Source organism: Saimiri boliviensis, chromosome 16 (genome assembly GCF_048565385.1).
Source record: "Saimiri boliviensis isolate mSaiBol1 chromosome 16, mSaiBol1.pri, whole genome shotgun sequence".
Taxonomy (NCBI): domain Eukaryota; kingdom Metazoa; phylum Chordata; class Mammalia; order Primates; family Cebidae; genus Saimiri; species Saimiri boliviensis.
In genome coordinates, this window is record NC_133464.1 from 8399909 (window position 1) to 8544087 (window position 144179).

The window sequence follows — 144179 nt, forward strand, 5'->3', positions numbered from 1 at the left end:
TAAGGGAATATTTTATTGACTTTGTCCAATTGTACATTATAAACGCAGCAAGACCAGATCAAGGGAAGGCTCAGCAGAAGAGTCTCTTTCTTTTATTAGTGTCTAGGACTCTACCTCCCACCTGCCACCTTTAGCTTTGAGACACCCTGTTCTCCTGGCCTGTCTCTGTATAATATACAAGCTGCCCTTTACATACCCTGTTCCTCTTTTTTCCTTCATTTTAAAAAATGGTTATGATATACTGTTAAAGACAAATTCAAATATTACTAATAAATTCTAATATTGTCTTACTTTTTGAAATTAAGTAGTGATGTGTATTGTGTGTTAAATGCTGGTCTGTGCTTATGCAACAGATGAGCAGGTGTCTCTTTGTGCCTGTATGTATTTGTTTCATATCAGTGTACACAGATTCATTCATTCCTTTAAATGGCTATATAGTATTTCAGTGTATAAATTAATCATGGGTAAGTGATGAGTAATTTAACTGTTGCTATTTCCCCCCAAAATGGACAATGCCTTAGTAAGCATCTAGCCATTTCTGTATCTCCCTACTTACTGATCCACAAGTAAACTACACATCCTCTTCATAAGAGTCTACACAAAAATGTTATAAACAGCATTTTTAACACAATAGTTCTCTTAAGCTCACACTAGTAATAATCCTGCCCGGAATTCAGCCAGCCATATTTCCAAATGTGTGGAAATAAATTTTATTTGTATATTAAATATCAAATATAGGGAACATTCATAACAAATGTAAAGCTAGCCAAGGATTCATTGAAACATTTCCACATACCATCTCTCCAAATCTGGTTTTAAAGAGACTGTAACATCATTTCAGGAATAAAGACTTTCTGGAATTGAGATTTATGGAAAAGAGATTATAGATCCATAAGATTCTAGGAATGCAAAAGGTCTGGAGGAGCCTCTAGGCACAGGCACTTTCTTTCCATGCTGAAGATTCAATGTGGGTTCTGAAAATGCGGCTTTAGCAAGCACACATTTGTTCCACTGGTGTTGGATTTTCTATTGATTAACAGTTACCATTTTTTTTCTTAGGAAAGAAAGCCTGTAGGCACAAAAATCATTGCTCTGCTTACACTGAAATCTCCTGCTGTCTTTGAGAGCTGAGCATTGGATTTTGACAGGAGGGTGAAAGTGAGTGAAGAAATGATTGGAACTTTTGTTGATCTAATACTACTGTGATACAGTTATCGAAACAGAATGAGTCCAAAGTCAGTAGAAAGACCTGTATCTCTTCAGGTTTTGCTACGTATAATTGCAGAGGAACATCTTGAAACAGGAAATTTTATTCTACTTTCAAGCGACTTTTTATAAAACATAATACTTGAAGAGAATTCATTATTTGGAAAAATTGTCTGGATATAAGAAAAGTAACTGAATAGCAAGGGGTGGTAGCCAGAAGGTTCTTGACCACTATATTGTCAAATAGTGCCTCAAAATTGATCAGGCTCTGAAGAATCTATTGAGGTTGTATGAAGTAACCAAGTAATTGAAGAGAATGCACATATCTGAACAATTTTACGTGGTATTATGTGATTTTTTTTTTGGTGGGAGTAGTGTCTGGAGCTGAGCATGATGGGGCTAGATGGGGCAACCTTCTAATGTTCCCATTATTTCCCAAATCTTACGTCACATCAAACTTTTAATGACACAGCTCACAGCAGCTGCATAGGCTGAGTTTGATGCCAGCTCTTATTAGAGCATCTATCATTTCTCTCCCCTTCATGAATGCACATAAACACACATTTTCAGGCCGGGCGCGGTGGCTCAAGCCTGTAATCCCAGCACTTTGGGAGGCCGAGGCGGGTGGATCACAAGGTCAAGAGATCGAGACCATCCTGGTCAACATAGTGAAACCCCGTCTCTACTAAAAATACAAAAAATTAGCTGGGCATGGTTGTGCGTGCCTGTAATCCCAGCTACTCAGGAGGCTGAGACAGGAGAATTGCCTGAACCAAGGAGGCGGAGGTTGCGGTGAGCCGAGATCGTGCCATTGCACTCCAGCCTGGGTAACAAGAGCAAAACTCCAGCTCAAAAAAAAAAAAAAAACACACATTTTCATGTAGAGGGCAAAGGACATTTCAAAGTTCGGATGGAATATTTCATACTTAGAAATAATAAATAAAATAATACTTTGAAATCTTACCAAGTATTAAACAAATAACAACAGTTTTTCCCATTTAAGGATGCATATTTTCAGGTCTATTGGATCTTTTGAATTTGTATTTTGCACATGGAAACCCCAGATGAAATTTAACTTATACAGAGTTACATAGAACTCCTCGCTGACCACTTTTACTTAATTCTTCTGAAATCTAAAGTAAGAATAATTATGAAATGTTATTAGTAGTGTTTGCATAACAAAAGTTCCTTTAATATATTACATGTTTGAAGATTTTCATTTATGCTTAATACCTAATTTAACTCTTGTAAAATATTATTCAGTAATTTTTTTAAATGACTTGTTTTGGGATTTTGAATAAGAAAAACCCTATTTCATAATATTGTTACTGTGCTAATCCAATAACATTTCATAGATGGTTAGCCATCTCTAAAATTAAATTTTGTAGTTGGAAAGCATTGAAAATACCACCTATATTTGGATTTCTGTTTAACACTTCAGAATCCATTATTACCATAATTTGAAATTAGATTTAAATAAAAACTTCTTTATAGAAAACTTGATAAATGTGGTTTTATTTGTTCATTTGTTTGTTTCGCAGGGAGGGTTATTCCCTTGATATCACTCTGTTTTTCTTTATGATTCATTGGTTATTTATAAATCTTGTCATCATTTTTCTGATTTTAAATAAATTTCAGAATTAAAATCAACCAACAGTGTCACAACTTAAAATGTGCTTGTAACAAGAGTCAGCACTTAGAATGAAAAATGTAATTCATTAAGAGGTTACAAAACTTATAAGCAGAGGTTACTCTGTTTATTTATAAGGACAAGTATTTGTTATTTGATACAACATATTTATTAAATATTAAGTATTATCCCATGCAATCACTGTCTTAGGCTTGAGTTTTTGGTGACGATCAAAACTATTTGCAGGTTTCAAGAACCCTGCTCACATAGAGCTTACAATCCTATGTGGGAAAATGATATTAGTGACATAATTACATTAATATATACTTGATTCAAATTTAAATAATTATTCTGAAGGAAAGACACCTACGTCAAGAGAACTAGCTTAAACTGGGGGATCAAGGAAGCCTTTCCAAAGAACTGTTGATTGAGCTGACAGTCATCTGTGTGATGACATGACCACCTGGGCGTGGTATGGGGGAGATACCGCAGTCAGTGGGAAAGTCCTGAAGCCAGAGGGAGTAGGGTTTGTTCAATGGAGAGAAGTTCCTGAGTGAGTAGAAAGCAGATGACCACAGTGTGATGTCATGTTAAAGCAGCCAGGCACGTGGCTATGGAAGCAGAAGGAATTTATCCAAAAAGAACGGGGGAGCTGTTAGGGGGATTTCATGTGGAGAGTGGTGGTGTTAAGATCAGATTTGCAACTTGCAACTCTCTCTCTCTCAGGTTACAACATGGGTAGGACAGGATGGGCCCAGAGTGGGGTGCGGAGGCAGGTCCGAGGCACTTTGCATAGTCCAGAAGAGTGGCATGGGGCACGAACTGTGTGTGTGTGTGTGTGTGAGTGTGTGTGTGTGTGTGTGTGTGTGTGTGTGTGAGGGGGTTTGGGGGAAGAGGTGGGTAACAACACCCTATTTGTTGTTTTGTTTCTTACACTTTGAAAACTATTTCAAAGCAGGAATGCTATTCCAAACATTTAACACATGGAACAGGAATACGAACCAACTAAATATCATGGGAAATGACTAATCAGAACGCACTCAGGACATGCATAAACATCAGCTCTGCATGCTAGTATGATTTTAAAACACACTTTCATATCTATGTAAACGAAGTAAAAGTCTTCAAAGATTTTATGCCTGTGGTCATCAGATATTCAGACTTTCACTAGTTTATATTTTATTGCAATTTGAGAAGATCTGCTTTTAATAGTAGTTTTCTTTTCCTCCCTACCTCCATTACATTAAAATGTCAAATGATGCTTTTCTTTGTTAATAAGCAAGGCCAAGTTAAGATTATCAGAAAGTCAATAGTGTAGCCAAACCCAGAAAATATTGTCTGTTTCGCCAAGAGAAAGCGTCTCACTGAATATCTGGAAAGCTCATTGTCTCTAATTATGGTTATTTTATGAGTTACCATAACTCAGTGGCAGCTGAAATGCAACTGGCCAGCTCCAAGGATGAAATCAATAACCACGAAAACAGAGTAAATGCTGTCTGGGGTGTATGAAGCATCATTTTTATCTAAGAGAAAGTACATCTCATTTAAATATATTTCAACTTGATATTTTGTATATATTTTTAATACACTTCAATTTTACTAGAATCTCTGCAATATTTAATCAATATACTGAATGATATGCTCTCTCCTTTTGTGCTCAAATAGGATCTGTTTATGTTTTAGTTAAGAAATGCTATGGCATTTATTATATTAGTAAAACATTTACTGGTAGGAATTTGTTTTATTCAATTCCTGGGAAGCGTATTACAAGTAAGTCTTTAAAGACTGCAATTGAAGAGTTAATTTTAAGTATCACCCACTACCATGCCCAGCTAAGTTTTGTGTTTTTACAAATACAAACATTTCACCATGTTGGCAAGGCTACTCTTCAACTCCTGACCTCAGATAATCCTCCCACCTCAGCCTCTCAATGTGCTGGGATTACAGGTGTAAGCCACCATGCCTTGGGCAGGAAAGTATGAGTCCAGTTTCATTTTTCTGCATGTGGAAATCCAATTTTCCCAGCACACATTTTTTGAAGAGGATATCCTTTCCACAATGTAGGTTCTTGGCATTTTTGTCAAAAATCAGCTAGCTGTGAATGTGGGGCGTTATTTCTAGATTCTCTATTTTGTTCCATTAGTCTCTCTGTGTCTTGTTATACCAACACCACGCTATTTTTGTTACTATAGCCTTGTATTTTGAAGTTAGGTAGTGTGATGCCTAAAGCTTTGTTCTTTTTGCTCAGGATAGTTTTGGCTATTTGGGCTCTTTTTTAGTTCTATACAAACTTTAGGACTTTTAAAATATATTTTTCTGTGAAACAATGATGTTGCTATTTTGATAGGGATAACATTGAACGTGTAGATTGCTTCAGGTGGTATGATCATTTTAATAACAGCAAGTCTTTTCACCCATGAGCGTGGAATGTCTTTCCATTTGTTTGTGCCCTTTTCAGTTTCTTTTGTCAGTGTTTTTTAGTGTTCCTTGTAGATATATTTTACCTTGTTAGTTACATTTATTCCTAGGGTTTTTGTAGCATCATAAATAGAATCTCCAAACAACCTGTTGAATGGGAGAAAATATTTGCAAACTATTCATCTGACAAGTGAATAATATCCAGAATATCCAAAGAACTCAAATAGCTCAACAGTAAAAAAATAATAATAATTGTCCCAAACACCACAAATAATCCTATTAAAAAGTAGGCAAAGGACATGAGTAGACATTTCTCAAAAGAAGGCATACAAATGGCATGACCACCAGGTATATCAAAAAAATGCTTAGCATCACTAATTATCAGGGAATCATGAATCAAAACCACTGTGTGATATCACCTTACTCAAGTAGAATGACTATTACTAAAAAGACAAGAAAAAAAAATGACAGATACTGATGAGGATACAGAGAAAAGGGAACCCCTATATACTATTAGTGGAAACGTAAATTAATGCAACCATTATGAAAAATAATACAAATGTTTCTGAGCAAAACTAAAAATAGAAGTATTATATGATCCAGAAAATTTTCTACTGGATGTTTATCCAAAGGAAATCAGGAATTCATAGAGAAACTGGCATTTGCATGTTTACCGTAGCACTATTCACCATTGTAAAGATACAGAATCAAGCTATATGTTCATCAATAAATGAATAGATAAGGAAAATATAAAATACATGCAAAATGAAATACTATTTGGACATAAAAACATTGAAATTATGTCATTTGCAGCAACGTAAATGGGACTGGAGGTTGCTATGTTACACAGAAAGATTAACACTACATGTTCTCACTCTTATGTGGGAGCTAAAAATGTTGATCTCATGTAGGTAGACAGTAGAATGACAGATGCCTCTCCCCATATACAACAATCAACTCAAGATGGACTGCAGACTTAAATGTAAGACCTAAAACTATGAACCACTAGAAGAAAACAGGGACGACACTTCAGGACATTGTTCTAAGCAAACATTTTATGACTAAGACCTCAAATGCAAAGAGGACAAAAACAAAAATAGACAGATGAGGCAATATTAGACCACAAAGCTGCACAGAAAAGGAAACTATTTTCTTAACGCTTAAGGGTTCTTAAAAAGTTTTGGAACTTGACCAACACATCTATTATGACAATGAAATGATTTGGACATGCTGAGCTTGTCAGGATACGTGCAGGCTGCCTTTTTGGAAAAGTACAGTGATCCTTATAATTCTATTTTTCTATTTCTTAAACATAGTTGACTGTGTATAACTGCAGTGAGATTTGTGTATGAGCTAGGGAAGAGATTGGTTTGGGTTGAGATTCAAGGAAGGAGCTGGACTTTAAAAAGAGGAATCGCCAGTAGTGGACAACACAGTGTACCAAAAATGTTCACAGGACAAGCCAGATTGCACACCATGATATAAGTTGTGATGCTGATGAAGGACATAGTAAGCTTCCAATAATGGGTCAAAAATAGAAATAAAAAAGAAAAGAAAGAAATAAAAGAAGAGCATTAATAATAGGCAATGTATTTTGGTCCTATAATTTATATTCATATCAGTATGGATAGCTCCATATTGATTTGTTTACATTTATTTGTTTATATCATTTGATTAAAATATAGCATTGACCTTTGGGAGGGTATGTCTCACATTATTCTGGATAAATGTGAAAGTACAGAGAGACTGTGATTATAAGCATTTACATTTCAATCAAGGAGCAAGCACTGTCAAAATGGTATATACAATCAGATATTGTGAGGGACACGTGATTGCTGTAGATTATTCTGCTGTCTTAAGAGATAGGCTGTGGATCTTCAGACTGTGATTTTGGAGTTTAAGAGGGCCAAGTAAATTGCCTGCTGAACTCACAGTCATGGTTAAAACAGACTGACAGGAGAAGGTAAAAATGCGTCATCATCTACAACCGGCTTGATTCAATCTCATTGAATCAGATCCAGCAGGAAAAGTGTGTGGTGACCATACCTGGAACTGGGTTTTGCTGAATCAGTGGACAGTTTTACTGAATCATTGAGCATACAAGTTCTGAGTGATACACGTGTGTTTAGAAAGTAAAGAATAAGAATATTCATAACTACCTGCTACTTTTCATAGCATATATATTAACACCAAAGCAATTTTAGATAAGCTATCAATAAAAATATTGAAAAAGAAATTATAGTCTTTACTTAACACACATTGATTATAATTCACAAGGTAATGTGCTGTGCTGCAATAAAACAACTAAACATCCATCTAAGAATCTGTTGCTTAACAGGTATTACTGCACTAATTTTTAACAAAACTGCTTTAACCACTATATCAACAGTTTTAAATACAAAAACCCAGTGGCCAAGCTCTACTATAAATGGATAAATGTGACCTTCTGAAAGACCCTAGAGAGAAAACAGGATGCAGAATGGACCGCAGAAAAGGAAGGAGCTTTCTTCTGGCATAAATGGCAGCTGCAATTCTGTTTCACCCAACAGACCTTACTCAAAATGCAGTCCCATTCAAACATTTTTTGATTGTTTTAGATAAATGTGTAACATTGTTGAAGATGTAACTAATTCTAGATATTTTTATAATTTTAAGCTGCAAGACAAAGTAAGTATGCAATTGGAAATGGCCCAAGGACCCCGAGATATAACCTTAACCTGTGACAATGTTGAGAAAGTTATTCCAGTGCAAAAAGTTCATGTCACTTTCACTAGCACTATGGTTTGGTGGAAACACACTAAACCACCATTCCATAATTCTTTTTTGTTTTTTTCCAGAGTGACTCAAAGCAAAAATACCAAGATTTTATGTTTATGAATGTGAGTTTTTAATATAAACATACACAGTGTATACTTTATATATTGCTGGAATTGACTCACCGAGTGATAGTTTAACAAGATTGTTCACTTGAACGTTATGCTCACTTTTATAAATGAAAGAATCATTTTGGTTATCTTCCTCTCTCTTTTTTTTTTTTCCTTTCTTATTTCAGTCTGCAACTACTCCCCATTTTTCTGGGCTGTATGGACATTTCCTATTTCCCAACCTGTTCCCTGTTCAGATAGAGGGAGAGAAGACATCTGGCAGAGGATTTCCAGGGAGCTATGAAAGGAGATAGAGCCTGTTACAATAACAGACTATTAAGGCTGGGTGCAGTGGCTCATGCCCATCATCATAATACATCCGGAGGCCGAGATGGCTGGATCACCTGAAGTCAGGAATTCGAGATCAGCCTAGCCAACATGGTGAAATTCTGTCTCTACTAAAAATACAAAAGTTAGCCAGGTGTGGTGGTCAGCACCTGTAATCCTGGCTACTTGGGAGGCAGAGGCAGGAGAATCACTTGAACCCAGGAGGCAGGGGTTGCTGTGAGCCGAGATCGCCCCACTGCACTCCACCCTGGGCGAAAACAGTGAAACTCAGCCTCAAAAAAAAAAAAAAAAAAATGCAAAAGACAAACAACAACAACAACAAAATAGACTTAGGTACTTTTTCATATTCCTTGTTTGCTTAAGAGTATTATGTGAATAATTTAACTGCCTACGTTTTATCTACTTGCTCTGTGACTTCCTTTGGTTTAGAGGGGGTGAATCATCAGCAACTGTTGCACGGTATGTGTGGGTCAATAGGGTCCCTTTTCTCTACTCACATTTTCTATGCAAAATGAAGACATTGGTTATAATGAAGGAGAAATCAGAGGGCAAGAGGTCTATTTTGAATTTTTTAAGCCAAAAGCGCTCAGGATTTATATGAACATTCCACTGGCTGTTTAGCTTGCCTTCTGACTAGAATTTGGAGATTATTCCCAACACCGCAGCTTACATGCGCCAAGGTTTGGGCACATTTTGTAAAATTTTCTTGAGGAGAAATGTCCCCTTTGTTGTATTCTTTGTTATTTGACCATTTTGCCAAATTACCTACAAGAAGAAATACTGCAATGAGAAGGTCTTTAGCAATTTACTTTGGATGTCGGTTTCCTTTTGAGGGACAGTTATTGAAATAAGCTTCTAGGATTACTCATTTTTTTTTTGTCTTCTTTTTAAATATAAAGCAATGCCATTACTTTTTTCCTGTATTATATTTCTCCTCAATAATTGATATGTTACATTAAAGAAACACAAAATGGTCTTAATTATGCAATAATGATCAAGGCAAAGAGTGTTTCCTGGGAACTAATGGTTGCCTGAGAGGAGGTGATGGCTTGAGGTCCAGTTGGTTATTAAGCCGCAGGAAATGCTGCAGGCCAACATTTGTATTATTTCTCTGAGATGAAAATGAACCCCCACCAAAAAAAAGGCAAAATGGGTTTTTCTCCACTAATGGGTGAAATGAACTCATTTTGGATGCAGACCTTTCCTACATTTTGATTTTGCTATTGTAAAATACATTCCTTCTACGGAAATGTAGAAGGAATGTATTTTACAATAGCAAAATCAAAATGTTCAGTGATCTCTGCTTTTTGTTTAAAATAAAGTATAGCACAAATTATAATCCATTATTGATTTGAAATCTTGATACAACTAAAAATGTCATGCAACACTGAGTTTTGATCTAGTTCTTGAACTGCCATAGAACATTACGTCCAACAATTGTTTGGATAGTTTTTTTGTGAGCTAGGAATATATTTTGTATATATTTAATATTGAAAATAATTACTTTTGAAAACATTCAGAAAATAGTTATCTAATCTCATAACACAAGAATACAGGCATTATTTTCTTTTGTTTCTAGAGTTCACTCAAAAAATATTGGGGAAATGTGTCTCATTAAAAGACGCCTTGAGATTTGTGGTCTCTCTGCATGATTAGAGATGACTCACTTAACCTGCTTAAATAAATTGTTTCATCAATTTGCAAACTAGATAGTGTAGCTGCCCTCATCTCTGATTTGTAGTAGGATTATTCAAGGTGGAGTATTTTGTAAATGCTAATGATATTAATATAAAAATGTGGTTATTACTATTTTTACTTTACCATCTTAACCAAGTAAATCAATATATTTTATTGTATTTTGCCATATTTGCCATATATCCCACACATGGGATATGTCACAGGGAATAGTAGCCAACTGAAAGAGCTCCTAATAGTCAAAACTGGAAAAATCTCAAAACAAAATTAAAGAGTAGTATTAGATGATAACCCAAACTACAAAATAAATGTTTCTAAATTCATTTTGATTTAAATGAATGACAGAATACATAAGTCAATGGGCATAGTTTATTCTAACATGCAGATGAATCCAGGTAATTTATGTGGATGCCCTGCCTTCAAGGAGGCAGAGCGTAACTCTCATTCCTGGGCAGCACAGAGAGACTTCCATCCAGTGAGTACAGGATTGAAAAGGGTAACAAACAGATTGAAGAAACAACCACAGAGATGAAGCAGTCATGATGAGAAAAGCAAACCTTGACAAGTTTATCACAAATTTTAGAACTTTGTTATATTCGGTAGAGGACTTTACAAGATTGTGTTAAACTTTATGATGGATATGGGTGTTCTTAATGGAGAAAGTTCAAAAGCCAAGTGCTTTGGGGGAAACATTATCTTTTGTCTGCCACTATAAATTTGACTAAAATAGTACATAGTAAGCATATGGCCACAAAGGTAAATGCATTATGTTGCCAAGAAACTATGTTGCCAGGTGTGTAGCAGACCTTGCTGAGGATTTGTAGGAAAAATCATAAAACAAACTACATAGCATGAGATGTTTGCTATACATGTGGATTTTTTTTTAAAAGCAGATTTAGTAGATTGTAATTTTCTTAGAGGGGATTTGTATCTCTTGTGTTCAGCTAAGTTATAGCATCTAACACAGCCTCTGCCACACAGTAGGAACTCATTCAACTTTTGTTTGAAATTATTCAATGAATATTTTATTTTAGGCTCTTTGTTAGATATGACTTTGGTAAAAAATGTAGCACCCTTAATTGGTTGAACAGTAAAGTTAAAAAACACTAAAGAAAGTAGTTTACAGGCAAGTTAACAGTGCAAGGCTTCATGGTGGGGGTGGGGAGGGGAGATAACCATATGACTTGACCCCTGAAGGAGTCATTGCATCATCTGGAGCACAGGAGCTGTGGGTGCCACCGATGGTAGCTAGCAAGACTGAGGGACCAACTTTCTGAGTTCAAACTGGTTCTTCCACCTGTAAAACAAGAACAATGATAGGACTGACCTCAGAAGTCATGAGGACTAAGTTGGATAATGTAGAATACTTAAATAGCTGCCTAAAACTGTGTAATCATTATGCAAAGATAAGCTATTATTAATTTTAATTATCATAATTGAAATGAACATTATGGGATGTAGTTGCAGACATTACAATACACTAAAGTCATTTATGTTATAATTTATATGCTATCAAGGAGAGAAATTGCAACACAGATGTGAAGACACCCCAGTATAAGAAATTAATATTATGGTCATTAATTCAAGACTATAAAATACCATGTGTTGTTTAAAAAATTCTTAAATGTCCATATATAAAAACTTGCTTAAGATTCTTAAAAATTAAAAAGTTCACTTGTTTTGAAACCTCTTGTTAAAAAAAAAACTTAAGTGTAAACAAATAACAGTTTAATATTGAAAAGATTAAAAGTTGATAGCCAAATAACAAAAGAAATTGATAAGCAGGGTTGAAAAATTGCAAAGTGCAATGGAGAAATTGACACACAGATTTATAACTGTAGTGATTAACTTCTATTAAGTCTCATAATTAGTCTTTAAAGCCAAATATTGGCATATATTAAATGGAGAACCTAATCCTTAAATTGCCGTATCTCAGGGTATAAAACCAAAATTTTCTAAAATGTTAAAGCAAATTTCACTCACTTTGCCTTTATTGAACACATTATTAGTTTATCCTTTAGTTAGAGTGATGTTGTTATAATGTTTTTTCTGAAAAGCTTATCATAATTAATTAGCGTTACTTCCCCACTGATTTTTATCATTTAGATTTCTACTTTCGGTGTATTTCATGAAGGACAGGAAACATTAGTATTGAATGACATGCAAAAATTTGGAGATGTGTTAATCTTCTTTTATCAGACTGATGCAAGCAATCAAATGTGAATTTTTATCTTTGGTGAAGTTTAAATAATAAAATCTTGTATGCTATTAAACTATGTATTACATCACCGTTCTTTCTCTAACTCTGGTTTAGAGGTAAAAATCCTTTCAAGTTCTGTGTCTTCAATTTCCAACTTGCTCACCTTCTCTTGGTAAGAGTTGACCATGTTCTGTCCAGGACATGAATACTATATTCTTTCCTCAGAGGGTATTTATATAGTCACAGGAGGGCCTTAGCCTGCGTTTTGGACTTCCCTATGTGTTAAGATTCTTCTTTATGTAAGATAAGCAGAAGAGGAAGAAATGCATCAAAAGAAGTTTTGCTGCAGTTCAACTACCTTATTGACCTTCATTTCCTCAATGAAAGAAAAGTATCTTTCTGCATTATTCATTTTAGCATCTTTTCTTTTTTCGTATTTATTTTTATAGTCTTTTTTCCTTTTCTATCATCCATTTGATTTTTGTCAGAGATAGATTTTAACGGCTTGCACTATATTTTCCTAAAATATTAGAGCGTCTGTTAACAGATAGGTGTGGTTAAAGAAATTAGGATAGTGATATTTTTATATTCATTAACATATATTGATAGATCTGCTGCCACGAATAAGAACAGAGATGGCAGCAGGTTAAGATGGGTCAGTTGGTTTTCATGCCTTCAAGAACCTTTCATTCCAGGACAGGACAAATACAAGAATATACATAGTTGTAATACAAGGCCATAGATTTAAAATTGTGAAAGCTTCCTTCTATATTTCAAAGTTACAGCAATCAACTCTGGCACAGTAGATTTATGGCGACTTTGTGGGAGCAGTTGGCATCTGAACAACATCTTAAAAGACAGTCTTTAACTTCATTTACATGTTTCTCTTCACTTATATGTTATGGAAGAAGACTACAATTCAACTACCTTATTGACCTTAACTTCCTCAATCAAAGAAAATCTTTCTACATCATTCATTTTAGCATTTTTCTTTGTTTCTTATTTATTCATTTGTTTATTTATTTATTTTTCTAGTCCTTTTTTCTTTTCTATCATTTTGATTTTTGTCAGAGATAGATTTTAACAGCTTGCACTAAAATGAAACATGTACATAGGGTAGGGTCTGCTGCCTCCTGGACCCCACCTCATGTACATGTTTCCATTGCTAATTTTAATCTACAGCCTTTCGCTGCTATAAACCATTACTAAGAGAGTATTAGCATTTCTAAATTATTTGAGTCCTTCTAGTGTTTCATTGAACCTGATAATTTGTGTTAAGACCTCCCCTACCCCTAAAAAAAGACAATCTACAGTTCATCAGCGGGAAAGGGACATTTAAGTGGCCAGGCCCAGTATATTCGGGAATGCTGACTTCTGTACAAAGACTAAAAGCTTTATAATTTTCAAAAAGCCCAAAGCCTAATTTGAATAATATGTAACAAATTTTGAGTGAATGCTTCGAGCTCCGTGGATTGGAAGAGAGTGGCCAGGCCACACACGTGCCCTTCCTGCAGCCAAATGTAGGGCACTTTGCAGACACCAGGAAGGTGCCACAGCAGCACAGTCATTCTTGGCCTCTGTGAAGAAAATCTTCCAGTTAAACATTTATTTATGTCTACAAGAATCCTCTTTAAAATGCAACCAACCCATGGAATATTTTAAACCTCACAGAAAAGTCACCTTTATTTTAGCATGAAATGGCTTACATATCACATTACTTTTCTTCAAATATCAGATATAATTTCCATTAAGGAAATAGAAGTCTATAGTGATTGATGGAGAGAAGTTATTTTGGCATAAAAGGAAAATGCGCTTGGGTGGAATACCAGAGCAGACAGCTATGAATTGTCAGGGGGAAGAACTTATGGGGAGCAGAGGAAAGGGGACCTCAAAAGCTGGGAGAGAAATGCAAAAAGTGCTTACATTTTAACCACTTTCAGTTTCACTGCTAGCTGCCCCCACAGATTTACTGTAATCAAAAAACAATCTTATTAAAAATTTTGAACCCACTCTGAGTCATCCATGTATCTTAGCTGGATTTTTTTCCCCCTCAATCACGTGTCTACGCTAGACCAAGAGCACCATCTATGAAATCAAACACTCGTTTTTAACTAGGCTGTAAAAAGGTCACTAAGGAATGTCTGGGTCAATGGCCACTTATAGATACTGCTCTCAGTGTACTTGACGCAGTGGTGCTGAACTCACATTTTCTATGGAAGACTTAGAGCATTATTGGAAAAGAAATGGCTTTGTTTCCTTTCGTATTAAATAGTCAACGCGGTGATTTCAAGCCTCTCCTCTGTTTTTCTGTAGAACCCAGTTCAGGGCTGTTTCCCATCGCTTACTATCCTGTGTGTTAATGACCATTCATCTACTCCTCAACAAACTGTAAAGGTTTTGAGGAAAGAACTCCTTCATTCTCCACTATCTACCTAGACTAAGTATAAATTAACAATGAATAAATTAACAAATGCTGATTTTATAAATCTTGACTAGGCTATATGTTGTTAGCACTATATTTAAATATCAATTTTTCATAAGAGTTTCAGATTTTAAAACCGTGGAGAATTTACTTTTTTAATTTGTTTGGTTGTTTTTTTTCCCCCTAAAACAATTAATATTTGGACAGGAAGGCTAGAGTTATCACTTCAAGACCTAAACATTCTTCATGATGAGTGGAGACAGAGGAAGAGTGTGAGCTGCATGTAGGAGTGGCCTTATTTGGTAGTCATCTTGTGGTTGTATCACTTCTTTTTAATAAAAACTGAAAATGAAATTGGGAATAAATAAACACAGACATTTGAGTTTCATAGCCACTTAACTCCCCAGCTTTGTTTTTTAAATTAGTTGAGAGGTGGTTCTTACAGCCATAACCTTAATAACATTGCCATCACCAGCTTAATTGTGGCTGCTACAACGTCAAGAAACTCACAAAGTTAAAATGTAAGGAAACCTTGGGGATGGTTTAGTGCAGAGAAGATTGATGTTGGTACGGTTCATGTATCTTTAAGAATTCCATGGGATTGCACTCTGTCATCAATTTGCTTTAAGGACTATGTCTTAAAAAATGTATTGTGTGTCTTTACGGAAGTACTCAGCAGTGGTTTGGTTTCCAAATACTTTTAAAGCATTCTCTCTCTTCTCTGCATTACACCATACAATATATACTAACACATTATTTTCACTTGACATTTGTTTAATATATGAGAACATATTAGAGCATATGCCTTGAAGAAATACATAAAGAGAAAAAAGAAAAGGAAATTAAAATCAAGGGTTACAGTAAAATGGTTAAATTGATTTTTTTTCTTTTTTTTGAAGGAGGGGAATGGAGTTTTGCTTTGTTGCCCAGGCTGGAGTGCAATAGCACCATCTCGGCTCACTGCAACCTCTGCCTCCTAAGTTCAAGGGATTCTCCTGCCTCAGCCTCCACACTATCTGGGATTACAGGTGCCTGCCACCACACCCTGCTAATTTTTATATTTTTAGTGGAGACGGGGATTCACCATGTTGACCAGGCTGGTCTCAAACTCCTGACCTCAGGTGATCCACCTGCCTCAGCCTCCCAAAGTGATGGGATTACAGGCATGAGCCACTGTGCCTGGCCATTCTTTAAATAAAAATTTATGAGAAGTCATGCTAACTAGATTAAACTATATCTAAGAGAATGTGTCTTTTCAAAACGGATTGCGAAGTTGGGTTCTGGTTCCCATATTTCGGCCATTGTTCAATATTTTGGGACTTTTATTTTGGAAACGCATTCATTACCAACTTCTAGCCACCAAGAAATGCTCCCTACATCTAAAGGCTAAGATGTCCTCCTTTATTATTACTTCTGATCAAATATTTAAGAACTAAGCTTCAAATAATATTTTAAAAATTTTTCTCAATGGTAAATTTTTTTATGTTTAAACTATGACAATCTAATTGCCATCTTTAATGTATTAAAATTGTTTATAATTATTTATTTATTTTTATTTATTTGCTTATTTATTTACTTTTGAGACAGGGTCTCACTGTCACCCAGGCTGGAATGCAGTGGCGCAATCTCACTTCACTGCAACCTCTGTCTCTCAGGCTCAAGTGATCCTCCTGCCTCAGCCTCCCTAGTAGCTGGGACTACAGACCCACATCAGTACCCCTGGCTAATTTTTGTATTTTTAGTAGAGATGGGATTTCACCATGTTGGCCAGGCTGATCTCAAACTCCTGACCTCAGTTGATCTACCTGCCTCAGCATCTCAAAGTGCTGGGATTACAGGCATGACCCATATATTCAGTTTTTAAAATATCATTAGGATTCAAATGTTGCCAGCCTTTAAGTGTGGGGCACTATATTATGGAGGGCTTCTCTTGGTAGATGTTCCCCAGGGTAGGAGCCTTGTTATAAAAGTTGGAATGGAGATAATCCTGTGACTAAGAGGTCAGAGAAGCAGTAGATGGTTTTCATCAGATTTCAAGACAATAGGAAGACTGAATGAAGAAAGAAGAGAAGGCATGAACAGCATATGTGTGAAATATAATTTTAATAGTGTGCATCTTTTAAGTCAGGATTCTGTCTACTGTTGCCCAAAATAAATCATTATTATCTGGTGGTTGGAAAAAATGATGACATTCCTTGGTTTTCTCCAAAAAATTATTTTAGTGTTGCTTAATTACCCTTAGGAGACATTAATGACCCATACTGTATCAATAGAGAAAGTGCAAATTTATTCTCATATAGTATGGTGATGTTTTTCTGCAATGTATTCACAGAATTATTTATAGTTCCTCAGTTCTAGATGACTGATAATGGGGCAAAGCTGAGATAATCAGTGTTTCCATTAGTTTGGGTGGAATCTTTGTTAAGAGACTTGAGTCATACTGAATATCTTGAATTACTACCAAGAGCTGATGATCATCAAGTCTGAGTTAATACCAGTGATGTGTTACTACAGAGAGGATACCTGCAGGAGAAGAATCATCATGTGGTGGTTTTACCATGTGGCCTGCTGAACTATATGCTCAAATTCAAACTGCTTTTAAGTAATGACATTAAAAATCATATTTCCTGCCGGGTGCAGTGGCTCAAGCCTGTAATCCCGGCACTTTGGGAGGCCGAGGCGGGTGGATCACGAGGTCGAGAGATCGAGACCATCCTGGTCAACATAGTGAAACCCCGTCTCTCCTAAAAATACAAAAAAATTAGCTGGGCATGGTGGCACGTGCCTGTAATCCCAGCTACTCAGGAGGCTGAGGCAGGAGAATTGCCTGAACCCGGGAGACGGAGGTTGCGGTGAGCCGAGATTGCGCCATTGCACTCCAGCCTGGGTAACAAGAGCGAAACTCCGTCTCAAAAAAAAAAAAAAAAAAATCATATTTCCCATTTATCTGTGGAACCTAGGGAGTAAAGGAGAAGGTAGAGTCTACTGAAACTATGGAATGTTACTAAGTATTGTTATATTTAATTTCCAGTTTGCTTAATACTGGGGACTATTTTACTTTCTCCTACCTGTGAAAAAAAAATTATGCCAGTAAGACTTGTGACTTTTGTTTTCCCCCAATACATACCTCTACATAAAAATATTATGGGAAAAGTGATATTAACAAAAACTTTCTGAGACAATTGTAGACAGACTGTGGTCTGGTGTGACAGATATTTGGCCTCTTCACAACATTCATCCTCTGAGTACTCACCATGGATCAGATAGTCTATAGTTTCTGTGGTAGACAAGAAAGGTTTACAAGGTGTATTTTTCCACAAAGAGATTTGTTAGATTAATAGTGAGAGGATACACCAAAGAACATGGAAATGATTTTTAGAGGAATGAGAGCAAATACTAAATTGTTGAATTAAGTCAAGTAAGAAAAATGGTTCCTCCCACCTTCAGAGAGATTAGTGAGACCAGGATTGCAATGGGCCTTGGAGCTCAGCGAATGGATAAAATGTGTACACAGTGAGAAGAGAAGAAAGCGTCTCAACAAAAGTTAGTTTATGTTTAATTTGATATTTTCTCTTTACCTCGTTCCAGTCACGATGACCTGAAGCCTCTAGTCAAGAAGCAGCCGGGCAAGTTCTACTTCTTACGCTGTTAAATCCCTTCTCTTGTTAATTATATTAATTGCAGTAGAATCTCCATCCAGATATTTGCCCTACCTCAATTTCAGGTTAGCGTGCCTTGGGCTAAAGAGGCAGTATTTTTTTTAAATGCATCTGTAAGTTTCATTTATGACAGATTTTCTATAATAAAAGTGCAATCAAAAGTGTTGATGGAAAATTAGGGTGAAATAAATATGCGACAACTGGAAAGTGTATAATCTTAAAGAGTATATATTATTTTTATTATCTCTCTTTCCCACAGGCTGATGAGGCCTGGGATACTAATATAAAAACCAAAATTAGAAACTTCTCCTCTGTGGATGTTTATTGCTTAGCCTGCAGTGCATGTAATCTTAATTCAAAAGCTCTAACTCAAAGAAACCAACGTAGTTTTACCCTCTGACATGTCAAAATCAGGCCCTAATTATTTCTGTGGTTGTGAATGATGAACAAATATACTTTCTAAGATGTATTTTTCATTTAATTTTTCTTTTCAGCTTCATAATATGTACATATACAGAGGTTGCCCATGATTTTAACATACTCCCACCTACAAAAACACACAGCACACACATACTTTCAAACATAAGCACACAGATTTGTGAACATATTCATGAAGATTTGTTGCAACACAATTCATTCTCAAATCTCTTTCCTGTTATGCTTATGATCAAGATCTATAACTTATCAGGGTTGATTTGTTTTGTACAAGACTGAGTAAAGCTAAAGACCAAGAACATTATAGGTGTTTCTAAAATAAACTTCTCAAGAGACGTCAAGATTTAATCTCCCATATTTCAAATACTCCCTGTTGAAATCTAAACATAAAAGAACCATTAATTATACAAAAATAGAAACATATTTGTAACTTTCAGAACTGTCACCAAATACATATTGGAAGGCAAGTTATTTAGAGGATCCATGCAAGATATAAAGGAACTATGCACAGATCATGGATGATGAAACACTTACGTGGAGAAAGTCATCTGCCACAGGTCACCCAGACAGGGAGTGGGAAAGTGATGGCTCAGTCCTGGATCACTTTTACATCACGTTCATTCCAAAGCCAGAAAATGTTCTGCAAAAGCAGAAATCTCAGCTGGGCGCGGTGGCTCACGCCTGTAATCCCAGCACTTTGGGAGGCCTAGGCAGGGGGATCACAAGGTCAGGAGATCGAGACCATCTTGGTCAACCTGATGAAACCCCGTCTCTACTACAAATACAAAAAAATTAGCTGGGTGTGGTGGCACATGCCTGTAGTCCCAGCCATTCAGAGGCTGAGGAAGGAGGATTGCTTGAACCCGGAGGCAGAGATTGCAGGGAGCAGAGATGGCACCACAGCACTACAGACTGGGCAGCAGTGCGAGACTCCATCTCAAAAAAAAAAAAAAATCAGAAATCTCTTACTCTTTGACATCCTAACTCCTCCTGCTACCCTCCTTTACCTTCATCCATGTTTTATACAGATGTGTGCTTGTCTTAAAAATCACAAAATTTTAATATTGGAATGGACTTTATCATGCTATTTTATTTATCAGCTGCTGAGCTGTATTCTTCTATTTTTGAGTTCCCTTCTCTCTGAAAAATCAACAAAAATCAACAGAACTTTCAGTGCACTTGCAAGTGGGTTTTAACTTTTCTAGGCCTTAAACCCTCACAGACTGAGCCCTAACTCATCTACGTTTCAGTTCTGGCTGAAGGAGCAGCCACCATCCAAAGGTGTAGACAAAGGTTCAATGAGCAGAAATTCTTAATTATGACATAAGAACATTAATCACTTTTACCTTATGTTTTATGCTTTTGGAGAGAAAATAATTCCCAACTTATTATTGTAACCATAAGTATTAATATTTGTTTTATTAATAACAGTGTAGGACCTTAATTTATAGTTTAGCCATTCACATTGGAGTCTTCAATCCCTGCTCTATTTTGAATGTATATATAGTATTAAGGGTCCACTTTTATTTCTCTCCACATATAGTGATTTATGCTTCTCTGCACCCTCTACTAAATAACCTGGCCTTACTCCAGTATGTATTTAGTTTCCATATATATATATATATATATATATATATATATATATATGTACATACCTGTCTCTGAGGATTTTCAATTTCATTCCATTGGTCAATATATCTGTTCTTGCTGTTGTAACAGACTACTGCTACTACTACTAAATAATAATAATTATTATTACGTTTCACTATTTCTGAACAGCTTTTTAATAATATATGTTATTAAGTTACTGTTTTAAGTAGAATATTTTATATAGAGATTAATATGCATATTGAGCCTATGTTTTTATTAGAATATTTTATATATTCATATACATACTGAGCCTATGTTTTTATTTTCTTGTATGTTTCTTAGGTGATCTTGAAATCAACATTATACCAACCTGATAAAATAGAGTGGAATTTACTGATTTTTTTCTCATTTGCAGGAGTACCGCTGTAAGATGTAAATTGGATAAAAGTTTAACATTTCTGAGAAATCCATCATACAACAATCTTATTCCGAGACTCCAATGATCATACTTTATGTTTAAAATGTTCATTTCTCTATGCAATCTTTCCATTTTATTTGCCCCATCTAATATTTTACGTTTCCAAACAAGTACAAACAAAATTCATCAACTCTTGCATCTTCTAAAATATATCTTTGTTTCCTGTCTTCTATATTTCTATTATTTCTTTTAAATTTTTAAAATTAATTTGTGCTTAGTTTCAAACCATGAAAAATGAACCCATTCAAAGTCATCAAAGTAAAAGTAATCATATCTTAGGCACACAGGTGTCAGTAATCTGATTTTAACCCAACAGACCATATACATATTTGAGACAGGGTCTCACTGTCTTGCCCAGGCTGGAGTGCAATGGCACAAACATGGCTCACTGCAGCCTTAACTTCCCAGGCTCAAGCGATCTTCCCAAGTAGCTGGGGACTACAGGCACATGCTACCACCCCCAGCAAATTTTTGTATTTTTTGTAGAAGTAGGGTTTTGCCATAAGACCAATTATATGAGTCAAGATGTAGATGGCACATTAGTTCACTTCATTTCAATTAAGTTTTCCTGAGCCTCTGCTTTGTAACATAATATAAGCAAGGTGCTAAATCTGTGCTTCAAACAGCAGTCATCTTAACCAAACCATACATTTATAAGTAAAGCAACAATGGGAAAAACTATGGAAACCATGGCAGGGGAGGGCAGAAAATTACGCTCACATTTCCCAGTGAGCACCCAGTGAATCCTCCATCACCATACTCCTTTTATGGATGTCCTTTGCTGTGTCCTTTTCACCTCACCCTCCTAGAGGGATCTGGATGTGGAGGCCTATGTCAGGCATAATGAGGCCTGAGATGCTGTTAGAATTTTATGGATAAGGCCAATTACGTTAGAATTTTTTCAATCTGCAAAACAAAAATTAGACCTTGACCTACACAAAATGTGGCTAGCTCCTCTGTTGAAAAACCCTGACACCAGATCTATTAACACATTTCCTATGCTTACTTTATGTTTTTAAACTTTGCTACTATTTGGTGATGACATCACCAACTATGATTAATATAAATGTTCATTTTCAAAGATGTTAAAGTCATCATTCTTTTACTTCTGATAATTAAATAATAAACGTGAAGATACACACACACATACATACACATGCTTTCCACAGTTTTTTTCAGACAAACCCACTAAAACCTCATAAGCATTATAATTATTATTAACTACTAGGAATGATACTTACTTTCAAGGAAAGCATAATTTTATTTTAAGTAGACACATTGAAAGATGCAAGTATGGATACTTCATGCAAACAAATGCCTTTGTACTTACTCAAAATAAATAGTGGTAAATCCACACATAAGCTTATGACAAGGTCTTTAATTATCCTATTTTGCTTTGCTTTTAACTGTCAGAATACTCAAACCCCTACAGACTGAGTATAAGATTCATCTGGAGGTCTAATCTGAAAATGTATTCAGGGCTTTTGCCCTAAACATGCTGAGGAAGACTGGAGTGGGCTCAAGAATTTGCATTTTTCACAACATCCAAGGTGATATTGAATTTATTCTTAGTAGATCTTCTAACTAAAAATAAGCGTAACCCTCTGCAATTAACAGAATAAAGTCAAAAGCTCCATTGCGGGATTGAACAGAGGGATGTCAATATGGCCCAACTACTTTGCATAGTAATGTTGGGACATTACTCTTATTCAACAGTAGACCACCGTTCGTAAATGAAATGTTGGCCATTCTCTGAATACACCATTCTCTCTGGCATCTTTGCACTGCCCTTCCACCTTTACAGTTTAGAAATTGGCCACTTACTTTTCAAGATCAAGTTCCAATAAAATTTCTTCTAAGAAGAGTGTTGCCTATCTCCAGATTTAAATGAATTAAATTAAAGGTTGAGGAACTCTGAAAATTACAGTACATTTGTTTCATGATGTACTCTAAGATCATTCTGAAAATGTTCCAAGTGGCTCCAAAGGCACTACGAAGTGGTATGAGACTCAAGTTGAGTTTTGAATCATAAAATTTTATTCATTGTTCACCTGGTATCTTTTTTATTTTATAAAACGAGTTTTATGTAATGAATTATTTGTGTATTTAAGAGTTTTTCACGTGGATTTTGATAATGTGCCAAATCACACACACACACAAAATTTGACTTAATTTTTGACTTAATTCATAATTTGACTTAATTCTGAGCATTATTTATCGATACACAGTTAAAATACAAATAGTTTAGGTAGGAGGAAAAGTCAGTATAAAGAAACAAATTTTTTTTTTAAAGCTCAACATTTCTTAGAAGATTTTACTTCTCATATGTACTGGTGTAATTCTCTCTTAATTTAAACTGTTACAATTTTATCAGATGTTGATTGTGTGCATGTGCTCTGTGTGTGTGTGTGTGTGTGTGTGTGTGTGTGTATGCACCTGTGAGAGATATTGACGTGTATTCCTAAGTTTATAAGATTCCGAACCTTTCCATTTATAGATAGATCAGAGGCTGATGTTTTTGGTAGAGGAATCTTAATGAACCTTAAAATCTAAATTTCTGTGAAAAGGTACCATCTGGTTAATCTGCTTCAACTAGCAGTGGATACACAATCATTACCCAAATGGGTGAGGGGCTGGCTTTCCGTAGTCTCCCTTAAAGGTTATGGCATGATATATGGGTGTTAAATAAAGGCTTATCAGGCTACTGTACATCAGAGCACTGATAAAACTTGCTCAGGAAAGCACCCAAGGAAACAAGGGCCTATTCAGAAATGTTGGTTTGTAGATACGCTGTTACAATGGAACTCATCTAAATGACAGCACAGCTTAAGTGCGGAATTTTTACTCCCAGGTCAGGAAATTCTAAGGCAGGAGCTAAAGCCTATCTTAACTCTTGAGATGTGGCCAGAATGCAGGTTGTTTTTCTACTGCGTGCTGGTTTTCTCAGACATGTGAATTTTGGGAGATAAGAACAGAATAGCATATTAGCTCCAACATGTGGCACTTGTCAGATTAACAAAAGGAGTGGGAGGCTTCATACAAGTCTCCATTTTCCCTGATATAATTTCAAGATGAGAACAGTATAATGTTCATATTTTACATCCTGATGAGAAAATGGGTAAGAATAAAAGGTGTGTATGAGAGCCATAGAAACAGAATCTGTTTCTTTTCACTTTTTATAGCAATGGGATCTAAAGGGACTCTTAAAGCTCACTTCAAGGCCACAAGGCCTTGCTTTTGTATTTTTGTTTTGTTTTCCATTTAACTCTTTGCTTTTAAAAAAAATCTTTATTTTTTTCATATTATTTAATGCCAAAGTGCCTTTAAAAGGTATCCGACCCCTTCACGGAAACACTAAGGTATATGATTTTGAATAAATAATCAGAGAATGGAACCTCTTAAGTTAATTGTGTCTTTCTCACTAATTCCCATCAAGAGCATGAAAGCTACTACTTAGGTGATCTTTCAGATGATTAGTCTAGTCATCCAGGAAGTCTTTTTCATTATCTAATCTAAGTCACTCTAGCTATAATTCCCCCTTGTTTTGTTTTGGTAGAGAAATGAGCCTATTTCCACACTGACAGCAGTGGGAGTGAAGCTGTAGTATGCTTTGTAAAATATTGAAAGCAAGCAAGGAGGGAAGCAGCTTAACATGTTTTTAATCATTTATGCACTAATACTGTATGCAATGTACGTGTATACATGTGTAAAGAAAGAAAATAGACTTCATATAACACACCAATATATTGTATTTATATATTGCTCAGGCAGAGAATAACAGCCTGGATTAATTCACTCAACTTGTTTGTACTGAGAAACATACACGGAATGAGTTACCAATAAACAACTACCCAAAATTGTATTATTGTGGTGTCATTTGAGACTCTCATGATTGTACATGTACTGCAATTATCACAAAATTTATATATGAACACATAGTGAACAGTCATAACTTGCATGAACAAATCTGTAGTGAGCCATTTCTAAAGATAGTTTTCCAGAGGAAACAGCCACTATAGCTCTGTAAAGTGATAGGAAATCAATCAATCCCATCTTAGCCACTCTAGTCAAATAATGGTGGTAGCCTAGGATGATACTGACATCAGTGTCAGTTATTCCAATAACTGAATAATCAATATTTATGGGCTTAATCAAGAGAGACGTGGCACCTGGATTTGCTGGCTGTGAAAGGGGAGGGCAATGTCAAGGTGGATTTGGTGAGTCAAGGTGGGGAAAGCTGTGTAAATCAGCAGTAAAGTCAGCAAGCAATCTGCTCAAGATCCAAAATATTTGGCTGGTTTATAGAACACAGCTCTATTCTTTGTCTGTGAGGGAATGTCAATGCTTTCATTTGGACTAGTCAAAAGAATTCTTTAGCTTTGTAAAATTTAAAAAAAATTATAGACTGTATTTGGTATTTTTTATAAAAGGCATATAAAAATGAAAGGCATAGTTTCTGTCTTGGAGAAGTTTTGAATCTTGTTGATGAGGCAAGAAATGTAAAAGAAGCAATTACAAGCAGGCTTTGAATCCTGCCTGTGTCACTAATTTGTTGGGTTGTATAAATCGATTCTTGTGCCTAGGCCAAAATAAAACAAACAAACAAACAAAAAGTCTACACTGGCTCCACATTCCAACTAAATTTCCTAATTCAATGGTTCCATAAAATGTCAATGAATATGTTCCAGAAAATAAGAGTCAAAGAAATTTCAAGAAAGAAGGAAAAGATGAGTCAGATGTGGGAAAGAAGGCTTGGATTAGCAAGCACTTTATTGATATTAAAAGAAAGGATAAGAATTTGCTGATAGGTGGGGAGAAGTGAGGGCTGTTATACAAAAAAAAAAAAATTAAGACAATAAGGAAACACAGGTGAAAAATGAGCATGAGGGGATCATCTGAATTTAAGAAGATGAGGTGAATTTCTGGAAATGGAAGTTCTGCACAGAAAGTATCACATCAGTTTACAGAACGCCATGCACACTGAAATAACAGGGCTGGGTTTGAAGCCTTTGAAAATTTCAATCAGGAATCCTTTCCTATCTGACCCAGAAAAAAGGAGTGTTTGGAAAATGTTCATCTGAAGCGAGGCGGGGGCAAGATTAAACTGGTAGCTGTTATTTCCAGATATGACTCAGTCCATAGAGTGTTTGATTAAAAAAACAAAATCAAATGCTAACATCAACAGGGCCACAACAAACAGAAGATTTACAATCACCTGAAAAAGATCTGGAAGAATAGATTTCACATGGCGAGAGTTGGCAGAAGCTGAGTCAGTTCAGCTTTCCACAGCGCCCCTTATCTCCAGATTGTTGTAACTGAAGCTGGCCTGATCCCCAATGTCCGCCTGGAACAGGAAGGTGTTTGCATCAGAGATGACTGCTAGAGGGCCTATAGGTGGAAGAGTGCTTTAGAAAACTCCTGTCAAGGTCTCATCTTGAGTTGAGAAGTCCCTCATTTAGAACAAACATGGAAGGAAAGGGTTGTATTTGTATGTGAGTTTTGTTTTGAAAGCAGAATCAGTATATTAATAATTGAGACTGAATGAACTACTCTAGGAGGTAAAGGAGAGGAATTAGCTTACACAATGAGGAAGGCTAAAAATATTGTTTGTGGGCCAGATGCGGTGTCTCACACCTGCAATCCCAGCACTTTGGGAGCCAGAGGACGGCAGATCATCTGAAGTCGGGAGTTTGAGACCAATCTGACCAACATGGCAAAACCCTATCTCTATTAAAAATACAAATTAAAAAAACTAGCCAAATGTTGTGACGCATGCCTGTAATCCTAGCTACTTGGGAGGCTGAGGGAAGAGAGTCTCTAGAACTCGGGAGGCAGAGGTTGTAGTGAGCAGAGATTGCACCATTGCACTCCAGCCTGGGCAACAAGAGCGAAACCCTGTCTCAAAACAACAGCAACAACAACAAAAATCATTTGTTTATATTAAAAATAAAAACTATGGCTGAGTGTGGTGGCTCACACCTAGAATTTCAGCATTTTGGGAGGCCAAGGCAGGAGGATCGCTTGGGCCCAGGAGTTTGAGATCAACCTGGGCAACATGGAAAGAGGCCATCTCTCTTTAAAAAATTAAAAAGTTAGCCCATTGTCGTCGTGCACACCTATAATCCTAGCCTACTAGGGAGGCTAGGATGGGGGAGTCACTTTGTGACTGTGCCACTGTACTCTAGCCTGGGTGAAACAGCAAAACCCTCTATAAAAAAATAAAATAAAAGTAATATTTTTGAAAGTCCTCAGATAACAGACTCTTACCTGCATCAGTTTAGTAGTATAATATGTGATAAATTAGAAATATTAATTTTATTTAAGTGTTTATTTGACACTTACTCAAAATTTTAGGTACACACAAGTTGACCCAGAAAATAAACAAATGCCAAATCCAAGAATATTGTCCTGCTCCATGTCTAAATTACTTTTGAGTACACATATTTATTTTCTAACTCATTATAAGTTTTCAAAATATAATATGTTCTTAATAGCCTATATTAAGTAATTCAATGGTAAATACAAGTTATCATAATATATTGAATGTGGATTGGTCAAGAGTTCTCTTTTTCATAAACAGATTTCAATTCTCATGTTAGTTTGGAGAACTGAAGATAAATATGATTGGTAGAAAACAATCTAAGTGAGACACTATTACTGAAATATGTCTGAAGGTATAGTACTAATGCTGAATCAGGGATGTCTTTTTTCTTTCTTTTTTTTTTTTTTTTTTTTTTTTTTTTTTGTTGGAGTTTCACTCTTGTTACCCAGGCGGGAGTGCAATGGCACGATCTCGGCTCACCACAACCTCCGCCTCCCGGGTTCAGGCAATTATCCTGCCTCAGCCTCCTGAGTAGCTGGGATTACAGGCACGCGCCACCATGCCCAGCTAATTTTTTGTAATTTTAGTAGAGACGGGGTTTCACCATGTTGACCAGGATGGTCTTGATCTCTTGACCTCATGATCCACCCGTCTCAGCCTCCCAAAGTGCTGGTATTACAGGCTTGAGCCACTGCGCCCAGCCAGGGATGTCATTTTTGAACACGAAGAGCTACTAAATTTAACTGAATTTGGACTGGGAAAGTTTGCCAATGATCCTCTACGTACTAGTTTAGTTGCATGGCTGAATGACCCAGTTATTTGCCAAAGGAGAGGGAAATGATATGTACCTTAATGTCAAATCACATGCTATTTATTATAATTCTATTTTGTTTGTTTTAACTCTTAGGTGAATTGTGAATTTCTACAAATCAGAAAATTGTTTACTAATATTTGTTTGTACCACTGTGCTTAATTCAAAACCACCTAAAGAGTGATTTCTGAAATCAACCCAATTAATACATGATTGGTAGATTTAAAAAATGATTTTCCATTGTTTCTTATTTAGTTTTTAACTGTGATCCCAAGATCTGAAGATCATTTCAAAAAATATTACAGATTTCTGACACTGAGTAAATTTGCTTCAATTGTCTATTAGAAGTTTTGAAGTACAAACAAAACAAAAAACAAAATGAGTAAAACAAAGTACAAAATCACGTTGCTTCTCAGTTTCCAGGAAACTTTGCATTTGCAGTACATTTATGTAGACAAAACAAGTCCACAATAGTTTAACCAGACATTCACAGCAGGTAATTCCAAGATCATGGGTAGGATTTAGTTCCTGTTTATTTTTTGAGTTGTCTTGGATGCTCTCCTGCCATTTACGTCTTCTTCTCTGTCTCATGTATCATGTCTTATTTCAACTCTTCTGACAGCATGTCAAGCATTAGCAGCAGAATAATCTGTATCAGCACAGTGGGAGAGAGAGGCAGACCAAATACACATTGAATAAGAAACAAGAAGTTTCCAGCAGTTAATACGTTATTCTCCCTGGCAAAGGGGTAGATTTGCTAGGCATTTGGAGACATGCTCACAGATCAATAGGGAGAACTTTGAAATATATGGCCATCCTGTGAAAATTTATATCTTGACCAAGGATATGTTTGGATAGTATAAGTAATATTCTCATAAAATTTTTGGAGTGACACATGAGAAATGAAGGAAATCATGATATAAAAAGCACATGTTAAGTCCTTGCCAATGATTGAGCCATCCTTTTGCCTTATAAAGACATTGATTTTCATCCTATCCTGATCTCTTATAGTAGTTGACTTTTATATATCTTGGGAATTCCTCTGAGAATAAAACACAGCTAAAATTAATGCAATGAGCTTAAGTTAGGGGAAAACAAGATACTCTGGATCTTGGATAAATATACTTGGTTTAAGTAATTTGTTAAGATCTATCCACTGAGGATATCATTTTCCTTACCAAAATATAATGCATACCTTTATTTATTTGATCTATTTTTTCTTAACCTCAGAGCTTCTAGGATAGACTCAAAAAAGACATTCTGCAAGTCTTCTGTTTTTAATATGTTTCCATAAATTTTAATATTTCTTTCAAATATTTACCCACAAAGCTCATTCTAGATGTATCAGTGAAGGGGGGCAAGTCAGAAAGAGATCTTGTAATGAAGCTTTCTCTTCTTTTTCTTATATTTGTAAAGGAGAAATGGTTTCTGAATTATCCAGTAGACCCCTGAGAACTCAGCAGGTGATTCCAAATTAAATTCAAAATCTTCCAAGATGACATTTTCCTTCGAAAATTCCAGTATATAACCTTACCAATTGGATTAAAATCAAGATTCTTCATGATAAAATATAAATCATTAAATTGTGAAATTCAACATAGCTCTATTAATTAAAATGTAATGGTAAGATAGAAAAAAGTGTTAATGTAATTTATAATAGAAAAAAATTACAAATGTGAACAGTGAGGAAAATTCCTTATATTTCCAAGGTCTGTATGTCAAAAGTTCAATATCACTACAACCTTTTGATAAGTCCTAGTTAATAGTTTATTATTATATTTTATTCATCCTTTAATATTGTTTTTTAAATAAGTTGTCTTCATTCATAGTTGTCTTTAATATCAATAGAATCAGTTAACATATACAGAATATAGAGTAGAAAGTATATAGTATTTTCTGGTTAGAATATTACATTGATTTAAGACTTAATTGCATTCTGTGAAATTTAGGTTGGTTCATTCCACAAAATCCACTTTCGGAAGAAAAATGATAATTAAACTATTCAACAAAGGTAATTTAATGATGTTAGTTTAGTTGACAAACAAATTTTATTGTGAAATCCATTCTTCCTGCTGCTTTACAAAGGGAAAAAAGGCTGGGCACAGTGGCTCACTCCTGTAATCTCAGAATTTGGGGAGGCCAAGGTGGGTGGATCACTTGAGATCAGGAGTTTGAGGCCAGCATGGCCAACCCGTCTCTGCTAAAAATACAAAAAAAAAAAAAAAAAAAAAAAAAGGACCAGGCATGGTGGCTCATGCCTGTAATTCCAGCACTTTGGGAGGCCGCGGTGGGCAGATCACCTGAGGTCAGGAATTCAAGACCAGCCTGACCAACATAGTGAAACCCCGTCTCTATTAAAAATACAAAAATTAGCCAGGCATGATGGTGAGCCCCTGTAATTCCAGCTATTTGGGAGGCTGAGGCAGGAGAATTGCTTGAACCCAGGAGGCGGAGGTTGCAGTGAGCCGAGATCACACCATTGCACTCCAGCCTGGACAGAAAGAGCAAAACTAACTAACTAAATAAATAAAAATTAGCCAGGTGTAGTGGTGCACGCCTGTAGTCTCAGCTACTAGGCATGAGAATTGCTTGAATCTGGAAGGCGGATGTTGCAGTGAGCCGAGATTGAGCCACTGCACTCCAGCCTGAGCAACAGGGGAAATAATAAATGTAATCACATGTTTTAGTTGCTACATTGTGTTTATTACACAAGCATGTGGTGATTTATATTTAATCATAATTTATTGGTTATACTAAAAATAGAGATACGATGGTCTCACAAAGGATGGAATGAACATATATTATTTTTGCTAATTATATTTTGTGAGTAACTGCATTTACATTTCCTTGGTTTTGAACTTAGTCATGCTATAAACAACTGAATAATTTTTGATGTTATAGTTTCAAAATATTTGAAATTATCTAATGGTTCTTAGATTGTACAATAAAAATTATAAAACATATTTAAAAATGTATTAATATTAAAAATCTTACAGTAAAACATAATAATACAATGTTATTTTGGCATGTGTCTCTTTTATATGAAAATCAGAATGAGAAAATCCAGTTATTTGTTCTTTTTTGTAAGATTTTACTAAATTACAATTCTCTCAATAATATGAAGACGTAAAATTTATAAACAAGTCGATAATTTCCTATAGAATTAATGACACCCTGAAGTTTGCCCCTTTGATATTACAGCTGTTTATTATGTACATAACTCTCTTTATTTTGAGTGGGGGTTAGTTTGATATCTATAGTTTTACAGTAAAATTATATTCATCAACAAAATAAGCACTTTTTATAACACTTCAATGACTGGCTCATCCAGCAAAGAAAATAATAAAAATTAGAATATCTCATCAATAATTTGCAGATATCTCAACTCCCTTATTTTTTCATGTACTGAAACACTATAAATAAGTAACAATATTCATTACTGAACAGTAAAATGATTATTTGCTGTATTTACATTTAGCTTGCTATTTTAGTATTGAAAATTTCCTCAATTTGCATACATTGCAATCACATTCTTTAAAAATCTGAGATTTCTCGATTGTCTGTAAATTCATCATTTTCATCTGAATTATTAAACTTAAGTAACCAGGATATAACTTTTATCTCTTTTTTTCATTTAAAATTAGACAGGACATCTCTCTTAGTTTCATGTTCAAAATTCTAGATACTTCTAAAATGATGTGAGCATTACTAGAGGGTAGATGGTAAATCTAGACTTTGGAATACCAATTAGATGAGCTGTTCCATTTGGCCATTCTCTGTAATACAGTTTCAGGGACTTGAATATTCTGATTTGAAAAACAAGGATGAACAGTTAGACATAATGTGATCTAAACAAAGAATATTTACGTACAATCCTAAGTTACAAACTTAATTGCTAACAATTTTAAACAATCATATCTTATTATATATAACCTTACTTATATATTTATTATTTAATCATCTGTCTTTCTTTCCAAAAAATGCTGAGAAATAAGTCATTTACCTTTTCCCTCATTAGTGGATCATGATAATTTTCTCTTTGAGAAATGTGTGGTTTCTTTTGTGGCAGATCTGTGAGCTCAGATGCCTTAGGTTTAATCTAAGAAATTCCTAGCGTGTTAATCTCAACCATGAAAGCTTTTTGATAGGAATGAACTGCAGATGATCTGGCTTTGGAACATTACCAGTAACTTTCACAGAATTTTCTTCATGAAAGGCAGAATGTCAGTGCTGTGGCTAATATTTCTGGTTTAAATAAGTTTTTTTTTTTTTTTTTTTCTTTTTCCAGTTGAAAATACAGGGCAAACACTACCATTCAGAAACATTAAAAAGTCTTTGTTTTATCCTCATTTTAGGGTTCAATATCAATGGATGGAAGTAAAATGGTGTACACGTCACTCAAAATAATCAATGTATTGATAGCTGGTAGCTATCAATACATTGAGAACATTTCAGTTCTCAGTTCTGCTTTTATTTAAGCCTTGTTGCCTATTCGGATTTTTTTTTTTCTACCTGATATAGAAAATGAGAAGGTGATATTCCTTCCAGTTGTAATCATCCACGTTTCTGTGGTGTAAAGTCACTGTATTATGTTTACTCCCAACTTTTACTATGCTTCAACTGCATGCCAGTTACTGGTGAGTTCTTCACATTAACAATGGCATTAAAATTTCAAAATCCTCATTGAGATAGATAGGGGTAAAAATGACAGAGAAATCAAGCAATTTCCCAAAGGTCCCAGAGCCCAATAAGAAGCACAAACAGAATAGCATAGGAGTCAAATCAATGGCCAAGATTTGATTTGTGCGATCCCTTTTTAAACTATAATACAAGATCTTAAACCTAAACGGATGGCTACTTAGCTTAATGTTGTGAAAAGAATGAACACGGAAAGAAAGATGGGACACACACACACAGCATACTTAACTGCATTCCACTAAACCGATACTCCATCAGGTGACAATTGGCTAGCCTTCTAAAAATTACTTAATTATTATTTTTTTCTTTTTAAGCAGAGTCTTTCTCTGCAACCAAGACTAGAGTGCAGTGGTGGGATCTGGGCTCACTGCAACCTCCACCCTAGGGATTCAAGCGATTCTCATACCTTGGCCTCCAAGGTAGCTGGGATTACAGGCATGTGCCTGTACCCACACGTGGGTAATTTTTTTCAGTGGAGAAGGGGTTTCACCATGTTGGCCGGGCTGGTTTCAAACTCCTGGCCTCAGGCGATCCACTTGTCTCGGCCTCCCAAAGTGCTGGGATTAAAGGCTTGAGCCACTGCTCCCAGCCTGGCTGGCCTCTCTTGATAGAACAGTTAAGTTTTAAAAGCAAATGAGAAATACCTTTTTTTTTTTTTTTTTTTTTTACAACTTTCCCTTTGGGACAAAATGGTGAAATTATAGCTAACTACCATTGACTAGACAAAACTCTGACTGTGTTTTTTGCTTTGCATTTGTTGTATTTAATGCTTGACTCTAGAAAACCTTGTAAAGTGTCTTTTGTTATTACAGAATCTGGAAGCTTCAAGCAAATATATCACTCTTTTTCTATCCATTAGGAGAAGCACCATTTGCCCAACTGTATTTTCAACTTTTTGGGCCTCAAATGATTGAAGTAAATTGATATTTGTATTTTAATATTTATCTAAAGAGATTTCTAAGAAATTCAACTTAATAAATGCTTAATGTCAATGTCATTCGAACACAAAATGTATATCTACATTTTTATTATGGATTCATTTACAGAGAGAGTCATGGAAAATATAAATACTCATAATTTATAATTTACAACTCTCCAGATTTTACATATTTTTAAAAAATGGAAATATATATATTATACATATGTCCACACACTTAGATATGAGGTACAAAATATATAGTGTAACTTACTAATAAAATCAATGTATTGTATGAATTGCCAAAGCTATAGTTTTGCTATACTAATTCAACTCTTTTGTGCCATATTATGTTACAATCACTTATTTCTTTATGGAGATGTCAAAGCTAATTTACTCAGTAAAATTCTTTGGATATTTACAGGCTTTATATGATATGATACTCGAAACAAAGCATATGCAATATGTTTCACATTAAATACAATGTAATCCAAATGTATTCTTTGAAACATTTGTTTCAGTACCTGTATTCGGTATAAATATACTGAAATAACAGGTAGACCCCTGGCGAAATCCTTCTGTTAGTCCTTCTCACATTGTATTGAAATGAACTCTAAGTTTAATTGTTCTTTAGTCTATGCTCCCATGGGGAATGTCATACCATGCCTCTACAACTAAATTTTATCCTAGTACTGACAAATAATTGGTGCTCAATAAATATTTGTTTTAGCTGGCTGAAGAGGTGAGCCTTTCCAATTAATAATAGAAATGAAAATTTTACAGGATTTTCCAAATAATTAGAATCAAAGAGAGAGAGACTGAGATCTCAGGCACATCAACCTTATGGATAAATGGAGGGTTTTAGAAATGAATTGACAAACTTATTCTAAATTGCTTAGCTCTTCTAATCGCTAATTCTCAGGACAGAAGAAAAGACTTGACATTTATCAAGTGTCTCCCATGTGACACACTCCACACAAGGCAATTTTCACTCTTTATTCTTTTTAGTGCCAATAGGTATTAGATAGCACTGCACAGTTAGCTACATCTAATTATCCATCTAATTCTTATACTTTGAAATATGTCACTATAGGACAATGGCAAACTGAAGCATTTTGAAATTTCACCATATGACAGTTGTAAAAAGTAAGTTTACTGCTTTTAAACATTCCATTGTATTTTGTTTTCTGATATTTATAACCTCATATGAATGATTTTGTAGGTGATTCATGTAACAAAGTATACCATTGAACTTAATTAGTGAATGTGAAATCATAGTCTGGTATATATAGACTTTTAGTAATACAGTAGCATTTTAGGAGGAATTATATTATGAGATAAGTGACAAGGATAACAAATTCTGTACTGTTTTAATGATTTAGGTCACAGTTTCACTAGTAGCAGAAACAATTCTGAAAAAAAAAAAAGAAAGAAAAAGGTCTGGTCAGATGTGATGGTTCATGCCTGTAATTCTAACACTCTGGAAGCTGAGGCGGGAGGTTGGAGAATTGTTTAAGACCAGGAGTTGGACCTGGGCAGCTTAGTGAGTCCCCATCTCTACAAAATAAATAAATAAATACATACATAAATAAATAAATAAATAAAAATAAATTTTAATTTAAAACAATGATCTGAGAAAATGAGAAATTGTTGACTGGTACCCTGAATAATTTTATGCCTGATTTCAATTTTTCTTACATTTCTTTTTTTTTTTTTTTTTTTTGAGACGGAGTGTCACTCTTGTTACCCAGGCTGGAGTGCAATGGCGCAATCTCGGCTCACCGCAACCTCCGCCTCCTGGGTTCAGGCAAGTCTCCTGCCTCAGCCTCCTGAGTAGCTGGGATTATAGGCACGCACCACCATGCCCAGCTACTTTTTTTTTTTTTTTTTTTTTTTTGTATTTTTAGTAGAGACGGGGTTTCACCATGTTGACCAGGATGGTCTTGATCTCTTGACCTCGTGATCCACCCGCCTCGGCCTCCCAAAGTGCTGGGATTACAGGCTTGAGCCACCGCGCCCTGCCACATTTCTTACTTTTAAAACTATTCTTGAAAATTTCAGAAGCAGCTTCACACTTAATTTTCATGATCATTTTCAATGTTTCTTCCAAAAAGTGATCTAAATGGTAATCATTTTATGTGGCATAATTCTCCAGTTGAGAAGACATGATGCTTTTACCCCCAACCACAAAATATGAATAAATAGCTCTTTGTCATGTGAGCACATCTTTCAAGAATCATTTGATATGTTTATGCTGAAATAGAACCTTAATAACTCATTTATATTTCCTTACATCCAATCTGATTCTGCATTACAAAGTGCTTAAATAATACAGTATAATACATTGAGTATAGCGTCTAACATCCCTCAAACTGGCATCAAAATAATTTACTTTTCCTAAGATTACATAGTCACAAAAATATTCATTAAAATTAAAAACATTAGATCTGGAAATACAACTTTTCTGTTTAAAGTGATCATTGTACTCTACTTTCTCCTTTTGTAATCATAATGGTTAAGTATAATTCACAAGTTATTATAAGTTCATAAATGAGGAATACATTTTGTTTTATAAAAACTAAGAATATTCGTTAAGTTAGCATTTATCACAGGAGGAAAGGCCTTGATTCAATGATCCCTGCCAAGTTGCGGGTCTCCACTCCTACTTAGACATATATTACTTGTTTGTGTAATGTAAAGTGTGCCTTCCCTACGGAGTATACATGCTGACAACTTTATTTTTTAGCACTTACACTCATAGATTTCTATCATATGAGTGCATTTTACAGTATGGTATGAACATGTACAATCAGCCACAGGATTCAAACCCAAGTCTGTTGGACTCAGATGTCTTAGCACTTAGCTGTTGACCTTTCTACGGCTCTGCTACCTAATCCAGTCTTTTCCATGCCTCTCCACTGGCATGATAAATGGACTTAGTCTCTGTTGTCCCTTTTAGTTTCATTTTGAAGGCATCTACCTATTTTACCAATCAATAAATTGAATTGTTATTATTATGTTTTTTACAATAAGATTTGGTCAGAAGCTTTAGTTAGACCGTAAGTTTTGGTCAGAACTCTTGTTCTGAGTTCTCCATTAAAAAAAAATGTGTAGATATTACATACACTCTTTCTGAAATTCCGAGGTACTCATAAATTTGAAGACTTTTAAATGTACTATCAGTAGTGGTAAATGATAATTAAGATGGTATAATTCATCTTCACAATATATTGAACTTAACAAAACAAATCAAATTGCACTGAATATCATGAAATAAAAGGAAATACTCAAAGCAAGGGTATTTATATGTTCTTATAAGTATGTTCTTAAAGTGATGGACAAGTCTATTTTTATAAAATCTATTTAATTTTTTATTTACAATATAGAACCCCTTACTCCTTTTCCTGTTTGGGTTAAGACCTTTTCTTCTTCTTAAATATTATGCATATTTTAATATGATTAATCTTATTTTACCTTTACAGAGCATTATGAATTAGGCAGGGCAGATATTATGACATCTGCTTAATATACGAATTGATTGTGGGCTGCCAAATAATGAAGGATCTTTTACTAGAACTTAGATCCAGGTGGCTCAAATAGAGAGTTAAATGCGCAGCAGCCAAACTGACCAGCCAATGTAAGCAGTTCATCTTCCTAGCAGATTTATTTTTCAATGTAACCAAATGTATTTGCATGCTATTGTAAACACTATCGTCCTGTGAGCCTTGTTAGTGTGTTTTCGCCAAGGAACTGATGAAGTCTTTAGCTTTTCATGAAAAAAACTCTACTCGGTGTAGACAACCATATCTTCAAGAAAGGCTACCACATTAAGATGTTTCCTTGAAGACCCACCATGATCAAAGACTTGCAGCTACAGTGTTACCACTGGATGCTTAATTTTAGTAAGGAATTCTTTTCTTCCATTGATCGTAGTTTAATATTGTGGTGTCAGATTAAGATGAGTTCATGTGTGACATAAATTTAAATACCCAAATTTCAAGTGGTTTGATAAAAGTAGTAAGAAATAATACAATTATCTCAAACTAAAAACCTGTCAAGATTCGTATAATGTCATATACTGTGGACAAAGTGAATTATAAAATGTATTCTATTGACACTCTGTGACATAATTTTAGCAGATGCATCTTTATATTGGCCATCCTTTCTTTGAATTAATCTTGACTTATGAGTTAAGAATAATGCCATGTCTGGAGGAACAAAAAGACTTCGTGTAAAATAGGAACACTCTATGTTTTATTTTAGTATTAATTTTAGAAAGCTATTCTGCTGAAATGTGATCTAATATCACCTTCAATTCTAAGTTTATTCTATTGTCAAACAAAATTACATAAATTATTTTAAACAGTATATCAACTGAATTTTATTTCATTAGCAAGAGACGAGATGTCATGGCTTTAAAAGAATGACAGTTATATTATTCACTATTGTTCAAATATTATTTTAGTAGTTTTCTTATATTAACCATAGGCCAGTTAATGATTCAGAAATATATTTAATTTCTGTTTTACAAATCTTATACTCTTTGCAATATACAGTACCCTCACTGATTTTTTCTTGTCTTTATTAAACTGAATTCCTGTTTTTTTCTGCAAAATATTATAAAAAAACAATATGTTCAAATATTATGCACTCCATAAATATTAGCTGAATGAATAAATATGACCAAAATCCTCTCGTAAAAGCAAAATGTTTTAAATATAGAGATTTCATACCATTCCCCTTAATTTTTCAAAATATTACATGATACAAAAATCATATGCACAATTCAAACTCATAGCTATTTTTAGAAACTATAATTTTTGATTCAAAAGAAATCTGCAATCTTGCAAAAATAAGACTTAGTTTAACAGTGTGTCTCCAAAGAAATTGTAGCTGTTATTCTCGCCTTCTTTCTTAGACAAGAGACTTGTGATGGTATCTCTTAATATTCCATACATAACAAGGAAAAGGCAGAAAAATCCATAGGAAATATAAATATAGGCAGTGGTGTTGTAGTTGAAAACATATTATATGGAAGTGAGACCACAGAAGGTTCTTATTCTAGCTCTCCATCTAACTTCCATCTCTAGTGATGCACCCTTGAAAAAAATTATTTTTGTCCTCTGGACTTTAATTTCTTTATCTGGACTTGGTGAGCTCAAAGATTTATTTTAGTTTAGTATTTGACTTTAGTTTCATATTTGATTTAGTAATACTAGGTAAGTCCAAGGATTTATTTTAGTTTAGTATTTAGTTGAGTATTTGATTCAAAGATTTATCTCAGTTTAGTATTTGATTTTTTCCATATTCAAATCTAACATATGGTATCAGACATATTTTTCTACTGTTATTTTATTTGTCAGACAAACAAGGTAAATTTTTTTTTACAACTAGATTTATCCATTTTTTTACAGTGTTGCTAATGCAGTGCTAGATTTTTCTGTATACTTTTAGCAGAAAGTGAATCATAAATTACTTCAGTAGGATATATCTGTCCTTTTGCTGTTTTACTTTATTATTACTATTGTTTCATAACATAAATAATGTTAAGAGATCTGGCTGTAAATGTAGGATTTAGTTTTTTAAGTTTAACAAATTCTGTGAATTCCCTATGATTTATTTGGCCATAAGTACTTGTTTGGTTGTTTAGAGGAGCCAGGGAGCAGTACTCTTTTGGTTGAAGACTGGGCCTGATGGAGATTCTTCTTCTGCTGCAAAGCTGGAGGATGTTTAGGTCACCCTACAAATGGTTCAAAGCCAGATACTATGTAATGTTATATTTTTGCTATAAAGTCTAGTCTCTTAACACGTTTTATGCCTCATTTTAAACAACAGAATATGTAGCTTCAGCAACATGTCATCTTATTTGGATAGGCTACACTAATAGAACCCAACCATAGCAAGCCAAAAAAGACATTTGAATGAAAGACTGCTTAAGCAGGACAGAGTCCATTAGAGAAAAAAAGAAAAGGAGAAATATACTAAGCAGGCAAAAAATAGCTTCCACACAGAGCTGCAGGGTTCATTCACCACATACCAAGGAAACAATAATAATTAACATTATGAATAAAATACTTGCTGAAGAAATTGCATATTCACCTGTAAAATAATGAATCAACACCCTTGCTTCACTTCACACCATATACAAAAAGTAACCCAAAATAGATCAAAGACCTAAATTTAATAGGTAAAAATATAAAACTCTTAGAAGGAAACATAAGTGAAAATATGTATCACTTTTTATTAGGCAATGATTTCTTATACACGACACTGAATGCACAAGCAACCAAAGGAAAATGGATAAATTAGATTTTATCAATATCAAAAACTTTTATGCATTAAAGGATACTATCAAGAAAATGAAAAGCAAGCAACAGAATAGGAGAAAATATTTGCAAACATATGTCTGACAAGGATTTAGTATCAAGAATGCTTCAAGAACTCTCACAAGTCAGCCATAAAAACACAATTCAATTAAAAGATGAGCAAAGTATAAGATTTCAAGCTATTCCCCAGAGAGGATACACAAATGGTCAATAAGCCATGAAAAGATATTAGCATTAGTCTTTAGGGAATGCAAATCAAACGTACAGTGAATTATCACTCTACACTTACTAGGTGGCTATAATTTAAAAATAAGCAAACAAAAATAAAACAACTGTTGGTGCAGATGTAGAGTAATTGGAATCCTCATACATTGCTAGTAGGAATGAAGTATGGTACAGCCACCATGAAAAAAAGAAATGTTTTCAATTGCTCAGCATGTTAAACATAGAATTACCATATGACCCAGCAATTCCACAGCCAGGTAAATGCCTGAGAGAAACGTATTAGTTTGTTTTCACACTGCTGATAAGGACATACAGGAGACTTGGTAATTTATAAAGGAAAAGAGGTTTAATGGACTCACAGTTCCACGTGGCTGGGGAGGCCTCACAATCATGGTGCAAGGCAAAAGGCACATCTTGCATGGCAGCTGGCAAAGAGAGAATGAGAGACAAGTGAAAGGGGCTTCCCCTTACGAAACCATCCAGATCTCGGCAGACTTACTACCATGAGGACAGTAGGAGTTAACTGCCCCCATAATTCAATTATCTCCCTCTATGTCTTTCCCACAAAACATGGGAATTATGGTAGCTACAGTTGAAGATGAGATTTTCGTGGGGACACAACAAAACCATATCAGAAGTGAGACAAATTATCTGATAAAACTACACATCAATATTCCTAGCAGCATATTCATTATAGGTGAAAGTTGAATAAGGGCAAATGTCCATTATATTCATACAATGGAATATTATTCCATCATAAAAGTAATGAGGTACTGTTACATACTACAATATGGTAAACCTTGAAGATACTATGCTCACCGTCTGACACTAAAGGGCTCATAATGTATGATTCCATGCATAAGAGATGTTCAGAATAAAGAAATGCATGGAGACATAAAATAGATTGGTAGTTGCCAGTGTCTGATGGGAGATTGGCATTAACTGCTAATATGTGCAGGGTTTCTTCTTGGGTCATCAGAAAATTCTGTATTTCATATTGATTGTTGCAAAGCATAGCAAATATATTTAAACAAATGAACAAAACACTAACATGTACTCTTGTAACCAGTGAATTTTGTGTATGTGAAATATATCAATAAAAACGCTAAAATGAAAAAACCTCAGGAGTTGACTCTATATATTTATAGATATAGATAAGTAAAGTATGCATTTCATTATAAGTATGCATTATAAACATAAAGTATGCATTATAAACAATGTCTTGTTAAATTATTGCTAGCAGTTTTATTGTGAGATAAGATTGAATACATATTTAATTCCTGCCTATTAAATATTTATTCAGTGACTACTATATACTGGGTACTGTTCTAGGTTTAACAATAATTTAACAATAATTAAGAGAGACATGCTTATTCTAGGAAATATCAATGATTTAGAAACTTTATTTCAGGACACTTTTTACACTTGAAAATTTTTGAGGACCCCAAAGAACTTTTTTTTAATGTAGGATACATTTATCAATATTCACTTTATCCAATATTAAACTGAGAAAAATATTTTAAACAATTATTAAAATAATACACTCTATTTTAATATAAATAATATGTTTATTAAAATATTTTCCATTAGAAACATTTTTAAGAGGAGTGAAATTATTTCCTATTTTTGCAAACATTTTGATATCTGACCTAATAGAAGATTTACACATTTTTACATCTGCTTCTGCATTTAGTTTACTATAATCTCCTGCTTTGCTTAAAATATTTGAAGAAAATATTGCCTTGCACAGATACGGAAAAGAGAAGAGTATTCCAGTTACCTTTTCAGAAAATCATGAATATTCTTTCTTTGATACTACATCAGCACTAAACAAGTGGTAATTTCTTACCTATTAGTTGCAATGTGGAATCTGAAACTGTATCAGTGAACGTCTTATGACTGGTTACATTAAAATTGATTGGTGGTTGTTTTACTTTAAAAGGATCTTTTAACCAGAAGTGATTTTGTAGAATTTTGCATCAGTCATTTGGAAAATGTTTGTTCACATAGTTTTTCAGATTTTCCAATTGTTGATATATTTTATTACACAAATAACACTTGTTAATACCACCACTGTTCTCAAAAGGAGGAGTCTAAAATATGGAAGCTGTAGGCTGCCAAGCTGATGGTGGCAGGCACACATTTTCCAAAATTCTACTTTTCACTTGAAAGCTTGAATTTTATAATGAATAACAAGTACTGTCAGATGTTTCCCTTAGGGTCACTTTGTTCATGTTTGAAAAAAAAAAAAAAGTCTGCCAAATGCCTACTTATGAATTAGCGTGGTTTGTCAATCATTCTCTCAAGCAGAAGTGAATGCTGCAAAACAGCAGGCAGCGAAGTCTCATCCACCCACCGCACCTGCAGTCCACGGTCACGCTGGCGCTCAGCGGAAGCGCTGGGTTTCATCTGAGGATTTGGAAAAGGCATGAACTCAGGAAGGAAAGTTCAGAGAAGGAACACTTTTCGCCGCGTCATCAGGGACATGCTTAACTAATGGCAGCATCGTTTTCAGCTGTTCCTTTGCATTGGCTGTGCGGCCTTGAAGACTTCAATGGCACCTATCGCAGCAGCGCCTCCATTCTGCACCTGCGCTTTGGCCATTGACCCACCAGGACTTGAAAGTGGAAGAACAGGGATAAAGCTGGAAACCATCATTCTCAGCAAACTGACGCAAGAACAGAAAACCAAACACCGCGTGTTCCCACTCGTAAGTGGATGTTGAACAATGAGAACACATGGACACAGGGGAACTTCACACACCACGGCCTGTCGGGGGGTGGGGGCCTAGGGAAGGGATAGCAGGGGGTGGGGGCATTGGGGAGAGATAACGTTAGGAGGAAAACCTAGTGTCGTTGAGGGGTTGATGGTGATGGATGCAGCAAACCACCATGGCACGTGTACACCTACGTAAACAAACCTGCACCTCTGCAAACGCACCCCAGAACTTAAAATATAATAAACACGTTTTTAAAAAACAGAAAGCTAAAGACCACACTCGCATTTCAGAATACAGACTAGTGCTACCAATTGTGATTGTTCTCCTGAACTCTCTGCTTTGGTGACAGTTCACGTAATTGCAAAAGGAAAAGTAAATGTATCTATAATCTAACTTTTGGAATGGAAAGGAATGGAATGCAATGGAATCCTAACTACAGCATGCCTCTCATAATTAAGTCCACGATTCTTAACCTGTTATTCTCCTGTCACCTCACAGGACTGAAAGCGCCCTAAAACTGGATGTAAGATTTTGTGATTTTTTTTTCTCTGTAATATGTATACATATATATTCTGGAGAAAGAATATTAAAAGATACATTTGTTTTAGTCATCCAAATATTAAATGTTCAAATATTTCCTATGTACATATGTGTATGTATTTAGTTATTGCATGTTAAAATATATATATTTTTATATTTGTGGTCGGGTCATTTCACTTGATAAAATAGAGCATTGGTGAGCACTTTGAACAGAGTAGTACCACAGATTTTCCTCTTATATCAAATTTTCTTCCCACTCCCTCTTTTTCTTCCTGTCCATCTCCTTGCCCTGCTTTATTTCTAGTTTGTTTCTCTTTTAAGGTTGGCTATGGACAGCAAAGACAAGTGAAATGTAACTTAAAATATGCACATTTCACGTATTCTACATTGACTTGCATGCAATGAATAATTTATAAATAGCCTATGTTACTATTAATTTTTCTTTGAGTTTTTTCCTTGCAAAGCTACATTAGAACTATGACTGAAATGTACAGGTTTCTCAATAGATGCTTATTGATTGAGTTATTTTGAAGCATAAAAATAAATTGAATTGGTTAATATATATTTGTAGGTCAAAATTGGCCCTGGGAATTATTTTTAGAGCTTTTTTTCTATGTTATTCATCTTCATAAATTTACTGTTGGTTATTTATATATTTTTAATTGTTAAATTATAATTAGAAACAGTTTAGGACATATATAAAATATGTAAAATTTAAATACACTCATTTTTCATTTTAACACATGCTTTCATGTCATAATGGATCTCAAAATACCACAGATATTAGGGAAAAAAGATAAACTGTTGTTGTCTTAAAATATATTCCTTTGTTGAATTCATCCTGCTAACCCTTTAGGGTATTGACAGCCTGTTATTTTTCATATGTACCATCTTTATCTAGAAAACTGAAAGAACAACTAATTATATCCTTTTGCAAATGAGTGCAACAGAATAGCTTTTGTTCAACACAATTTTTAAGTGTGTTGAACAGGGCTGTTGAATGGCTTGAAATTTTACTATGAGGTGTGTGTGTGTGTGTGTGTGTGTGTGTGTGTGTGTGTGTGTGTGTACATGTGATTATATGTATATTAATATTCAGCCACCTTCATGTCATGGAAAGTGTGGCCTGGGGATTTGATTGTACACTATGCTTTGTCATAAATTTAATGTTTTCTTCGCAACATTATCGGTGGGCATATGCATCTATGTCTTTCATTTAGCCTGTATATTTTTGATATGATAGACATGGTAATTACTGTTCTTAAAGTTTGTACAAATGCCACTGGGAAAGGGCAGAGAAGAAAAGAATTAAAGCAGAAGTCATGAAATAAACCTATTAACAAAAGCAGAACGATTTCTTGAATAATCCCTTCATCTCTCCCTCATGTCATAATCCTTTGTCATAAATAATTGTATAAGCAAGTCTGGACATACTGTAGCGTTGAAGAACTGTGCTGCAAAATGCATTTAGCTGCATGAAATACCAAGAGAAGCCTTGAGTTCCAAAACCTCTGTAAACTGAAATTCCCAGTTGCTTTCAGAGGAGCGGCAAGCTGGTACATATTAACTATTAGCAACGTATCTGAGTAGAGCACCATGCAATAAGATGCTATTGAATTGGGAGGGAGATATCAGAGCTAAAGAGCACAAAGATGGGCCATCCAGATGTTAGAAGAGATTTCTTTGCATATGTAATTCTGCGTTACCTGCTTCCTCAGTCTTACTTCCTTTTTTCCTATCACCTTCTTTTTTTGTTGTTAGTGGCAAATTATTGTTTGTACAGATTAGAGAAAAACACTAAAATGTTGCTCAAAGAATCATAAGCTTTCTCCTGCAGTTTATAATAAACGAGATATACTTGTAAAAATTAGTGTCATTGTCTACAACACTCTCCGGTGACTCTCATGCCACCAGGTCAATATTCCTGCTGGGGATGAGTTAGTTCTTACACTTGGGTGATCACCAGGAACATGGGACTCATAAGGGCAATGGAGGATGCAGTTGCACAATGTCCTTTGATGTTACTCAAGGTGTAAAATGAAGGTTTTAATTCATCATATCATTTTGCTAAATATAAAGTTTCATGGTCAAGAAATTATTTATTATCTTTATCCTGGAGGGGATTTTATTGCTTTTGACATTATTAAATATTTGACATTATTAAATATCAAAATTTAATTTTAACAGTTTAAAATAGTTTTACAATGTTTTATATGATTTTACAATTCACTGGAATATTATTTTAGATCTTTATATTATTGTACTTGCATTAATCATATTTTAGATGTTTTCAATCATGAGTCATTGTCATTGTGTTTTATTGAATTAATTTCATCTTTGATTTTATTGTTATTATATTTTAAATTCTGGAGTACCTGTGTGGAATGTGCAGGATTGTTACATAGGTATACACATGCCATAGTGGTTTGCTGCCTCCATCCCCCGTCACCTACTTTAAGTATTTCTCCTAATGTTATCCCTCCTCAACCTCCCCACCCCTGCTATCACTTCCCAACAGACCCCAGTGTGTGATGTTCTCCTCCCTGTGTCCATGTGTTTTCATTGTTCAACACCCACTTATGAGTGAGAACATGCAGTGTTTGGTTTTCTGTTCTTGTGTAACTTTGCTGGGAATGATGGTTTCCAGATGCATACATGTCCTGCAAGGACACGAACTCATCTTTTTTTAAAGTTGCATAGTATTCCATGGTGTATATGTGCCCCATTTTCTTTATCCAGTCCATCCTTGATGGGCATTTGGGTTGGTTCCAAGTCTTTGCTATTGTGAGCAGTGCCACAATAAACATAAGTGTGCATGTGTCTTTATAATGGAATGATTTATAATCCTTTGGGTATATACCCAGTAATGGGATTGCTGGGTCAAATGGAATTTCTATTTCTAGATACCTGAGTAATTACCATACTGTCATCCACAATGGTTGCACTAATTTGCACTCCCGCCAACAGTGTAAAAGTGTTCCTATTTTTCCACATCCTTTCCAGCATCTCTTGTCTCCAGATTTTTTAATAATTGCCATTCTAACTGGCATGAGATGGTATCTCAATGTGGTTTTGATTTTCATTTCTCTAATGACCAGTGATGATGAGCATTTTTTCATATGTCTGTTGGCTGCATAAATGTCTTATTTTGAAAAGTGCCTGTTCATATCCTTTAATCGCATTTTGATGGGGTTATTTGTCTTTTTCTTGTAAATTTGTTTTAGTTCTGTGTAGATTCTTGATATTAGACCTTTGTCAGATAGGTAGCTTGCAAAAAATGTTTCCCATTTTGTTGATTGCTGGTTCACTCTAATGATTGTTTCTTTTGCTGTGTGGAAGCTCTTAAGTTTAAGTGGATCCCAATTATCTATTTTGGCTTTTGTTGCCATCTTTTTTGGTGTTTTAATCATGAAGTCCTTGCCTATACTTATGTCCTGAATGGTATTGCGTATGTATTCCTCTAGCGTTTTTATGGTGTTAGTTCTTAGGTTTAAATCTTTAATCCATCTGGAGTTAATTTTTTTTAAGGTGTAAGGAATGGTCCAGTTTCAACTTTGTGCACATGGTTAGCCAGTTTTCCCAACACCATTTATTAAACAGGGAAACCTTTCCCCATTGCTTGTTTTTGTCAGGTTTGTCAAAGATCAGATGGTTGTAGGTTTGTGGCATTAATTCTGAGGCCTCTGTTCTGTTCCATTTGTCTATAACTCTGTTTTGGTACCAATACCATGCTGTTTTGATTAATGTAGCCTTATAATATAGTTTGAAGTCAAGTAGCATGATGCCTCCAGCTTTGTTCTTTTTGCTTAGGATTGTCTTGGCTATGTGGGCTCTTTTTGGTTCCATATGAAGTTTAAGGTGATTTTTTCCAGTTCGGTGAAGAAGATCAATTGTAACTTGATGGGGATAGCATAACTAAGATCAGAGTAGAACTGAAGGACACAGAGACACAAAAAACTCTTCAAAGATCAATAAATCAAGGATCTGGTTTTTTGAAAAGATCAGCAAAATAGATAGACTGCTAGCCAGACTAATAAAAAAGAAAAGAGAGAAGACTCGAATAGATACAATAAAAAATGACAAAGGTGATATCACTACCAATTCCACAGAAGTAAAACTACCATCAGAGATTACTACAAGCAACTCTATGCACATATACTGGTAAATCTAGAAGAAAAGGATAAATTCCTGGACACTTACACCCTCCTAAGACTAAACCAGGAAGAAGTTTAATTCCTGAATAGACTAACAACAAGGTCTGAAGTTGAGACAGCAATTAATAGTCTCCTAACCAAAAAAAGCCCAGGTCCAGAAGAGTTCACAGCCAAATTCTACCAGATGTACAAAGAGGAGCTGGTATCATTCCTTCTGAAACTATTCCAAATAATACAAAAGGAGGGAATCCCCCCTAATGTATTTTATGAGACCAACATCATCCTGATATCAAAACCTGGTAGAGACACAACCAAAAAAGAAAATTTCAGGCCAATATTCGTGATGAACATCAATGCAAAAATCTTCAATAAAATACTGGCAAACCGAATGCAACAGCACATCAAAAACCTTATCCATCACAATCAAGTAGGCGTCATCCTGGACATGCAAGGCTGTTTCAACATATGCAAATCTGTAAACATAGTCCATCACATAAACAGAACCAAGGACAAAAACACAGGAATATCTCAATAGATGCAGAGAAGGCCTTCAAAAAAATTCAACAGCCCTTTATGGTAAAACTCTCAATAAACTAGGTATCGATGGAATGTATCTCAAAATAATAAAAGCTATCTATGACAAACCCACAGCCAATATTATACTGAATGGGCAAAAACTGGAAGAATCCCTTTTGAAAACTGGCAGTAGACAAGAAGACCCCAACATCTCAACCACAAATTCCCTTAAGAAGATAGGCAACTTCAGCAAAGTCTCAGGATACAAAATCAATGTGCAAAAATCACAAGCATTCCTATATACCAATAACAGACAAACGGAGAGCCAAATCATGAGTGAACTCCCATCCACAGTTGCCACATAGAGAATAAAATATCTAGGAATACAACTAACAATGGACGTCATTATATTTTATTAGAAATATCCTTCTCACTATGAGATAAAGGGACTAATTGAGTGCTAATGTAATTCTTCATGCGTCAGATAGCATTTCCATGGTTAAACTAATTTATTAACAGCATGTCCTGAATAACCCCTTCTCTATTGCAAACCCCTTGAGGGCAGGGTTTGGTATATTTTTTATGTTTATGCATATAGCTCCAACTCGGATTTCTTCTTACATTGTAGTAATAGATCAGAAAATACTTATTGGATAAAACTATAAGATCATCAAGCATGATATTATATTTTCAATAAAGAAACATACTCCAGCATTCTAAAATTCTCAAACTATAACCCTGTGCAAAACAATAGGTAAAATTTCAAAATGTGAAACACGCAAACTGACTTTTAAAAATTTTAAGCATGCAATGACTAATGCAGTGTGCTCTTAGCACATGCATGAACAATTAGAAACATTATTGAAATAAAATATTCATATTTTAAAGTAAATGTATACTATTTGAAATATTGAGGAAACATTTAGATACATGGGGAATTTATATAAAATCTTAATGATGAAAGTATTTAAAATGTACTAGCAACAAATTTATTGAATCTTTGGGGCAGTCTTCACATGAGTAATTTAATCACCAGAAGAGTTATGGAAGACTGGTACAAATGAATAAGTCATTTGTATAGGAGGAAACTGATACCTAGAAAGAGAATGTAACTAATTCAAGCTCATAGAACTTACAAGTAAAAAAGTGAGGATTTTAGCAAGGCCATCTTGAATCAGAATGATTTTCATTATTTCTAAATAAGAGTAATACATGCACATATAAGAATTCAAACAGTACAGAACGATGAAAATGGCAGAATATGGAGCCCCCTATCCCACCCCTCCACTTCCTTCTCCCCAGAAACCAATATTTATATTAATAGCTTCTTACATGTCTCTTGAAATATCATACTATACACTCATTATCTCTGTCTCTATGTAGATATGTATTCTCATCATTATAAAATAACATATACAATCATATACCTTTCTCCTAATACGATTGGATGAACTGATCTGTCATATATAATCACCACATTGAATTCTGATGTATGAATGGGCTTAATTATCTTTTTTTATTAATGAAATTTTAGTTTGTTTATATCGTTAATATTCTCGTATTTTGCTATTTGCAAAATACACTGGAATAAACAAGAGTTAATTGTATTTATATTTACTGTGAATTGTGACACTGTTACTAAAGCATAAGAGTTGAAATGCCATAGTGCCTATAACTACCTTTAAAATATTTCAGCAACAACCAAAAAACCTCTTTCACGTGTGCAAAGTCCTGGTAATTAACTTATCTGGGTAATGAGTGTTTGAAGGTTCATTATTAATGATATTTTTATGTTTGTGTATATTTAAAATTTTTATAACAATTTTGTCAAAAGTTATTTTTAATGACACATCTGATTTTAATGAAGGATCACACATTGTTTTTTTTCTCCATAATAATATAAGTATTTCAAATGTGAACATGTTAAAGTATTTCTAGAGGAGGATGTAAGTGATGTGAATGAAAATGTTAGAGATCCTACATTTTATGTGTAATGAAAGCTGAAAGGGATTTATATAAAGAAGTGTGATAATAGAGGACAGATTCTTGAAACGAGGTAATGTCATTTTAATGAGGACTATATTTGTCAAGGGATAGTTTGAAACAAACTGGTGATGAGGAGGATGAGGAGAAATTGTCATTAGTGCAAACATTTCAAAGAAAGAAAACATATTACTTCTTTGGAGATATTCTCTCTCTCTCTCTCTGTCTCTCTCTGTCTCTGTCTCTCTCTCTCTCTCCCTCTCTCTCTCTCTCTCTCTCCCTCTCTCTCTTTCCCTCCCCCTCTATCTTTGTCCCTCTCCATAAGGTTCTATTTATCTATTCATCATCTCTGCATCTGTGTCTTTAGCCATATTCATACCTCTACTGATATCTATACTTGTATCTACAAGCTGGTCTTAGCCTGCTCATCATGGTGACATACGGCAGATATATTACCCTGTGTGTAAAGATTTCAGAACTGATAAGAGATTTATGTATACCTGTTAATATCTCAAGTATCACTACTTATATCTCAAATATTTACACACACTTCTCTGTCATCATGATTAAGGGAATAATGTGCTCTTATGTTTTTAAGAATTTATGTTTTTTCTCATTCATTTGACTGGTGGTTTATTTTTTGGTTATACAGAGGTCATATATTGAAATATGAAATATAATCTTGTTCTGTTTTATGGCTTTGGAGTTTTGTGGGTTTTTTTAAACATGTTTAAGTTAGTATCATTTATTTGTATTGCTTTCTGTTTTGTGAGTTATTTTGTCATTTCTTTCTCCATTAATCATCATTCTGGTGTTAATGAGTGCATTAAATACTCACTTTGAAAAAAAAAAAAAAGAATCGAGCCCAATGGGGACAGCCATTTTTCTCATTATAAGATTCCATAGATTGTGGCAACAATGGCACCATCACGACTTCTAAACTCTTGATGGTAGACTTGCTTCTGTGACTTAATGGATTACTAGCCTTCCAGTGGGAACCACACACATGAAGGCCAAGAGGAATATGCAAAGGCAAACAGAGACACAAAAGAGCTTATCGGTCACGAGAAGATGGCAGGAAATTGTGCTGTTCTCATTGCAATTATTCCAACAACTTAGGACTGAAATATGATAGAAACTCACTTGACATACTCTACAGACTAATTTATATTTTTATTATTATTATTGTTTTGTAATGTAGAAAACATCTATACCTAAAAATCTGTGGATAATGGATTAATAGATTTTATAACTAAGATAATAGATAAAATATAATAGATACAGTAAAAAACTCAGTAGTACCCCTCATCCATTTCAGAAGCCCAATCAGTTTCAGTTTAATCCAAATCTCTTCCTTCTTCAACAAAACACTATATTATCCTCATCCTTCCAGTTTCCCTTCCCACCACCTTCAGGGTTTAGGGTTAGTCTTCATGGCCCATACCTGTTCCTATTTGTTTTAAGTAAAGTCTTAATAAGTTCTTCCTATTGGGTGGCAATAAGATATATTCAATAAGCTGAAATATCTAATGTTAATCACTGAACAATGAAGCATGGCAGAGGTTTTAACTTTAATAATAGAATTTATTAATTATACATCATGGTCCAAGGTCTCTGCTTTAATTAATATTTTCCACTAACAACAACAACAAAAAAATCCTAGTGGTGTACAAAATCCCACAGATTTGATGCAAAAACCTTAGGCAGGTAGTAAGCCCCCAGTAGTTCAGAGGCTAAAGTGGTTTTTAAGTACCTAAGTTTTATCTTTATTAATGTGAAAGTTTTCTGGCTAGACAGTTAACTGCTGAGTGCATTTTGAGTAAAATACTACAGGAAATGGCTGATAAAAATATCAATGTTCTGTATCTGCTTAAAGGAGATACGTATCTGTTCTTTCTCAGACCACTGTTAAGCTGTCACCCATGTACTTATCATAGAAACAATTATCTCACATTAGTTTTATCTCCAGACATTTTTTTGCCCAGACAAAAGAATCTATGGAAGTAGTCGTTTCTTGAGTTTGTTTTAGGGAGGGTTGTGTTGGTTCTCCTAAGAGAAATCACTTGCACATGATGTTAAAGTCTACAAACACATGAATGCACTTGCTATACAGAGTCCATTTCCTACGCACAGCAAGGTATAGTTTCAAATTGCTAAAGCCAAATAAACCAAATGGCAAGAACTTGATGGTAAACTTTGTCGGAATATTGGTTCTCTCTCATGTTTATGAATCTGTTTAATGACAGGCTTTTCGTAAACTAACAGGTTTTTATATGTTCTAATTATGCAAGGAATTGGAGCCTGTCTTAGTGTTCAAGTGGTAAGAGAGAAACATTTGGTTGGGGAAGAAGGAAGAATATGTTAAGTGAATAAGACACTGAAAAAGTCTGCTGTGTAATACGGTGGTGGGCAGCAATTGTGAGATTAAGTACTAAATGCCCATGCAAACAGAAAGAAGTGGAATTGTAATATAAAGTCACAAATATAATTTGTTGATTGACTTACATGGTTTGACAATTTGGTATACTGAGATTTCCAGGCTTAGTGAATAACATCACTCTTTTCAATTTTTTGTACATCATCTAACTACAAAATTTTAAAGAATTCTTTATGAAAGTCAAATTAACATTTAAAGTGACGAAGAGTCCTAGGAATTTTGAACATCACACTTATTTCGTGTCTGTTATACTATGGCACATGTCATAAGTCAATTATTTTTCTCATTAACAAAAAAAGGAAATAAAAAAAAGCAAAACCAAAAAACAAATAACCCAATTAAAATAATGAGTAAAATATCTGAATTGATATTCCTCAAAAGAAGACATACAAATGAACAGTAGATACATGAAAAAATGTTCAACATCACTAATCAAAAATCAAAAACACAACGAGATATCACATCACAATTAGAATGGCAATTCTCCAAAAGGCAAAAGATAATGTGTTTGTGAGGCTGTGGAGAAAGGAGAACCTTTGAACATCATTGGTGGGTTTGTGAATTGGTATCCCCTTTATGAAAACCAGTATGGAGATTTCTCACAAAAACAAAAACAGAACTATCATTTGATCCAACAATCCCACTATTGGGTAGATATCTAAAGAAAATAAAATCAGTGTGTCCAAAAACGTCTGCACATCTATGTTTATGGCAGCATTATTCACAACAGCCAAGATATGAAATCAACCTAAATGTACATCAATGGAAAAATGGTATATATACACAATGCAAGACTATTCAACCATAAAAAAGAATGAAATCATGCGACAACATGGATGAACCTGGAAGGCATTATGTTAAGTAAAATAAGCTAAACACAGGAAAACAAATACTGCATGATTTCACTCATGTGGAATCCAAAAACATCGGTCACATGGGGGTAGAGAGTACAGTGGTAGCTATCAGAGGCTGGGTGTTTAGTGGAGAAACAGGATAGAGAGATGTTGTTCAGAGGATATGTTTTCATTTAGATGGAAAAAATGAATTTCAAGAGATCTATTATATAGCAAGGTGACTGTAGTTAGTGAAAACATGATTCCATTCTTAGAAAATGTAGAATAGATGTAATACGCCATCACCACAAAAATTATAACTGTATGAGGTAATGCACTTGTGAATTAGCTAGATTTAACAAGTCAACAATGATATATACTTTAAAACATCATGTTGTTTTTGATAAAAACATATAATGCTATCTGTCAATTAAAAAATAAAATAAGAATCTGCACAAAAGATTGTGGGTATTTATGAAATGTATATTTACTTTGTAAGTTGCCAAATTTGTGAATAACATTATTGGGTTTATTTTGCTTAATAGAATACAATAAAGTATAATTAAAGATTTAAAGTGATCTTTTTAGACCTTGAGATTTTATAAATATAGGTGAGATGCTAGTTTGCTTACCCTGAATATCTATTTTCTGACCCAGAAATAATACTTTTATAGAACATTTTACCTTTCCTTAACTTCCATCACCAAAATTGGCAACTTAAAATATTTTCATGAAGAAAGACCACTATTGATATGTGTGTATCATTAGCAAGAAAGCCAAATTTAGATTTGTGTGATGGAGAGTCTTTTCACTCATTAGTTATGCAATTAACTTCTCCACACCATCCTAGATGAGAAGAAACTCATGTTCACATATCAACAAAATGACATATCATTACACATTAACTCACTGTGGTGGGTTCTGATCAAGTGATTCAGCAAATGCTTAATCCATCTTTTGGCTTTCTATTTTACCTGGTCTTTAAACTAGTAAGGTAGAGTTCCTGCCCTTTAATATAAGAAAAAGGTTTCAACCTTCTTCTGTCTCTCCCAACTAGAGTTCCCATATGTATTTGTTGGTGGTTCATCCAATGTTGCCCAAGGAAAATGTGTTTCATTAGCTTAGGATTTCATTTGTGGAGGCTGGCATTTGTCTCTTATTAGTAGATACAGAAGACATGAAGAACCCCTGAGTTCCTCCATAGCTGTCAAGAAGTAAATGAACTGATTTGACAGTTATTCCAATCACTCACTGGAAAAACAGCTCTTGTGAGAATCAAGTACTGTTGACTCTGTTTCAATCCTCAGAGCAATTCCTGCCAAACTTTTTTTGAGAGGTAATGCCATGAGAAAGCACGATCTATGAAAATGAATTGGAGTTACAATCCAGTCCATACCATATGATTTGCATAGTACAAGCTTCATTGATGATCACTATCCACCATACCTTAGAGATGGGATTTAGAAAATACTCATCTCTGGAGATTGTATGCTAAGGTCTGGCACAACTCTTTAGACAAGTGGTACTCAAAGCTAGCACTTGCATTAGTATTATCTGAGAATTTAAAAAAAATAAGAATAAAGCAATGACGTGATGGAACAACATTCCTCTTCATGTGAAATTCCTGCTAATACATTGTACAGCATGTTGGGATGGGGCCCACACCTGCTTTTTGCTCACCATTATTGCCCAACAACGGAATGGAATGCAGTGCCTGACCATACCTATGTGTCGAATAAATGAACTGCTGTGATCCTCCCACTGCATCGCCGCAAGTACCTTCAGACCCCAAAGAGCTGATACAGACTGATTTGGGTTGGGTGTGTCCTCACCCAAATATCTTCTTGAATTGTAATCCCCACACGTCCAAGAAGGGACCTAATGGGAGGTGACTGGATCATGGGGGCAGTTTCCCCCAGGCTGTTCTCATGATAGTGAATGAGTTCTCACAAGATCGGATGGTCTTATACACATCTAGCCTTTCTTCTCTTGTGCTTCTCTCTCCTGCCGCCATGTGAAGAATGTCCTTGCTTCCCCTTTATCTTTTGCCACGAGTATGAGTTTCCTGCAGCCTCCCCAGCCATATGGAACTGTGAGTCAATTAAACCCGTTTTCGTTATAAAATACCCAGTCTTGAGGGTAATAGCAGTGTGAAAACGGACTAATACACAGACATAGCCTCAAGGAAAGAAAAGTACATTGTAAAATATCAAAATATCTCAGTAATAATTCTTTTTCAGAGGAAACGTGGCTTGATCATGTTTGTTCTTGAGAACCCACTCGATTTGGTTTGTATCTTGCTTCCAGCGGTTTTAGAAATTCCAACTATTATTGAGCCATTTGTGTATTGAATTAATTTTCAAAAATCTTTATAGTGAAGGTGAATCTGGTAATAATATATAACTACATTATGCTAACCACTTTAATGTTCTAGATGTATTTGATAAGAAACTTATTCTGAATATTCTGAGTAATCTCAAGGCTGGGAAACACAAAAATATGTTTTTTAATGTATTTATTTTAAAATTCTATATACAGATTAAGTAAAAATTTTAGTAAAGAACTTATGGATTTCGTCTTATCATGCAATTTTGGTTTTCTAACTGGGCTCAGAAAGAGAAGTATTTTTCAGCTGAGATTGCCGGCTGCAACCTTGACATTTTTACTGTCTCGCTGCAGGGAGCTTGGGAGAATATATAAGACTATTCTATTTAATTTAGTTTTACAGTCTCATTGTTTCTGGCAATTTAAGACGTAGAAAAGTAACTTTTCCTTGATTAAAATAAACTTTTGGTATTTGGATAGCAGGATAATGAATACCAAGGCAGGCAGTATGTGGTGATGGGTAGTGCATGAACTTTGGAATTCACAGACCTTGGCTTAGATTTCAGATTTTCCAATTATTACCTATGTCAGCTAGGGCAAATTGCCTTAATTCTTTAAACTCAATTTATTGATGTGAAAAAAGGGGCAATAAATCCTATCATTCATAGTTGTAATGAGCAGTAAAGTATATGAGTATGTAAAAATGACTAGGCTAGTCCCTGACTATGGGACATAGCATTTATTTCCATGTGCACTTTGTGTGAGGGAGTGTAACAGTCATTGTATGTGTTATCATACTGCAAATATAAACATGGACACAAACACGCATACATCCTTGCCATTCACAGAGTACATTTCCATGTACACACAAAACCATTTGTTAAAATGTGATCATAAGATTAGAACTTAATAAAATTGAATTATAAGGGTGAAAACCAATATAGTTTAAGAGTTAAAAGCATGAAATTTGCAGACAGACACACATGAGTTGGAATTCTGATTCTACTTATTTCCTGCCCTCTCTTTAGCAAGTTGCTCAACATTTTCAGTCTCTTTCTTATTCATATAGATGTGCATATCCATGTCATAGATTTGTGATGTCTGTTAAAGAAGATGTATGAAAGCACTGTCACAATGACCAATAAAAAGACAGTATTCAATAAACGGTCATTGCTCCTTTACAGACCTCTTTAAAAATCTACTAAATTTGAAACATTGTATCAGAGTGTCTTACTGGATGAAATGACCATAACTGTACACGTGGGTGAAGATCAGTGAATGGAAGTCAAGAATTTTTTGCTTCACCTTCTTTACTTTGAAATTTAAGACTTCTCATCTAGTTTGTTTTAAAAACGTTTCTAACAATTATGTTTTGTATGTCATTATCCCTCATTCTAACCCAGCTCCCTCAAATTTATCTGTGTGAACTCTGGGGAGAACATAACCTCTATGAATAAGTTGGCATGCTTGAACATTCTGTGAATAAGTAGAAAATGTTGCTCTTTCATTTTATTGACACAAAGTTTACCTTGATGGCTTATATTTCTGTTTTTAATGCAAGTTACAGGTATTACGCTCTAAAACTGAATCATGTTGACCAATTAATGATGATCTGTAATAAGGGGAATTTACAAATGTTTTGCACTAATTACAGTTTGTAAAGTTATTGAACTTACAGTTTGTAAAGTTATTGAACTTCCTTTTATACTTAGATGATCGTTTTCCATTTTTATTGACAATGCTGCTCTTGTTAAAGAAAGTTCTTGTGCACCTTGGTCAAAGCAGCTGTGGTAAAGAGAATAGAAACCATTACGCACAATAGCAAGATTTCGACTAACGTTCTTGGCTCCAAGTGACAAAAATTTAAAGCAGGAACATAATCTATAAGGAGGCTATCGCATAGATGGCAGAGACAAATGAAAGGCTCTGAAACGGGGCAATAAGTGAAGAAGGAAAGACAGCGAAGGCATTAACTTGTAGCACTTCTGAATGGGGGCTCTGCAGTGGAACTGTCTAGTTCCGAATCTTCTCCCCACCACTCACTAGAACTTTGTTAACCTTTAACCTTTCTATATCCCAGTATTCAGTTCTTCAGAATTAGACTACCCGTTCAGTTAACTGAGTTAACACATGAAAGGCACATAATAATTCTTTAAAAATGTTCAGAAAAAAATAAATGTGGCCAGAACAATGGCCATCACATTGTACACCATGGCCTCCAGTGGACATGGTTGCTGTATAACCAGTCTCGCTGTCCTTTTGAGTTTTCATACCTCCACGAGGTTCCTGACCTGTATTGGATTTTGCCTTGGTTGAGAGATCAGAAGGGATGAAATTTCTTCACTTTTCCTCTGAGTGAAAGGTAGTATTCCCTGAAACTGAGAAAGGGAGGGATTTTGATGTTAAACAGCCAAACATTTTGAAAATGTCCACTGCAGTTAGAATAACCATATATCCTAGCTACCTTGAGACAGTCCCAGTTTACAACTGATATCCCACATGGTTAAACACACCACTTGGCAGAAGTGTCACAAGTTGGATGATAAATTATGGTCTCCCTGACTGTCATTCACACCCTTTTGCTGCTGCTAAAAATGTGCATATATTCTTCTTATACTTATTGGTCCAATGAAAAAAGATCCCACTAACAAAATTAAATTTTCATTTATAAAAACAATAATGCATTTATTCTTTTTAGCAAATGAAACAAAAACACAACAAGAAACAAACAGAAATTCCAAAGTACTATTACTCTGTTATCTCTAAGTCTTGGATTTCTGTGGATAATCTTTTCTGACTGCAATTTTTTTAATTCTGTCTCAGTATTTCATCACCTACATACTAAATTAACATTATCACCACCACAATACCCTAAATACTATATCTTTATCTATTTATATGCATGTATACAAATATATACATAAATATGTACATACGTATATATATCTATATGTATATAGATAGATGCAGGTATATAAAAATTAAATCTGTATACAGTAGGTCTCCATTACCTCAGAGACACATCGCAAGAACCTCAGTGGATGCCTGAAACATAGATGGTGCTGAACCCTATATATACTATGTATAACTTTTTTCTATGTCACAATTTCACAGATAGATTCATTTTACCATATATCTTAGCAACCTCAGCGTATGATTTTTCCCCTTTATTAGGTCAAGAACTTTCATCAGTTTACTTAATGGAAGCACTTGACAGCTTCTCTTTGGCCTAGCCAAGTGGCCAGTAACAGTGCTTTTGCGCTTTGGGGCCATTAAGTCAAACAAGAATGACTCGAACACAAGCACTGCCATAGTCAATCTGATAAGCTGAGATGGCTAATGAGTGACTAATGGGTGGGGAGCAGAGACAGCCTGGAGACCCTGGACAATGGAATGATTCATCCTGGGTTTGAGGGAGAGCAACAGCACAAAACTTCATCACAATACTCAGAACAGCACACAATTTAGAGCTCATGTATTGTTTAGTTCTGAAATTTTCCACTTAATTTTTTTGGACCATGGTTTACTGTAGGTCATTGAAACCTCAGAAAGCAAAATTTTGGATATGTGCGTCTGCATGCTTAAGTAGAAATAGTATCTCTTTCACACACACACATACGCATACAGGAAAGGAAGGCAAGACATGTGGATTCTAGTTTCCTCATTTCTATATTTGATTATGAGGCCAAATTGGATATTAATGACTTGCCTCCTTCATTACCCAATACATACTTCCTCTACTTTCAGGGCACACTTCAGTAATAGGCTAGAATTTTCATGCCTAAAGATTCTAAGGGTTTTTCTTTTTTCATACAGAATGAAAAGAGTCATTCATTAACTTTCAGTTAATGAACATGGTAGCTCTGTACACCACACAGAATGCTGATCTTGCAAGGTGTTGCTTCCCATCTGGCACTATAGTGAGTTTTCCATGAATCATTTCATATTCCACAAGGGGTACACAGTAAGAGTCTTGCATCCTTTGGGAATAAGCCCAATGCCTAACATCTTTTGAATTATATTCTTTGTTTAGTAGCAATGATATATAAAATGTTGTGATTATAGCGTTTATTGAATATAGCTGAAGAAGGTAGAGACAGCAAAGGCAGACACAGAAGAAAAATACATCAATTTTTCAACAGCAGCTGTTTCTTGACGATGAATCACTGCACTCTCCATGATTCAAGAAATCAACTCACCCCCAGTGGTTGTTCTCATCAGCCTTGCTGCTCTATAAAGGGCTTCAGGCTGTGCTCAGTATGAATGAGTGAGACACTCAGAGGTGCTATTAGCTTGGCAACCTGTCCATTTACCATGTCCTGGCATGTCTCTTTCCATGAGACTTAATAACGAGAGACACACAATGGCCAAGAGAAGAGATATTTTATCACAGAGCCTGATGCCATACTGCTTAGGAGAAGGAGCTAGACATGTGAGTATGTGTCAATTCTTGGGCTCTGGCCCTTGGGTTGTCTTGATGGTCAGGAACTTGGAAGGAAGACAATTGAAATATTGATGACAAAAAAATTGAAGAGGAAGTATGTGGCCAGAAAGCTCAGAAAGCACAAAAAACTGGACGATATTCTTGGATGCTTACAAAAGGATAACCTCAGAAGAGGAGGATTTTAATAACTAAAAGAATAGGATAACTTGTTTTGTGGGTGCCACTGAGCCTCTTTACTCAGTCACCCCTGTCACCTCCCATTGTGCCCATGACTAAAATAGCTATTGTGTCAGGGACGGGGGTTAGGCATGGGCTCAGCTACATGGACTTCCACTCACCAAGGCTTCCTTGCTATTATCAATCTACCAGTTGTAAAAACCAACCTTGTGCCCCCAATGTGGTACTATTCCCCAGGGGAGCAGGCATCTACCTGATGGCAGTCAGATCACATTGGGAAGCTTCCACCATGGAAGGGCAGTATTCTCTTTCTACTGGATATGACTTTGGATGTGGACGTGTCTTTCCTGAACACAAGGCTTCTGCCAAACATGGACGTGCAGACTGCCTTATGTGCTGCCATGGCATTCCTCACAGCATGGCTTCTGATCAAGGGACTCACTTCACAGAAAAAAGAGTGTGTCAATGGGCCATGTTCATGGGATTCACGGGTTTTATCATGTTCCTCACCATCCTGAAGCAGCTGGCTTGATAGAATGGTAGAATGACCTTTTGAAGACAGGTATAGCCCCAGCTAGGTAACAACATTTTACAGGGCAGGGACAAAGTATTTTAGATGGCTGTATGTGCTTTAAAATAAGTATCTGATATATGGTGTCAATGATTTGTATCCAAATTCACCATCTTCCCATATGTATTATCAATAGAAAATAGTTTAGTTTGTCAATCTATCTTGGGCCAAAGTTTACCAAAAAGCTTTTTACGAATTTTACTTTCAAAAATTTTTATCTTATGTAGTAGCATGTATACATTTATATAGTAAGAAATTCTATAGTAAAGAAAATCTTAAACATGTGGCTGAGTTTGGCAGAATGTCATAAAGATCACATTGCACAAAAAATGCCAGAAATTATGTCCTTAATTTTGTTTCTTTGAGACTGACTCCACTGGCTTTCAAGTATTGCTACAGTTGAAAAAAAAATTAAAACAAAAATAAAAACTCAAAAGGATCACATAGAATGACTAAATTAATGGCATTCAAGTTCTGTTTCTTCATCTTTATAATTATGGTGTTATAATTGTTTATTTCAAATCAACTGCTCAAACACAGGCATACATAGCACCAGAAAATATAGATACAGGAACTTCACTGAAGTCAAGCCTAAATGATCCCAAATCTCTATGAACCTTTTTTTGAAATGAATGCATGTAACTGAGTCTGTGTTTGTCAGAGCCATTTGTAAAACTGGAAGTTCTCTAATTTGACATCCACATAAAATGCAATATTTATAAAACAAAATAAATTATGTTCATTTGATGTTACATATATACACAATTAAATTCAAGAGAAACAAAGTATTTTTTTTTAGCACTTAGACCAATAAAATATTGTTGGGCCAGGTGCGGTGGCACACAGCTGTGATCCCAGCACTTTGGGAGGCCAAGGCAGGTGGATCACCTGAGGTCAGGAGTTCGCAATCAGCCTAACTAATACAGTGAAATCCAGTCTCTACTAAATACAAAAGATTAGCCAGGCATGGTGGTGCATGCTTGTAATCTGAGCTACTTGGGAGGCTGAGACAGGAGAATCACTTGTACCTGAGAGGTTGCAGTAAACCAAGATCATGCCACTGCACTCCAGCCTGGGTGACAAGAGTGAAATTTGATCTCAAAATATACATAAAATATACATACATACATACGTGTGTGTGTGTATATATATATATATATATATATATATATATATATATATATATTTTTTTTTTTTTTTTTTGAGAAAGGACTTGTAATCATAAACTGGGGGGACTCTCCATGGGCAAACCATTAACCAGATTCAGGACAACATCGTTGTCCTCTGAATTCCAGGTAATTCCACTTTGACTCTTAAATGGCAGACAGACTCTCAGTTTTCAAATTCCATAAGCCTGTTATCTAACTTATTTTTATCTCACCAGTGCACAGCTCCTCTTATGTATGGATGCAGGTGCCGTTCCAGCAGCCTGGAAAGTAACTATAGAAATAACATTTGATATTTTCAGAGTCTGTTTATGGAAGTACCTACCTACCATCTTTTTATTTAAAGAACTTTGAATATGTGAATTGACTTAAATTTGGGAATTGTGTGAGGAGCAAAACTCTATTCTGGAGGCTTCAATTAGGTCTATGTGAACAAGAATGTGAATACTTTTAAAAAACAGAAACAGAATAGTGCCTATGTGAACTGGCATTAATTGTGGTCCTTGAAAATCCCGGGCGTATTTAGAATTACAGTAATCCATGAGTCATTTAATTCAGACGCTCCAATGGCCTTGGTGTCCATTAGGGACAAAAGACCCCTTTGTCTTCCCTGGAGAAGTGCTGTGCTTTGGGTTCTAACAACATATATACTCTCCAATCCCAGTGTTTTTATGGAGACCAATTCAGTGCACTATCTTCCATGGCATCACCTACTTACATTGGTTACCTAAGGATTTGGGAGGTTCAATTAGTGAATTTTATCCAGATAACAATCTTAACAAACACAGTAGCATATGCACACTCCAAAGTGTTTCCCTCTTTCTAAAATCCAATGGATTCCTGGGACTGTGTCTTTTACAGGCCTTTACTGGGCCTAAATTTTAGCCAATAAGCGTATCAAACAGCTAGAAACATGTTCAACTCTTCAAGCTTACCTACTCGATCCACACTCTTTGAATTAAGTGTCCACTTTGAAATTCACCCCAATGCAATCTTTCATCTTGGTTCGTTGTACACCTTCAGAACCACTCCTAAGAAATTCTTGCAAATATCATTAACATAAATGTCTTGCAATTCTGTTGTTATGTCATTCTGTCTGAGTCTATTTGACCCCTATTTAATGCTTAGCTTTGGTTCAAGTTCTAGGATTGCAGGCAATAAAGACGATAAGTAGTGAAGAGAATGAACATAATCTTTTCAGTCTGAGATGACTTCCTCCTATGTGAAGACTACTAAGACAGGTTTGAAAATGGGCTTATATGTTAACTTTCTGAATATCCTAATAATTTTTTGCCTGCTTACATTAACAAAAATCATTAAAGTGGCTTTCATTCCAAAACCTGAAGAGATAAAGAAAAGTTATTTAAAATGTAAAGCATGAAATGGAAAATAATTGAAAACCAATTAATGAAATGCATATGTGTAGGAGGATTTCAAAAATGCAGAGCGTCTAACCACTGAATCCAGCCTTGCTGGTTCATCATTGTAGCCAGATTTAGTTGCAGTTGCTGGACTACTGAGACATCGGGTGCCAATCTCAGACTTTCTTCCTTCCACCATCTACCCCAGTTTTAGTATCCTTGGCAGTACACTATGTTCAACTGATTTGGGGATGTATGATTCTATTTTGACACCAAAAGGCTTAGCAAACAGTAAACTGCACACTCTGGCTTTTGTAGGGAGAAGTAGAACTTCGTGTAGTACAAAGTCTTATGCAAAAGTGGGAAGCAGTGTGGGAGGATTGGCAGAACAACAAAATGAAAAGTGACAAACATTTATACACAGCCAGAGAATTTTATTATAAGTCAATACTATAGATTTTTTAAATCTCCCGTCTCCAAGGCAATTTGGACAACAGTAACTGTCTTATAAAATTGTCTTTTTTTAGATGAATTATTTAAGATGAATTATCTTATTTATTGAATATTGAGTATAGGTTTATTTATTCCACACTCCTTTATCTTCTTTCATTATTTTCAGCTTTTCAAAATATTCTGCATTTGTAACAACTTCCTCAATATGTAAATTTAATAAACCCTCAATAGTTAACATCTTACTCTAAAGTATTTACCATCTTACTCTAAAGTCATTTAGAAACCACATGCATTATTGTTGGAGTTTTAAAACATTAGTATTTACGTTATCCTAATGTCTTATCGTAATTGCAGAGATTTTTTCACTACTTTTGGAAGGATAAACTATTGTTTCATAGATGCAGTCGATTCTGGAAACTTGTTTAGAAATATTTTTAAAAGCAATTTTCAGAATTTCTCATCTATCACATAGGAGATAAAAGGTAATGAGTACCATTTCCTCTGATTTCTTTTAGGTGTGTTTCTTTTGACTGTATTTTCATCAGTCTCGTCATTTTCCATTAGTGCTGGGACTTTTGCCTGCTGAAGGTTTTCAAGTCTGGCTGCAAGTTGGTTCCCTTGAAGGTATTTTTAAATATGCTGATTCACTAGTACCATTCCCAAACCAATTGAAACACATTTTTCAATAACATGGTCATGGTGCTAGTATTTAAAACAAGAATCTTCCTAACTTATTTGAATATACAACTAAGACATATTCACTGGTATAGATAATACTGAATACAAATATATATATATATATATATATATATATATATATATATAAATGACTCATTCCTTCTGTGAGAAAGCAATGTCCACAAATAAAAAAAATTAATAATACTGTTAATTAACTCAGAGGGATCAGACCAGGTGGAAAGCACAAATATGCACTCTGCCTAATGAAGCTTATTTCCAGTGCAGTGTCCAAATCCACAGCAAGCAGAAAAGGACACTCAGTGTGGTTTGCTCTCAGACGCATGACTGGCACAGCTAGCCAGGCAGTGGGGCCTCCACCTAGAGGAACTGATCACAGGAAGAGGAAGTCTTCATTCCAACCTTATCAGGTTTTCCTTTCACTTAGTAATGGTTTCAAGCTGAAAAGGATGACACCACATGCAAATGTCAACTATTTAAGAATAACATGCACCAAGTATATTCTATAATTTGCTGTTAAGATTCATTTCACTTAATCATTTTCTACATAAATCTCTATGAATTTAAGTTTCTGGATAACTGTAGGGTCAACAAGGTATTTGGTACCATCCTACTTTGAGCTTAGTTGGACCACATAATTTGAAGGACATTTTATAAAATTAAAATCCATCCCTGTTTATAGTGTATAGTTTTACAATAAGACTGATGACCTCCTTCTTGCATTCAGAATATAGTGCCAGAAAAAATATTCATTCCTTAATTACATCATAATGATGAAACTGTTTTGATGTTGTTAGTCAGTTTTATGTTGCTATAAATAATTTCCTAGAGATATTAAGGTATACTTACCTAAGATTTATTCACTTCTATGATATTGTAGGCTGAACTTAAAAATAATTTTTGATTTTATTTGCATATGCATATATGATAAATGCTAATTATAATATTTATTTTGTTTTAATAAGTATGTCTAGCTGTAATTTGATAGGCTATCTGTATGTACAGATTTCATAATATTGTCTAGAATCATTTTTCTTTATTCTGATGCTTCTTAGTTATAGTTTTATAGTTATGGCCTGAGTTCTAAAGCACTATACACTCTTGAAAGATTTCTAAGTCAATGTAAAATATTGTAATATGATGTCAGAATAAAATTTGTTTGAAAATAGAGATTTTCATGTTTTTTTTTTCCAAATTAGAGTTTGAAGTAGTCAATCTCATGATTTGTCAGACTTAAAAAGTTATAGACTGAATATTTTAACATAAAAATAACTTAAATGAATATCCTTAGAATATGAATCAACTGTATATTTACTCAAGACACATAAAATATTCTACATGCCAAAACTGCATGTCTGTTTCCAATTTTCTAATCCTACTTTCTCTCTCTCTCTTAGTTTACAAATATTTCTCAATATTTAACTTTTTACAATTGAATCATGTTGGGAAAATGAAGTCTTTGGGAAAATATTATTTATTATGATAATTTTTATGTAGTTATTTTAAAAGTTTCTAACTCAGTAAAAATATTATATAGAAAGGCAATAGTTCAAAAATTGTCAAGGTTAAGACTAAACAAAATAGACTTTTTGACTTTTAACAATGTCTTGAGAAAATGTGTTCTTTTACATTTTAATCACATTAAACATTGACAGACAAAACAGATATTGAATCATAGAATAACTTTCTAGTATACATTATGCATATGTTGCATTATTTATGTTTATGTATCCACTTTAAGAAAGTAGGAACGTCCTGCTTAGCAGTATCAAGCTTCAGTAATATTAACACTTTTTGTTAACGCATTTCTGTAAACTGCATAATTATGTAATCAAGACTTATCTAATACCTGTTCATAGTACTTTTGAATTAAACCTAAAGATCATTTTGTTTGTTTTATTATTTTGAAAATAATACATAAGAGACACTGCTCTGACTAATAATGCAAAACACATTTCAGAAACAGGAAATATAACTTGTAACTGAAGATATGGAAATAATGGGTGTATTAGTCCATTAAGGTCCTTACTGTCTCAGCTCTGCTAGGACATTGCTCTTGATCTATTGTTATCTATTATTTATGCAATTTATTCTTGCTACTGCAAAGAATGTCAGTGGCATGAAGTTAGGGTATGCATGTCTATGCTACTGTGTTTTCAGGCAATGTAAATAAATGGGAAACATTTCAGATCGTGTAAGATCAAACTACTTTTCCTTTTTCCAATTCATTTATGTCAACCTGTCATTTGCCTCCCACCTTCTAACATTTCTCTTCTATTTTGTTTTTCATTGTTTAATTTCTATTACCTTAGGTCTATCAGATCAAAAAACTCTGGATGCCTTGACCTGATTTCCTGAAACTCTCAAGGAGACATAGGCTCCATTAAGACTTTTTTCACATTACAAACTTGATACAAGGGAGTTGCAGATGTAAACATATATACTGAAGTTCATGCATTTATAGTTTATGTATATTAACAGATAAACCATATAGGAAATGGATTATATCAATAAGTTATTCCAGAAGACAAAAAGAAGAGTTCATATGTTACTTAGGTTCACAAACTGGACACAGGCTTTACTCACATTTTCATGCAATATTGAGCCAGATGAATACAACTTAATATTCATCAATTCTGCTTCCCATCTTCCTAGACCATGGAAATGGTTCTGGTAGCAATATGTTGGCTGATCCGGCCTGCTACTTATAAGAAGATGGCCATGATATGTGGTGCAATGTCACGACTCAAACTCAGTTCAAAGACAGAAGCAAAGAGCTGGGAGAGATTTTGCGTTTCTTCTGCTCAAATCCTAGAGTGCACATACAGCATTGCTCTTCTGTGGGACTGCGTGTCCTCCTTTATCACCCTGCTGGTCCTACCATCCTCCTGGAACCTCACCCTAGAGCATGACTCTCTTTCCTCCATTTCACATTTCAAAGAAATATTTTAGGTGCGAACTCAACTATTTCTAAAATAATTTGCAAAACAGAAAAGCACTCATTGGACATTTTTGTAAACATCAATTTTGGGGTTTCTCATGGAATTTGTGTATGAAAAATCAGAAGATTGAAGTGGTATAGTTTGGATATTTGTCCCCACCCAAATTTCATATTGAATTGTAAACTTCAGTGCTGGAGGTGGTACCTGGTGGGAGGTTTTTAGGTTAGGGAGGCTTGGTGCTGTCTTGGCAGTAGTGAGTGGGTTCTCATTAGATCTGGTCATTAGAAATGTGTGCACCTCTCTCTCACTCTCTCTTTCCCTTGCTCCTGCTTTCTCCATGTGATGTACCTGCTCCCCTTCCACCTTCTGCCATGATTGAGTGCTCCCTGAGGCTTCAACAGAAGTTGAGCAGATGCCAGCACCATGCTTTCTGTACAGCCTGCAGAACCATGAGCCAGGTAAACTTCTTTTCTCTATAAATTACCCAGTCTCAGACATTTCTTTATATCAATGCAAAAATTATCTAAAGAGAGATATATACTAATTTAATTCCATTCAACTAATAGTAATGGAGCACCTGCTTTGTGTTAGCCCATATTGATGTTGAGAATGATTATAAAACAAACATAATTTTCAAGAATCCTATAGTTTTGGGGTTGAGGTATAAGATGAAGGGTGAAAGCAAAGTATAAAAGCCTATTATACAGTAAGTTAAAGTACAGCCTTTGACATAAAGTCAGTAGAATGTGATGAAATTTTAATGAAGGAAGAGGATGCATTAGATGGATATATCAAGAGAAACAGTGTAGTGGTGAATCTTTTCAGATCAATGACATTTCAAAAATTTGAGATGTAATGAAACTTTAAATACAGTGATAATTGGTAGCATATGCTATTAATTAAAATTAATATTATCTCAAAGCATAAAGGCTGGAAAACATTTTGCAGGAAGCAGACTATTTTGCTAAAGACAATTAACCTGCAATTGCTTAAAGCTTAGACATTTTCTGTGAGCTTCCACAAATACTGCCTCCTGTAACACTCAGACCAACTCTGAAGCTATCCTGGTGGATAATGTGACCCCTGATAAAATACAAAAAAAAAAAACATGGCTGAGATTGTTTGTGGGAGAGGGTTACCCCAAGACACAAGGGTGCAACTCATATCTGCAGCTTCCCATCTGCAATTGAGTCTAGAAGTATGAGGTGAGGTAACAGGAGGGAATTAAATCCAAAGCTAGGGGTTTTTACCTAATTAGGTGGATTTTTAGGTATTTTTGAAGTTTTTTGAGCAAAGGCATGAAATTATCAGGCTCACATTTAAATATGTCAGAAACAGAGACAACCCTGAATAGGTGTAGAAAAGAATCAAACTGAGGATGAGAAATATAATAGATATCATTATAAAATGCTACACCAAGTCCAAAAGATGAGAGCTTTAGATAGGATTAAGTCCTATAGACTTCCTTCAAATAAAAAGTCTCTAGTTATAGATAGGGTTGATAGCATTGTGCATGAAAAATATCTAGGGGTCCCAATGGACCAAAAGTTCAATATGAGACAACAGCGCAGTGGCCCAAAATGCAAAAGTGAACAAAGCCAACCTTGTCAGGAAGATGGTGCTATGCTAGTCAGGAAGAAGGCAACATTCTCACTATTCTATGGACTTAACAGACCACACCTACCACTTATGTGCATGTTTTAAGAGGGCCACTGACAAACTAAACAGAGAGGAATGAAGATGGGTTGGAAGGTTGTGCCTAGGAGGATCCTTGGACAAAACTGAGGAAGTTTATCCAAAAAAAAGATTTATCATTTGTGGAGTAAGATCAACAGCTTATAGAGCTGTTATATGAGAGAACATTTAGGCATTTCTGTGACTCTTGAAGGTAGAACAAGAACCAACAGTTGTAGATGTCAATGCAGTACAAAAGCTACCTTTCTAAGAATTATGTTATCCAGCTAGCATTTGAAAGCACTGCTTTTGATCTGCTGCAGAATACGGTTCAGTCCAGTCTGACTGAGAGTCTATTATTTTGCCAATTATATATTAGATACCTGCACAATAAAATAGATATCATGCTGCAGGTTGATTAGCACATACTATACGAATAAAGGCCTCGTTCTAAAATAGATAAATTAACAGAAAGCACATTTTTCAGTCCTTGTAGCACTAAGATTGTGAAACACGGAACTGAATGCAGTAGAGCCATAGTTTGCTTCAACTTAATTAGAGCATTCCTTACAATAGATACAATGAAGGTGTTTGGAATAACAAAAGTGCTTGGAAGTAGCAATAAAAGCAACAAAACAAGGCCCGGTGTGATGGCTCACACTTGTAATCCCAGCACTTTTTGAGGCCCAGATGGAAGGATAGCTTGAGCCCAGGAGTGCAAGACCAGCCTGGGCAACACGATAAAACCTCATCTATATAAAAAATACAAAAACAAAAAACCCTAGATACTCCCAGCTACTTGGGAGGCTGAGGAAGGAGGATTGCTTGAGCCCAAGAGGTCAAGGCTACAGTGATCCATGATCACCCCACTGGACTCCAGCCTGAGCAACAGAGTAAGAATTTGTTTCAAAAAACATTTTTTTAATAACAATTTTTTAAAAAGCAACATGTTTGAACCAGAAGCAGCTTAGTATAGCACTTTAATCCTAATGTTTTAGTTGTATTATTTTCTCAATAGATGTCTATTCAATAAATGAATGCAGAAATTAATTAAGGCTCAGGCTGCTTGTTCCTAACACTTCATTGAGGTTTCTAAGGGGACAGCCCCACGTAGCATAAGAAAAAGTCTAATGATACTGGATAACAGGGCCTTGTGTTTCTATTTTCTCCTTGAAATAGTCCCAAAATATTTTTTAATGGCTTTACCTGGGTCCCATGCAACTGTGAAATGTCACAGAACCCACATAGAAGGCGTTGAGGTTTTTGATCTTGTGCTAAATCAGGCACACTATGGGAGGCAGCTGTTCTATAATAGAGAAGAAAAGCCTGGCTGATTTGGGTGTGGGCGTTGCTTTATAATGGCAGCAATGTGCTAGCTTGGCATATCATCAAATATTCTTTTTGAACCTGTCTGATCACTACCAGAGAGGGAAGTTTCAATTTTGTTATGGTTCATTGGCCATCATTAAGAAAAATGCATGCATTTTAATGACATAGCTTCTAGTGCTGGGTGTTTTTAACCCATGTCTAGAAGAGGCAACTAACTGTGGACAATGTGGAAAGCATTTTCCTACTCTACGGAAGAAGGAAAATAAAATGGAGATTTTGAAACATGGATTACCTTTGAAATAACCTAGGGTAAAAATCCCGTATAGAGGTAGATGAAATCTTAAGAAAGACCAAAAGCATGAACATTATGTGCTCTTGGTTTTTCCAGGGCTGATTCGTATTCAGTGGTCAAAACTATCTTTTCTCTGAAAAGTGTTTCATTTTTCATCCTATTTTTAAATCTGAAAATTCTATTTGATAATATGTAATGTCACCTTTGAAATCTTTTCACATAAAATGTCCAACTACATAAGAATTCTTATTTTGATCTTTTCTATTAAGAGAGAAACATATCTAATTACATAACAGGGAAAGTGAGGCAGTAACTATTCCCCAATGTTCTGAAGTTGAGATAGAAAAGCACACTAACACAGGTCCATCAAGTATTGGTTGGTGCCTCAAATTCTGAAATACAGTAAAGATGTAAGAAAAATTCCCTAGTCTGAAATTTTTTTTCACATCTTTTCGTCTTTTAGTTCCCCCAGTTCAAATGTTTACTAGATTCATTTTATCCATCATCATTTACAACTTAGAGTACAGTGTGAATTAATGATTTTCTTCTCCTTCTTTGTATCAGTTAAGACTGAATTTCATCACATGCAAAGGAAGTCAATCCTGAGCGAGTTGCACACATGAGGAGTTATTTTCATTTGTGTAAAAAGAAACTGAGGGAGATAATAGTACAAGGCTCTCGAAACAGCTTGATGAAGTTATTAAGGACTGGAGTTTCTTCTAACTTTTTGTCTAACTTGGGACTTTTCATTATTACATTAATAACATGGCTGCTCCATCTCTAGGCATCATCTTTGTGTTCCAGGCAGAAAGAAGATTTAGTAGAACAAATGGTAAAATGCAAAAGTCCAAAAGGTGCATAAAACCAATCACTTATATTAACACATCACTCTTCACACTTTACAGCAAACACAATCTGCAAGGGCTTGGGGGCAGTTAGTATATTAAACAGGGAATATTGCAACTTCATACAAAAATGAGGATCTGTTAGAAAGGAGGAAATGTGATTGGGTAAGAACTGGACAGACAACTGGAAGTGACTTCCGCAAAGTTATTAACCTTTAAAGGGAAAATTATATTTCTAATGATACTAATACTAAATGATCAATAAAAAAGTATTTAAGAAACACAGAAACGTGAAAGAAAAACAATAATTCATAAAAACATAATCAAAACACCACTTCCTAAAAGATCATTCATAATTACATGTCCTTTTCTTCTCTTCCTTTCTCTAGTGCATTTGTTCTATTGTTTTTCATGTATGTTTTTATAAGACGAAAACACCAAAAGCATTGGCAATGAAAGCCAAAATAGACAAATGGGATGTAATTAAACTCCAGAGCTTCTGTGCAGCAAAAGAAACAATCATTAGAGTGAATCGGCAACCAACAGAATGGGAAAAAATTTCTGCAATCTACCCATCCAACAAAGGGCTAATATCCAGAATCTACTAAGAACTAAAACATATTTACAAGAAAAAAACAAACAAACCCATTCAAAAGTGGGCAAAGGATATGAACAGACACTTTTCAAAAGGAGACATTTATGAAGCCACAAACATATGAAAAAATGCTCATCATCACTGGTCATTGAGAAATGCAAATCAAAACCACATGAGATACCATCTCATGCCAGTTGGAGTAAGTATCATTAAAAGCAGATGCCAGAGAGGATGTGGAGAAATAGGAACACGTTTACACTGTTGGTGGGAGTGTAAATTAGTTCAACCATTGTGGAAGACAGTGTGGTGATTCTTCAAGAAATAGAAATTCAATTTGACCCAGCAATCCCATTACTGGGTATATATCCAAAGGTTTATAAATCATTCTGTTATAAAGACACATGCACATGCATATTCATTGTGGCACTGTTTGCAATAGCAAAGACCTGGAATAAACCCAAATGCCCATAGATGATAGACTAGACAAGGAAAATGTGGCATATATACACCAAGGAATATTATGTAGCCATAAAAATCAATGAATTTGTGTCCTTTGTAGATACATGGATGAATCTGGAAACCATCATTTTCAGCAAACTGACACAAGAACAGAAAATCAAACACCACATGTTCTCACTCATAGCAGGGTAGTAAATAATGAGAACACATGGACACAGGGAGGGGAGCATCACACACTGGGGCTGGGAAGGCAGCAGAGTAGGGAGGTTGGGGAGGAATAACATGAGGAGAAATGCCAGATATAGGTGATGGGGGATGGAGGCAGCAAACCACTTTGCTATGTATGTACCTATGCAACAATCCTGCATGATCTGCACGTGCACCTCAGAACCTAAAGTACAATTTAAATATATTGTTTGTGAAAGGTCTGAAAAAGCACCCAATAAATATTATCCATCTTTGCTCCCAAGACTGTAGCCAACTGAGAGATTCTTCATATATATATATATATATATATATATATATATATATATATGAAGAACATTAAAAAGTGTATGATATCATGGTTTAATTTTTTAACTTAGTTTAATATAAATATTTTCTGACAATAACAGCTGCTATTCTACAAGGGAGAAACGCTATCAAGGTTCTATGATATGTGCATACTTTTGCATCCTTAACTCAGCATAAAAGAAATTGTTTGCATATTTTCTGTTGATAATTTTTAATTTCCTTAAATATGTATGCTTTACACATATCTCAGGTTATTTCTGTAGAATAAATTTTGAAAGAGAAAAATCAATCACAGACTATGCACATTTTAAAACGTTTAGTATATAATTAAAATAGCTTTACAAAAGTTTGCACCAATTTATGCTATTTCTTCACTTTCTTTCCAGTTGTCTTCAAAATCTTTGCTACTTGATAGGCAGAGGAAATAGAATCTTAATATTATGTTTATTGTAATTTCTTTATATACAAAAGGGGATTGTAATTTTTGTCTAGAGAGGACAACTGACTCTTTGTTCTAGAAAATGACTTCTTGTTCTTTGTGTTTTATTCCACTTCCTACTCAGTTGTCAGATCCACCCACCTCTTTCAATTTTCATAGGTCAAAATCCAAGTCCTCCAGATCTCTTTGTATAGATCATCAAAACATTCTTGCAGTGTTCATCCCAACCCCAATGTGAGTTTTATTTCTAGGAAAAATGGACAAAGTTAGAAATAAAACAAACCCCTGTGCTTAAATCAGTATATTGCTCAGAAATTATCTTAATATTTCCATCTTGAATTTTATCACTAATTATAGAATGATAGCAAGTATTCCCTAAGTGACTGTGAGTAGATACAGAATATAATTTGAGGCCACAGATGTCTCCTCAAGGACCTCATAGAACATTCAACTCTAAAAAAGCATATTTGATTGCTAAAAGGTCCCTGTACTTAGAATTACAACATCTTGGTTTAGTCGTACCTCTGTTATTCAGGTTTGTGAAAGGTCTGAAAAAGCACCCGATAAATATTATCCATCTTTGCTGCCAAGATTGTAGCCAACTGAGAGATCGACACAGGCAATCAGGAATTTGGAATTAAAATAGTTCAGCTATTTCTAATAAAAGTTATACTAGAGAAAATGCTTCGGCTCTGTGGCCATATCAGCCCCTAATATGAGTCCCTCAAACTACTCAGCCTTCTTTATTTCGCTCCAGACAGTTTTGGAAAACAGCACTGAATCCTTCCTATTGTAAAGCCAAGACTCAACTGCACCATCATGGAGACTTGCTGGTTCCTGCCCCTATCTGTCAAGCTCTGGAGTGAGAGGTGCAAAGCAGCCCATCCGTCATCGGATGGCAAGAGACCAGTGCTCTTCCCAACGTGAACAGAGATCTAGCCGTGCAACCTTGGCCAAGCCTCCAGGCCTCCTTATATTTACATTCTTCAGGATACACTAAAAATAATACTGAACATACAGTATATTTGTAAAGACTTAATAACACAATGAACAAAATAGATCCTAAAAACTACTTCTGGATTTTCTGCCCCATACATTAGAGTAAGCATGTCCATTTTTTTAAATGTTACATACAGAATTGAGAGACCAATATCAACACAAATAGTATTTGGGTACTTTTTCTTCTATATACACTGAAAAATAATTATTAGTATTTGTACAGAATTACAGCAATTTAAAAATGACAAAATTTTATATATAGACAGTTTGACAAACTTGATTTTTCTTTTTTTTTTTTTTTTTTTGCAAATCAATATAATGTCAATAGGTCTATGTTTAACATTTTAAGGAACAGCCAAATTCTTTTCCTAAGCAGCTGAACTACTTTACAAACCTACTGGAAATACAAGAGGATGTCATATCTTCCACATCCTCACCAACACTTTTTAGTACATATATATTTTTTCTTTTCCATTTATTTATTTATGCTTTTTAAAATTGATAACATAATATATATTGTGTACAATATAATGTTTTGAAATATATATGCATTGTGAAATGGAGCCAATTAACCTATGCATTAAGTCACATAGTTATTGTTTTTGGGATGAGAACATTTAAAATCTATCAGTATTTTTCTGAGATACAATATATTGTTACTAATTATTGTCATTATGTTGTGCAATAGATCTTTTCAATCTTTAATTACTCCTGTATGCAATTAAAATTTTGTATCATCAACAACTATTTCCCTCATTCCCTGTGCTCCTAAAAAAACCACCCCATCTCTTAGTGCCCACCAGTCTACTTTCTGTTTCAGAGTTCAGCATTTTTAGATTTTACATATAAGAGAGATCATGCTGTATTTGTTTTCAGTGTCTGGCTTATTTCACTTAACATAATGTCCTCTAGGTATATTTATGTTTTGTCAAACAACAGAATTTTCGTTTTTAATGATTACATATTTACCATGGTTTCTTTATTTATTCATTAATTTTTAATTTTGTACCTTAGCTATTATAAATAATTCTATAATGAACATGGGAATGTTGGTGTCTCTTCAATACACCAATTTCATTTTCTTTGGATAACATCCAGTTGTAGGATTGCTGGATCATATGGTAGTTCTATTTTTAGCTTTTTGAGGAACCTCCATACTGCTTTCCATAGTGGCTATACTAATCTCCATTCCCACCAACAGTGTGAAGGGCCCCCTTTTCCCCACATCTACTCCAGCACTTGTTATCATTTGCCTTTTTGGTAATAGTGATTCTAACAGATGTAAGATATACCTCATGGTAGTTTTATTTAGCTTCTCTTTCATGATTACTGATACTGAGCATTTTTTAATGTACCTGTTGGCCATTTGTATGTCTTCTTTTAAGAAATGTCTATTCGAGTCCTTTGCCCATTTTTTAAATCGGTTTATTTGTTTCCATGCTGTGGAGTAGTTTGAGTTCCTGATGTATTTTAAATAGTCATCCTTTCTAAGATGTATGACTTGCAATGTTTTTCTTCCATTTCCTAGGTGTCTCTTCGCTCTGTCATTCCCTTTGCCTTACACAGCTTTAGCTTGATGCAATCCCGTTTCCTTATTTTGTTTCTCTTGCCAGTGCTTCTGTTTCATTTTCCAAAAATTATTGCTCAGACCCATGTCATGAAGCTTTTCTTCTATTTTCTGATATTAGTTTTACAGCTTTATGCCTTATTTATAAGTCTTTATTCTTTTTTTTGTTTGTTTTTTTTGAAATGAAATTTCACTCTTGTCACCTAGGCTGGAGCACCATGGCACGATCTCGGCTCACTGTACCTTCTGTCTTCTGGGTTCAGGTTCAAATGATTCTCCTGCCTCAGTCTCCCAAGTAGCTGAGATTACAGGTGCCTGCCACCATGCCCAGATAATTTTTGTATTTTTAGAAGAGACAGGGTTTCACCATGTTGGCCACGTTGGTCTTGAACTCCTGATCTCAAGTAATCTGCCCGCTTTGGTCTCCAAAAGTGCTGGGATTACAGGTATGAGCCACCATGTTCAGCCTGTCTTTAATCTATTTTGAATTGATTTTTGTATATGGTGTGAGAGAAGGTCTAATTTTATTTTTATGCACATGGTAGTTACTTCAATATCATTTAATGAAGAGACTGTCATTTCCTAGTTGTATATTCTTGGCACCTGTGTTGAAATGTGATGCCTCCAACTTTGTTCTTTTTCCTCAATTTTGTTTTAGTTATTCTGCATCTGTGTTTCCATACACATTTTGGGATTTTTTTCTATTTCTAAGAAAAATGTAATTGGAATTTTGATAGCAGTTGCCTGAATCTCTAGATCTCTTTGGATAGTATAGACATTTTAACAATTTATTTCTTCCAGTCTGTAAACACAGATCTCTTTCCATTTACTTACTCTATTTCTTTCATCAATGTTTAGGAGCTTTCAGTGTACTGGTTTTTCACCTCCTTTGTTAAATTTATTCCTAAATATTTTTTATTTTTTGGCTCTTGTAAATAGGATTATTTTCTTGATTTCTTCTTCCAGTAGCTCACTGTTAGTGTAGAGTAACACTTCTGATGTTTTTTTGATGCTGAAATTATATCTTGAATCTTTACTGAGTTCAGTTGTTATTTCTGACACATATTTAGTGGATTCTTTAGAGTTTTCCATATATAAAAATCATGGCATCTACAAAGAGGAATCATTTAAATCTTTTCCAACATGGATGCCTTTCATTTATCTCTTGCTCTTGCCTAATGATTCTGGCTAGAACTTCCAGTACTATGTTGAATAGAAATGCTGAGAGTGATTGTCCATGTTTTGATACTTGGTTTTAATATATTTAACTTAGATGACTGAGTTACTTCCTCTGTAATTTTAGGAGCATGCTTAGAGAAAAGTGTAACAAGTTATGAGGAATTCCCTAGTGCTTTTCAGACCCCAGAGACAGCAGCCAGCATTCCCCGCAGCTAGTCTGGCATGTTCAGCAGAGATGCTCTGCAACTTCTGGTGCATATTTGCATGTCTCAGCTTCACTAAAGAATGTGAAGAGCAGATCTGTGTTCAACAGGAAACTGTGACATATGCAGATTTAACACATTCTCCTGCACTCATATAATAAGTTGAAAGATTTAAGTTCAGAAAACCAACATCATGAAGAGAAATTGGAAAGAGATTTTACATACCCAACACAGCTGATGAAAGACCACATGTTATGTAACCTAACCTCTTGACGGAATGCCAGGAGCTGGAGTTCTCTAGGTCTGCAATAAGGTATTAAAAACCTCTAAAACCTGAAAATGCTAATAAGAATGGTAAAAAAATAAAATAAAGGAGGTGTCTGTGAAATTCATAACTTTAATGCAATCTGAAATGCCTTGGAATCATTAGCCTAAAACACTAAAAACAGTTTTTAGAAATAATTTAAATACTAAATAATATTTATCCAAACTGACAATATGTTGTCATATAGCTTGAAGATCACAGCATTAACAGGCAAATTAAAAATCAATTTTTTAATCCATCAGCGTGTTGAAGAGATTTGATAAAATCACATTTTTCTTTTTATCTCCTGTCTCTTTTTTAGAAATTAAGTTGATCGTCTACACAGCAAATAGAATATCTTTATGCCCCAGAAATAGAAATAATAATGAATTTCATTCATCTTAATTTTTATATAATCTCCATGGAGAAGACGGGCCGACAAATAATTTGAATGAGCTGCTGTGGTTTTTACTTATTATGAAAATTTATTACATTGTTCTCACAGATGTAAATGGGGTTTAATTTAATGCTTCTTATCTTAAATCTGTTATGTCCATTTCAAGTCCTATTTCATTACATTTACCCCTTTCTTTACTTTGTTTTCCATAAAGTCCTTGTCTAGACCCTGTCTAACTAATACGTTTAGATTAATGAAATGTCCTTCTGGTAGTTCTCTGATTTCTAGCTTCAAGCCTTTCTGAATTTAGCTAATCCTACTCTTATGAGTGACCTACTACAGGAGTTTTAAATGATCACAAAAGTTTATCTTTTGTTCCTTTTGACTTTAATATCATTTGACTCCAAGAACCTCCATACCCTTACCTTATTTCTGCCCAAGACATCCCATTAAAAAAAAAAAAAAAAAAAAAAAAAAAAAAAAAAAAAAAAAAAACCTCATTCATTTGTTCCTCATTTTTTTTCTACATGATTTCATTCGATGTGATCCTCACACATAGAATTATACCCATAGCCTGCCCTGGGTTTTGTGTTCTTCCACTTCCTAACACAATCACTCCCAAACAGGCATGGTGGGGTGTGGGGGTGTTCTTCATTGAAGAGAAATTAATCAATTAATGTGGCATCATTCGCAACCACTTAGCTGCATTAACTTCTCACAGGTTCTATCTCTATGGCTTCACACTTCCTATAGAGTTAAATTCACGCATTTTGTGAAATCTACATGGCCATTGTATTCCCTCCTGGGGTTCCTTAACCTTGTATCTAAATTCTCACTTCCCTTGGATCCTTGACGATAGGAATCTGTGAGGTAAATGTCATAGTACCCACCAACACCATGTGCTCAGCAGTCACCAGAGAACAAGTTCATTATATCACCTTTGCTTTAAGAGCTTAAGTAGCTTTTATGAAGGCCCACAAAGAGGGTTGCTGAAAACAATGTCAAGTAGTTCTCCAAAGATTCTGTCTAGGTACACAGACTCCAGGGGCAGGGAGATTGAAGTTTTGTTCTCACTGTTATATCATAGCTTTGTAATCTTAAAACATTTCTTAAATATCCTGAAACTCAGTTTCCTTATCTGTGAAATGCTTCAAATGAAGTTTGTATCTCACATTGTTGTTTTGAATATAATAATGAATATCAACTGTGTAACACTGCCTGGCATGTTGTTAATTCTCAATGGTTCATTTTTAAGAGTCACTTAAAATGTAATTATTATTTATAGCATAAAATAATAGTAGAGAAAGGTAGTGTGATATGGTAGAATCCATGATCTGGAAGATCTGAGTCCGACCCTTGTCTCTCATAATTTAGAGAAGCAGCACTTTGGATAAATCACTTAACTTCACTTGTAAAATGAAAGTATTAATGAATGCATTACAGGGTTCCTATAACAATGAAATGAGCTCCTGGGTAGAAAAACGCTTCATAAACTGGTACGTGTTACATAAATGTTAATTATTGAAATATGGAGTCATTACTAACCTTATAAGAAAACAAGCAAGTGCATTTTATGTGTAATTTTTACTCAATTATCATTTAAGTTTAGTCACAATTAGTAGAAATTGTCCCTAATAATAAAAGTAAAGAAAAGAAAGCATACATGCTGACAAGGGCTTATTGATTTGAGAAGAAAGGCTTTCATTTTTTTGATATTTTGTTACCATTGACTTGTGATATGGGTAATTTTCTAAATTACTATACTTCAGTGAAGTTATAATTGTCTACTTTACTTTATGATCTATGAGTCATTATAAAAAGGTTTATCATTTTAAAACTCACTGTGAAATACTCATAGAAGGCATTCCTTCCCTATTCTGGAACTGCAAAAAAAAAAAAAAAAAGAAAAAAGAAAAAAAAACTGTGTAAAGCCTTTGATATATTGTGATAAACATTAAAAAAACACAAACTAATTTTTTCCAATATTATCACATGTCAATTTCTTTAACTTTTATGGGTGTTAAATGCCACATTGCTGAAATGTCACATTGCTGAAAAGCCTTTAAGTTCACTTTGGCAAAGGATCTTCTTTATGAATATAAAAATTGGGGGATAGAAATATTTCATGTTTTGTTTATCTACATAAAACATAGAAATATCGATTGGATAATGTAAATAATAAGACTGTAAATTGACTAAATTTTTAATGAATATTTACAGTCCTCAAATTAGGAATGTACAATGTTGAAAAATGATTTGCTGTAGGGGATGGCAGGTGGGATGATATGAGCTGTCAGGTGTATCACTGAGGCCACGAGGGTTCATGCACACATACTCTGTGGGCAACTGCAGTGAAATCAACAACGACTGGCCATTAACATACAATATATGGTTATTCCTATTAATTTATATTTGTCAGTGGTTAATATCTGTTTCAGAAAGCTTGAAAAGGAATTTTTTGTGTTGTGCACTAAACCTTTTCCCCAGATCATAGGAATATATTTGTGTGTGTGTGTGTGTGTGTGTGTGTGTGTATAATTTATATATTGATATATAATAAATATATATAATTTTATTATAAGAATATATTTGTGTGCATATATATTTATATATTTATTTATATATTTATCTATAATATATATAATTTGTATATGTAATATATAATATATATAAAATAATTTTATCATAGGAATATGTTTGTGTGTATATATATTTATATATTTATAATTTATATATTTATATGTAATAAAATATAAAATTATATAATATATATAATTCTACATTATATATTAGATATATTATTTACATTATATATAATATATAATATATAATTTATATAATTTTTACTATATAATTAATACATATTATATATAAAATCATTATTAATTTAAAAGTGGGAATACCTTTTATTATAGTTAATACTGGGTTTAGCTCTAGAATTTAAATTTTCAGAGATTGCTTTACTTACCTTTGATAATCACAATAAAAATAATAGACTGACACTAATGATAACTAATATTTACTGAGGACATTTTAAAGCAGGACTCTTGTAAGTAACGTATATACACAATATTGTTTAAACTTCATAAGCAGCCAAATCAGTAGGTGCTATGATTTTTCCTTTTCTCTGGGTGAAGAAATTAATGTGCAGAGAAGTTAAATAAGTAATTTACTAAGGTCTTTCTGTGAAGTGACTTTGAACAAAATATTCCCATTGACAAAATGCCAAGTATTTTAAATTCTAATATGTGCTTTATTGTTTATCTTGAATTATTCTCTCTTTTATTAATACCCTGTTAAATAAAAATAATTTTTGGAAAGGCTAATATATTAAGTAATTAACTCAGTGTTCATTAGTTAATGTCTTAGAAAAGAAAGTCCCCAGGGAAGCTCAGAATTCTGGGTGACCAAGATAGGCAGAGAGGATTGTAAGAGCGAGGAAGAGAGGAATTATGTTGGAGTGAGCAAATCTGCCTAAAGGTTACATGTGATCATCTCATACACATGGTGTATTTAGAATCATCTTAGGTTATGCACAAGAAAAAAAAATTCAAATTAGTACAGATTGTAAAATCCTCCATTCTACCTACACCAACAGCTCATACACTTCTTTTTATTGTTATCATTATTTTATTTTTTTCAATGCATCACATCAGAGTCAATTTCACCCACTTCTAAAGGACATCTGGAAGCATCATACCCAAAGTAATGCACAGAACCGAGTGTCAGGGGACTCAACACTCGTTATTAGAAAGTATAGCCATGTTAGAAAAATTTATCCTTCTCTCCACATAGAGAGATTCTACCACTAGCCTTGTACTTCTAATAGTTTATTTGGAACTTCACTAATAATTTTTCAAGACAAAATACATAAGCACATAGAGGGATATGCCCAAAAGAATTGAGATAAAATAAAGTTGTATGTTGATGTATTGATGCTTCAGTGGAATATGCATGGATACAGAGAAAGTTTGGTTTTAAATTTGAAACTTTTACTCCAGCGTTTGAGCTTGTTTCTCAAAGGACTAGTCTGATTCAAAACTTTAAATTATAAAAGTCAGCTCCTCCTGGGTTACATTTTTGGATAATCATTCTTATGGACATATGGAAAATGATTTTTTGAGTCACATAAGTCAATATCTGATAAAAATGGATCTAGCAGAAACTTTCCAAGTATTCACCTTTTGGCTGAGGCTAAGCCTGGAGAGTTTAAAGCCCAAAAGGAGAATTTTGGAGAAAGTTATGAATGAATATGCACTAGTTTATAATGGAAATGCAATCGTAACCAAGCACTATAATGTGTCTAGACATTCGGGGCTTTGTTCCCAAAACGAAGTGTTCTAGCTTTACAAGAGATCCTCATGGAAAGTGTGCAAGATGGTGAGAAAGTGCACACATGGTGAGAATTCTACCAAAGACCCAAATGTGCTTCTGACACCATTTGAAACTTGTTCCCCTTTTAGGGAGGGAGGGGTTGGTATGAATATTCAGGAAACTGAAACACTAATCACTGGGTAAAAGCATAGAAAAATTATTTGAAGATTATCGTAGGTTTTTAAATTATTATTTTGTCTAAGAGTGTTTGACTCAAACGACGGCTCTGTGCTGATTTTAGGACAACCTAGTCAATGACAAATTCAGCAGCTCATTCTCTTTCCCGACACAGTTTTTGAAAAGATGATATTGCAGTTCTTTAGATTCTCAGAGGTTTTAGGGTAAAATTTAAATGGAAAGGCTCTTTTAAAGTCATAAGTATAAGCAACATCATAAAGGAATTTCTTAAGATTTAGAAAATAAATATATTTTTAAAGGATACTGCCTCTAATGGAAAGACAAAGGCAAAATTAATGTTTATCTTAAAAACATCTTATTCCAATAATTAACTTCGGAGTAATTTTTGAGGACATCTACAGGTTTACATTTTGGAGGATTGTAATTTTCTGATAGTTCTCCAAGGTTGCAATTATGAAATAATCTGTGTGTGTCTGTGTGTATAAGATATTCAACAATCTAATTCGCTTCCAACACTTATTTTTGTAAATGACTTTGTAAGTCCTGAAAGAAGAATTATTCTCCAGCGTTTTTGGAACCACTTCCAGCAGCATGTCTCCAGAGTCAAATAGAACTGTCTTCATCATTTTTACATATAGACTTCCTCAAACACTAAAAAGAATGATAATCACCTAATTATAAATTCACTGTTAATATAGCCTTAGAGCTGAGAACATTCACTCCAGTAGTTAATTTAGTCCGTGGTAAATTCTCACTGTTATTTAATGTCATTTATCACCTGCTGTTTTGTCTTACTGAGAACATCCTGCCTGCCCCATCCCGTCTACAGTACATGGACCTTCTGTGACTTTAATGTACTCTGAACAAAGATTCCAAAGTGCTTCTATCGGGAGGATTCTGGCAACTTGCCTTAGATATATTCAAGTCATTTTGCTGCCTGTCACTCAGTGCTGTACAAATTGAACTCAGAGGAGAGGTAAAAAGGGTCTATCAGGCATTTTTTTTTTCTGGGAAGAATATGCTAATAAAGCGCCATCAGCAGGAAGCAGGCTGTGTCTGAAAGAGTTTTGTCAACTCTGAATTAATTTTGTGTGTTAAGAAACACGGGGGTGCTTCTAGAGCCGGTCTGTGGTAATTAATCCTTCCTGTTTCTGGAAGAACAGAACTGTAATAAATGCAGCCCACATTTAACAGATGTGTGCACACAATGTCTGCTTTATGAGGAGTAAAACAAAATGATGGGTACAGAACAAAAAAATGTTGATTTAAAAAACTAAAACAGTATGGAAAGCACAGAGCTTGGAATTCCCAGAGTTTATGCAAATATAGTATTCCTTTAAATGTTCACAGACAACGTGGTTTTGAAAACATCTGTCCATGGGGTTGGATACTGTGAAGAGGCTGAAAAAGACAGATGTTTCTTGTTCCTTAGAAAATTGAGGGAAAAAATTGTATGCAGGCATCAGGTATGATGGAGTTTGCTATATCTAGGTGTGGCGAGATTGGGCCCCAGCAATCAGTGGTGACCTCATTCTGGGATAAAACTCTTATTATCCTCTTTATATTTTTCCCTAAAAGCGTTATAGAGGAAAAATTCAAATTACGTTACCACATAAAGGTGAATAAGGGCAGGTTGACATGGTATTCATTAAAAAAAATCGAAGTGGAAAAAAAGCATTTCAGTTTAGGGCTACCAGAACAGTCTAGCCCATGATAGCTCTTTTTCCTTCTTTCTTTTTTCCTTTTTCTTTTTATTCTTTTTTTTTTTTTAAATCTCATTAAGCTTACCCTGCCAAAATGGCTAGGAGGCAGGGGTTTGACATGGGTAAGTTAAAATGGAATAATAGGGAAAATGCCCAGTCAGTAGTAATCATTTTGATAGGGCATGCGTTAACCAGATTTTAACAAGCCTTTTTCTTCTATAAGGAAGATAAAAGATATTGTAAGTGCATATTTAAAGACTCAGCATCCAAATATTAGGGCCTGATGTGAAGAACATATAATAAAACTCAGCCTCCTCCTCGTCATTGCCTATAACTTGTCATGTAGGGAAAATACCAAAAACACTTTAACTCACTTCTTCTGAAATGTGTTTACTTCATGCAAAATAGCAACTTTTTTTAGATCTTGGCAAATATTAACCGTGGAAGAGTAGTTTTAAAAGAGCCAGAATGGGTTAACCCTTTACATTATACATCAATTTCATGCAAGAGGTTTTCACTCCAAAGAATTTCATCTTTTTTAATAGTGTTTCTGCTAGATTATTTAGTATGTTATATAAAATGTCTCTGATTAGTTCTTTCAAAATTACTTAGGGTTTATATCAAAGTCAATTATTTAACTATTGTTCAAAATTGATGCATTTCTATGATATAAAAGACTGGAAAGGAATTGTGATTCTCATGGAAAGAGCAAAGCAAGTGAACAAATGTGCTAGTTTTTTGTATTCTTTTAAAGTCTAGCTAATGAAGGTATTCATGGAGAAAGCATGTTCCCTGCCATGTACTTTATGTACAGCTTATCACGGTCTAAGAGGAGACTTAAATCACCTCCAGAGTACACACATTAGCTATCTTTTTCTAGTTGGATATTAAATAATTTAAAGATAATGAATTTCCATAGTCTGAGTTTAAAAATTTGAATTTAATAGCTGAAAAATAATTGGATTTAGAAGAAACCAAATTTTTCAATATAATTTATCTACAAAAACAAATTTTGTATTTTTCTATAGTATCAAAGTGGTGTGTTACCCATAAAAGCTTTTTCCTTCATTCAAAAAGCATATTTTGAAAGTCTAATTGGTATATATATATATATTGGTATATATATATTTTTATGTACTAGATACTATAACACAAAAATAAATACATCATTGCCTGTCCTTGAGGAACTCTCAATTTATGCTGCCTCCTGTAGATAGTTTGCATTTCATTTATAAAATATAATAATTCGTGATCCAGGACAAATGAGTTGATTTTACCAATTAAAAGGCATTGGAATGATAGAGAATTGTCCCAAATGGAAAGGCCAGCATATGTGAAAGCCCAGCAGGTCATGATTTCTTAAAATAATTTTACCAAGTACTTTTTTTCAGGAACCTAGAGTATACATACCTCCCCTCAAACCTCACATCTTCCTCAGAGCAAAAAACTTCAAATATCAAAGATAAACTCTTTATAATCTTTTTCACACATACCAAAGATGCTAATTCACAATGCCTGCTTTGTATCTACATGGTCCCAGATATAACCTTGGATCAGGGTCTCTCAAAAGTTTTCAAGAAACTTGGAAATATGGATTAAAAGCAGAAAAGAGTGAGTGAAAGCACAGTACTATGAGTTCAGGGTCGTAACAGAAAAAAAAATCAAAGCCTTCAGAAATAATCCTGGAATTTCTTCTAAGATTCCTGTGAATCTAGGAGAGAGTGGGCCAAGTTTTCTCCAAGGTTCCTAGAGTCGCCCATTCTTCCTTGAGCTGTTATCCTTATGGCTTTGAAATGTAGTTGAAAAGTAATGTTTAGTTTTCACAGTTGTATTCAAATCCCAGTATGAACTGAAATCATCTGAATGAGGACAGGGCCTTATCTCTAGAAATTTGATTTTCTAAAACATTTGTATCTTGGAAAGACAGTATGTTGAGAATGATTAGCAGAGTCCCTAGTGAATACTGAGTAAATATGATTATTATAATTATTGCTGTTATTAGGGTTGGTAGCTTCTGGTGGTGGTGTTGGTGGTGATGCAAATAGCACTCAAGAATCATTGCCATGGAATTCAAAAAATCAAAGCTATCACCCTGCAATTTCCCTACATGTGAATTAGTTCACATGTAGGTGGCAGAGAAAAATTACTACTAAAAGTGATGGTTAGAGATTTTACCTTTTATTAATAAGCATTTGTACATTAGAGCTCCATATAGCCATTTTCATGATTTCAAGGTAAACCCAATGGCATTGCACTTCTTCATTTTCCAAAACTGAGTTGTGTGTTTTAAATGTCTGCATTATCTAAGAATACCAGTTGGGTTCATTTTATCCTTACCTCACCTATAATGTAACATGGGGATTTGAAGATAAGATGGGAGTGTGAATCCTAGTTGTGAGATGAATTTCCAACACAACATGATCCAAGTGCTGCCAAAGCTCAGAGACCACACCCTGTCTTCGTTTCACAGGTATCCACCTAGCATTGTTGTTCTCAGCAAGATTTATCTCCTAAAATAGTCATAAATTTCTTAAATGCTAAAAACTGCACACTGCTATCTGAAAAAAAAGGACTAGCATTGATTCACTTAGCAATATTATGCTTCTTTTTGTTGTTGTTCTCTATTGCAACTCTCTAAATGGCATTTGGACTGATGTCATTTATGAAAGTTAATGGTTAAAAAGAAAAAGTTGTCATAGAATTGACCCATCTTCAAGGACTACCTGAGACATTTTAGAATACTGAAAAACTAGGTTCCACGTTTACATTTTTCCTAAATTCTAGAGATAAACATATTCATATCTGTGCTAGAAGTTTTAAATTTGACACAACACACAAGCATGAAGCCATGCTTACTCTTTGATCTGATTCACACATCTTTAGAGATTACACTTAGCTTATAACATTTGCCTTTTTCTATATGTGCATCATCAGACGTGGTGCTGCCTATGACATTTAAACTGTTATTATCTAGAATATAAAAGTTAAAATTGCTATTTTTTCAAAATGTCTGATAGAATCAGTTTCTAAAATACTACTTATTCTGTCCTCATCTTAGTGACAATAAGCAATGGACGTGAAATCTTTAAAAGGTTTAACGATGGAGACAGAAGATGTCCCCTCCAAATCCTTATCAGCAAAAGCAATAACAGACTCCTGCTAAGGAATGTTCTCAGATCCCACCGTGACCCTGCTGTGTGTCGTGTCCTGCGAGGACTGCACAAAGCAACAGTTAACGAGGTGTGCAGAAACTTACTCTCTTCTCTTCCCCCATCAGACTAGACCTAGGATAAAACGGACTACATGAAAAAAATAAGTATTTAGGAGATTAACAAACTAGTGAGCACTTTGAAAGGATTTGTCTGAGGAACTATCCACAATTTGATTCCATGCAGAGACACTTTCCATTCCACCCGTCTGCCTTCCCCAGTCTCCAAACACCAAATCCAGCCCACTCTCTTTAGGATAAATCAGTTTGTCAGGGCAATTGAGCACCTATGTGGTAGGATGTTCCTGATAATTAAGGTTTATAACTGCAGCTGTTTTGTATCTTGGCTTTTAACCTTACATTGGTGGAGAAAGCCATCCTTAAAACATCTGGGTGCTTTGCTGAAACAATAGCATAGTTTCTCCAGTAATCTTGTATAATTTCTGGTGAATAGTAGGGTACATTTAAACCATTCTAATGGAGCGAACAATACTGTTTTAAAGGGCTTTGATCGTTACTTATCTTTCAGCTGATTATAGGAATCTTGTTGGAAGCATTCAAAAGATTTTTAGTTTTGAATCTCTTTATGTCTTCAACCTAGTGATGACACTAATTTCCCCTATTGCCTGTGAAAGGAAGCCTAGTTTTGTCCTCAGGCGTTTTTTTTGTTCCCTGTGTCATGTCTTTTTGTGTATGCAGATGGGGATGATTAGTTCCAAGGCCTTTGCTACATTAAAAAATAATTTAAATAACTAGTCATGGTAAAGACAACTGAATTGTTTCTGTTTAAGGAGGAAACCACCAACAATGCAAATATACACCGCACACAAACACACACACACACACACACACACACACATTCTGTTTGGTGTTCATTTACAAATGGCATCTCCATGTCCTAGAGACTATAGGATTTTCTAAATTAACCACTTTTTCACTTGACAGTGTACTAGTCCATTTTCATGCTGCTGATAAAGACGCATTCGAGACTGGGAAGAAAAATAGGTTTGACGGACTCACAGTTCCATGTGGCTGGGGAGGCCTCAGAATCATGATGGAAGGCGAAAGGCACTTCTTACATGGTGGTGGCAAGACAGAATGAGAAAGAAATGAAAGCAGAAACCCCTAGTAAAACCAACAAATCTCGTAAGACTACCATTAGAACAGTATGGGGGAAACTGCCCTCATGATTCAATTATCTCTCACCAGGTCCCTCCCACAACCCATGGGAATTAGCAGGAGCTACAATTCAAGATGAGATTTGGGTGGGGACACGGAGCCAAACCATATCTGATAGACACTAAAAAAAAAATCAGCAATGTCCATTAAAATAAATCTGAAATAAAAGGAAAGTGCTACAAAAGCAGGCAGGTCACAGCACACAATGGGCTCCATACCTCACACAACAGGATACAGACATATCTGGAAGATATAGGAGGTTTGGCTCCAGACCACTGCAATATAGCAAATTCAAAATCCAGCAAGTCACACAAATTTGTTGGCTTTCCAGTGCAGATGAAACTTATGTTTACTCAATACTGTAAAGTAGTAAGTGTGCAATAGCATTTTATCTAAAAAAAAAGTATGTACTTTAATTTTAAGATATTGCTAAAAAGTACTAATGATCATCTGAACCTTCAACAAATCACAATCTTTGTACTGTTGGATGGATGTTCATGGCTACTGACTGATTAGGGTAAGGGTGGTTGCCAGATGTTAGGGTGGCTGTGGTGATTTTTTAAGACAATAGTGAAGTTTGCAAAATCAACTGACTCTTCTTTTTATAAACGTTTTCTCTGTCCTATGTGATTTTATTAGGTAGCACTTTACCCACAGCAGAACTTTTTCACAATTAGAACCATTTCTTTGTAACCTTCTTGCTCTTTCATCATTGGTTTCTGTAATATTTTAAATCCTTCTGTGTTATTTCAGCAATGTTCAAAGCATCTTCATCAGGAGTTGATTCCATCTCAAGAAATCATGTTTTTTATGCATTCATAAGAAGTAACTCCTCATCCTTTTGAGTTTTATCATGAGATAGCAGCAATGCGGTCACTTCTTCAGGTTCCACTTCTAATTCTAGTTCTCTTGCTATTTCAACCACATCTGTAGTTACTTCCTTACTGAATCCTGGGTGGCTCAAAGCCATTGTTAGGATTGGAATCAACTCTTTCCAAACTGTGGTAATTTGACCTCTTCCTATGAATCATGAGTTCTTAATGGCATCTAGAATGCAAAATTTATTCTAGAAGGTTTTTTATTTTCTTTGCCTAGATCAATCAGAGGAATCACCATCTATGGCAGCTATAGGCTTATGTAATATAGTGCTTAAATAATAAGTCTTAAAAGTTGAAATAAGTCTTTGATCTATGGGCTATGGAATGGATTTTGTATTAGCAGATAGATAAAAAATATTAATTTCCTTGTATATCTCCTTGAGAGTTCGTGGGTGACTAAGTACATTGTCAGTGAGCAACAATATTTTGAAAAAAAATGTCCAATAAGTAGGTTTTAATAGTGACTTTAACGTATTTGGTAACCCTGCTATAAACAGATGTGCTGTCATCAGGCTTTGTTTCATTTATAGACCACAGGTAGAATGGATTTTGTGGATTTAACACAATAATAGGTGGCCCTAGGATTTTCAGAATGATAAATAAGCATTGGCTTCTACTGAAAATCACCAACTACATTAGCCTCAGACAAGAGAGTCAGCCTGTCCTTCAAAGCTTTGAAGTAAAGCATTGACCTCTTTTCTCTAGCTATAAAAGTCCTAAATGGCCTCTTCTTCCAATATAAGACTGTTTTGTCTACATTGAAAATCTGTTATTTAGTGTGGCCACTTTCCTCAATGATCTTAGCTAGAACTTCTGGATAACTTGCTGCAGCATCTCCATCACCACCTTGCACTTTTGTGTTATGGATGGCTTCTTTCCATACACGTGCCTTCCACGCTAAACTGAATCATTTCTGGCATTTTGTTTTAACATAAGAGACGTGTGACTCTTCCTTTCACTCAAATACTTAGAGGACATTATACTGTTCCTAATTAATTGGCCTAATATTAATGTTATTATGTCTCAGGGAATAGTGAAGTTCCAGGAGAGTGAGGGAGACAGGGGAATGGGTAGTTGGCGGAGCTGTCAGAACACACACACAAACACTTATTTAGTCAGCCATCTTCTAAGGTCATGGTTCATGGTGCCCTAAAACAATTACAATAGTTACATCAAAGATCACTGATCACACATCACCATAACAGATATAATGAAAATGAAAAAGTTTAAAATCTAGTGAACATGACCAAAATGTGACACAGAAACAAAGTGTAATGACACCAATAGACTTGCTGGTCACAGGATTTCCACAAATGAACTTCAATTTGTAAAAAACACAGTATCTTCAAAGAAGAATAAAGCAAAGTACAGGAAAACAATGTGTTCCTATAATTGTCTGTGAAGGAGAAATAGTCTCAAAAGAAAATGTAGCATGGATTTGTTCTGTAATTGTTACAACAACAAAATAAAACTCACAAAAGGTCTTAAATAGAATGGTTCCCTCTAAACATAAAAACTACCACCTGTAACATTCAAGCAGTTGTCTAAAATTGACTTTCCCCTTTTGTTAAGATTATGTGTTTTCTGAAGTATTTGTTTAAAGACAATCATATAACAAAAGTGTACCCCTTAATAGAATTTGTTTTTGTTGTTGTTGTTCTCTGTGTGTGTGTTTTGTTGTTGTTGTTGTTGTTATTTTAGAGTGCGAGAATTTTTCTCTTGTCTCTCAGGCTGCAGTGCAGTGGCACAGTCTTGGCTCACTGAAACCTCTGCCTCCCAGGTTCAAGTGTTTCTCCCGCCTCAGCCTCTCCAGTAGCTGGGATTACAGGTACCCCCTACCATACCCACCTAACATTTGTATTTTTAATACAGACAGAGTTTCTCCATGCTGGCCAGGCTGGTCTCAAACTCCTGACCTCGGGTGATCCACCCACCTCAGCCTCCCAAAGTGCTGAGATTGCAGGTGTGGACCATCACGCCTACCCTTTTTAATAGAATATTTGATTACCTGGGTATGGCAGACAGTTGTTACTTTGTGGTTGCTACAAACTTATCCACCTTCATCTCTTAGCATCTCTCCCTTGTGGGGAGGTCCCCATGTTGTGTGGTCTCCATAGGAAATCCATTTCCTGGGTCAGTTGCCCACTGTGGCTTCCACTATGGGGCCAAGTGTTCAACTAATTCTGGGTGGAAAGGGAGAACAGTCACTTGACTGACATTCAGATGTTCGGTACTAGGACTTTGATTCTTGAGCTAATGAAACAAACATCAAACATCAAGAGACACTATAGTATTTGGAGACAATGAAGTGACAGGATTGACCAACCATGGATCAGCCTGAAATATCACCGTTTTTTTTTAAGTGCATTTTGAAAATATTTGTGCTATCCATTAGTAAAAATTACCAAAGCAGAGCATAATACAAGCATAGAAAAATAGTAAAAACAGAACCATTCAGATATTCTACTAACCTGAGGAAATTCACACAACAGTATTATTATTCAATGTATTGTTGTCACGTGGCACCAACGCCAGAGAAGAATTGCTGAGCAATGGCCCAGATAGGAGTTCCCAAGAAGTTGGTTCAGATCCATGAGTTGGGAACTTACTGAGTTGCTGTGGGTGTTTGCTTCCAGAAGTGTAGTCAGTGGACCATGGGCATGAGTATTATCTGGTAGAATCACAGAATCTTGGGCCCTAAGATCTGTAACTCCCACCTCCCATGATGCCCATTTGATGTTCATGTACATTCACGTTCGAAATGATGGTGTGAATCAGGCACACAAATGAAATATGGTCTATATTGTCTGTACTGTAGCCCCCATGGCTAGCCCGTGCAAGAAAGGGTATAGTTCAGTCTGAAGGGAACACTAAAATTAAAAATTAAATCTAGAGTTTAGAGTTGTTTTATTCTTGGCTACATAGGTGTGTTTTGCATTCCTTAAAATCCCAATTATACACATTGTCTATGTAAGAAATACATGTTTAGAAAGGATAAGGGAGGGGAAATATTACTTTTTTCCCACATGAGGAAGTTGAGACATTTCCTCCACATTTGATCAAATCTTTTTTTCAAGGCATTACTAGTATTCTCTTCCTACTGACCAGAACTTCAAGCAGAGAGGCTTTTAGTGAAAATACAGAGGATGACCTGAGAGGAATTCTGGCGCTTTCAGAGGCCAGATGTCGATCGATCAAGAATGACCTCAGGAAATTGGTGAATGTTTTTATCTTGCGGCAAAGACAAAAATCATGATTTTAAGGTTTCCAAAATGCACATGTTCTTTTTTTGTGGGGACTGCAATATGCGAGGGAAAAAGTAAGTTGAAAAGAGTTGGTTGGGACTTGAGTTGAATAAAATGTTATGAACTCCTGAGTTGACATTAAATTTTAAAAAGTCATTAAGAACCTATAATACAAAAAAAAAGTGAACTTTTAAGAAATAATGTGCTAGAGGTTTTAGGATCTGCCTATATAAAGGTAAAGAAAAACCTTTTTTTTTTTTTTTTTTGAGAGGGAGTCTTGCTGTGTAACCCAGGCTAGAGCGCAGTGGCATGATCTTCGGCTCATGGCAACTTCTTTGCTTCCCAGGTTCAGGTGATTTTCCTGCTTCAGCCTCCCAAGTAGCTGGGGCTACCGGCATGCACTACTATGCCCAGCTATTTTTCGTATTTTTAGTAGAGACGGGGTTTCACCATATTAGCTAGGCTGGGCTCAAACTCCTGATCTCAGGCAATTCTCCCACCTTGGCCCCCCAAAGTGCTGGGATTATAGGCGTGAGCCACCGCACCCAGCCAGAAAACCTATTTAAAAAGAGTCTCTTTTCCATTTCTCTATTGCTAAATGATACTGACTTTTTTTTTGAAGTTTGAAAGAAGCACTATAAATTTATTGTATCTCAATAATTGAATTATTTATATCTGTCAAGCATTTCATAGTTTTCAAAACACATTTATACAGAAAAAAACATTCTTTAGCCTTCCTAATAACCCCATAAATTAGGTCAGCCAAGCATTATGCATGATTCTGTTTTCTGTCATATAGAAGTAAGATAGGGTAGTTGTTTAAACTTTGACATTGGATGAACACTAAACTGGGTTTGAGTATTGGCTCTGAAATTTATTCATAACTAAGACTTGGTCAAATAAATTGCATATTGAACCATCCAAAAATATTTCATGAGCACCTACCACGTGCTGGCATTCTGCTGAGCACTGGGCTGGATTGGAGGCTCAGGTGTGGTCCTGGATGTCATTGTCCTGCATACATATGTATTTGGAGATAGGTTCACCTTTTAAACCAAAACCCACCAGCCTAAAATGTGTATGTGTGGACTTTTCTCATATCATGCTACTGGTAACGTCTAGAATAGTGTTACTACAGAATGGAAGGAAAAGCTTTATTTCATAATTATATTTTCATACATGTATTTCAGAGATTTATATTTTATCTCATTTTAATTGTATTTTTAAGTATTTTGATTTAATATTTAGCTTTTTACAAATTAAAGTATATTGCTGTAAATTTCTTGTTTTCTATGCCTAGTAATATATGGCATCTATTGTCTGTCAAGACAGTGGCAAGGAAAAAATCTTTTAATTTGTTTTGAAAGAACTCTCCGTAGCAGAGCAGCTGTCCTAAAAGCAAAAGCAGCACTTGGTTTTGGTGCCCTTCTCTTGCTAGGGTATTTACTCTTCTGCCCTCCTGACTTCGGTCTTTACTTTTGGAAGCACAGCTCCCTCCCCTGCTTCATTATGGCTTCTGAATTGAATTCTGATTTTGCTCTGCTCTACCGCTGCCTTTTACCAGGTTGTCATTGACATGTGAAGATAATTCTCCCCTTCCAGAGTGTATTTTAGTTGAGGACAGAAAAAAAAAATGCTTTTTTTTTGAGACAGAGTGTCACTCTTGTTGCCCAGGCTGGAGTGCAATGGCATGATGGCATGACCTTGGCTCACTGCAACCTCCACCTCCCAGGTTCAAGTGATTCTCCTGCCTCAGCCTCCTAAGTGGATGGGATTTTAGGTGCGTGCCACCACCCACAGCTAAGTTTTTGTATTGATAGAACTGTTCTATTAACATACGATGTTCATTAAAATTTTTCACAGAACATCAAACTATGCATTTTCTAATGAGATAACATACTGAATGAATCATATATTATATATTACACAATACAAATGACCATTTACTAAGTTAATTTAATTTATTTTCTAGACTTTATGACCTCCTTGCAAAACTTTAAATAGGGATTTTGTCAATATTCACTATATTAATATTTTAAATAGTTAAAAAATGACTCATGAATGAACATGATTAAACTATCAGACAAAAATATTAAATGGTATTGTAGCTTGAACATCAAACTGTAGCTCATGATATTTTCAATTATTCACTTTGTGAAGGACAATTTGTATTCTGACCTAATCATTTTATTATTTAATGTTTAGTTTAATCATATTAATTATGTAATAATAATATATATAGCCTACATATGCCTGTTTTGTCTTGATTTTTAAAATAATATAAAATTATATTATATTTAACACAAAATAAACATTTTGTTAAAATTCAAAATTCTGGTTCTTGTTTTATAAAATATATATTCTCATAAAGTTATTAAGTGAAAAAGGCTGGCACAAAAATCAAGACTGCAAAGTAGTTTAGCTTTTTGATATTACCAATGTTATTTCATTAGTAAATAATTTTCTATTGCATTCATTGCTATTATTTTTTATCTCCTTGACAGCTTCCATTGGTTTCTTCTCTAATTTGCCTGATATTGCTTCTTAAATTATATGTGTATGTAGTTGTGTTCAAATGTAGATATAATGATGTTTTAAGTGGTATATTTACAGTACAAGTTTATAGAATTTTTTATTTAAAAATGTACCTGAAGTGTTCTAATATTAATGCTTTTCATTTGCTTTAAAGGGCTTACTAACTCTTAGGTAAATTGTTCTTGCAAAAATTAATTGTCATATACTGTATTTTGAATAGAAAAAATACAATCAGAATGACAAAATATTCATTGTTATTTTGTATGAAAAGTAATTGATGTAACTTTTCTAGCATAATCATTTCATTTGAAAATGGTTCTTGAATAATCATCCCTAGCACAAAACTTTATTCTAGATTTACATTTCCAACTGACTAGATATTTGTGAAGGATGGCTCAGCAAAATCTCCATTCTTAACACAATGAAATAAAACCCTTGACCTTCCTACTCCTTCACAAGCTTGTCCTTCTAGGACTCTCTGACTTTGTCCTTGGCACGTCTATTTGCTTTTAATTTATTATTTTTTTTTATTTTTTTAACCTGTTTTTGCCAGAAAACTGGGAGAAGTTCTTGACCTTCTCTTTCTCACACCTCCAATTATAGTAATAGCCCAGCTGTTCTCCTTTCCCTGTTTCTCTCTTTGTCCTTTTCAATCTAGTCTCCGTGTAACAGTCCAAATAGAGAAAATGTACATTTGTCATGTCACTTGTTCGTGTAAAACTCTTCAGTGACATCTGCTATAGTTAGGATAAAATCCAAGGACCTTACTGTTCTGAAAGCTACTCTGAACTCATTCCTCTGCTAAATGCACAGCCACATCTCTCTCTCAGGTGCATCCCGTCTCACAGATGATGCTAAACCCATATTGAATTTGCTTTAGTTCCCTAGGGGACTGAACCCTTTTCATAATTGTGGTCTTCCTAAATGCCTGGAATGGTTTCCCACCTCCTTGACTGGCTAACTTTATGCTTGAAACTAAAGGTTAAATTTACCTCCAGGAAAAGGCTTCCATTAGAGCTTAATTCAAATCAGGTCAGACTGTTTCTGTGGCTGCACTTCTCGTCTGTAACTGCATGTTAATTGCTGCACCACATGTTGAATATCTCCACCATAAGATTGAGGATCAATGAGGACGAGAGATCTGGGCTCTTGATTAGCTGTTACAGCCCCCAGTACCTAAGAACATCATATATGTAGGTAAATTAAAAATTTAGTGAGTGAACGTGTAAATTTGCTTTTTAAACAGCTACATGGTTTAGTGTCCTTTGAATATTTGTTTATCTGGAGTCATTTCTGTTCACTGACTGCTACAGATTGGATCAGACCACAACCACACAGGGCACATATTCACACGCAGCTGGAATTAATTAGTTTCTTTGGAAAAATTAATATAACACAATAAAAAATAAATACTAGATGCCTTGGATTTTTATTCATTCAGATTCAAAACAAGTAAAAGAATAATCCCTTGACATCCTATTGGAACCCCAGTCTAGCTAGGTCAGGTCATTGCCACAGGGAAAAGCAGTGAGGTTCCAGGGGCAAGGCAGTAGGAGCAGTACCCCATGGAGACTTTAGAGTCTTTAGAAGCAGTAATTGTAGAAAATTTCAAGGTAGTGATAAAACTAACTAAAAGTTGATCAGCTTTTTATTATTACCATTGCCTGGAAATTTTAAAGAGTCAGTGATTAAATACTCTTCTAGGGGAAAAGATAACTTTTGGGTTCAGTTCTGAACTTACTATAATCAAAGTTGAGTTTTTATACTACAGGTGTACCCTTTAAATTAGAAGAATTACTCATTATGCTTTAATAAAACCTGTTTTCTACTTAAAAATTAATTTAGAGAATTCACTATTGCATAGTTCCTGTCTCAATGGGACTCAGCTATGTGCTTGTGTTTTAGGACATTAGTTCATAATAATTTGAAATTTTGAGCACAATTGAAGTCTCCAAATAGCACTACATATTTCTACACTTAAATGATACATTTGAAATAAACAATACCAGCACAGTGATTGTAACGGCTAAAAAAGTAGGACACGAGTTGTTTCAGTTCTTCTATTTTATGCGACCACTCAGCTTTTATATGTGTTTTTAAAACTTATGGTGAAACAGACTGCATAATGCAAGGTACTTTCTAAAATATTTTTGTTTGGAAAGTACAAATTTTTTATTGTTTTTTCTAATTTTATTTTATTTTTTTATTTTACTTTAAGTTCCGGGATACTTGTGCAGGATTCTTACATAGGTATACATGTGCCATGGTGGATTGCTGCATCTATAAACCTGTCATCTAGGTTTTAAGCCCAGCATGAATTAGCTATTTGTCCTAATGCTCTTCCTCCCCTTGCCCCCCACCCCCTGACAGGCCCCAATATGTGATGTTCGCCTCCCTGTGTCCATGTGTTCTCATTGTTCAACTTCCATTTATGAGTGAAAACATGTGGTGTTTGGTTTTCTGTTCCTGTGTTAGTTTGCCGAGAATAATGGCTTCCAGCTTCATCCATCCTTGCAAAGGACGTGATTTCATTCTTCTTTATAGTTGCATAGTATTCCATGGTGTATATGTTGGAAAGTACAAATTTTAGTTCCTGCAGGAAATATTTTCATAAAGTTGAGTATCTTTCCTTTTTAAATTATTTTTATTTTATTTTGAAACTAAAGAATCAGTAAAAAAATGAAAGGCTTCATTCATGATGTGATTTAGCAGTTGCCTAAACTGTACCCTCTGCTGATGTCTTCATTTTATTTAAATTCATTTACTAGTTACTGGTTGGGTAATTATTTGCCCATGAGTATTACATATTATTACTTTATCCAAAGAATCAAACTTCAGCCTATTAAGAAGATATAAAAACTGTTAAAATAACGGTTGGGTTTTTCCCTTTTTTGTACTATAATTAAATACATTTATTTTAATGAATAACTAATAACATCTATATGGAACATGATAAAAAAGTGCTTTCTGCATCTCTTTTTGGACCATTATTTTATAATATAAATGTGTCTTGATGACTATTGAAATTATGAGATATTGAGCAGGAGGTGTTAAGGAGTGATCTACGTTGGTGTCAAATACGCTGAGTATGTCACTAGTTCCCTGTTAATTAAGTTTTTACTGAATATGACAGACAAAATATCATACGTTCATAAAACTTTTCCAGATTCCTCCTGTGACCATAGGAATACTCCCTTTCCCAGGCCCTGTACATCAGCAGGGGCTGCGTGGCGAGTTGCAGTTATAAAGCTTGAGAAGAAGCAAGGCCATCACTTCCAAACTTGTTCCCTTCATCCTCTTTTTGATCGCAGCGGATAAATACAGAGGACCCACAAGAGGACACAACAGTGGCCTTGGGAATCAGTGAAGATGATGTGCAGCTGATCTCCTGCCAGCCTAAGATATCCTTGAAGCCTAAGTAAGAAACATACCTTCACTGGGTAAAGCCACTGAAATTTAAAGGTTGATGTGTTACTGAAGTTTAGCTTGCCTGACCTGACCCATATATCTACCTCTAAATAAACCAGATGCTTGGGGAGTGAGGGAGCAAGAGCAGTTAAGTGTGGACTTTAAGGAAAGTTTGAGATTAAGTGAGATTTGTTATGAGCTTGGGGGAAGGTGTGGCAGTCAACTGACTCTTGAACATTCTTAGTACATGCCTCACACTTTCATACCATAAAGCATGACTCAGACTTTTCCTGAATCCTGACATGCCTTTTCCTATATTTAAATATGAATGCCCAGAAATTAAATAACACCTTTTTAGAAAGCCTTTCCTTAACTTTAAGTAACACTCATACCTTTTAGTCTAGACTCCTGTGTCACCTTCATCATTAGGAAACTTATTTTATGTGTTTTTAATGGTTGGTTGTTCATGCTATTGTCTCCCTGTCTAGCTTTTGATTTCCTTAAGGTCAAAGATCATATCCTTTGTATCTTTCTATGTCCCACTCCACTTAAGAAAACATTTGTACATGGCCATTTCATCATTTATTTACAAACACAAATGTGTATTACCTATGAGTCACAGCCCGTAATGGGTCTGGGGATCAATACATGAGTGTCTAATTGAATTAAAATTTGTTAGGAAGATACAGAAAGGCATCGTGAGCTGATGAAAGCATTTTGAGAAGGAGGACATTGCAGAAGGAAGAAGGACAAGGACGTGCTTTTCCAGGAAGTTCAAGTCCAGTCAGAGTTGTAGTGAAAAGTTAGTAAAGGCGTTGGTGGAAGTCTTTTTTTTTTTTTTTTTTTTTTTTGAGACGGAGTTTTTGCTCTTGTTACCCAGGTTGGAGTGCAATGGCACGATCTCGGCTCACTGCAACCTCCGCCTCCTGGTCTCAGGCAATTCTCCTGCCTCAGCCTCCTAAGTAGCTGGGATTACAGGCACGCGCCACCACGCCCAGCTAGTTTTATTGTATTTTTAGTAGAGACGGGGTTTCACCATGTTGACCAGGATGGTCTCGATCTTTCGACCTCGTGATCCACCCGCCTGAGCCTCCCAAAGTGCTGGGATTACAGGCTTGAGCCACCGCGCCCGGCTGGTGGAAGTCTTGAATGCCAAGCTAAGTGGAAAAAGACTTGAGTTCTTGAAGAGAAATTAACTAAGTTTCATAGTCTAAACTTTGACCACAGAAAACCTATAGCAATCAAACACATAAAGTAAGTAATTTGGTTCTACTTTACTGTAGAGTACATGAAAAATGTGTGTTGTCTAATCTCAAATAATTACTCAATGTCAGGGCAGAAGCACAACTGAACAAGCCTACAGTTAGCTGCTAATTCATGAGTTTTGTTTCTTGTTTTTGTTTTTACTATTAATTCCTAGCTTTATAGATTGGGCAAAATGATATCTGCAGACATTAAAAAATGCTGAAATAAAAAAACACATTAATTTTCCATCCATTGGGATGATGTGTGCCCCATAGGTAGACTATAAGGAATTCTCTGGCTTGGTGCCTGATTGCTTTGCATAGCCGGGGATTCCACTTAACACCCTGCATGACCCTCTGCTGGTATGCTTGGCTGCCTTAATCTTGGTGTATTTCATGTTGAATGGTCATGGCAGACCAAGTTGCTCCATAGGAAACATAATACCTGCATTGTAGAAAGCTATGTCATTTTTGCTGGTACTGACAGGCTTCATATTCAAACCTAGCTGTTGTTTTTGCTAACAGACAACTGTGATGTTAATTGAATGTGCTAATATCATGACCATTTTGAAACAATTGTCCGGGGAAAATATTTTGAAGAAAAAATGTTTCTTAAGGTAATGTGAGTAGTTTCAAAGTATAAATTATATGGCATATAATTTTTAGCCAAATATATAACTGATAGCCTGCATCTATACAAAATTAAAATATTTAAGAAGAACATTTATTTATGTCCACTGGAATTTCATTGAGAAAATAGATTATGATGCTTTAAAATAATGATTTCTCTATCCGTAACACAAAAATAATATACAATTTCATTCAGTGACATTCATAAAATCTGGTTCTTCAATCCTCACTAAACTTGTTTCCTTGAGGTAAAATGAAGCTTCTGCTTGCAATGTTCTGCCTAACTTACAGGTAAATTCTGAGGCTGAATAATTTTATAGAAATATAAAACACATATATTAAGAGTTTTTTTCCACTAGAAAGTACTATATAAATGGGCAGGCAGGTGAATACGTCATGTCATCCTAGTGTTTAAATCTCTGATATCAGGAACTACATACTCAATTCAAGATGTTCAGTTTTGTAACCAATAATATTATTAAATTGAATTTAGTTAAGTGTGTCCTTTTTTCTAAAGAATTAAAAGGATTTACTATTGTATTTATTAACATAATACTCCTTTAAAATAAACTAAGAGGCTTACTGTATATTAGAGCTGGTAGAATTTAACCCAACCAAGTTAATATGGCTTCCCCACATCAAGAATTATAAGACAAATAACATTATACTCATTTTCTTCACTAAAATACACCAAGAGGAAGGCTGTAAGTTTTGTAGTATACTTTGCATGTGGAATTTGTGTTTTGCCACATGCTATATGTGTTTCTTTTCTTCACATGTGTGAAGACCTTCTATCTTAAAACAGGCTGTTTAGCTACACTCTTTTGAAACACAATGGATTATTACCTGTAGAAATTCCAGAATCATCAGCTCTCTGTCCACCTTTCTGTAGTATTCTTTAAGCAACAGCAACATTCAGCCTACTTACCCCTACAAGCTTGAAAGCCAAATAACTCCTTTTACTGAGCACTTTAGGACACCGTTTAAAGACATGTCACACTGGATAGACATAAGCCTGTGGCTTCTTGGAGGCTCTTCCACAAAAGGCAGTTGTTTCGTTTAAAGGGGACACAGGATACAAGGGCTGAGTGGACATCACTCCGTGTCTTACATCGTTAACCCAAATTCCTCCCGTAGAAGCACACCAAGACCTTCACATCCTGGCCTTTCAGGTAGTGGGGAGACCAAAACATTTGATTTAATTCAGCTGTCTGTCTATCTATCTATCTATCTATCTATCTATCTATCTATCTATCTATCATCTTCTATAAAATTTTAGGATGAAAATGAAATAATTGGATGTGTTACTCTATGGATTCAGCATCCTCTAGGAAAAACATCTAGCTGGTCCTCTTTGCTAGATGTCAATAGCAAAGCTTATATTTACCGCAGTCAAAGTACGCAGTCATAAATAAGCAGAAGGTGGGTAATACCCACAGGCTGCTTGTGAGTACCTACATTTTAAAACCAGGAATGCTGTACTTACCAAGGCAGTCCTGCTTCTTTGGTAAAGATGAGACACCCAAATGTCAGTAAGGTCTTGACACTAGAATTCCTTAACTCCAAATCTCAGTTCCACAGTGATCCCAACTGCATTGTTCTTTTTTATTAATCTTGACCCGAGTTCTGCCTTTCACATTAGGTCACTTATACTTTCATTTCTCTTCTTTGAGTAGCTGGCCCCTTGCCATACCTCTCCAAATTAGTTCTCGACTTGGTTTTAGTATTCTACGCTTGGCTACCCAGCTTCATTCCTGACCAGTCACATTTGATCTGTTTCTCTTGGCACCAGTTACAGTGAGAAAAAAATAAAATAGGGAGGCATTTCTCCATTAAGAAGAGATATACAAAGAAGAGTTTAGCAATTTGTGTAAAGGAAGTTTATGTTATTCCTAAGATTAGTTGTGGTGAGGATTGAGATAAAACGTTTCTAAAATTTTGCTCAAGATGTCAAATATTTCTATCTTGGGAGGAACTAAAAACTGAATTTAAGTTTTTCTGATTCCAGAGCCTTACCTATTTATCTGTAATATGCATAACTATATATATAATTATTTTATTTTACAAGTATTTATTGAGCACCCTATTTACGCAAGGTAATTTGGACAAAATTTAAATGCAATGATCTCACCCTTGGAATGGATTTCTTTTTGTGTAGAGGATATCATGCCACATGGAAGACCTTAAAATGTAAAGAGCAGATAACTTTTTATTATAGAGCACATATAAAAACTTATCAAGGCTATAGAATTAATGACTAAGTCACGAGGGGCACTCCATCAATGATCAGAGTCATGGGTATCCAGGATGAGCAAAAAAGTAGACCCTCCAACTTGAAGAAGCCCACACCTGAGGGCAGGCACGCCATCTGCATGCAGCACACTTTCATGAGAGCACCAGCTGAGTGGAGTGACAGATGGACAGTGCATGGAGCAGTCTCTCAAAATTCCTTCTGTGAAAATTAAATATATCTAAAACATCCTTACATATGGGGTGTGGGTGCCAAGCCAGTAGGTTGCTCATGAGGAAACGTTCTCAATTTAAAGCATGATAGCACAGCGAATTCATCTAAGTTATTTGTGCTAAAGACATGGATGTGGATGGTCCACAAAGAAATCCTAAGAACAAGGCTCCTTAGAGAGTTGAAAATGAACCATACCAAAATCCAGGAGCAGGACAGTCGTCAAGTAACTTGTATTTCTCAAAGTGAACCAGCTTGTGGGGTAAACGTGGCATCAAAGAGTGGTAAATGGTCTCTTCTCTCTATTCTGCTGGAATTCTAGGTTCTTGCAAAACCTTTTCAAGTGATTTGGGAACATCTTCAGGGCATGTGACTGTAGAAGGTCGCTTCAGTACTCTTCAAGTTACCCCTTTCGTCTTCTGCTTTGCCTTTATCATTTTTCATCTTCATCTCTGAATCATCATTGTAAAGTCTGCTTTTGATTCCGAAGTCAGAATCAGGAGCTAGGCCGCTAACATCTGCCAATTGTGCCTTCACCACTGTCCAACCAAAGAGGCACAGTTGCCACTGCCCAGGCTAATGACAGCTGCTGCTGTCCATACGGAGTTGCTGATGCCAGCTGCGAGCTGTTCTGAGTCTTCTCTTGTTTAATATCCAGATCTCTGCTGCCGATGCCAGAATGGTTGCTGCTGGAATCACAGGCATTGTCTCCTATTATTACAAACATATCTATCACTAATGCAGCCAATGTTACAATGTCCCAAGGATACTATTGGAAGTCACCTCTTTCAGTTTTTACTCTTTTTTTTTTGTACCTCTGTGGTAGATCGAGTGATGTTCCCCAAGGTTTTTGCGTCCTGATCCCTTGAGCCTGTAAATTTTACCATCTGTGAAAAAATGGTCTTTGCAAATATGATGAAGTTAAGATCTTGATAGGAAGATGATCTTGGATGATGCAAGTAGGCATGAATGCTATTCCCTAGTGTCCTTAGAAGAGAGAGGCAGGGGCACTTGAAACAGAAGAGGCGACGTGAAGAGGAGGCAGAGCCTGCCAGCAGCCACCAAGAGCTGGAAGAAGCAAAGAACAGATTCTCCCCCAGAATCTCGGGAAAGAGTGCCATCCTATGGATAATTTCATTTCAGCCCAGAGATACCGATTTTCGACTTCCAGTCTCCAAACTGAGAAAAGATAATTTTCCAGTCATTGTTTTAAGCCACGAAGCATGTACAAATTTGTTAAAGCAGTTACAGAAAAGTAATATTATAAACTCCATGCACAGTCACCTACGCATGGATTCCTAGGGGCAGAACTGGCAAGGAGACAAATTTGATTACAGACGGAACCTTTGATGAACCCAGGTGGCAGGCTTTAAAAGAGGAGACATTTTTCTGCTTCTGTTGTGAACAGAAAGCTATTCTGGGATTAAACCTGAGTCTAATTACACCAACAAGGTGCAAACTTGGAAACTTTTCAGAGCGTCACCAAATATTAACTGTAGGCATCAAGTCTGAGTGCATACAACCTTACTTTTTACTGTCTCAAAAGTAACCTCTAGTAATTCAGATGTAAATTATAAGAAAAGTAAACAAGCAACACGTATGCATAAATGTTGTTTGCGACTGACATGAAAATTGTGATGATCACTGTAGGCCATGGAAATTGTGATTATCACTGTTGGCCTGGAAATGTTTATTTTAAACATAGGAGCGATATACTGTTTGTCAAAAAAATTCTTTTAGGAAACAAACCCCAAAACAGTTTCAGTTTTACATGGGGAGAGTATCATTGCCATCGATCAATATTGCAGTTTACTGCGGTGCTGGGCACTGCAGTCAGGACACAGAGGACAAGGCCTTTGTCTTCAAGGACTTTGTCTAAATGAATGCAATTTAGAGACATATAAAGTATTTTAAAAGGGCAAAAATTTAATAAAAGAAAGAACCAAAAGGGATGAGTTATTTTCCTGCAAGAATAATGACCCCGTGCTAAATGAAGGCCTGCCGATGCTTGGACTCAGAGCTGGCTTAGAAATGAGCATTGCCTGGCTGAAGCGTAGAGGAGAATCAGTGGTCTTATCCTCACCGCCTGTCCGCTCTGAAGGAATTCTTCTGTAAGAGCAGTCTGGACAGATTTCACCTTTAATTGACAGTGGCCATGAGACATAGTTATTTTGAGAATCCCTTCCAGAATGTCTAGATAGTAAGTGCAAGGCTTTCTGAGTGTGTTGCCAAAATCTGGATAAAGAGGTTATGTTATCTAGACCTGGAGTTCTGTCCCATGTTACACAGTGCAGCAAAGACTCTGAAGAGAAAGTTTTCACCCTGGGGTCCTCAGTGAGGGACATAAATGAACTCAAACCTGATTCTACACACTGAATTATGTTACATGAGGCTAGCTAGGGTCTCCAAGTGTGTAGGGGTAATTTTGTTCTAATGCTCATAATATTGTTCTAATGCTAATGCTTGTCTGTTTAGGAGTCAGATACAATGATCCATTCAGGAAAAACTCTTGAAGTTTCCTGTGTTAAAATAAAAATAATGTCGAGCTAGAGATTTTCACAAATAATCAGGAAAGGGAGTGGCTGAAGGAAAATTATTGCAACAAAATACTGACTGCATTTTTTACGCTGAGTAAATGACAAGAATGAAACAGTGCTGTAGGGTCCATGACACTCAGTAGGGAAGGATTAACCTTCAGGAAATTGCATTAATTTGCACTAGAAACGGTGGCAGAAAGGTATCAGGGAGAGAGTGTGAGTAATTATGAGACTGGAAATTACTAGAATCTGATTGTCGTTCATATATTCTGAATGCTCCGTCATAGAAACAGTGGTGTACAATGGAGTTGATCACCGTTTAACAGGACTTTATTTGAATTCATGCTTGCAAATGGGAAATGACTGCCTAGGAGAACCTAAGGAGAAACTAACTGGAGTTTCTGCATTGGTCCCTGACTTAAGAGAAAGTTAGCAGCATCTGGGTTCTTTGGACCCTGACTAACCCTGCCAGAGAGGAGACTTATCCATATTGGTAAGACGCTCAGGGAAATGAATGAAAAGAGCCATATGCAAAATGAAATCGCTTATTTTCGGTGATCAGTTTATTCTACGCTGACCATAGTAAAGGAAATCATCTCTGGGGAACTCATGAAGAAACTCGCAATTTCCCCCTCTTGTCCCCAGGGAACGCCTTACTTTTCAGCAGCTGGGAATGTAACTCATTTAAAAATGTGAGCAACATAGGCACCAAACTGTGGTTCTGAGAAACTCAAAAGTGGTGAATGTCTGGTTTAATTTCCTACTAGGCACATAAAAGCCAATCTTCATACAGGAACACAGCATCAAAAAAAACTAACATCTTGTGATGAAAAGCTAGCAAAGCTTCTCTTAAAAAATTTCATTAAGTCCATGAAACCTGTGTAAATGCTTAGAGTGGGGAGCAGGGAATTTTAGAGAGTTCACAGCATGAGGAGGCTCCAAGTCATTTATTGCAACAGTTGTATCTAAGTAAGTGAAAGAAAAATGTTTGTCATTTTCTCTGCTTAAAAGATGTTAGGTTACCCTCACTGTATATCAAAGCCACTGCATATTAAATATGTACAGAACTCTCATTGATCATGAAAAATATGAACAGAGTTTAAGTAAATCTCAACACCTGAGAGACACTATTCAAGTTCCCCTTTGGTCAGCTTTGGAGAAGATTTTAGATAAACATAAGAATTCATGATTATTTCCAGTTACTTCCTGCTTAATGAGTAAGATGAAAAGACAAAACCAAAAGCTGTTTTATGTTTGAGAATGAATAAGCGTGATCTTCCTGGAGTACAGACTAAATTGCTCATGTTTGAAATCTCAGTTTCCTCTTCTAATTTAGTCTTGCTTAAATCATTTAAAAAAATATCTTAGCTCATTCCTTGATCATTCACTATTATACTAAATATTTCCTGAACATCTACCATATACCAGATGCTAATCAGATGCTGTCTTTGGCACAAGGGATATTAAGGTGAATACAATGAAGAAACTGCCTTCTAGGGAGGCACTCTCTCACCCCTAGGAGAGATGAAGTGATTATGATTACACTTGGCAGATACCGGCGATGGAGGTGGGAACAGTTAAGACAGTGCACATCTGTGCCAGATGTGCAAGGGAGAAAGTGGCTTCATAAAGGAGAAACGTTGTTTTCAGATAAATCCTGAGCATTGTTAGGACACAGCAAAGGCCATTTAGGGCAGCAGGAATCACACACATAAGGAAGACGAGCATATTTGTGACTTCGCATTTGTGAGATCTGTTTGGAATGAAAGTATGCATGCAAGAATGACAGCGGGGATTACAGATCACCAGGCAGAGTCAGATGAAGGCCTTTGTATGAAGTGCTAAGAAATGGTTACTCTATTGGACTGACACATTGTTAGAAGGCTATTGAGATAAATAAGGCTTGAGATGATGAGAATCTGGAATTTAGGATTGGCAATGAAGGATTTGACAGCGATTTAATCTTTCTGGACCTTTTGTCTTCAGTTGGAAAACTGATACAGCAATGTTTTCCTTTCATGACAGATTAAATGAGTTAATGTTGTGGCATGCTAAAAGTCATTCACAGCACCTCACAATCACCCCCTTTTCTTTTGTCTTTTCACTTCCATTCGTCTGCAGCTTAAGCCACATTCTTCTCTAAAAGCTTGGCTTGATTTTGTTTTTCTAATTTCTAGTTCTGTGGCACAAAAGTGGTGGACATTTGGCAAGCAAATAAATAGTCGATGATTGGTTGACTCTTGCTTCCTCTGTACCTCAGTTGAAAATCATATTCAGCAACGTGATTGAAGAATGTAGAAACTTGAAAAAAGGGCAAGTAACACATGTTGATATCTAGAGACACACAAATAAAGGCAAATGAAGCTCAGGTCATGTAAGAAGGCAACATTACATATTGGTAGGAGTTTTTAGAAAAGAAATCTTAGAAAATCGGTGGCTCAAGCCTGTAATCCCAGCATTTTGGGAGACCGAGGCGGGTGGATCACAAGGTCGAGAGATCGAGACCATCCTGGTCAACATGGTGAAACCCCGTCTCTACTAAAAATACAAAAAATTAGCTGGGCATGGTGGCTCGTGCCTGTAATCCCAGCTACTCAGGAGGCTGAGGCAGGAGAATTGCCTGAACCCAGGAGGCGGAGGTTGCGGTGAGCCGAGATCGCGCCGTTGCACTCCAGCCTGGGTAACAAGAGCGAAACTCCGTCTCAAAAAAAAAAAAAAAAAAAAAAGAAAAAGAAAAAGAAAATATCATTGCTTTTCATGGAGAATATTGTTATGTAAGCTCGTGTTGGGCTTGCTTGATATCTGATACCTGAAATTTCCTGTCTTCTCTACATTTTCTACTATTTTCCTTTCCTCAAAAGAAAAGCCAGAATCAAGGTTGACATCAGAAGCCAGTCAATCTTTACCTGAATTGGGGACCAGCCACACAGCCACTGATGTTGCAACATTTTATGCTACATGTAAATTATTGAATTTATTCTTAACAGTAAACATTCATTTCCGTCAATTTAATGCAATTTCTATTCAATTTTTGTAAAATACAATATGTATATTTTTAAATGATATACATCCTAAATTTAATTAATTTATGTATATCTTTACTTAATTAAAATACTATTTTTTAAATAGAAACAGATGAGTGCTCTAAAAGTCTGTGTTACTTTTGGAACAAGTTTTTGGAGTTTTTTTGGAAGTAAAAGTAGCAGTTTGTCAAAAATAAAAACAGCCTCTAAACTCTTTGAACATTTGTCTCCACATTTTAGAAAGAATTTGAGGCACAGCAAAGAACATTCTTCAAAAAAAGGTGTGGGGATATGCTGACCTGTTTCCCGTTATCATTATTGGGCTGTAAAGGCTAGCATTTTGCCTAATACTTCATTTATGTTTCCTTATTCACGACTCATAAATTGTTTACTTCTTAGAGTTCTTCCTATTTTGTGAACTTTTTAAAAGCCCATAGCATCGTCTGACCACACTAACATTTATGGTAAATAACAACATTCCTTTTAAACCCATCAGGTGAGGAACACAGATTTTCAAGCCCTGGGTTTAGCAGATGCTATTCTCGCAGTGAACTGCCATGACCCTGCCTCATTGGAGGGTTTACAGTTATCAACGTCCAGCGTTTGAGATGCCAGCTGTCTGTGTAGCCTCGTCCCAGGAGCCACACCAATCCTATTTCTGCAGCATAGTTTCTTTTCCCAGCAATCTAAGCTCCGGGACTCAAGCAAAGCAAGAGACCTGGGGAAGGGCTTCAAACAAATTCAACAAGGAAACCTTTTCTCACTTGGGGAGGTGGTAACGGGGAGACCATCAGCCTCCAATTGCACATAGTTTCAGGGACAACTATTTAAAGAAAGAAGAAAGGAAGGGAAAGAAGACAGAAAGTGGCCTTTCCAGACCTTGATGAGCCATGTAGCCCCTTCTGAGTTCAGGGGCGTGTCTATCTCTCCCTCCTTTTCCAACACTAAAAGAGAATGTAGAACTTAACATCCAATTCATACATGTTCCCGTTCAAAGGGGAAAAGGAAGACATTCAACTAATAAAGGAATTATAGTCTGACAACTAGACGAATTAGAAAGCTATTTTTCTTTAACTTCCTCCTCCATGATAACTTCCAAAATGGGGTCTTTTTTCTTTCCCCAGCAATAGCTCGACGGTTGTATTGGGTGGAAACAGAGCCATAGGTGAGACACATATGTCAAGAAGTCTCTACTTGCGTGCAAATCTAAGTACAAAACAAGGGAGCCATGGTTACCTTTAAGGATTTTAATGCTGCCCAGTCTACACAGACAAGTTGAGATTTCCATTTAGTGACACTTTTTTATTTACTGAAGCCTCCGTAACACTGACCCATTTTGCTTTCTGCAGATTTTCACACTGGTTAGACTATTAACAGCAAACTTTTACATGGAATTTACTGTTCTAAGCACATTATTTGTCTTAGCTCATTTAAATTTATTTTATTAGCCATTTTAAAAATGAGAAAAGTAATACACAAAGAAATTAAATAACATCACATAAAGTGACTTGGCCATGTTTGGAGCCGTGTTGGAACTTATCAACTACTACTCCGGAGGTGTTTTGATTACTCAGTACCTGCTTGAAAAAGCTGGAAGTCACTGAGCCCTTCGTTTATATCCAACAGAATAAACAAACGTGATGTTCTTCTAAGAATATGCTATTGGCCTATTGCCCATTGTTTCGTTCAATATATTTTTAGCAATTTTCCAGACAATGATGGTTGGGTTTTTTTTTTTAACCACTGATCTATTTGTGTCTTCTCTGATACCCTTGTGATCAAATTTAGAATCCATCCATCCATCCAGATTATGAGACAAAACTCTCCTCTTGTAAAAATTTGGTACATGATTTTGGATTAAGTAAGATAAGAAGAAATAAGAGAGATGGAACAATTACACTCGATTTAGTAATAATCATTAATGTAATTTCATTTGCAGGGCAAAAGTAACTTTTTTTAAAAGTTTAAATGTCTTTTCTATAATGTTTGGCTGTGTTTAAGATAGCTGAAGTCCTGTGTTAAACTGAAAGAACAAAGCTGGAAAAGGTAAAAATTTTTAAACAGTTATTTAGAAGTGACTAACTTTTATATTAGTGAACACACAAAGCAAGAGGCATATTTTTGTGATACTTTTATTGAATTTCATCTCCAGTCTGTCTGGATACCTAATATACTTGATGTACTTAGAATCCAAAAAATAAAAATAAATAATTGAATCACACATTTGTTTTACTATTTCCCGCTTTGTTTCTGGAATGCACCCCCCTCTTCCAGTTCTGATAGCTGGAGAACACTGATGGGGGCAAACATGAAATGAATGACAGCAGACAGGCTGACCGAAGCAGAGATCTAGACCAGAAAGCTAATCTCTGTGTTACTTCCATTTCAGCGGTAGACAAATACTGCTTTAAACATTCATTGTTTTCATTTAGCAATTTTTTTTCATTTTCTTTCTCTACAGAGGCCAAAGTTATTTGAAAGTGTTTCTCCCATGTATTCTAAACTCTAAGCCTATATAGGTGAATGTACAGTATTTAAAGAGATGCAATGGAAAAGAAGCAGTCCCCTGGGACAAAACAGGTGCACTTGGTGTAAGAAGATGGGAGAGAGAGGAATTCTTTAGGTAAAGGAGGAAGAGAAGAGAGGGCTGAGAAATGGAGACCCAGGTATGGCTTTTGACTGGTGGTCAAGGAAGGCAGTGAGTAGGTAATCAAAGCTGATAGGATCTCATGGAAATGTAACGTCCCCAGTATGGCACAAAAATAAAAAGAAGCTGGGAGTTCCATAGGACCTGTAAGGCAAGGGATAGTGGATATTCTGTAATATTGTTGTGAACAGACAACCAGTGACCTCTGCAATAGACTGACTGCCTTTGTCTCCCCAAAATTCATATGTTAAACTCTTAACCCCACAATGTGATGGTATTAACAGGTCACTAGATCATGACAGTAGAGCCCTCATGAATGGCATTAGTGCCCTCTGAAGAAGAAAGGTCAGAACTTGCTGTCTCTTCCCCCTCTCTCCTCTGTGAGAACACAGTGAAAAGAGGCTGTCTACAAAGCAGGCCCTCACAAGGCAGTGAATCTGCCGGCATCATAATATTGGACTTCTTAGCCTTAAAAACTGCGATAAATAAATTTCTGTTGTCTATGTCGTACAGTTTAGATAATGTGTTCTAGCAGCCCGAAGTGACTTAGGCAGCCCTCCCTTGTCAGTGGCCCAAAACACACAGACAGACATATGATTTGGCATTTCGTAAGATGCTGAAATCAAAACATTATTGTATTAAGCTCAAACTTAAATTGATACCATTGAAAACTCAGAATGAAATATGCTTGCACATCTGTGATTTTGGACTGAGATTTGCAGCCTTCACAGGATATTTTAATATTCCAGGTCTTTAAAGGTGATGAATGGGAGCAATTTAGCTATCATTTATCAGCATTTAGGTTATCTGGAGCAAGGCTTTAATTTTAGAGTAGTTACATAACCTACCATTGAATTATGATCTATCTAAAATGTCTTAGGTATTTGAGTATTAAAGCAATATGTAATTTAGCAGCTAAGAGTATGCCAATCTAATTCTACAATATACTTACATACAAGTGACAATAAATATGAATTAATTTCGTCCATTTCCATTAATATGGGTCAGTTGTAGATTATTTGCTTTGATGCGTTAAGTTCTGTTGAGAACACGCTTTTTCCTTTTCTCAGATGGGCATCTTTTAAATAACAAGAATCTGGAAAAGAAGCTGGTAGAGTTAGAGTAATTCTTTTTCTTTGTGTTTGCTGTAGTCTCTTTGGAATTGCATTTTTTTAACTGCAAATCTCAAAATAAAAGAAAAAAAACAAGTTTCATTGAATGATTACCTATTTAATCTTAAAAATCCCAGCACTTAAGGGCCTCAAGAAAAGGGCAAGGAGGTCTAAATCTTCAGGAGAATGGAAGAAACCATTGTTAGAAGCCAAACAGAGACTCTGGTGTCCCAAGATGTCTTAGCAGGTTCTGCAAGTGTTTCCTAAACACTTCTCAGGTGTCACACTCAATGCTAGATCCTGGGGATGCAAATATAAAAAGACAAGGCGTCAAGGAGAGGTCCTGGAAAGATACTTGGTGTATTATGACTGATAAATGTACAATGTAAATTTATTTAGCAATACTGTATATTTGAGTATAGTTAAGTAGATAAAACGTTTTAAGAAGAGTAAGACTATTGAGTGATGGTATCGATAGCAATGCACACGTTCAAAGTGCAATGAGAAAAGTAACTGGAAAACTTAAGGTAGATTACACATTTCCCAGAAGAGACCTTAAAAGGAATAAGTATTTTTCAGGTGAATATTCAAAGGAAGAGAAAGAAGATTAAGACATTATTCATGGTGAGTATTGGGAACCACTGGGAGCTTCGTCACGTGAAATGAAAGAGAGGCAGACCTGGAGGAACCCCCTGGACATCCCTTATTACTGCCGCCCGGCTGTGTTTGCTGAGTCTCAGCAGACGTATGGCCTTTTTTCATGGAAATTGGTGAGTACTAATATAGTAGCGTCATCATCACCAAGTAATAATACTCAAACTCTGTCAAAGCTACCAAGAAAAGAGGACGACATGGTAGTCATAAAGATCTTGGGAAAATGTACCGAGAAGGCAGATAAAAAGTGTGAACATTTGGGGTTGCACTGTGCCTTACCTCTATTGAACACGACAGAAGCTTCTTCATAGGCAATGACACTAGGGCTCTAAAGCTGTTGACAGAAACCCAGGTCATCTCTGCTCTGCTTCTAAAAGGAGGGGAAAGAAGGTGCTTCTAAATTCCTCACTCTTCCTTCACTTTCTGTTGGTTTATGTCTGACTAGTGTAATATACACAAAAATATAAAAGAAACCAACCTTGGTCCTCACACCATCGTATGGCTGCATTTACAGGAAATGGCGATATCCCAACTGCTAAAAGGTAGACTCTGTCCCTGCATTGGCCTTCAGGGAAGAAGCACTTAACAGCAAGCTGAAAATAGCAAAAACACTTCCATCTGAAAATCCCCTGTGTAATAAACTACAGCACAAACACAAAAGCTTCTCCTTTGTCAGCAAAGGTATCTTAATGTTCTTAAAAGTAAAGTAAAATTAGAATAATTAAAACACTTTTGAAAAAGAAAAAAGAAAAAAAAATCAGCACAGTATCTATACTCTGATAGTTTTGCCTTGAACAGCTATGGAGTTCATTAGACTGTGGTGTCTGATCTCCCTTAGAAAGGTAAGGCTCTGGTACTTATGAGTCATGGAAAAAGTGAATATTCTCTATATGTGCATTATAAAAATAGTAACTTTAAAATTAAAGCTATTTGTTCATGAGTTATACTATGCTTGTGTGTGTGTGTGTGTGTGTGTGTGTGTGTGTGTGTGTGTGTATCTTAGTTTCCACTTCAACTTGATTTTATCAATTAAACTTGTCATCTGATCAGGACTTAGAATAAATTTTGGGAAAATAAAGTACAACCACTCTTGCTAACACTCTACAGCTGTTCACACACACACAAAGATACTTAACTCATTACTATTTAAAGGAAATTTCTCTATGCAATAATTTCCAATTAGGTTATAGGCCACATTTTAGGTGCTGGAGGAGATGTATGATTACATCTTCTTCCAAAACAGTATGAAAATTCTCACAATCCCTTCTTTTTAAAATCCTGGTAATTGGATAGGAAACAGCTATGAATTAGGAAAGCAAACTAATACTCTTTAAAATTGAAAGAGTTTGATCCATAAGAGTAAATTGATCAAAGTTAGGTGAGTGATTTAACTTATAAAACACATGTCTAAAACAGTTTCTTGTCCCTCTTTAAAAAATGCTTTTTGCTTTAATATTTTCCTACACAGAGAGGGCATATTTGCCTAAGTTTTGCAGAGGCTATTTACAAAGGTACAAATACATTTTTTTCTAAATCATTGTGATTTATATTGTAAAAGTCTAATTTATAGAATTTAGAGTACTATTCATATGGACTAAACAAAATATTACTGTATTTGGACAAAATACCTGTGAATTGCATGCTACAATACTACCTATTATATGTTTTATTTTATTTTCTGAGGGTGAGACTCACTTTTCAGGGCTTTCAAATTGATATACAATAGTTGTATATATTTTGAAGATACATGTGATGTCTGTATACACTATGTAACAATCAAATCAAGATAATTGGACTATGCATCACTTCAAACATTCCTCTTCTCTTTGTGCTAAGAACATTTCCATTCTTCTCTTTGAGGTGTTTTGAAATATACAATAAGTTATTGTAAACTGCAATTTCCCTACCTGCTAGCAAATTCTGGGACTTATTTCTTCTATCTTCCTATATTTTTGTACCCCTTAATCAACTTCTCTTCGTCTCCCCTTCTTCATTAGTGAGATGGTTTGGCTGTGTCCCCACCAAAATCTCATGTGGAATTTTAGTTCCCATAATTCCCTTATGTTGTGGGAGGGCCTCAGTGGGAGATAAATGAATCATGGAGGTGGTTTCCCCCGTACTGTTCTTGTGGTAGTAAATAAGTCTCACGAGAGCTAATGGATTTATAAGGGGAATTTGCTTGGCTGTTATTCTTCTCTTGTCTGCCACCATGTAAGATGGGTCTTTCACCTTCTGCCACAATTGTGAGGTCTCCTCACTCATGTGGCATTGTGAATCTATTAAACCTCTTTCTTTTGTAAATTGCCCAGTCTTGGGTATGTCTTTATCAGCAGTGTGAAAAAGGACTAATACAATGAGATTCAACTTTTTAGCTCTCACATAAGAAAGAGAACATGTGATATTCATCTTTCTGTGCCTGGCTTATTTCAATTAACACAATGACCTACAGTTTCATCCATGTTGCTACAAATGACAGAATTTCATTTTTTCGTGGCTGAATAATATTCTATTGTGTATATGTACACATTTCTTTATCCATTGATTCGCTGATGGACGGTTAGGTTGATTCCACATCTTGACAATTGTGAACAGTGCTTCAAGGGTGTACAAATATCTCTTTGAAATACTAATTTCCTTTCTTCTGGATTTATACACAACAGTGGGATTGATGAATCATGTTAGTTCTATTTTTTGGTTTTTGAGGAACCTCCTTACTGCTTTTCCTAATGGCTACACTACTTTACACTTCCACCAACTGTGTAAAAGTGTTCCCCTTTCTTGGCATCCTTGCCAGCATTTATTTTCTGTCTTTTTGATAGTAGTCATTCTAACTGGAGTGAAATGGTATCTATTGTGGTTGTAATTTGCATTCCTTGATTCAGTGATATTGAGCATGTTTTCATATAGCTGTTGGCCATTAGTATGTCTTCTTTTGAGAAATGTCTATTTAGGTCTTTTGCCTATTTTGTAGTTAGATTATTTTTTGCTGTTGAGCAGTTTGAATTCCTTATACATTCTGGTTATAAATCCCTTTTTAAATATATAGTTTGAAAACATTCTTTCCCATTCTGTGGGTTGTCTCTTTGTTGTTTTCTTTGCCATACAGAAGCTTTTTGTACTGATGTAATCCAATTTGTGTATTTTTGCAATTGTTGCCTGAACTGTTGATGTCTTATCCCAGAAAATTTTTTGCCAAGACCAGTGTCCCATAATATTTACCCAGTGTTTTCTTCTAAAAGTTTCATAGTTTCAGGTCTTCCATTTAAGTCTGTCATTCATTTTCAGTCAATTTTTGTATATGGTGAAAGATGGGGATCTAGTTTCATTCTTCTGCAAATAAATATTCAGTATTCCCAGCACCGTTTATTACAGACTGTCCTGTCCCTACTGTGTATCCTCAGCACCTTTGGCAAAATTGAATAGCACATGGATTTATTTCTGGGCTCTATGCTATTCCATTGGTCTATAATTTCATTAGCCTGAAAATTGAGAGTTAGGTAGGATCCTTCTTCTCTTTCTCCATATTTTTTTTTCTATATTTTCTTAATGAGAAAATATAGAAAAAAAAAAAAAGCAAAGTTAAGTACCAGGATGTGGGTGGGAAGTTTCATTTTAAAACAGTAAGGTTGAGCAAAAGTTCATGCTAATGGTATTTGAAATAATAACGCAAATAATATTTAAAGGCAAAGATGAATGGACATACTTAATTTATGTAAAGGAGAATGTGAATACATATGTATAATTTTTTACACCATGAATATATTTGCATATGTATTTATTTACTTGATCTAGAAAACATGACTGTGAAGTTCTCTAGGATAGGCCTCTAGAAGCTCTAAAAGTCACAGTAACCCACATTATACCTTTGGTTTTTGGTGAGGAAGGTGATCTGCTGTGGTGAGGAATGCATTTTTCTTGTGGAAGTCACGTTACTAGTGCACATTGACACAATCATGCGACAAATCAACACCAAGCAAAACTGATTCCCTCCTTACACTTCATGTAAGTTCTTTGAACTTTCCTCTTCTCTAGTAGCTACACGTTGCAACTGAGTCAGCTTTCGCTAGCCAATTGTTTTCTCTGCTTATCCTATCATTTAAAGTTACCAATTTGGATCATTATTTTTCTTTCCCATGACATTTGACTTAGGAAGTTGACAAAGGTGAGCTGGCACTGAAAAGCAACCTGACCCAGGAAAGGGTGCTCTGAGCTTTTCTTATCTAAGCATCCTCAATGGAAACCGTCTTCTTTCTTTCCATTATCTTGGCCTCCAATTTAATGCTGGTGCATTTTTTTGAGAAATATCATGTATTCCATCACAAGATATTATTCTTTTTAGATAAGTGTGTCTTGTCAGCTCATTTCTTTTCTCTGATGTCGGATTGTGGCTACCCAGTGTGAATAATCACACATAAGCACCCTGTTTATTTAAAAGGTTTCCTGTGGTTAAGTACATGTATTATACTAGAGAGCTAAGAATTTCTTTGTAAAATTGATTTTAGACCCTATGAGAGACCTCAGCCAGCACTCTAGGAATAAGCTGCCATAGATATCTTTGTTTATACTCCCACTTCAGGTCTTTTAAGTGCATTATTAATAGTTTATGTGACTCCTTGATGTTTGGTATTCGTGTTTTCATACAATGAAAGATGATCAAGTGAGGCCATTTTTAGTGTGTGCTTTAATTGCTAATTGTCAAGAAATGTGTACTGTTTCCTTCAAGTTCAATTCCTGTGTGACTTAATATTATTGCTGATCCTCTTTCAACTAGATCAAATTACTCTCATACTGTTTTGTCTTACTCCCTTGTCTTTACGCTTTTTTTGAAGGACACATATTTGTGTATATTGATAGTCTGCCATTCACCCTTCATTTACATCATTATCTATGGCATTTATACTTTGCTTTTAAAACAATATTTACAAGATAAAACGGTATTCAATTTCAGGTAATTTAGTCTTAGAATACTTCTTTTCTTCTTTCTCTTTTTCTTTTTTAGAGACAGGTTCTTGGGGTGGGAGAACAGTGGTGCTATCATAACTCACTAAAGCCTGGAACTCCTAAACTCAAGGGATCCTTCCACCTTAGCCTTCCTAATAGCTAGAAATACAGGTTATCATACCTAGCTTTTTTTATTTTCCCGTCCTCACAGACCCAAGGTCTCTACAGACATGAACCACTGCACCCAGCCTAGTCTTAGAATATTTTAAGTCCTATTGTATGAACTTAAGTAAGGTGAAATGTTAGGGGCAGAGATTTAAGTTCTAATTTCAATGGATCATTAACGCTTTAAGTTTAACAATAAAATAAGCATATATTATTCCCTTTGGATAACTTCCTAGAAAGCTTATCAAAATATATATTTGGTATAGATTTTAAAGACATTTTAACATTGCTCTTTGTTGTTGATAGTGTTAATTTAAAAGACCCCACCCTACTAAATAACTTCGGCCTAAATGGATGACAACATCCAGGCAATCATTCTTAATTATATATTTTTAAGATTCTGTCTCCTAAAAAATCCAGAATACGTGGAATTAAACGACCTTTGTCTAGTCTTTTCACAGCTGGGAACAAAAGGAGGGCAGGAGGAAATGCTTGTGTGTAGTTGATTTGTAAACCTCTAAATTTTACTAATGGTATAGAAGTTCAAAAAACATGCAGAAGTCTTCCCTTCCCATCTGAGACCATATGACCAATTTCTACAGTATTTTCCATTTCAAAAGGTATTTGATCGGTAAAAGTTTAAACTACTACTTTTTACCATTTGGTAACATTTAAATCTAGATTTTAACAGTCTTGAAATGTATTTAAAGTTACTGCTACCGTAATAAGAAACCATTATTGGATGAATTCAACCTTAGAGTATTTCTACTTACCAAACTCTTCCCTATTATCTCATTAAGCTAACAATTAATTTGATTTTTGAAACCCAATCTCTCACTTTACTACACTTTTACAATTCTTAGAGTTTGTTTAGTTTTGCTTTTGTTTGTTTTATTTTCAAAGACAATTGATGCCTAAAGAAACTATTTCCATAAAATAGAATAATAAATATATAATTATGGGTTTTTTTCAAGAGCTCTTTTTAGATTTCAAAATGTAAAATTTGGGGGTTTAACTAATTTGGAAACTGAAACAAATATCATTTTCTGTGTTGTTAAAATCTTGAGCTACCCTTTTGTTTACCTTTCAGCAACATGATAAATACTCCACTAAATGTGAGAGATAACATTTAAGAAAATGTCACTGCCTTAACCATGGCACACATTTTAAAAATTTTTTGACATTATCCGTATATTGTGGTTCTTTTTTTTTTCTGTCTGATACTTCCCCATACTCTACCCATGTCATATTTCCAAAGTTGTTAACCTAAGCTCTACCTCTGCTTTAAGTATTTTTCCAAGGATTTAAATCTCTTCACCTGTCATTTTGGTTGTGTAAAATGGCAAGCATCTCTCTTGTTTCCATATGCAAGCAGTCAATAATAGTCACTGTGTTTTATCGACTCGCTTCACAATCTTAGGGTTGTCTTGAACGCAAATAATTTGAAAGGCTAAGGAAAGAATAATAGAATATTTTGTGTCAAAATGTTAAGACCAAGAGATCTAAAAACTGCTCAAAGTATTTGTCATTAAATGAACTCCAAGCTTAAATCTAAAGCTGTCTGTAATACTTTGCTGTCACAATGAGACCAATTTGGTGCTCCCTCAGGAATGTACGAGAGAAGATCCTGTGCCCAGCCAACAAATGCCATCTTTGCTTGATGTTTAATAGACCATGGCGTGCATGTGAGTTATTAGTGTTCCACCTGTACCAGTTTTTCATGACCAATATGTATAAGTCTGACCTATAAAAAGACCATTGCAACATTACAACTTTCCTAATAAATGACTCATTTGCTAGTAGATCAGATACATGCATAGAGATGACAGGAAAAACTATATTCTGAGATACACATAGAATTTATTAACCTGGCAGCATACATATGACAATGTTGGTGGGCTTAAGCATTTAAACATAGGTGCTATATTGTAATTTTATTTTTAAGACAGATAAAATCTAATCTAGGCCTCATTTTTAAATATAATATTTGAAAAACCCCTAAAACTTGCTTGTAACCATACCTAAATTGTGGTTTTTCCAGTTATTTAAAATGTTCACTGATGCCAACTTTGTTTCATTTATGGGAGAAAGAGAAAGTATATAGAAAAAAAATTCATAAAGCAAAATAAAATAAAATAAAGGCATAGCTATAATGGATATGTTAGATCAAATTATGTATTATTTTTCTTTTTGCAAACCACAAAATCAAAAGTGTATTTTCCCCCTCGATAGCAGCAAGAATTTGCTGCCATGTGACAGTTCCCAGCTATTGCCTGTTATTTTTAATAAATAAAATAATTTTGTAGACATAGAGCATATGGCTACTGAAAACCAGTCTTGCTGGGCTCAATCTGAAAATACGGAAGACAGAGATTGGGCAGACTGTGAAACCTATGAGGTGTCTATCAGACAGGGATTCTTGGTATTTGCCAAGTATTTAAATTAAATTTGAGTACCTCTGTTTGTATGTGCTTAGAACATAAATATTTCCTTTAGGCCATGAACTTCTAGTTCCGATAAGTAGAAACAGTCTCCCTGTTTCAAGATAAGATATAATGTATATTCTTTAGCTACTTCATCTTTATTATTGAGTCATAAAATGTAAAATAGCTCATGGTAATCTCAAAAAATGATGAAGAGATTGATCGTTAGTGCAAATCATAACTACTTAATTATATAATTACAACTACATTTGTAAATTTGCTGTTTTCCATCGACATATAGATGACATTTCAAGTTTTATTCCAACTGATGTTTTTCACCATTTTTATACTTACAGCAAATTCTTATTAGGATGATTAAAAAAACTAGGAGACTAAACTTTTTCTTGCTAATCTCATTCAAGTCAGTCTTAATGAGGGTCTAAAAGATCATGTGAATCCCTTGGATCCAGTCCAGAAGTGAATTTGCATGTCTAGAAATGGAAGTTAAGTAGCTAGTTGCACAGATCAGCTATAGGCTACTCCAAGAGAAGTGTGGGAAGTCAAAGTGTGTCCTTAGAAGTAGCTGCTCCAACCTGATCTGTGATTGCTGAAAGGGTGGATGAAGTTGGGTTATCCATGTAGAGAAGGTGGGAAGGAGAATGGGATTGCATAAGCCATGGCAAACTCAAATCACATTTATAAAATAATACAGCTTTAGTAATAGTGGCCAGAATGGAAAACAGAATATCTCATCTACTTTTAAGGTGAGTTTCCCTCTGTCAGGCAACTCAAATAAGGTCCATTTCAGCCCTTTGCTATAGAACAGAATTGAAAAATCAATGGAAAACTATTGACTCAACTAGAAAACAATTGACTTCAAAAATGATGAAATAATCGGCATTTTAAACATGTATATTTGGTTGTGTGTGGTCACACATGATTTTTCATCCTGCCCCCTCTTCGTGTTATGACTTATTGTTTTTTAGGCAAAAATAAAAGATTTCCATTTTAAAATGTGAAGGATCAGCCAGGCGCAGTGGCTCACACCTGTAATCCCAGCACTTTGGGAGGCTGAGGAGGGTGGATCAGGAGGTCAAGAGGTCGAGACCATCCTGGTTAACATGGTGAAACTCCGTCTCTGCTAAAAATACAAAAAAATAGCTTTGCGTGGTGGAACGTGTCTGTAGTACCAGCTACTTGGGAGGCTGAGGCAGGACAATTGTTTGAACTTGGGAGGCCGAGGTTGCAGTGAGCTGAGATGATGTCACTGCACTCCACCCAGGTGACAGAGCAAGACTTCTCAAAAAAAAAAAAAAAAAAAAAAAAAATATATATATATATATATATATATATGAAGGATCAATGAATCAGTTCCTTAAAACACAAAACATTTGGAGGTAATCTTTCTTTAAGAAGCACTTTTCGGTTTTTTCTATATCTTGATTTCATTGGTTGCTTAAAAGTTTGTGTCTTATTTCTCAAGTGTTCCCAAACAGATCATATCCATTTATGCAGGTGAATGAACCACTAATGACAACAAAAAAAATGTATCAACATCCACTATGTACAATGTACCAGGTTAAGTCTAGGAAGATAAAACAGATAAATGAGATATGGTCCTAAAAATGAGTTCTAATTTCCAAAAACATGAACTCATTTTGACCAGTAGTACAAAGAGAGACTGACTTTTACTAAAGTTAGCATGGTATAGTGACAGCAATAGAAATATTGCCAGTGCAAGGTACTAAAGAGAGAATGACAAACTCCAGGAAACCCTAGTCCTAACTAGAAGATAGAGAAACTAAGATGTAACTATTTACTCTAGAATGAGAGTTCATGTTCTCTCACAATTTACATATTGAAACCTAATCTCCAATGTAATAGTGCTTGCAATAAGACCATTGGGAGATGATTAGGTCCTGAGGGTGGAGCCCTCTTTAATGGAATTAGTGCCCTTATAAAAAGAGGTTTCAGAGAGCTCCCTCATTCCTTTACCATGTAAAGACCCACAGCAGAAAGGACCCTGTGAACCAGGATGCCAGTCCTCACCAGACACTGTATCTGCCAGTGTCTCATTATGAACTTTCGGTCTCCAGAGCTGTGAGAAAAATACATGTGTTGTTTAGAAGCCATCTAGTCTATGATATTTTGTTACAGCAGACTGCACAAAGACACCATTATAAATTCCACAATTCCCATCATAGGACTAATGCAATATGTAATCCCGACATTCTCAGCTGAGGTGATACTGGGTGCTCCTGCCATCTGATAGGTAGAAGCCAGGGATGCTGCTAAACATCCTACAATACACAAGACAGCTCCCACAACAAAAAAATTACCTAGTCCCAAATGTCAATAATGCAGATTATTCTGCATGTGATTTGATAAGCAGTCTGTGATGTAGTACTTACTAATCAATAGCCAAGATGCTAGTTGAATTGTAAATATCTAATCTGGTTTGTGTGTTCCCAAAACTAAATTAGTCAAAACGGCCCTATGGGGTTGTAGATATTAATAAAGAAATTGTATTGAATCATTTGACTATTTACCTGAAAGCATTTAATAATCAGCCATTAAAATTATGGAAAGAAACAGAAAAAAAAATTACTACGGAAACAGTTTAACTGGTAACAACATGAATTCATTTATTTGAAAGTTATGCTGCAGTGGTAGAAACATGAGCTTTAGATTCCAAAGGCTGAGAAAGGCAACTAGCAACACTGTGAACTTGATGGTTTGGTCTTGTATCTCTGAGTCACAGTTACCCTCTTCTGTAAACTGCAAGTTTTTCTAGACATCTTGTACAGATGCTGTGATTATTCGAATTAAGCTATGCAAGGCAGGGCATATGTTAGGGTCTGAAGAAGACAGCTATTATTAGAGCTAGTACTACTAATGTTAGACCTTTTATTAAGATTGCCATTAATATTCACGGTGTGCATCCCCTTGGTATGGCTTGTACAGAATTCAGTATGAATAGTAGAGGAACACGGAATCTGTGATTAGACTTCCTTACAACTTATCTCCATATTTTTCTTAGCTTTTAGAATATAGGAAATTTTTCTGAGTCTCAGGTAAAATTGCCATTTCCTCATCTATAAAACTAACTTTAATATATTTTTCTTCATGAGTTGCATCAATGTTCAGGTGTATGTTGGTCTTTTGTGTACAGAAGTAGGAAGATGTTGCTCATATTTGCACCCTAACCCTAGCAAATATTTCAGGAAGAAATAAAACATACATTAGGAAGGGTAGGGCAATGTTGGGGAGGAATATTGGAAAATTATGGCAGAGTCTTCTCTGTTCCTAGCCAAATTCATCTTATAAAAAAAGTGATGTCTAATGAAAGTCAATCCATTCTTCGATGGAGATGGTTAATTATCATTGACTCATATTGATATTTTATTATAATGACCTCATTATAAAAAGGTGGATCCAATTAAGAACTTATTTACATGACAATAATATATAATTTGACTAAGAACGTTCTTACTAACATTCAAGAGTCTAATTTCATTAAGCTAATAAATATTGCTGGAGGGCAATGCATGTGATAGTCACGTCTGAATGTTCCAATGGCTAAATTCTAATTTCCCTGAAATGAGTGTTTTAAGTTTTCTCCATGTCAATGAAATACATGATTTTAAAATTTATTTTATTTTCAATTACTATGGGTGCAAATAGTTGTATATGTGTATGAAGTACATGTAATGTTTTAATATAAGAAAACTATGTAATAATTGGGATATCTATCAGTTCGAACAAGGGAAATACGTGATTTTGATTTTTGTTTATTCCAAAGTTTTGTTTGGATTCTCTGTTAAAATTAATTCCCTGATTATATCTTCTGTACTAGATGTTAGTTTTCTACCCTAAAGGATACTTATGTTGAAAATCTTTATTAAATATGTTTAAAAAGCCGAGTTTACTGTTGTGGTTGCCTTATTTATATTAATTAAAATAAAGATTTCCTACTTTTAGAAACAAGTGCCATTACTGCAAGAGTTATGGTAATTCTTAAGGAATCAGTTTTAGAAATTGGTGACATTTTTTTCCTTGCACTAAATACTAGTTTTTTTCATAAATGTTACTGATTGAATGTCATAAATTGTCAAAATTGAGTCATGAGAATTCCTTCTCTAAATGTAACAAATTACCATGATACTGAATTTTTTAGTTACTCTCTATAAATAATCCCACCATTAAAAAAATACTTCTTCTTCTGTTTTGGGGGATAAGGTCTTGCTCTGTTGCCCAGGCTGGGCATTATCATACTCCCAGCAACCTCAAACACCTGGGCTCAATGATCGTCCCGTCTCAGCCTCTCCAGTAACAGCTGGGACTACAGGCTCATGCCATCATGTTCAGTTAATTTTTCTTTTTTTCTCTCACAAGACGGGAATCTATCCACAACACTCATGTTGGTCTTTAAGTCCTTGGGCTCCAGCCGTTCTCCCACTTCAGCCTCCCAAATTGCTGGGGTTATAGGTGCAAGCTACCCAGTCTGGCCTAGCTCTTTTTTGACTAGCACATTGGGCAAATAAATATCAGAACACTTCTCACTTGATAAATAAAAGCTAATACTTTAAGAAGAACCTAAATCCCCTGCTCCAGGACTGTTCAGTAAATTTTTTATTTTTATTTTTTTTATTTTTTTTTTTTTTTTGACCTTTCTTTTTTACTATTATTGTACTCTAAGTTCTGGGATACATGTGTAGAATGTGCAGGTCTGTTACATACGTATATACACATTCATTGGTGGTTTGCTGCACCCATCCCCCCCGTTATTTTTAATGGACTTTAAAAAAAAATTGCCTCATTTTTAAGACTATACTGCACTCTTTCCAACTGATGCACTATTTTGTAAAACACCATTTTAGTTGATCTGACAACTTAGGTACATTGAGAGTAGACACCATTTGTAACTTAAAATGACTGCTAAGACAAATCGACCCCAGGAAATTGGGTCTATAACAAAAACATGTATCAACCCTCAGCAGTAGCAATATTTTTCTAGTACCAGCAGGAGAAGTAATGTAGTCTTGTTGACATTAAGCTGGAGCAATGCTTTTAAGCACAGGCTTGGCTAATTCTCGGATAGAATAATCCATAACTCAGCTCTCCAGGGGAAGCTCCTGTATTACTTCATTTCTATATTCGGCAGTCATCAAAGATGTCATTCAGATGAACTGAGGTGTACAATTTCATACAATGAAAAGAAAAAGTTATCTCCCTGCCTGCACATGGGACGTCTTCATGGCCAATTAGAAGTTACCAAGCCTTTCCATCACGGTTAGTTACCTGGTTGGGTTTCACTATAATGTTACCAGATCTTGAATAACGTAGATCTTTAAGCTAAACGAAAACATGAAAGTTGATGCCTTTAATTCTATCTTTTACGAAATAATTCTGAAAATGACTTGTCTCAATATACATTCTGAGGTCCCGTTTTCTGGAGACTACTCTGATCTCTCCAAGCGTTCTGTTCATCCAGGGCCAAGTAGCAAACCAGATTTGCTGATGTTTTCAGTATCAAGTCTGTTATCAGTCAATCAGTTCAGATTCCTGGAAAATCCATATGCAATTAATCTTATTTTCTTATTCCTTCAATTAACTGAAGATAAAGCTTAACTTCTTTTCCTTTAAGCTCAGAATAAAGCATCTTGTTCTAATGTATTCCCTGAAATTCTGTATATATTTCAAGAACAGTTTCTGTTCTCTTGGAGAGCCTCTCCTGATGAATATACATATGAAGAAAATAAATTAATGAGAAATAGCATAGTCTGAGAAAACCAGTGTGTCTAATACCTCTGGCAAAATGTTTTAACATATTGAATGGATGGCAAATCAGGGGGAAATATTAATTCAATCAATTCATTGGTTCAGGGAACATTCTGAAGGAGCATTTCTTCATGTTAAAACATTTGAGGTTCGACAGTTTTCAAGAGTGGCTTTGAAATATGAATTCATCTAAACTGTATTTGAACATAACTCTTAGTTTCATCTTGTTAAATATCTCAGGATAACAATTTATTACCCATCGTGAAAATTAGCTTTTATGTAAGCTTAATAATAGGTCATTTAAATCATAACCTTAACCACTTTATTATTATCAGTCAAATTCTAATACTTGATTAATAACTTTATCTATCATTATCCCAGGCATAAACAAATTTATGGAATCCCCTTGAAGCTTTGATTATTACAGACTGAGATTTAAATGCTTTAGTCTGTAACTTTCTACCAAATCTCTCCAATTACAGTGTTTTACCAACCAATGTACACTTTAGAAAAATTTGCATCGTACAATTTTTTCTTAAACATGATATATTATAAAACATAAATTCCTTAGCCAATTGGTAGTATTCTTAGCATAACTTTTCTAAGACATTTAAAGCCTGACATTTTGAGGCATTGCATTATACTTTATTGTAAATTACAAGTTTAGCATATCAGTGTAGTCATTGATTCATTCCTATAATAATTCCACCAGTATTTATGAATACTTCCCTCTGTCAGGTATTGTTCGAATTGCCAGGATTCAACTGTGAGTAAGACAAAACTCCCTGCCCTCAGGGAGCTTACATACAAGTGGAGAAAAAATAAAATCAATAAATAAAATAATTTTTTACCGCAACAAATACTGAAGCAAATTGCTAACAATGAAGAATAGAGATTCGCTCTCCAAGTTCATAATATAAACACAATGTATGGTGTTTACTTTTCCCAGAACTAGAACATAATAGATTGCCAATAATTTTGAAGGGATGAATACCATATTTAATAAATATTGTCCTTGAAAAAAGATTATTAAGAAATGTTCCACCAGGATTATGTGCATCTATTCTGTTTAGAGCATGTAATAGAAACTGAAATTATATGTTGTATTTATTCATGAAGTACAACGTGTTTTAAAAAAGAATCAAATGAGTATAGATGTGGGTGTCTTTTACACTCGAAATGCTTACAGTTTCAGAGAATACCAACAGAGGAAGATTATATTCACCAAGCCCCGAACAGCTTTTATTGTACCTTTGTGAAAGAAAACTGGCTGTTATGCAGCAGTTACACTTTCACACACAGGTGAACATAATAGAGTTGGAAACACCGTTCTTGAATTGAGATAACACACAACTGCAAACTTCTCTCCTTGATCTCCTCCCATTCTTTGTATTTCTATGATAAAGGGGCAGTTGAAAGCCATTTGCATAGTTTCTAGTCCTTGAAAAGACATATTGTGTCCTTTTTTCTTTTATTTTGATTAAATATTCTCATATTCATAAAGCACTCTGATTGGCAAGCTCAACTCATCTCGGTTTTGGTCTAGAGAGCAGGATAAAATGCGATCCAATTTTGAGACCTATCTGCAATTTTGCTTAATATTTCCATTGCATAAAGTCAGAAATTTTTGGAGAGGACTATAATTGCCCCGTATTTAAAATATTATTGAGAATGCGATCGACTGAATTTAAAACGCGCTTTCAGATTCAGCCTACTCAGTTAAAAAAGACTTTTTTTTTCGAGTTCATTTGCAAAGTTCTGTTGAATTCTTTTTTTAGGTTTTACTTAGTTATATTTAAAAAGTTGATAAAAAGGCCTGTGCTATAAGAAGTTAGTGTTCTTTGCCATTGTTCCTTTTAGTTTTAAAGTTACTTTACAGCACATGTATTAGTACAACTTATTAACTTATTATGTAAACTGGTCAAAGTAAAAGGGAGTTAAAATGTTATTCAGATGCTATGAGTTTGCAAAACTTAATTTTTAAAGTTAGGAATTAAGTATTCATCTCTCATAATAGTGTGTTTTTAACTCTTATCTAACCTAGAATCCTCTTGCATTGTTTAGTAAAATTCATCTTGCCTTTTTGGAGTCAAACAATGGCAAAACAGCGCAAGTTAGAAAACTGATGATGGGTTTTGAAATAGCCACCACCTTTTCTGCTCCCAAAATTTGGTTATTTAAAAAAAAAAAAATTTCCATATGCCTACCGTATTTTATTTCTACAAATAAACATGTATTGACTCACATATTTTGTCAGCATATTTAATAAAAGTTTTACTTCTTGTGTGTTTGCTTAATGACAAAAAATACTATTAACTCCAACTGTAATTGATGTTTCTTGAGATTCTTTGTCCGTTATCAAGTGGTTTGTGTTGTTATGACTGACTTTTTTAATTGTTTAGTACTTTTTTGTCTTCATGTTAGTAACTTCTCATACAGTATATATTCAGAAAAGGAGCCTGGGGGATGTCAAAAGTGGTCATCTAAGTGAGGCTGGCCACATCACAGCATGTTAGCTCCAGGTTTCTGACATCTTTTTCAAGGTCATAACCATTAATAGCTGATTGAAGGGCTGGATGTATTTTGGTTATAACAAAAGGGAGTGTAAAATGTTGCCAGAATCATGTTGATACTCTACTGGGGAAAATAACAAAAAGTAAAACAATTTTAAAACTTGCCTCTAAGTATCATACACTTGAAAGGAAGATGTAGATAAAATGTCACTAAGATATTTGTGTGGCATGCTATAAACAAGTTTTTAATTGTATTCTTCAACAATTGATAAGACAAACACACAAATTCTTAATATAAATTAAAAACCTATTTTTGTAACTTTTCTCTGTGCCAGGCCTGGTGGATAAAATTATACTGCCAAAGACCTTGGACTGAAGGCATTATCTGTGTAGCCACTTCTTGTTCAGAAATCAGAAAATCATTTCAGCTTGGGGTAGACAGCTGTGTGAAGTGTTATTAAGTAACTGAAGTCTGCAAATTAGATGGAAAAGTATGCAGCTGGCAGTATAATCTGAGAGGCAACAATTTTCTGAAATTCTTGGGAGCTAAAGAAGGGACCAAGAAAAAAAGAAAAAGAAACAAAAATGTTTTCTAGGCTAGATTTTAAAGAAGTCAGGATGATATGTATGTAGCAAAGAAAGGCCTTACCTATAGCTTAAGATTTTTAAAATGACATTTCTAATCCAATTATATAATAATGCAAATAGGATAGATCTGGACCGAAAACAGACAACCGATGCCTAAGCATGTGTGCACCTGTGTCTGTTTATCAGCATCTGTCTAGGTAAAATGAATTTTCTACATTAAGTGGAATGAACCAGTGAACTCATAGGTCACCTCCTCCTCCCCAGCCAACTTCTTCATTCTGATTTTTACTCAGTTTAATTGTTTTTAGTTTGAAATTTGCAATCCTGCTACTTGAGGTTACAAAATAATAGTCGATTTAATAAAAACATGCCAACTAAAATTATCAGAGACATTAGGGAACTCCACGTGGATGGGAGGATACAAGGGAAACCCCTCCGTTACAAACAACAATTTAGTCAGCTGCAGTTCTCTCTTCTAGTTATGTATTGCTGCATAATAGGTCACCACAAAAGTCACTGCGAAAGCAATGATGATGATTTTTCCCCTGATGCTGCAGTACGATCGATGTTCCGGTAGATATCTCCGCTCTTCTCTGCATGCATCTGCTGGTCCAGACCAAAGACAGGGGTTACTTGACAGGTGGGACTTGAATTATTGCATAGATCACTTGGCTGGAAGTGAAGGTTGGCTGTCAGCTCTGATTTTGACTGAGGCCTTCTCCTGGAACCTCTGCACATGTTCCTGCCTGGTGGCCATTTGGCTTCCTGGCAGCATGTCTGCTGTGTTCCCAAGTGAGTATTCCAAGGAGATTAAATGGTCAAGCATGGCTTTCCTGTAGCCCTACCTGAAAGACATACTACAAACTGAGAGGAAAAGGAAGTTTAATTGGACTCTCAGTTCCACATGGCTGGGGAGGCCTTAGAATCTCGGCAGATGGTGAAAGGCACTTGCAACATGACAGTGGCAAAACAAAACTGAGTGGGAAGCAAAAGTGGAAACCATTGATAAACCCATGAGATCTCATGAGACTTATCCACTCTCTTGAGAATAGCACAGGAAAGACCAGCCCCCGTGATTTGATTAACTCCCCCTGGGTCTCTCCCACAACACATGGGAATTCTGGGAGATAGAATTTAAGTTGAGATTTGGGTGGGGACATAACCAAACCATATCATCAGCCTTGATGGTCACATAGCATCACTTCTTCTCTACTCACAAAGTTCCACCTGGATTTAAAGGAAGGGGTCAGTCATGAAAACCACGTCATGGGAGGAATGTCATTTAACATAAGCACAGGGGGTAAAATATCTTACAGAGACCCTCCTTGAAACATACAGTTTGCCACAGTCTGCCACTTGGCCACAACAATCCATTCCCCTCTGCCTTGTAAAATGCAAAACGTCTCTCTCAAAATCCAAGTCTCAGGCCCTTATGATATATATTAGTTTACAAGGGCTGCCATAACCAATATTCCAGGCTGGGTGGTTTAAACAGTAAAAATGTATTTTCTCACAATTTTGGAGTTGGAGTTTTGAGACAAACTGTCAGCAAGCCTGGTTTCTTTGGATCCCTATCTCCCAGGATGCCTCTGTGTAGATGGCCATCTCCTCCCTGTGTTTTCACAGTCTTCCTTCTGCAATTGTTTCTAAATTTCCTCTTGTTGTAAGGACACCTGCCATATTGTCATATTGGGTTCAGGTTGAGCCTGATAACTTCATTGTAATTTAATTACAAATTTAAAGGGTCTGTCTCCAAATACAGTCATATTCTTAGGCACTGGGGGTTAAAATGTTATCACATGAACTCTGGAGGGACACAATTTAGTCTATTCTAGGATAGCTGTCTGAAGTCTATCACCTAAATCATCTCCAAGGATGGATGATTCTACTTGGTTGCATTCCCTGTGTACGTGCTTTCAGACTGAAGAATGGGGAACTAAAGAGAGAAGTGTTTTGTCTCTCCTTCTCCAACCCCATGGCACACAATGTACAATAGTGATACAAGCATAAGATATAGACTTTCAAAACTCCTATTCTAAAAGGAAGAGACCAGGAGACTTACGGAAACCACTAGTCCAAGGCCATTCTGAAATCCTATAGGACACATACTGCTTGTTCCTTGGTGATAACTTGATATATTTTATTCTTTTAAATGATAAATTAAAGCTCTCTATAAAGGAGAGTGTTTTTATATTTGTAGGAGAGAATTCTTCCTTAGAAATCCTCACGATGTCTTGGAGCTCATCATTTCTTATTGTAGGTAAAAGAGTACCCTGGCAACCATGGCAGGTTGTATTTTTTAAGTTGGCCATCACCACCTACTCTACATATTCCTCTTTGTGTGTGAGGTTGATCTGCCGCTTTTATTGAGGGGCTATGTCTCATCCCTTTGCACCTGCCTGGGACTTAAGGGCTGCTCCAAGTGAGCAAGTATGGTGAAAGCCATGCAAAGCAAGTCCCAAGGTTAGGCTATAAAAGGCCATGCACTCATGATATTCTTACAGGAATCTGAGTTTTGGAACTAGGTCACCATGCTGTAAGAAAAACAAATAAAAAATACATCAAGAGATCCTACGTAGGTATTCTGGCCGACAACAGTCATCAGGTATGAATGAGCAACCCTGATTATTTCAGTACCTAGGGTCAAGCCATCCCAAGACTTCCAGTTGCCCTTCTTAATGTCACATGGGATACTTACCTCTAAGTCTGGCCCAAATAACAGGCTAGTGAGAAAAAAATCATTGATGTTTGACGCAACTTAGTTTTAAAGGGAATTGGAACATAGTTTGGTGCCTGGAGGAAGGTGCTCCTATAATAACCCAAACATGGGCATTAGCTCCGGGCTGAGGCAGTGGGCAGAATTGAGGAGGACACTAAATGGTGTTCAGGAGAGAGCCTAGGAGAGAGTTCACAGAGACCTCATTGGCCTAGTGGAGGCTTCTGAGGAGAGCTCAAGGGAAACTATGAAAAATTAAAATGATAGTAAAACCTGGCAGAAAAGAGACCCTTGCTTTATACTAGCGATAAGTTTCACAAATTGTTGCCTGAAGTAACATAGGAAATTAACAAGGATTCTAATTAAGTAGACAGTGCAGTGAAGAGATTTTGAAACAGATAGTGGACTTCACTTGACTTTCTCTAGCTGCCTATGACAAACAAAAGAGGGTGAGATAAACTAGAGGAAGAATTGTTAAATACAAAAGACCTGGGATGGGCTGGGTTTGAAGATAAAACTATTCTTTATTCCTAGTCTCTCTAGATGGCAAAGTCAGCTGAATTAAAAAAATGACTTTTGGGCCGAGAATAAATCCAGGACATTGTTAAGAAAATGTTTTCTAAAGAGGAAGTCAAGGGTGTAACTTGAAAGCATTTTTAAGACATTTAAGGTGGTGCCTCACAAACTCTTTCTAACAGGTGTCAATAGTGTGATCATTTAAGCATTTATTTATAGAACAATTCAACTTAGCTCTCTGAGGCTGTTCTTTTATTATGCAATGATATTCTTGTATTTTATCAGACCACCTTATATTTCCAATCTCTGCCATATACATTATTCATTTAATCATTATTTTAATGAAGAGTACTGGATGAGCAGGGCAGATATCATTGTTCTCCATGGTCTCCAATAAGGTCAGCTTAAGTATTTTTTGTTACCCCATCAGCCTAGGGACTAATTCTTTGACTTTAGTGTCTCTCTGCCAGGTTCTACTCATACTACCACCTGTGTTATCTTATCAGTTCTCATGACAACCCAATACAGACACTGTTATTAAACTGCATGTCAGAACCCCAAACGGTTGAATAAATTTCTCAACTTCACATTACTACTGCGTGTTAGAATTGAAATTCAGAAATGATCTTTCTGACTTGAAAATAAGCAAGTGACTTTTCCGTTTTACTCAGCCATGTTGCATGTAACAAGAACACATGCATACATGCACCCAAAAGAAGAAAATAAATGATGACATTTGATTTCTAAGCTTGTGGCTCTGAAACCCTGAGATTTTATAGTTTCAGTATCTCCCGACAAATTATCCCAATGAAATGTTATTTTTAATACTAATTATACAAATAAGTTTTAAAATTGTTTTTGAATTTAAAAGTAATATGGAAAAAGACCATTCACTTAACATTTATTGTATGGTATTTTAATCCATGGATAAACTGTTCATAACTGTTAGTATAAGTATTTCTTTTTTCTCTTACTTCCTTATTTTCATAAAACTGATAATCTAGAATTGTATTTATCTAACTCAGTAATATGATACCTATGAATAAAAAAGATACTCAGTATTTAGATGGTGAATATTTCATTTTTCCAAATTCTATATGTGTATATTTGTGTGCATTATAGTCCCTATTTTAAATGTTTTATTTCATAATCTAGTGACAAACTTGCTAATATAGTTTGACTGTGTCCCCACTCAAATATCACCTTGAATTTGCCCACATGTCAAGGGCACTTGCCCGCATGTCAAAGGCAGGACCAGATGGAGATAATTGAATCATGGGTGCTGTTTTCCTGGTGCTGCTCTCGTGATAGTGAGTGATAGTGGTTTCTTCCTCTTATGCCATGATTGTAAGTTTCCTGAGGCCTCCCCAGCTTGCTGAACTCTGAGTCAATGAAACCTCTTGTCTTTATAAATTACCCAGTCTTGAGTGTGTCTTTATCTGCAGCATGGGAATAGACTAACATATTTGCCTTTTCCTTGTTTTGGGATTTTGTCTCTATACTCATTGGTTTTGAGGTGTAGAGCCTGGCAAAGTGCAGAAAATGAAATGTGTTGTCATTCACTTAGTCATTTGCTCATTCATACTTCTTCCAACAAAATGTACTAATCTTGGGTGTCAGACACTGAGCTTAATCTTGATTTATTATGGTCCTGAAGCACATAGGCAGATAAAAGGGAAAATTAATTTACAATGCAGTGTGAAACTATTATTATAGAGCTGTGTATTATAAGATGCAATGAGAAATCAGAGCTGGAGACACAGAACTAAGAAGGGATTTTAGATTACAGCCTGGCAGGGCATAGCCAAATTGAGCAATTAACTGGTGGGGATGAAATAGGTAAGTGGTCTGTCAAAAGGTGGTGAATTTAAAGTAGAAAGATTCTTTATTTTGAAAGGATAAAGAAAAAAAATCCGGCTTATCTACCAAAAATTTATGAAATAAATGTATAATATTTATTTTTAAATTTATAATCATAAGAAAATATAGGGGGTCTTTTCTACCTGCATGATTTATTTCCTGATTATCTACATATTAGGTGGAATTCTCTTTTCATTTTCTGAAGAACTTAGGTTCCACACCATCTAATATTTGTCTCATATTACTCATTTTAAAAGTATAAGTTATGAAAAATGTGAATGGTACAACAAATGGAACAATTTTTCCCCATATTTTCAATTTTATATTTTTCCTTAATGGATTGCCATAAATATTTATTTGATCTAATTTTTGGTAGGAATGTTTAGAGTAATTCTGACTATGACAAAAGTAGCATCAATGAGAAGACCTACAGCTTTATATGATGTAATTTTATTAGTTAATATACTTCGTATATGCCACATATTATGCTGAGTCTTTTGTATAGAGTATTCTTTGATATTCACATTATACTAAGAAGTAAATATTGTTATTACCCCTAGATACATTTGCAGATCAAAAAAATGAGACTTAGAGAAACTTCAGTCACAGAATAACTGAATATAGAAAGTATTTAGAAAAACTTATTTGATCCAGTTGCAAGAGAATTTCAAGGAATGTGACAAAGTTCAAAATTCCTAATTTATTACTTAATTATTCATGTTCCAAATTTGGTTGCTGTTTATGAATAACATACCACCCAAAACTTAGAGGCATAAAATGATGGCCATTAAAATACATTTTACTTTATCAGCCTCAGTCCAATGTAGAAAGTGAAATTACACAGTAATTTGAACAGGAAAATGTATACCATACAGTATAAACAGTTAAAGAGAAAGAGAATAATTAAAGGTACAAATTTATAAATAAATATATAACAAATAATTATTAACTTTGAGTATTGAAATAATGAAGGAATGTCAAGAAGCAAAGAGAACTGTAAAGAATATACAAATATTCTAAAGAATATAAGACGAGCAGATATATCACACAGTATGCCAAATCTACATAACATAAATATTATAGGAAGAATAAAAAGTAATGTAATACACTGTAACATAATTCAATGTAATAAAATCTGGAATAATATGATATCGTATGATACAATATGATCTAATATAAATAGCAGTCATCACTGGCACTGAGATACAGTACCCAAAGAAGAACCTCCCACTTCCTCTCAGGCTGAAGACTAGGCTCCCAGACCTCATTGGTGCAGACATAGTCGCTGATCATTCCATGGCATGTAGGTTTCTGTTGGGTCATTCTGATAGAGTTTGGTAAAACTTCACCCATTGGAACTTACAGAGTTCTAAGATGCTGCGAGGAAGCCACTGCCCACTGGGTGCTGCTGGCTACAGTGCATTGCCTGGGCCACCCATGCCTTCACAGCAAGACACCACAGTCAGGAAGCACATTCCCCTTCTCCAGCAGTATCTTTTCATCCACCTCTATTGACCAGGCTTAGTATCCTGGGTCATGTCTACATGTGGCTCTCACGATCGCTTTGCCTCTTTAGATTGTGTGATTTGTTCTTGTCTGTGTCATGGCCTGTAATTTTGTTTGTTGAAAGCTGGGCATGTTGTATAGAACAATAGAAATCGAGCTAGTATGACTACCATTTGGGGGTTTATGTTAACCTGTCTAGAAGCTGTTGGGTTTAAAATTTAGCGGTACTGCAGGTGTGAAGGGTCTTCATATTCCTCTGCTTGGCTTTGCCTTTGTCTCACCTGCTAACTCTGGACTTTTCTAAGTGGTTCTGCTCAAAGAGAGGGTCTACATCTTGTGTGTCTTTTAGTGCAAATTCACTTGTGGTATAGTGATAGATGTGGAAGATGGAATGGTCTAGAAACTCATGACTCGCCCTTCATGTGTTAGTGGGCTTGCATTCCTGAGCTGTGACCTTCACTTTCATACATTTTTATTTTAGCTTACCCACTCCTCTCTTAGGTGCAACAGGAAGCCTGGACGGGGCTAAAATCAGGTAAATGACCTTTCCATAGGTGGATCAACTTCTGGTAGTCTTTTCCCCTGGAGTTAGGCTCTTGTTACAGAGAATTTCCTGGGTATATTTCACAGCTGTTACTTTCCCTTCCTTCTGCTAAAGCCAAAAGGGGGTTTTTCTTAGTTCTAAGAACTAAGTTTCTAGTTAGAAACTAGAACTTTAGTCTCTAAGACTATGGTCCTTAGTAGTTCCTCACTTTCAAACCAACCCACACCCAGCTTCCAGTGATTTATCAAAATTACCATCTAAGTATTCTACCAGATCATGTCTCCGGTAGCTTCTGTCTAGGTATGCCAAACCCACCTGTCAGCTTTGTCTGTCTCTCCAGATTTGCGGATAGCGTTTGCCCTAAAAAATCAGTTCTCTAATGGGCCCAAGAAAATACGTTTAAGTTCTTTGAGCTTTGACCATCAAATTCTTATAAATAAAATCATGACATATTAATTGATTGTGATTCATTTTGTCAGTTTCATAAAATTGTTGTTGAGCTTTTGCTTATGGTTTGTAATACAGTGATCACTTCCAAGTTATTTAACTTTTGAATGTCAGTATGTTTTATAAATTAGTAGAACCACATTGAGCAATTAATGTATACCTACTTCTTATATATTATAAGAAGTAGGTATATATTAGATATACCTATACTATATATTAGATATATCTATACTATAAGTAGATATACCTACTTCTTGGATATACCTACTTTCATAACCTGCTTTTTTTTATGTCCATGTAGTTTTCAAAATATTTTGAATTATGACTGATCACAAGTCTCAATTCTCCCCAAATGGTCTCAAATGTACAAATATTGAGCCATTGTGATGAATTATGTTTTCTCACAGGTTTTTCCATTTAATTTTTTATTTACTACTTCATTAAGTTGTAAATAGTAACTCAGCTTTATAGAGAAGACTGAGTCTAAGAGAAATGATTGTCCAGGCTGAAAGGTTAGAAAAAGGCAGAAGCTGATTTTCTACTCAGATTTCTGACTTCAATTGCACAAAGGTCTTAAAATTAGGGAAGCAGCACTTAAGCACTTTAAATAGCTCTGAAAAATGTGAGATGGAATCTAGTCAAGCCCATGATTCTGTGTTAATTGTGCTCTGATGATTATTCTCTTTCTTTGCAGTCCCACGGTAACGGAGGTGGAAGTCAGTTCTCTCTTGTCTTGCAAGGAATGCTCCCAGGAATAATCTGTTGCACCTTAGGATCATTCTTTTTATCTGTATTTTAAGCTTTTTACAAACAAGCAAGTGGACCATTTAAAATATATATACCACAGCTTCTGATACAGTGTTGAAATACTGCAGGCATATTAAACAATTTCTCCCATTCACAAAGGAAGAGTCAAGTAAGATTTGACAACAGTTTTATAAAACTGACAAAATGAATCACAATCAATTAATATGTCATGATTTTATTTATAAGAATTTGATGGTCAAAGCTGTAAAAGTTTATATGCTTCTCTCTGAAAGCAGAACCAAAGGAGTTTGGTTTTGGTGAACTCACCAACACACAATCTTGAGCTGGAGATGTCATTATATCATTACAAAGTATGTAATATTTTATTTTTATTTATTAATCCCCTTAGATACACAATGCATTTTACAATAATAAGAAGTTCTTTCCTGAAGGTGACAATCATTTTTCTTCATAAACATACTTTGCCTCCTTAAGTATTTAGGAGTATTTAGTTCCTTTAGAGTCCCTGTCTGTTTTTGTCATTATGGGGCATTCCAAAATGATCCTCCACTTGCCATAAATCAGTCAATCTGTCAGTTTCACTGGTTTTGGACATCTGTCTTCTTAGTATTTTGTTATATTCTCTTTCTATTTCTTACATGTTATGGTTAAGATATACAATTTTATAAAGTAAAATGATATAGAAGTAGATTTTAATTTCTCCTTTGTTAGACCGATTACTGACATTCACTATGGGCAAATGGACTTAATTAGCCTTTCAGATTATTCTTTGTTCCTATGTGAGCAGCAGAGTTCTCACTTTGTATCCTAGAGAGTATTATAAACATTAATTAACTTCTGTAACAACCCTGGGAAATGTAGGCTCTATTATGTCTATTTTGTAGATAAAGAACTTGCAACTTGTAATCAAGCTATGCTGAGCAAGGTTCTGAAGAGTTTCTCATAAACAAGGAGATATTGTCACAGGTTTGTACTGACCAAAGAGAAAAAAGAAATCATCCGTGTTTGGCTGTCATTTTCATTTGTGATTTTAAAAATTCAGTAAATATTAATTTTGTTATTACTATGGGCACGGCATTAAGCCCACCTACATTCTTTCCTGTTTCTCACAAAAGTTATTCTCTAGACACATTCTTTTTATTTACATTCACAGTTTCTCACAGCCCAATGTGATCTGCAACCTTGTTTCTATCTGTTTATTATGAATTTAAGGACAGCTGGTGTTTGATTTACCAATTTCCCACCATTTTTGCTTTTTATGTCATCTATTTTGACTCTAATTTACATGCACCTGCAAGGATTCTGAATATGAGAATTCTCTTCTCATCTTTAATCCAATTTCTTTTGGCTTCCTGAAGTACCTTATTCCCATACTGCTGTGATCTCTCTCTAATGCCTCCTGTGTCCACCTTCTCATGTGGTCTTCCTTTCTACATTTCCAATTGAAAACCCCTTTGATCTTCTTCCTTTCCAACTATTATCATACTTTCCCAAATATTTCATCATCAAATCCTTCAACCTTTGTTTTTATACTCACTGTGCTCATTCCCTTAGCACATATCTGTTTCTCTCATGCTTGCAAAATCTTTCCAATCTAGCATACATCAATTATCTGAACAACCAGACGACCTACTTCTTTCCATATCTAATAGCTTTTTAATGTTTTCTGCAATCATTTAAACATCTGTCCTCTCTTTAGCATTATTAGACAAATTTGCTTCTTCAAGTTCCAACCTTTTGAATCTTCTGACTTCCCTGGGTCTTTTGATGCTGTATTTTTTTTGCACTCTCTCTCTGATTGCTCCTTCTCTATTTGCAACTCCTCTTTCTTCCCTCACGTCTAAATGCCTCATGAGGAAACCAGTTCTGCCCTCTGCTCCTGTAAACCGAACCTGCTTTATCTGTGAAGCTCCACCCTGCCTAGTAGAATAGTCATGGAGCAGAGTACATAGCTGTACCCTGGATGTAGCAGAACAGAAACAAGGTCTAACTAAAGTGTTCAAGAAATATAGAAATAACATTTCTTCATTTCTGCTTAAATGGTCTCTATTTGAGTTTTGAGATCTCATTCAACCAATGCCTGTCAGTGCAAGGTTTGAATTCTGGTGCTGGTCTGCCATTGGTCTTGAATCTTCCACCCAAGATTGTATTTGCTGAAGGATTCATTGTGTGGTGGGATCTTCACACAGGAATCCATGCTGGCCAATGTGGAGCTCGTCTTACCTCCATTTAGCTTGAACTACACGTGAGGTTTCTTTATCTAATAGGTTTTCTTGTAGCTGAGCTCAAGTGGGATTCTGCAATGGATGAAGTTCTCTCTCACTATGGACTTGAGGACTCCACATCCACCATTTCTGAGCTTCAAGGAGGGTAACTTGGGTTCTTACATGGCACCTGGGTCCCTGGGTTCCATGTCATGGAGAGAATGCTTATCAAGTCTCTGCTGGCATCATGTTTGCTAATGTCCCCTTGACTCAGTAAAACCGCATAAACAAGCCAGAATTGACATGGGAGGAGGCTAAAGAAGATGCAGAACTTTGGAGGTGTGATTCGCTAGCAGATATCAATGCAACGATGCACAGAAAACAGATACTTTTGTGTCCTATCTAAGACTATGTAGCCATTCACCAGGTTTATAATCACTTGGATATAATACCCTCTGACCAGGCCTGAGGGGACACATTTACACAGATTTCCTATAAACCTATTTCCATTCTTCAGCTTTTCAATCTCCATCTCACCCTACCTCTCTCCCCAGCTCCCTCACCCAAACCTCTGTCTGCTGTCAGGGAATGGGACCATCAATCTGAGACACTGAATTTTTATGTTTTCTTCATCTCTGTCTCCCTGTTTACTCTGTCTAGTCAAAGTGATCTTCTCTCTAGCTTCTATAAGAAACCTAAGTCCTCAGCTGTCTTCACAGTGACATTTATTTCACATATTGAAGTCCCCTCAGTAACAGTTTAGCCTCATGGAGACCAAAAACAAGATAGATATTCTTTCATTTCTGTTTTCTTTTTTTCTTTTTTTTTTTTTTTTTTTTTTTGGTCATGTTTGAATCTAAGATAGACTACTCGAGCCCCTAGAATGGGAATGGAAAGGGTGACAAAATTCATCAGAAGAAAATACCGTAAACTTCTCTCCTTTCACATGGCCCCAGTTTTTATCTAGCTAGAGGCAAACTATGCTTTATACCTGCAGGCCTCTCATCATCCGAGGAGAGATGAAGGAAGCCCTGTTGTAGCCTCTCTGTGCCAACTTCCTAAATCCCTCTAATCTAATTTCCAGAGGTGTTGGTGGAATCAGAATAAACCTCCTTTCCTTTTTTTCCTGCCCAGGTTAACTTTGAATCTAGCAAGTAACTGAGCTTTGTTACCTGTGCCTCCGCACAAACCTAGAGCTAAGATGTCTAAACCCCCGGGCACATAACATTCCTCAGAAGTGCCCTAGGGTGGTGGGGAAGATCATAGCCTCTGCCAGTATCCCAATCCCAGCTCTGTGATACAGTGGTGTGAGTCAGGGTGAGTTACTTGTGTTTCTGTGCTTCTGTTTTAACTAAGGTATACGCATGGTCTTTGAAGTAATGAGAATTCATGGAGTAAAACACTTGATGCAGAGGCTGGAACATAGTAAATATTCAGTACATGTTCATCACTGATATGATGACACTGGTCTTAATACAGTACTTTTGAAAAATGTTTGAAGTATCACCACTTCAGTAATCTCAGTGACAAAGTAAGGCTCAACTGAAAACTCTTTTCTAGTAACTAAAATTCTATGCCTTTTTTAAAAAGGTTCTTGTTAGTGTGACAATGATAAAATTCATATTTATTTTTTCGTCAGCAGTGAAAGAGGTCATGTCAGTTTTGTGGCTGATTCAGTTGTCTGTTGCTTTATATCCAACCACAGAATTCAGGTGCCTCTGATTCTGTGGACTGGCTGGGTGGGTCTTCTGCTGGTCTTTGCCGGACTCACACATGAGGTTCCTTTATCTGATGGGTTTTCCTGTAGCTGAACTCAACTGGGATTCTGCAATGGATGAACTTCTCTCTCCCTGTGCCCTCGGGGGTTCCCTACATCCACCATTTTCTGAGCCTCAAGGAAGGTGACCTGGGATCTTGCATGGCATCTGGGACCCTGGATTCCATGTTCCATGGAGAGAACGCTTATCAAGTCTGCCTGCGTCATGTTTGCTAATGTCCCCTTGGCTCAGTAGAACCATAGAAACAAGCCAGAATCAACATGGTAGGGGGCTAGGGAAGATGTGGAACACTGGAGGTGTGATTCTTTAGCAGGTATCAATGTAACTGTGCACCCAGATTCTGGGGGTGTAAAAAGTGTGAAAATTAGTTAAGCTGCAAACTACATTTCCTGGCCTCATCTCCCCTGCCCGGCTATGGAGGAAATCCATTAAACAGGGGTCAGATGTAAAGACAGCTAAACACATAAATGCCTGCTGGGCTCTAGGGTGTCCTCGCTCTCCTCTGATCCATGCTCCGCTCACCTTCCTGTCCACAGACGCTGTTGAACAGCAGTGGTTCCAACTCCATGAGCCAGATGCTAGGCTCTAGACTCACTGAGTACTGATGGCACAGGGGCTCAGCTTCCCAGAAGTGACCCTCCACTTTCCCTTCTTGGCCCCGGTTTGGTGCATGGTTGGCTTGTGTGGTGGCTGCAGAAAGACTCCTGCTCTAGTCCTACCCATGTTCCATTCCCGACTGTCCAAGTTCTCTGCACACCTGTGTAGGGCATAACCCCTGTTCTACTTTCTCCGTAACACTTACTGGGGCTCTGATTCTCTCAAGGCCTCCTGACTGATGTGGTGATAAGCTCCACATTTATTCTTCTGTGTTCGCCTGCATAAACTGTGAGGCAGGAGAAACAATTGACTTATAGATGTGTAATTTTAACATCTGAAGAAAACTTTGTGCTGTGAACCGGATAGAAAAACAATCATGACAAGCTTTCTATGATTCTTAATAAAATACTACAATTTCATACCATTTGACCTCTCATTAGAATACTTAGTCTTTAAGTCTCATTTTTGTGATCTCTAAATATTGTACAGTTAGATGTGATCAAAAGTATTATACAAATAAACGTGAAATTATAAGTCTTTATACAGTTCTCTCAATTTTATTTTTCAACCCAAACTATCTTATTAATTTTGTATGTACTGTTCACTATTTCCTTGCAACTGTGATTTTCTTCTTTAAGCTGTTAAATATTATTTACCTAACAACAGCAACTAAAGTTTTCCATAACTACCAAATCATGCAATACTCTGGAGAAATACATTTGGAAATGGTGGCAAAAGAAAAAAAAATAGTTGGTTGAATTTTAATTAACCTTTATATAATTTATCCCTGCCATGCTTTCTTGTATTGATTCCTCTGCAAAATGATAACGTTATTTTTTCACCTTATAGTTTTTTATTGGTAAAAAAATATGTATGTATAATTCCTTCTTATGTAGCCATAATAGTTTTTGTGATTAGGCAAACAATCTATTCTTATCACAAAATGGTCAAATATTATAGAAATTACCAAAATATATAGTATCAATTTAAGCAGTAGAAATAACTCCTATTAAATATTTACTATTTGAGATTTAATTTTCTGCACTGTCATAGACTGAACGTTTATACTATCGCAGTCCGTCCATATGTTGAAAAATTCTAACACTCGAAGTGATAGAATTAACACATGAGGTTTTTGAGAGGTGATAGGGTCATGATGGTGGGGAACCTGTGAATGGGATTAGTGCCCTTATAAAAGAGACCCCCCCACAGAGCCGTCTTGCTCTGCTCTTTTTCCATCAGGTGAGGCTGTTTTCCAGTAAGCAGACCCTCACCAGACACCTTATCTACCAATGCTTTAATCTTACACTTCTCAGCATTAAGAACAATGGCAAATAAATTGTTCAGGCCACTAGTTTATGGCATTTTTGTTATAGCAGCTCAAATGGACTATGATACTGCACATATCGTATGTGTATGCATACACACACACAATAGGGTTATACTATTTGTCATGTTTCCTCATGTATTCCATATGGCAGGTTGTTTTTCTGTATATCAT